Source organism: Motacilla alba, chromosome Z (assembly GCF_015832195.1).
Source record: "Motacilla alba alba isolate MOTALB_02 chromosome Z, Motacilla_alba_V1.0_pri, whole genome shotgun sequence".
Lineage (NCBI taxonomy): Eukaryota > Metazoa > Chordata > Aves > Passeriformes > Motacillidae > Motacilla > Motacilla alba.
In genome coordinates, this window is record NC_052046.1 from 37505889 (window position 1) to 37650067 (window position 144179).

At 39.1% G+C, this 144179-nt stretch overlaps 1 protein-coding gene across 16 annotated transcripts; it reads right to left on the reverse strand.

The window, feature by feature from the left end:
- Nucleotides 1–6711: 6711 nt before the first annotated feature.
- Nucleotides 6712–115465, reverse strand: ELAVL2 (ELAV like RNA binding protein 2). Of its 16 annotated transcripts, none has more exons than XM_038124656.1 (8): nucleotides 115445–115465; nucleotides 53496–53586; nucleotides 49552–49792; nucleotides 28806–28909; nucleotides 17174–17327; nucleotides 14442–14667; nucleotides 9913–9951; nucleotides 6712–9432 (listed from the first exon to the last, which is right to left on the reverse strand). In XM_038124656.1, exons 2-8 carry the CDS (start codon nucleotides 53565–53567, stop codon nucleotides 9105–9107), a joined length of 1164 nt encoding a protein of 387 aa, XP_037980584.1. In that variant the 5' UTR covers nucleotides 53568–53586; nucleotides 115445–115465; the 3' UTR covers nucleotides 6712–9104. The 16 variants fall into 16 exon arrangements, with proteins under 16 accessions (XP_037980584.1, XP_037980585.1, XP_037980592.1 ...); XM_038124657.1 differs by having other exon boundaries at nucleotides 49552–49789; nucleotides 115445–115464; XM_038124664.1 differs by lacking the exon at nucleotides 115445–115465 and adding an exon at nucleotides 95480–95592 and having other exon boundaries at nucleotides 6712–9435; nucleotides 49552–49789.
- Nucleotides 115466–144179: the final 28714 nt, after the last annotated feature.

Here is a 144179-nt window from a genome sequence, read left to right on the forward strand (position 1 = left end):
CCTGTACTCACTGTGGCAATTCAGCGAATCAGAATCAGACTTCACTTTTCATTTACCTAATTAAAATTTTATTTGAAGTTCACTTCTAATTTTTTACCTTTTTTTTTCTTTTTTGCTTTCCATGTTTGTGCAAATTTCAAAGAAGTACATTATCAGCTAAGAGATCTGCTGAAATTTGGTATCAAAATTTGAAAGGTCTTTCTCAGGCATCTGATGCCTTTGCTTATAGTGGTTTCATATCTTTTTTAGATTTTTTTCTGCTTTTCTGGATAAGCTATCATGGTAGTAGGAAATTAAATACCCGTTTTCCTTGAGTAAGTCATAACAAGCCCAAGGACCAAAGAGGGTAGTCTTTGAAACAAGAAGTCTTCAAAAACTTCAGACAAAACCTGAATCTTCAACAACTTTCACAGCTCTTTTGGTCCAGACTTGACGATTCTGGGATTTTTTCCTCTCTTTCCCCTGGCTGCTCTAAGGGATGGCCACATCCTAAGGTATCAACTTCATGTTTATGGCAAGTCTTATTAAGTTATTTTGAGTGTAGAAGAATGTTTTCAATATGGAAAGCAAGCACTGTCATTCTGGAATGCGCACATTTGAAAGGAAGTGGCTAATCAACTGTGGATCAGTTTTGTTAACTCATGGACAGACAATCTAGTGAAACTAACTGAAGACTAATTTTACCTTTCTGAAGATTTTTACCTTTCTCCCCTGAAGTCTGTAAAACACAGAGATGCCTGTGTTGCATGCACAAATCTATTTTCATGGCTTAAATGTGTGATGCTCCAGGGTTGGTTAATAACAGACCAGAGCAGTGGGATGGGGGACAGTCAAGTGTGACTGTGGAAAGCATAATAAACAGGAATCTGAGGAAGCCTAAATTCCTATTTAAAAAAGAAAAAAAAAAAAAAAAGCGCACCTATTATCAACAGCCATCATTTACTGCATGCATTGCATTTACATTCAAAATTCAGATTTATAAGGTACCTGAGTTAGTGTTAATACGGCTGGATAATGTATCTATGCACAATGAATATGCAACACAACACTTCAGGAAAAGAGTAATTCAACCAGAATGTCTCTGGAGTCTTAATTCCTCCGAAAAAATGAACTGTTGAGCAGGGAAGACAAACAGCTTCAAGTGAAGGTTACAAATGAACTATTTTGGATCCATCAGATACAGTGCCAATACCAATGAAGGACAGAAAAAATAAATTTGCCACTCTTTTAATTGTATTTTGAATGATGGCACAAAGCACTGACCAGCAGTAGGAAAGAAGTATTTCACTTTGACCTATCTTTACCTTCCTCTTGATATTACAGGTTGTTACAGAGTACCTTGTATTTCTAAAAGCTAATACCAAACTTTTGAGACAGGGAGATATCAATAAATGGTGGATCATCTTTCAGGGATATTTAATGTTTTATTAGAGAATATTGTCTTTCATAAGTGCTGGAAAACAGCACTCTTTTATCAGGGCTTATAATGGAAGAAGTTTTCAACAGCTGTAGAAGCTGTTAACATTCAAGTAAACACTTGAAACTAAGTGCATCTTGCACTCAAAGCAACAGAAATACCAGTGCTGCACTAATGAAGTGCCCTACAGCATATAAGAGAATAATTTAGTAAGAGTTCAAAAGAAAGTTCAGCTCTTAAGTTTTTGTAAAGTATGCAGTGTTTATAATCAATACTCTTCCAGCACTTGTAATGACTTCACTTACAGTATTACAAGGTCACTAAAAATATCATATTGATCTAAACTCACTTATGTACAGGAATCACATGATACAATACACAAAATAACAAATCAAGCTTTACTAACTCTGTTTGGTTTTTAAAGTGACCTTATAAATATTACAAAGGATATTGTTTTCCTTGTTCCCAATTATGTCTGACAGAAAGCTGGTTGAAAAAAGAGAGTAGTTACAAGACGAGACAGTAATCCATATAACTTCATTACATGAAGTTAGAAAACCTCTTAATCCACTGAAGTTGCCTGTATTGTTTTGAAAATACCTGAAAGTTTTGCATTGCTTCCTTCATTTTTGCCATAGTTACTAAACCGTGGGCAACAATTCCATCTTTTCACATTAGAACTGCTTTTCACCCCAAGAGCAGCATTTCCAAGACTATGGCAGTATGCTACCTCATTCCACCAACAGACCCCATCTCTCCCCCACCTTTTAAGCTGTTGGGCCCAGATGACCACTGATGTGCTAGCCCAAAACACCATCTGCTGGCTCAAACCACCAGCCATCACAGCAGTAGTTTAGCAGAAGGTGCCTCTACAGTGAAGTTTAATTTGGGAAGTGTCAGTGTGAAAAAAGCTGCACTTCATTATGAAAGGTACACACTGAAATGCTGAGGTCCAAATGCCACAACTGAGCAAACAAAGCCCGATGTTGAAACGTGTGCAGGCATAGTTGGATAAACAGTGTTGATGTGGTTGAAATTGTGCAGTCTCAGGCTATTATTTTATCCAAGATGAAGCATCTCTCAAATTGTTATAGATAAAAAAAAACAGAGATACTATCTCTAGTCATAAAATACATCTATAATTCTATTGATAGTAAGTCCTAATTAGTTGCTGCTTTTTAGTGCTTAACTAAGTCACCACTTCTATACATTTAGTCTATATTTCTATACTACCTTCATGTAGTAACAATACAAAGGATTTTTAACATGACTCAGACCTTCTCAGCAGTACTGGTAAGAGTACCCCAGACTTCTTAACACTTGATGACCTCTGGCTGCTGGAGAAAACAAAGAATGCACACTACATACAACCCCAGTGGACAGCCAGACACTTTAAAAATGCCTATTTTTCTTTCATGCTGGGAAAACGCTCTCTTGCCAAAGGAAGGCTTTCCTAGATGTAGGTGAGAAGGTCACCTGTCATGACTGATCCTGTTGCATGCATCTTTTGCAGAAGAGGCCACACAAACCTTGAGCATGTTTTGCAGTAACAAAGACCTTCCACAAATGCCCCAGCTAACACTCCAGTTCCCTGACAAATATTAACAGATGTTCTTGGAACTCCTACTATTTACATACAATAGAACTAATCCTCCACAAATGGCATGAGGCAGCTTCACAATTTTTCCTTTAGCTTTATAGAAATTTACTATAGTAAGAAAAATACTATCTATTTATAAGGTGGTCAGCTACATATAGTCAAATTTTTATTTTTCAGCACTGACAGCTCCTTTGTGCAACTGTACTTAAAACTGCTAATTTTTAGTGTTCCTTGACTGCTGTTTTCTCTGCAGCTAAAGAAGTTTAGATTTTAAACTGAAGACATTTACATAAACATATTTTGTCCTCATTTTCATATATCAAAATACTTCAACAATGGTTAGTTACACTGTAGTCAAACTGGTCTAAGTTGAGAACTAAAAGCTATCCTTCTGTGAAAGCTGAACATACGTATGTCCCTGCTGGAGTACAAACTCCACATATAGCTCATTTCCTGCCAAGTAGAGTGTCTTGCATCCTCTCATTACTCCAGCCATCCAAGCACATAACTATAAAAAAACTACCAGCACCCAACTATTTCCCCAATTAGTCAGTTTATCAACCATGACTGACATCTTGAGGTGCGATTACCTGTGTGTGTTGTTCACAGACCCTATCACCCATGTAATCTCAATTCCACAACACTGTACTGTGATGCTCAACAATACATGTTACACAGTTTTATATCAGAAATCTCAGAGTTGAGATGAAAAAGGTGAAAGAAAACGCTTAAAAATAAAAGCTACACTGCACAAGGCACTTTGGAATTGTGTTCTCACTGATGGCAGTTCACTGTCATTCAACTGAGTGACACAAATGAATTAAGATGTGTATATACCTCAAAGCCAGAAGAAAGTTGACTAGCTTTTAAAGATTTACTTGAAGTACTGGGAAGGGGAAAAAACCCCAGCAAACTGCATCCAATTAATGGAGCCTAGAAATTAATGCAGTAATTAAACAACAAATGGACATAATGGTAAAGAGCAAATCCTCCTCTCTTCCTGTCCTTCAAAAAATCATAGAAAGATTAGGGTTGGAACCTGAGGATAGTGAACTGTCACTTGCCAGGAAAAACAGCCCTAGTGCAGAGACATCCTGAGGTGGAGCAGGGGATCAAGGTAAGGCCAGTTTCTAGAGCTGAGGAAACTGCATTTGGCTGAGCCAACAGAGATGGAAGAGCAGTAGCAACTAATTTAAACAAAACTCTCTATTCCTCCCAGCCTACCTTTCGTTGCTTTCACCCTCTGTAAGCTGTGTTTTAAGTTTGTCCAGGAGCGCCTTTTTCATATGTGCAGGCTGCCTGCATCCTTGTCTGATTTCCCTTGCAAGGAGACAAGCCTTGAATATCATCCAGCTCTCTTGTTGCCCCCTTCCCTCAAGGGCTCTATCCCCTGATACTCTACCAAGAAGAGTCTGAAGTCTGCTCTCCTGAACTCCAGGGTAGTGAGCTTGCTGTGACAACCTCCTTACTGCAATAAGGATCTCAAACTCCACCACTTCACAGACACTGTAGCCCAGAACGTCCCTGAGCTTCGCATTCCCTTCCAGCCCCTCCTTGTCAAAACAAAATCCAACATAGCACCTGTCCTCCTTGGCTCATCTATCCAACCTGCAGAGGGAGTTACCGCTGAAGAATTCTAGGAAGCTCCTAACACAAGAGGTTTATGCCTCTCTGCATTGCCCTCTCAACAGACACTTGTGTGTTTTAAGTCGCCCATGAGAATCAGGCTTTGTGAAGGCAAGACCACTCCTGTCTTTCTGTAAAGGGCCTCAGCTGCTTGGTCTTCCTGGTCAGACAGTCTGTAGCGGACCCTCACTATAAAGACACCTGTACCTTTTGTGCCTTTAATCCTGACCCATTAACTCTCAGTCAGCTCCTCATCCATCCCCACGTGAGGGTCCATGATCTCCAGCTGGTCATCGACATCAGGGCAACACCACCTCCTCATCTCCCTTGCCTGACCTTCCTAAGGAGCCCATACCTTTCCATTTGAGTCACAGGAGTCAACCTACATTTCCATGATGCCAGCGACTGTAGTCCTGCAGTCCTGCGCATATCTTTAATTCCTCCTCTTTATTTCCCCAGCTGTATTTGTCTTAGCATAGAGGCATTTGAGTTGGGCCCCTATGCTTTCTGGCTGGAGAATCCAGAATGCCCTGATGTTGTAATTCAAGTGCTCTCCTGCTGACCTGCTTACCCTCTCCAGGCTCTAGGCACCTCTTGCTGACTGGAATAGCATGTCACCATACACCTTCTCACCATTAAATCTGATTATATCCCCTTCCCCCAAGGGGATATGAAGTTTAATGCCCTATCAATAAGCTCCATGAGCCCTTGACAAAGGCCCTCCTTCCCCTTTTAGAAAGGTGAATCCCATCTGAATTCATCATGTCCAGGACCACAGAGGCTAACCCATAATACAAAAGAAACCAAAATTGTGGCAGCGTGCCACCAGCCCCAGAGTCAGGTATTAAGACTGGGTCCATCCATTTTTTTCAGTGTCGCTACCTGCACCTAACAAAAGTAGAGGAAAAAATAACCTGTGCCCCTGATTACCTCTCCAACTGTGGGGGGATAGAATATAAGAAAATAAAGGTAGTGTACCTTACCCCTAAAGGAGTTGCAGCTGGGCCAATTACCAAAGTTTAGGAACAGGCCTAACAGGCCACAGCTGTGACCAATGAGAAGAAGAGTACTATGAAAGAGTGGGTTGGCTGGTTGAGAAGGGAACTGGAGTCAGTTGGCTACTGTGTGAGGAAGAGAGAGTCAGTGCTCTGAGGAGCGGCCCACGAGAAAACACCGAGAAGGCAAGAAACTTTTGCAAGTAGGAAACAACAGTATGGAACTTTCACATTAAGATGACAACATCCAACCACCCAAGGACCTTGAAGTCTCTTTTGACAGCCTCTGGACTATGCATTGTGGCTTTGTCACCATGCACATGGAAGACCAACAAGTAGAATGAGTCCGATAGCTGAACCAGCCTAGGAGGGTTCCTGGTGACATCTGTAACTCACATCCCAGGGAGGCAGGCTTTTCTGTTGGAGAAGGAACTTTGTCCCAGTTATCCACTGATTTTCCTACCACATCCACAGCCTCACACCTACTCCACAGAGGCACCTGGGAGGGTGAGGTGGACAAGAAGGGCTTTTGTCTGTTGTGCCAAGCAAGGACTTGCCTCCTTTCATGCCTTCCTTCTGATCTACTGCCTTCAGCCTGGCAGGGGGAGGTTACACAATGCTCTTGATATGGATTTCTTTCTGGTCCCTGCTCTTGTCTCAGGAAGGCCAGAGCACATTTCAACTGGTGCATCTCCATCTTGGAGTCCCTGATACTTCTTAACCTTTCTATCTCATCTCTTGGAAAACACACTAGGGCATTCACTTAGTTACACTGCATAGCAGCCTGCTAGACAAACAGCAAATTGATTTTTACTGAATGCATTTAATGACACTCATTAATTATTTCAGCCTAAGTACTGAGTGGTTAATGCAAAACCAAAGTGAAAAGATTCTACACTTAATTCTAAGGTAACAGAACTGATACACAGCTCCACTGTCTTACCTCCTTTGTTGGTAAGTAGCATCCTAACCTAAATTACAAGTAGCTCAAGAGCTTTGCAGAAACCTTTCTCTGAGATTGCTTACTAATTAAAGCAGTGGAAAATATGGTAAAAGACCAGCTTATGAGACTGTTTTCCCTTCAACTTTGTTTATTGATGTACTGAACATGAAAAAGTACAAAGAATCCAAACACAAAAGAAAACATGTACAACCTCTTAAATACCCAACAGAATATATTCTCTATTCCAACAAATGTGAATTAAGTCATACTATACAACTTCAAATAAATACCAGCCTTATATTTTACTAAGTGCTCTGATAAACACTGTAAAGTGAAGCCCAATTTACATGCCTTCTCATCAATGCCGTTAGTTGCTACAGTAGAATAGGAAAGAAGCATGTAGCTACTATTTCTCCCACATCGGAAAGTTTGTGATTTCTATACTATATACAACTTTTAATGCAGAGGATTAGCTTTAACAATCTAAATGCATCTAAGAATGAAAGTACTCAGGAAGCCAATTGATTTTTGAATAGCATTGAGTGGGTCAGCATGAAAACTTGCTTATTCACTTTAGCACGCGCTTCACAGTATATGTACTGTACTATACTGAAAATTTTATAACTACAATTTAAAAGAATAAGAACCAAAAACAACTGCAAAGATAGTGTACAACTATGTTATGCATAGAACATTGCTTTTTCTAAGGGGAAGCATATGAGCATCTCAGTTTATACAAAAAGCAGGACGTAACTACATAGTTGTCAGTGCATCCTGGTGAAGGCATCAAACCCTCAGCTTTTTTTTAAAAATTTAATTATAAGCTAGATGCTAATCAGAAAATATTCTGTATTTGTTTTCCTTAAATTTCTTCAATACATGGTAAAGACTTTTTCTATTTCCCCAAATAGTGATTTAAGCATCATACAAAGTTAAACTTCAATAGCATACAGGTATTTATGGTTTTCATATGAAAAATGTAAGGAAATTTGCTCAAAACATATGTTTATACTTGTTTTTTTACCACAAACATATTCATGAACAAAAATGTTGCATCACCATAAACAGCTGAAGCTAGACTATCTACAGACAAAAATAGCAACAGATCTGATGCACTGTAAATTCAAGTCCTCAGGACAAAAAAAAAAAGAAAAAAAAAGAAGAAGCAGATCTCAAGTAACAATGTTAATGCCATTTACAAAGAAAAAACTTATACAAAAACATTCAAAATTGAACATCACTTGGCATGTAACTTTTAAAAAAACTATAATCAAAATTAGCTGAAAGGTTCATAACTTAAGTTCTTATTTACATTACACAAAGCTCAGGTGTTAGCCTTGAACATAACTTTCAAAATACCTCCTAATGTATCCAACTCAGGCCACTTCTGCTGATTTGCTACTACACAAATCATGCTTGATGTCTTTTCTTAAGACAAAACAATTCTTCAAACAATAGCAAGTACATCACTAAACACCATGAGCTTTATCTGAAGGGAATTCTTTAGGAAGAACAGATTTTTTTCCCCCATATCTCAGTGTTTTAAGTCTTCTGCTTGCTCTTATATTCTTTTTTTAAATTTTCATTCGCTTCAAAATCACAAATTAAAGTGAGCCACCTATCACTTAATAACCAGGATGATCAATGACTCCACTGATGATTACAAAAAATGAAACCAACAGTGCATCCCATTGACTTTACTTCTTAATACAAAGGTCTCAAAAGTAGCTCTACATCATAAATCTTTCTAAATTTTTTCCCAACAATTGCAAATTTCCTGGTAAGTTTTAAAAGCTCACTAGGTGTCATACGAAGAGATTTCTCAAAGTATTCAAGTCAAAATATTTGTTCCAGGACCAGTAAAAAGTTTCTCCAAATTTTTTATTTTTTTTATAAAAATAGATGCTTTTTAAACCCACATCAAAGAGGCTCTTATCTCTTTGGCAAGGTACTGCTTTACGAAAAGTTCTCCAGTATTCTTACAATAAGCTTTTATAATGTGTTCCCACTCCCCAACCCAAATGAAGATGATGAAATAAATACTGCTTATAACTTTATAAATAAAATGTAAACTTCAGATGATTTTCTTGAACAAAACAATAATGCATTACAATGTAAATTAAACACAAAGCAAATCAAGAAACGACAAAAAAATACAGTATTACACAAAGCCTCGATATTTACTCATAGATTAAAGGCAGTCATGTATAAAGAAAAAAAACTTCTTCCCTTAGCTGAAACATTTTAAAAGGTCCACCTTCTTCAAAGAAGGCAATAGAATATGCATTGAGACAGGTAAAAACCCTGTACCTCTTGTCAATACTCAAACACAAAAGATAGTTAAGAAGTTCTAATTCAAATATTAGCAATAAAAAAATCTCACATATTCTTAGGATGCTAAGTAGTCATTTTATCCCCATTTCCACACTGGCATACAACAAAGGCATTTACTAATGCATAAAGCTTCTTGTAAATTGCCTTTGTTGTATAGTTTTCATGTATTAATGCACTGAGAATAACTTGTTAGGCTTTGTGCGTTTTGTTTGTTTTGAAGGAGACCTGCAATACTCTGTCACCAAGGCGGTATCCGTTCAGGCTGGCTATTGCCATAGCTGCCTCATCATAGTTTGTCATAGTCACAAATCCAAAACCTTTGCACTTGTTGGTATTAAAGTCACGGATGACCTTCACATTGGTCACTGCTCCGAAGGGTCCAAACATTTGCCAGAGGATACTCTCATCAGCATCAGGGGCCAAGTTGTACACAAAAATGCACCATCCAGTTCCTGCATGTCCAGGGATATTAATTCCAGCCAAACTTGTCATTCCATCAATGGTCATTGGAGGAAACCTACTAAAGAATGAGGGAAAGCAAAACAGAATCATCATATAGCTGTTCACACAAAACCCCAGCAAAGAAATGTCAAAATAAAAGAAGAGAATGATACAGAACTTTTCATAGAATGAACATGTTGCTCAGACTAGAAAGATAAGATCAAAAATATTTTTTGTCCCCTAACTGCACAAATACTATGTAAAAAAATTATACACAAGTAGGGAGAACAGTGCTAGGTATGTCTGAAATGATGTAACAGAAAATCAAAAGGAAAGCATGCTATAAAACCAGTGAGGATTAGCAAGTCATTTGAAACAGGAATTCCATGGAACTGCTACAAAAGGCTTGTCTATTTCATGCAAAATGCATCAAAATGAACAATCTCAGCTGAAGTCTCAACATGCAAAAATCCAACATAAGTCTTACTGAAAAGTAAGAGTTTGCAAAATACTTCAAAATAATTTGGTTGTTATGAACCAACTAATCCTTTATTACCTCTTTACTCCATAAGCTATGTTGAGCAGATTGTCCAACCTGCAAAACATTTAGCAACATGTTCAGTCTTCAGACTTTTCCACCCTTTAAGATTAAGGAAACTTAGCATATTACTGTCACATCCATTACACTGTACCGAACCTCATGCAATGTTAAAAGTATCACCACTGATAGAGCCGTGGCACCTTATTACACTTGATAGTGAAGACAAAACATATTCTTTGTGGAGATGCTTATTGGGAAATAGGTAGCAGCATAATCCCAAGCTGCTTCGATTATTGTGTAGTAACCACAATCCTAAGAAGTTCATTTTATAAAGTGCAACACGGCCACAAATTTAGCCTAAATCACATACTGTTACCATAAAGTTACAGTCAGTGACTGCATCAGTCAAGTTTTCCACATTACTAACCTGGTTGAGAAGAAAACTTTAATTAAGGCTTCTGACATGTTTACTGACATGACTATCAAGACAGATGCAGTATTTTGGATCACTAGCAACTACTGTAACAAACTCCAAAAAAGGATGTTTCATGTTCTTACTCCTTCTGGCAATTCCAAAATGTTGGGAGGCAGAAGGCTGTTTTGGCTGAGCAGGGCTAAGGCAAAAAAAGTAAGTGTAAGGACAGTGGAGGCAAAATCAGGTGGATATGGAAAGAATACAGAGATATTGCTTGCCACTGGAAGGAGAAAATTCTTGTGGCCAAAGCTCAACAGGAGTTGAAGCTTGCCAATGTGAGGGACAAGTTTTTAAATATGTCAATCTTAAAGAGCAGTCTAAAAATGACGTCAGCCTGATACAGAATGAAAATCGTCACCCCACAAACAGGGACACAAACAAGACAGAGAAGTTTAATTCTTTCTTTGCCTTCATCTTTAATGTTGATGATGGCCTAAGAGGGTTCCAGTGTCCTGGGCTGTGATAATGGTGAACAACCGTGAACATGTGTGAGATCTCCTGCTACAACTGAGTACCTACAAATTTATGGGACTGGATGGGATTCATCCAAGAACACCCAAACTGGCCGATGTCTTAGTGAGGTCTTTTTCAATGATTTTTTTAAATCATCTTAGATTTTTTTAACTCATCTTTAATATAGAGTTGACTGGAAGCTGGCTAACACTACCTCAATTTTTAGTAAGGGCAAGAAGGATGATCCTGGAAACTACAGGCCAATCAGTCTCACTTCAGTGCCTGATAAATTATGGAGATTATTCTGGAAAGTACTGAAAAACACAATCACAGCCACCATGGCTTCAAGAGGACAAAGTCCTGCTTGTCAAACTTAAATTTCCTTCTATGACAGGATAACCCACCCAGCTGACTAAGGGAAGTCAGCTGATGCAATCTTTTTGGATTTCAGTAAAGCCTTTGATACTGCCTCTCCCAGGATCCTTCTGGACAAAATGTGTAGCATACAGCTGCATAAATGTATCACGAGATGGGTGAGCAACTGGCTCAGGCACAAAGGGTTATATTGAATGGGGTGACATCTGACAGGTAACTAGCACTACTGGGACTCCACAGGGCTTAATTTTAGGCTCAGTGCTCTGTAGCATTTTCATAAATGTCTTGGATGCAGGACTTAACATATACTAAGTAAGTTTACCAATGACACTAAATTGGGAGGACCTGTTGACTCCCCGTAAGGCAGAGGCACTGCAGAGAGACCTTGATAAATTAGAGCATTGGGCCATCACCAACTACATGACATTTAAAAAGGCCAAGTGTCAGATTCTGCACCTGAAATGGGGCAAACCAGGATGTACAGAGAGACTGGGGAGTGAGACACTGAAAAGCATGGCAAAGGACTGGGGGTCTAGGTAAACAGAAAGCTGAACATGAGTCAGCAGTGCCCTGGTACCCAGGAGGCTCCCCATGTCCTGGGTGCATCAGGCACAGCATCACAGCCAGGCAAGCAAGGGGATTGTCCTGCTCTGCTCTGCACTGGGGCAGCCTCACCTCGAGTGCAGGGGGCAGTTCTGGGTGCCACAACGTAAGAAAGATATAAAGTCATTAGAGTCTTCAAAGGAGGGCCAAGAAAATGATGAAGGGTTTGAAGGGGAAACTGTACAAGGAGCAGCAGAGGTCATCTGGCTTGTCTGACATGGGGAGCCTGAGAGGTGGCTGGCCTCCTCACACTCTACATTTCCTTGGGAGGGGAAGAGGAGGGGCAGACACTGATCTCTACTGTCTACAGTGACAGGACCTGAGGGAATGCCCTGAACTTGTGTCAGGGGAGATTTAGGTTGGATATTAGGAAAAGATTCTTCACCCAGGCGGTGGCTGGACACTGGAATAGGATTCCCAGGAAAGCAGTCATGTCACCAAGCATACCAGGGTTCAGGCATTGTTTGGACAATGCCCTCAGGCAATGGTGTGACTCTTGGCCCTGTGCAGGGCCAGGAGATGGACTCAATTATCCTCATGGGTGCATTCCAACCCAGGATATCCTATGACACTATGATTTTCCAGGATCAAATGTTTCTGTAATACACACACACATATATATAGTATTTTCTAGATTTCTCCACGTGGTTCTTGCCTCACCTTCCCCCAATTACAAAATGGCAGCACAACTCTAAACCCCTGGAAATAATCTAGCCAGTATCTGAAATATGCAGTGCATACAACTCCTATCACTTTTATTCCTGGATGCTTTTTTCAAAATATGTTCACCCAGAAGAAGCTCTTGTTTCTTTCTGACAAATCCCAGATACATGAAGTCTTATTATAGATTAAGACTCAATAAAATGTGAGCTTAGGTAAAAAAACGTACACTTGATTTCATCTTCCAGAGACCACTGACTCTGCAGTGAGCTGGGTTTGCAGAATACACTAACAAGAAACTACTGAACCCCTAAAAGAGCAGAAAAAGGAAATTAAAAAATACTTGACTACTATCAGTAGACAGTGTGGATGACTGAGGTCTACTGTCATTGACATGAGTGGTGGAGAGCAAGGTGAAGAGTTCTAGAAACACCACCATTTATAGCTCCTTGTCACAAGGGCTGTCAGATGAGGACTTCATACAGTAATGGTGTCACTTGTACGGTTTTTCAGCAGTTACCTAGAAGACTTGAAAATACTCTGGAAATATTCTCAGAGACTTCCACTGAAAAATTTTTAAAGATGCTTTAAGTTATACATCTTACAGAAACTGAGGAACAATTATATAGATCTGCTTTTGGAAGTCCAGCCCAAGTTTTCACTTAGTAAGAAAAAAAACAGGAAGCATTGTACTGATCCTGTTGTTCTTATTATTAAAGTTTAAGCTGTTTTCAGGTCTCTGTCAGCTATTAACAGAGATGGGGCAACTGCATCAGGTCATTGACAGAGTATGTTGAATAAGCTTGCGACACAAAACCCATGATCTTATTTCATACAATGTACTTGAGTCCATTCTGCAATTTCTGCCCCCAGACTTCTGTCTACAGAATAATGGCAAGTCTACTTTTATGCAATATTCAGAACAATGTTGTAAGGCAGCCCTTTTATTGCTTAGGGAATAGTTAGAAGAGCCACAAAAAAGTAAATAAAATTTGTTATCCCCTCTGCTACAGCAGAACACCTACTCCTCACACCCGTGAGATGCAGCAGATAATGCCAAAAAGCTGAATAAAAGAAAAAAGTTTAAAAATTCTGACAGAAGGGCAGGCCTTGAACTCTTGAATATTTGGTATAAGCAAGCCTAGCCAATGCAGAGCATTTGAAATTTGGTATATTCTCTTTGAAGCAAGCTGTCAACTGGTTTTGTTTCTTGAAAAACAAAATAGAGATACTCTTTGAGTGTATTACTACTCAACAGAGCCCAGTCACACTGTTCAGGGGCAGAGGGAGGAAAGAAATAATCAAGATCACAAAAAAAATCCAAGGTACTCATGGATGTAGATAGTACAGTGATTATTTCACTTTGTTCTCACCATCTGTTCAATACAGTAAATAGCACAGGGAACTATATAGCAATCGTTTCAACATGATGGGAATGTAAGCCCCCAAAAAGCACATGCAAAAAATAGTGAGCAATCTTCATTATGAAAGGTTGTAACAAGAAAAGACGGTATGGCACGGAGAACATAGACAACTAAACAGGAAAAAAACCTGAAAGCCAGAATGCAGAGGAAAAATGTAGGGGCAGATAAAGAGGAAGCTGGCTGTGGCATGCCATATGGCTAAGAAAAAAACACCGTTATCTCCTAGGTCAATATTAACTGAATCAATTTGCACATTAATCAAGAATAACCTAGGAAATGAAAAGTAATCTTTGAAAAAAAATTTAAGTGAGTGACTACAAGAGAGACGTGACCTTGGTTTAACTAAGTATGCTTATTAGACACTGAAATGCTATCAATAGGATGGCATGCATTTTGGTTTTAGCTGTACTGCGGTAACATAGCTGAAGTTCAACATTCACGTTTCCTTCCCAAACGGAAGTCAGACAAGCAGGAATGCACAAGAGTGGAGGCAATCAAAGAGGCCTGTGGGAACATGTAAGTTTCAGCACACTTGTGCACATTATTTGACTTACCTAAAACGTTGAGCCTGCTGAGCTAGAGGGGCAGGATACCTTCTGTTTGGAGAATGGTACAGCTGGGAAAGAATGGCCTGATTGGTTTTTTGGCTTGGATTGTTAGCAAACTTTACAGTGATGGGCTCTGTGGCACCCGGAGGTTTCTGGCCATTCAAGCCCTTGATAGCTTCTTCTGCTTCAATTCGCTTGTCAAACCGGATAAACCCCACGCCCCGTGACACCCCTGCATAAGGTGAAAAAAGCATACAGTAATGAATTCACAGACTCCAGAAGACAGATGTTAACTTTTACTCATGTGGCCAATCACCGTGTTGATGGTCGAATGGTGAACACATGATAACTTTGAGCTTAACAGAACTGAGCTCTTGCATAAAGTAAGAATTTTCTACTGCAATTTTGATTTCAGTTTTTAACTTAACTGATGTAAGACACATTTGTGTAAAAAGCTTGTGAGTTTGAGAGAAAACAGTGGAAACAAAGTGAGACAAAGTGCAATTTGGAAACAAAGCAATTTTGTTGGATGGAGATGAACCCAAACCAGCTGCCCTGTTACCTCTGGTCAGCTCATGCTGCTCTGCAGTACCAAAAGTGGCAAAAATTCTGCAAATAGCTTAGTTCTCTGCTCTTAGCAGCAAAAAAATGGCTTTTGCTCTCCTGAAGTATCCCCTGAAGCTGTCTTTGGAGTAAACATGCTCAGAGGACAATGACGTGCACATATTATATTGCAATAATGGGAATTATGACCATGTTCTAACAGTCAGTCGTTGCCTCTGAGTAAAAGACTTGGTTTCTGTGAATCACCATACATCACTAGGTGTCACTTTTGAAGGAAACTTTTCTTGATATAGAAAAGTCAAAGGCAATACACAAAGGAATCCAAAAGTGTTTATGGAAGGTCTTAGGAATGTCACTCATCAAAAATTCCAAGTGTCTTAGACATAAACACATTAAGCTACATTGGACACTGGAACTGATTAACATTAAAGCTCCTAACAGTCAACGTTAGTTAGATCAATGTTTTGTTGTAGTATTTCAAGTGCCATTTAGAGCCCTTTTACCTTTTGGTTCATGAATGATGAGTTAGTACAGATGAGTTAGACACTTGTCCTCAACTGAGAAAGACATTAATGACAAGAAATGTATTCTGTTCATAAACAATTATTTAAGCCATCAAAAGTGACAATGAACAGGCATAAGAAAGCTCTAAAGAGACAAATGTCACAGCTTCAACTTTTCATTTTTTATCTGTCAGTTTGTGTCACAATCTTATTATTTGTACCATTCTGAGCCTACTTCTTCCAAATTACTAAAAAGAAGGAGGCAAGAAAGCTTAAGCCTTAACAACAATCTATATGCCAGAAAGAATGCTGTAAATAGCAGGATTTATGAATGTGAATGGAATTATAACACATATTAGAAGTTCAATTATATTTACTTACTGGTCCATTTGTTAAATGCCATCTATTTCTATGTATACAGGAACCTACTGTGAACAGCTGTTTATTGCACAAAGACTAGGAATCTGTCCCACAAATCTGCTACATCTACAAGTCAGTATGTGGCCTTTAGCTTTCTTTTCCAGGCCTCTCTACACTCTCAACAACTTAACCTATTAAAATACTCTCTAAGTATTATGTGTCAACATTGAGATTTCTTTGAACTTAGTGAAAGTTGAAGGAGTACACACAAATTCCTCTAAAGGTCAGACAAGACTCAAATGCTGGCATGTGCAAAGCATTTCAAAGACAGACAACTAAAAAACCTTATGTCCTTCTACAGCTGAAAGATGTTTGCCACACAAGAGGATATGCAGCTTTGAAAAGGTACAACAATTAAAAAAAAATCAAATTCAGCTTATTCAGGGAATAATTATGTGAGTAATTCTGTCTTCATCTGTCCCACACCCCTTAGTCCTCTGGAAGGGGGAGAACTTGGAGAGTTCTCCAAACCTGCTTCTTTGTATGCTGCTTTGTACACTCAATGCTCCTGTCATGTACTTGGCTTTTCATTCAATTGCTTATTTCTGGCACAAACCTCACAGCAGGTGATTCAGAAAACTATGGAGATCCTCAAGATCAGCCATCTGAGACAGCAAAAAAATACAGATATTACTGTCCCAAGTCTGAAGAGTAACCACAAAGTGCCAGTGACAACCATTCCCTGACTGACACACACACTGTAATGATGCAAATAACCTACTACATCTTACTACTTTACAGCACAGGTAATCACAGAACTTATCTGCTCCTGAGGAACTCAAAGTTCACATGTGTGCCCAAATTTAATGAGTTAGCCTTGAAACAGTCTTAATAGCAACTGCCAGTCTGGGGCTTCTGTAATCCTAGCCTCAGAGAACCAGCTGTGCATTTCTACATAAAATTTTCTTCTTAGGAAAAAAAGTTTAATAGCATTTTGTAAGGCACTGGGAAACTATTTTCATTCAGCAGTTTGGAAAGGAAGATTATGGGATTATGGCAGCTGTAAAATTTATTATAAGTCATCAAACAAGCTTCAGGCCTGCACCTTCAGGGTGGAAATAACTCAAGCTGGCTCAATACACTACACAGTCTATTTTTGTCCATGTATGTTTATGAACAATTCCAGGAGAAAAAAGCATTTTCTGGCCTACATAAACCTTTTATACATTATAGAGACAAACCTATTGTACTGAAAGGTGAAATATCTCAAACTGTGAGTCCATGAAAGGCCATGCAAAACTGCCTACTTACCAGTGACTTGGTCAACCAGAATACGAGAAGTAATAATCCGTCCATATTGGGAAAAGAGCTGTTCCAGTTCTTTCTGGGTCATCGTTTTTGGAAGTCCACTAACATACAAATTTGCATCTCTTATAGAAGCTGAACTTGGTCGTGCATAAGAAACCTTAGAAAAAAAAAACCATAAAAAAAATCCTAGAAAACAAACACTTTAAAACCAGCTGAAACAGGACAATGTTATCTGATACATAAAAACATCTTCAACACCAGAGAGAACAGCTACTTTGCAAAGCCAGTTCAGTGGGGTTTTTGTTTGTTTTTCTGGGAGCTAGCTTCCAAAACATGGAAGACTTAGACTACACAACTTAGACTACAAAGGAGCAGCTCACCACATGAATTCATATATAAAAAGTACTTCCAAATAAGTGAGAAAAAGCCAAGTACATATTCCAGCAAGCCTTGGTGAAGAAAGTGTATGATTAAAGCGACAAATTTAAGAAGTTCCATCAATGTCCCATGTTCCATGAATTCTCATTAAAAAGCATTAAAACATACCAGGAATTAAGATTTCAGTGTGATATGTAGGCCAAAGGCACAGAAAGACAGTCTCAAGCACTTAGAGGTTTACAAGTGTTTTTCAAGTGCTGTGTCTTTTGTACATGTTGAGCTTGCTAGCAAATGACTCATAATCACAATCATTCATGATATCAAGATAAACTTTGCTAGTTCACTCTCACAGGCCTAAGAATGAATGGTGGAAGCAGGACGCCAATCTGTATTTTGCTTGTACAGCAGCTTGTCAATTTCTGCAACAGAGACTTTAAAAACAAATGCCATTTATCTGAGAAATTCTTGGATTGTTATGGACAGAAGTTTTTTACCTGCTGCCTTGGCGTGTCAGTCAAAATATTTTAAGGTGATTAAGTTGATTCTTTGACCTTTAGACACGTGCTACAAAACAGCACATTCACTACTTCCTACTGAAGTTTGTACAAGTGGTGTTACTACAAGAACGATTAAGACAGAACATCTGTGCTTCTCAAACAGGACAAAATACTTCATCTAGGCTTTTCACATAAAAGTTAATAGGATCCCCAAGAAATAGTCAGATTTATCTCCTTTCCTTCCTTTCCCCTCCATGTACTGTTAGCCAATACTAGGCAACTGGAACTTGATTCTATTATTCTGTCTTTTTGCCTAATTCTTTGATACTTTTCAAATCCTTCCTGTCTCATTTCTGTGCAGACCAGCAGACTCTTGAGACTGCGATGGAAGCAAAACAGAAGATAGCATGCTGGAGATGAAGCAAGCAATACCCTGAACACTGCTGTGCTCCTTCAAGTTCCACCCAGAGGCTCTGTGCAAGGTAACTTTGTGCTGGTTGAGGAGAATTGACCTCAAAAACTTGCAGCTATCCAGAATGGAACCTTGTAAGTCACACTGCCTTGTTCTTTCCGCATGAGAGCCAGACAAAAGCTAAAGCCCTACGATCAAAGTCACAGGAAAACAGAGTAAAGTTTGCCTGCATTCAGCCAAAGAAGCAACAAAGCAACAAAGACAGTGACAGCTATCCTTTTGGAATGAACAAACTTGTTCTACTTGTCCATTTAGCCTTGAGCTTCTTTAAGAAATAAACTTCCATGCCTCACCAGGCAAGATTTTAAGGAGACCCAAGGCCAAGTAATGGAGACAGACTGCCTGGGGAACAGGACTAGTCCTAGTAAAATCATGAATTACCAAACCCACGCAGACAACTGTCTTTCAAAGGGGAATTCACAATGCTGGATATATGCTGCCACACATAAAAATATAAATTCACAAAGAGTCTATCAGAAGAGAAGAAACCTGCACAAAATATTTGCTAATTAATTTACTGCAAGTTTATCTTATGCTACAAAACTGGTACCTGTCAAGATACAAAGCAGCTTTTGCAAAACTCTCTAGTTTTTCTCTGGTGAGTGAGTATGAGTTCCTGCATTAATTATGACAGCTGGTCCAGTATTGCCCATGCCCTCTCTGGTTAAAACCACTTCAAATTGTTTGACATAGAATCAAGGCCTACACTGAATATAATTTCAAGAGTGCAAGTAAATGGAAGCAATACTCTAACCAGATACCTGGTTACTACTACTACTCTTACATATCCAGTTTCACTGTAATTACCTTCAAGTGACTACTCCAACACACTAAATTTGGGCACATTAATCACAGTAATAACACATATTAAACCAAAATCAGTGGTTCATCACCAATATCTGTACACTATATTTAACCAGCTTGCTAAGCATCAGAACTACTGGTCAGACAAAAAATCTGAAAGAAATATGTAACCTCAGAAGTGCGATGTAATTTAAGTCAGCACCACTAGTGAAAAACAAGGACACCACAAAATACTACTGGTATAAAATTCCTATTCAAAGAACCTTGCCTAGAGTATGTGATAGACATGTCCCTCTTCATTTTTGACGTCAAAGTCCAGTCATTTCACTTGTGATACACACTTAATGCAGAGACTCTCCAGACTAATCTCCCCACCTATATCCTGTCAGTTTGCTCATTCAGTAATTACTTGCTGATAGGTCTACATTTAATCTCTTTAAACAACTTTTATATGGACTGAATTAACAGCTATGCTAAGATTTTCATTCCACATGTAATTTAACAGCTGGACACTTCAGTTATGCGATGTCAAAACCACTGAACACAAGGCAAGTCAAGAAACAGACTGAAAGCCTGCAGTTTTAAATATTGAATGATGACACACACTGTACAACACTACTCTGGAGATACCAATTTAAAAACAGTTTTACTGACATTTTCCACTGCAGTTAGTAGGAAAGACAATTGTTTCCAGAAGTGCAAACATTACACCACTAAGTCTAAGTATTTTCACTGCTTTAATACTTAATTTCCTAACATCAGGATGAACTGATTCACAATTTTCAAGTGAAAACTGTGAAAGCAGGTTAAACAAAGAAGTTACCAAAAATTATATCGAGGCACAGCCCCTACAAGTGAATGTTTCAGTTCCTTATTATCTGCTACTACCTACAGACACGTCAGTACTGTGCTTTGAGCTCTTTTATCTTATTATTAGTAGAGTAGTAGTATTATTAGTACAAATACAAACTATTTATACTCTCAAAAAACTTGAGAATATAATTTCTTCCTAAACATCTCAACATAATGTAGTCTTCCAAGTCTTTAAATCTCAAGTCTTTAAATGCTAAAATCAGTATTTCAGTAAATATTCATATTCACTAGCTCAAATGCAATCTTTGTGCTTAAAACACAACTTGCCCTTAAGAGTAGTGTCCAGTTCTTTTAAAAGACATGTTTCTGTGGGGGGAAAAAAACTCCAACAAAAAATTACCATCAAGTATGTCCAGATGAAAATGGATTAAACCTACCTCCAAAGCAGACAGATTTATATTGAGAAAAGGAATACATTAGGAACAAGTATGCCTCCTCAGCAAGCACAGTAAAAACAGGGACATACTGCTTTTTCTTACAGCAATGTTCTCAGAGGCCATTGTGCCAGGCAGGTGTTCTTAACTCGTACTTAAATTTTTATGAGATACCATGATTCAATAACTCTTCTTAATTTGATTTCTAGTAAGAAGATGCTGCAGTACACCACAAAGACGCTGTCTCAGCTGTCACTAGCCAGCAACAGGTTGTTGCCTGAAACAGGGGAGTACATTGCTGTATATTCAAGTTCACTTCCCATCTCCCCTCAAATAAGGATTGTTCCACTCAAAACAAAGCTTCAAGGCAACTTTTCCCAATACACAAGACTACCTTACTGAACATGTACATTCTGTGCTGAGCTCATGGTGGAAGTCTGCAGTAGCACACTTCTGAGGACACAGCAAACTGGAAATCCAGACTTCGCTTTGTAAAGGCAACTTCATCCAGCTCTGTGGAACTAAAAAACCTCAACGCAGGTCACTTACAAGTTTAGATTAAGCTGATAAACACAACCATACCCCATAAAGGTCCTGATTTTACAGCCTGCTGTACAATAGGGAATGCATTGAAAAAACAGACTCTGAAGCAACAGCCTTTCAGCATTATCATGAGAAGAATTTCACTGTTTCAGTTCACCCCTCAAAGTGTTCCAGCTCTGACAGCTACAACCCACGCCAGAGTCACAGGCCTGAGGTGGGTCATGGGATCCACATCTGTTGCCACTAAGCTGAGGGCATGAATAGACAAACCTGACAAATTTAGACTTAAGAGCAATCTTTATATATCTGAGGGGACAAAGAGCAGAAGTCTTCCTCAGGATATAACCACTTAAGGACAGGACACTGCTCAAATAGGAAGACCTCATAAAATGCTGCTGTATGTAGCACAGAGGAAGACCAGAAACAGGCTTTCAGAGGACTTGGTCTAAAGCAACTGACACCCAAAAACCCACTTGGTGAACCGAAGCAAATGTAAGTATGTGCTACTAACAGAAACCAGCTGGAAATCCTGCCACTGATGGAAACAGAAGCAGAGGTTTTCCCAGAAGTCTCAAGATACTGTTACAGTTTTAAATCAGGGTCATAAACATCTGCTAAAAGAAAAACAATAATCAAGTTCACTGACATAAAACATGAGATGGGAATTACAATCACAGAATAGCAATTCTGTTTTGCCCTTAGAAGGACCAGTACAAAAGAGCACTTTAAAACTTGCAGCCTGTAAGTATCACTATCTTGCTAAAAGAAATAAATACTCAGCTTAGAATTTAAGTACAAATAAAATATATGAAATAAAAGATCAAGTCTCCAAACATTTTCAGTTTCCTACTTTTCACATTTCTTAAGAGTCTTAAAAGACCTCTCCTCATGATTCTGATTCCCACTCCTGCCCAAACAATGAGAGAACAGGAATTTCAGATGCACTAGGAATAAAAAAAACCAGTTACCTTTCAAGGAGGACAGGAACACAGAGTATAATATTAAGCCTGCCACATGAATAATATAAAGAGGAATAGAATCTTAAAAACAAGACGTCAATTATTCTCCTGAAGGAAATGAGTAAACCTCAGGTTATACCCAAGACGCTTCTGCTCCTGACAGAGCCTCTAGCAAACACAACACTCGGGCATCTCTTGCACTATTCCACAGACACATCTAGAAATGCACAAAACACACCCACTGCAACTTACAGTTTACTGGAATATCTTACAACCCTTCTGGAAAAACTATTACTGCATAGATGAAAGATAAGAGAGCCAACATTTAATGTGACAACAAAAGCTTGAAAGCTGCTAGATTAACAGAGGTCTGTTTGTCCCAAGACTACCATGATTTCTAAAGTAAGCAAAATCATGTCTTACATTAATAAAAACCTTCTTACAAAGAAATAGTGGATTTAAACAAAATAAATTAACAATAATTAAAAAACCCCAACCAAACAAAGGAAAAAAACCCCTCAAAACAGACTGCACCAGATCTCCATGCCTGGCAGTTACAGCATTTTCAATCCATGCAGAAAGCTACAACCTTCTTAGAGGACTTTGAATAGCATGGGGAGGGCAGGGTACAAAGACGCATCATCAATCTTAGATATAACAAGCAGTTTTTTGTTGGTTTTCTAGTATTTTTGTTTGTTTGTTTTTACTTGCATAAGACTTGGCTTTTGAGCAATGCTTGAAGGCTTCCATCAACTCTACACAGTACTGTTGGCCCCTTCTAACATCTCCATTTCTGTGTCAAGAATTGCCTATGCAACTCAGGAAGGACCTTACTGAACTGCTGAAGTGTTCTGGCTGCAGAGCTGCTCAGTAGCCTTAGGGTGAGCTGCACTGGTACAAGGATTCTCTCCCTCAGAGACACAGGGATGGGCTCTTGCAAGACACCCTAAATCAGCAGCAACATGGTACTTGGGGCTCAAAAAGAAAACAAACTGTGATTGCTAAATGTGAGGACAGCGCATCTTATGGCTTGGCCTGGCACTCTGTTGAATGGATAACCAACCACCTGCCTATAATGTGGTTTACAGGAAGTGACAGTAACATGTACTAAGAACTGAATTCTCCTCTCAATATATTACTTAGCTACATGAAAAACAAGCAGCCAGCTTAAGTTGAGTAAGTAACATTCAAAGTCTGACGAGATTTGAATTTCAGTGAGGAACAAATTTTACCTGGGAGTGAAAAGATGTGTGTCTGTGTAGTATCAAAGTCAAAATGCTGTCAAAGCTTTAACTTTTAACATAGCTAAAAGATTGCATAATTATAATTTATGTAACTCCTGCAGAAATTTAAGGGAAAAAATCCCACCTTTACATTTCTTCTAAAACAAATTGTTCTGTTTCAGGTCTGCTAGAACAGTGCAATTTGACCTTAAGAATACAGTCCTGAGGCATTTAATTACTCTGTCAAGACTGCTAAATGTTCTGGCATCATAGCCCCTCTCTCAGCCTTTGCTGACTGAAAACATCAGTAAATCTCACCAGCTTTAAATTAAACTTCCACATACGATTCCCTTTTGCTCCTTAGATCAATTCCTCAGAAGATTCCTTAGAATCCTTAGAACGTTAGATCAATGTTCTTTAGTACTAGTGGAGGGCCAGTACGAATCAAAAAAAAAAAATCAAGAAGGTAAGGAGGGCTTCTCTCACCTTCACAGCTCAGTCACCTCTGGTACTTTAGGAGTTTTTACACAACTTATGCATATTTCATTGCTAAACAAGTATATTAGTTAATCAAAGAATTACTACAAAAAAGGGACACTATCAAATTTTTTCTCTACAAGTATCAGTGGTGAAGACAGGAACAATCTCAATAGTTTTCATCTGTTGCACTGAACTCAGAAATCAAACTAGCATCTCTTTTTTTCAGTATTTTGCTATTTTCCACTGTTAGAAGTGTTTTCAAGAGTACTATCATTGGTAAAATTTCTTAAGGGTGCAGCTACTCAACAGTTAAGTTAGAGGACAATTCCTTTACAATGAATCTTCTTGTAAATCTAAGTTGTAGTTCAAGACAAGTGAAATCACGTTGCATAATGCCAAATTTTAATGACAATGACTCAAAGAACACTAATGAATTTGCAGCAAAGTCCTCATTTCAAATCCTCCCTTCCTATATCCAGAACTTTTTTGAGCATTTGTAAAGCTGAATGCTTAGTATTCATTCTTCTACTGAAGTCTTAACTAGCTCTTCTCATTACACAACTTTCTACAGTAGGGTAGTTAACTGGATGATGATGGCAAAATAGGACATCTTGTGTTTGTAGCCAAAGAATTTGTCAAATTCATTCCAATAGGAAGTTGGAAGAATGTTGCACATTAAGCCTGTTTTTATTTTTATTACATGCAAAGTTATAAAGGAGTGGGAAGAAAACCTACAGATGTAATACTTTAGATAAAATATTCCTTAAATTTCTATTCCCCTGACATGTAATAATTACCCATGTAAACATCCCAGTAGTTCAAAGAACTTCAGAGAAGGAAAACTGTATTAAATTTGACTTTTAAGCAGCATTACACTAAGTAGAATGCATACATCTTATAAATGCTATTTTATAGAAAAAGACAACTCCAAGGCCTCTAGCCTGGACAAACTATTTTTCCCCCCTTTCCAACACATACTTGCATACATGTCTACACATGTCTCACCAGCATTCTCTATTAAGAGAAATGCCAGGTCCTGCATGCAGGGGCTCTGCCACTTCAAGCCCTCAAAAGAGAGGAATGAGCACAGCATTACTGTCATCTTCAGTGTCCCCTTGGCAGCTGCAATCCACAAAGGACTGTGTCCATCATTAAGGCAGCCTAACACCCATGAAGTAAAGTCAAAAATATTGTCCTGTGTCTTCCTATCTACATAAAAAGCTGCCTCCTACTCACCACCCCACATGGCTCTCAGCCAGTCCAGAGAGGCCATTTACTTGCCCACTCCTTTTTAGATAGTGAATCTTAAAACATTCTCTTGTTAATGCGTAACTCTTTTACGTCACATTGAAAGATATGCCTGTTCAGATAATTCACAATAAATTTACTTGGATCTTTTTTCTTTTTAGAACTTTTCTCATAAAAATCCCCTAAGGAAGAGGAGGGGAAGCCATGGAGCACTTCTCTCCCAAGCAAAAGCCAAGACAACAAGAATATGTACTCAATTTTCTTAACCCTATGTGTAAATCAGTGACTCTCATAACCAGTTTGTTTCTCTGAGTTTTCCACATTTGGGAAGAACATGATTTAGGACAGCCTAAATGAAAAAAAAGTCATGGATCAGCAAGCAGGTAAGAAGAAAAATCACTCCAGGCCAAAAAAAAAAAAAAAAAAAATCCACATTTTTACACTCTCTTAAACCGAACAGAGACAAAAAGCCTGCCAGCAGCATCATCGTCCAAAAGAGAAGCCACAGAAATTATTTTATTATTTTACCTTTTATGAGATGCAACTTGTTTCCACACTAAAGTTGCATATCTTAGTGAAGCCCAGACTTCACAGGCTATGGGCAGTACTCCTAAGCCTGTTTACATTGCAAATAAACCATAAATTATGCAACTAAGGGCACTATATAACAATGGATGCATACCATCCAGCTGAACAGAGTTCACATATCTATCACACCTCTAAGTAGCTTCACTAGCAGAGTATACACCCACCCTTACTATTCAGCTAAATCAGAAGGCAATACAACAGCCACCAGGTTAGACATAACTAAGACTTCTAATCCTTGCTTTGGAGATGTACACCTGAAAATTGGTTGAGATATTTTGGAAAAAATTCAGTAAAGTATTCCATAAAGCATTCCACAGGAGCATCTTTTAAAAAAGGGAATAGATAATATGATTTTGTGTTGCTATCACTATTAAAAACCCCAACCCATAATCTAGCATTTTGCAAATCCACAATTTTCAATGTGTTTTATTTCAAGAAAACACTAAGCGGTGTACCCTTAGGGATGAGAAAAAATATATCCAATGATAGAAGCTGTGAATCAGAGGTATCTGTCACAGCCCCAGTCCAGAGCATCACACATCAGGGTCAGGACAGTCAGTTTCCTCTGAGTAGGATTACACTGAGTTCAGTCACTGTGATACATCACACTGTGACTGAACCAGCAAAGTTCCTTCCAGTTTTATATACTAATGGGGAACAAACATGAACCATCAATCTAATAAAGTACTAAGCATTTCTGCAGAAGTCCCAAAAATGCAGAGAGCACAAACCCCTAATTTTTTTCTTTTGAAGCCTAAATATACACTAGCACTCCTATTTAATAATTTTTCATATGAAAGTATACATAAACATCTCAGTTACATGCATTGTTTGAAGCTGAAAGTTATGGTTTAGATTCTGAGCTTATCAAACAGGCTGGGTTTTTATTTTGGATTTTTTTTGTTTGTTTGGTTTGTTGGTTTTTTTGGGGAGGGGGAAGGGGTTTTCTTTGGTTGGTTTTTGTTATTGACTTACCAACTCTGGACAAATAAGAACACTGTGGTCTATAAAAAGGAAGTAACCTCTGCAAAGGCACTGGCATTGAGACCTCATAAGAGACTTCCTCCAGCCAAGATGCTGCCTCCAGAGGCAGAAAATAACCTCAGACATCAACTTGACCTCTGCTCACCATTGCTCTGTGGCCAATCTGAGGAACATGTAAGCTACACAATGCCTCACAGCAGGCTGGGCATTTCTACCGTTTCACAGATATATGTGGTGAGGTATGATCTTGAAGGTCCATTCCAACCCCTTAACATCCTTAACATGATTCTGTGATCTTGGAAAATCCAGTCTCAAAAAACCTGGCCTGAAACCCTGTGTCCAAGAAGGAAGAGGAGTAAATAAAGGAGAAGACAGTAAAGCAGTTTTTGCACTCAAGTCATGCCCACTAACACTGAAAGGTGCTGCTGAAGTTCAACAGACCTGATTGGGGATAGCTGGAGTCAGAATTTAATTGTAACACTAACAATTAGCATCTAAAGATACTTTTCTCTAATTACAGAGAGATTTTCTTTATTTTGGCAAAGAAGCAATCATTTTGGCTTGTGGCAACACCAGAGTTTCAGCTGTCTTTTAGCTGAAGACATCTAATGTACAAAACACCTGAGTTTAGCCTCACTGAGAAGGTCTTTGTCTGGTATCTAACCTACACAATTCCACTTTTTGGTCCTGAGAAGGCAAGAAATAAAAAGCATCACTGTCATCACTCATATCTGTCTACTCAATTTTCAGCTTTTTTTTTTAAGGTGAAAATTGTTTAAAATAATCACTTAGCAAAGTGAAGGAGGATTAAAAATTCAAATGTGGCCATCATGTTTACACACAACCCCCTAAAGGGAACATTTTGATTTGGGAGACCTGGCTTGATTTTCTCTAACCACCTCCTTTATTTTTGCTTACATAGTCAACAGAACTTCTAGTTTACCATTCTGGACATTAAAGTCGTCATGGCTCAATCCAAGGCATTACACACCAAACAATACTACTGGAATGCAAACAGACTCCCTTTCTCACCACCCCACAAAAACACAGCTTCAAAAGTCCTGGAGCACAAAATTAATTTGCTCAATTTTCCCCTGAAGTAGAAAATGAGAGAGGACTGCAGACAAGACGTCTGCCAGAAACACACAAGGAGCTTTCAGCAGATAAAGATCTGTCCATGTCTTTCATCCACTATACTTGTGTGCCATGAGCCACCATTTTTTACAAAGCAGTATTTAAGTTTCAAATAGTGCAATCCACTTTATTAAATCTTACGAATACAGAACAGGTAAGACACTTTCCAAAACTACTTGTATTTTATTTTTGTTTCAGCTGTCATTCAGTGCTGAAACCATACTGCTTTTTAAGCAAAAATGTTTTTAGAGGGGAAGTTTATTTCATGTTTCAAACATGCTCCTAGTTAGAAGGGAGCTATCCAAGTGATCAGCTAGCAAACCCCGCTGTTTAATGAGGAAGAATGGTCTAGTTGGAACAAACACAGCCCTCAGGCACCAACACATGGGAAACATGTTCAAAAGTCTGCATTTCCTGACAATTTCATTTAATCTCCTCTCTCTCAGAATATCAGAGCTCAATTGCTCAAATGAGTATCTTCAGTCTCCTGTTATTGGATTAAAAGAGGAGATGAGAAACGTAACTCTCAAGATTTGTTTCTAGAAATTTGAGAAACTGAATTTAGTAAAGAAGTGTGTGAGGAGTGGTAACTTAACAGGAAAAGAAAGAAATACCAAACACTAGAGACATAAAGACCAGAGCCCTAGAAACAGAGTAATTCATAGATAACCAATGGGTATTTCAGCATTTCATTCTAAGAATTTGTAAAAGGAACAAGACCAATAGCAACATAAAACCTGAAGTATTATTAAAGAAGTTATACGATCTGTGAGAAAATGAGGAAGCACACAGTATTCAAACAACAGGCAATATTGCATTTCTTCAACCGAGGTATATAACAATTCCTCAGTTAAAGCAATTCAACTGTACATCTAAAGTGTTAAGTCAGTTAAGAAAATGTCATTTTCTGTACTTTCTGTACTTAATCTAAGTCTAAATATAAACACTAAAAAGGACCATTTATTACATGCAATCCTAGTTTATTGTACTGACATTAGATGAATGCTTGTTACAACTGTAAAACAAATCAGGAAGTCAAAACAGTTCAGTTTCTTTAAATTATTTTAACCATACATACCTTTATAGTCTTAGTTTGAAGTCTCAATCCATTCAGCGTATTGATAGCTTTTTCAGCATCCTTAGGGTCAACATAGTTCACAAAACCATAACCCAAGCTCTGTCCTGATTAAAAAAACAAAAGTCATCATTAGTACTGCAGTGCAACACAATGAATAGCTAACTATTTATAACCTACAGACACATACTGAGCAAATATTTCTTATACTGAAGAACAGCTCCCACTCCAAAGGATCACGACATCTAATTTTTCCACTGACATTGGTAGATTTCAAGTATCTTCCTCTGTTCATGCGATCAACACAGAAATTACTACATTCAGTTTAATGCAAGACTTAAAAACTGATATGCCTACTGAACCTACTAAGAGTAGGTTCAGAAGTGTATTATGATCTGTTCAACACTAGAGGATATGCAGAAGCATCAAGTTGAAAGTGACATCAGGAATCCACTACCCACTCAAACTTTTTTATTGAACATAAGAAGTATAGTAGCAAAATTCTGGACTACTGCTTGAAAATGAAGTACATTTGAAAGTCACTCAATGTCAGAATTTGAGCCAAATTACAAGCCAAAAAATGTTACAGATGTTACTCATATACGACATAGAGCCTTTCAGTAACAAGGAGTTTAAAGGCTCATTTTGTTCCAACATTCAAAACAACAGGTACAAGTATTTGATCAAGAACTAAATATAAGCCACAGATGCAGTATTATTTTCAGGGTTTTTTAGTGCTGGAAATTCAGATAACAGATGGACATAAAGCATTTTTCATTAGTTATTATCTCTAAACAACAGCCCCTTTCTAATCATTAATTTTGCCTAAGCAATCACTAAACACTTGAATTTAGCAGTAGTCATCTTTTGACAACTTCAAAACTTACAGTATCCCTAACTAGCATCCTACTTTAGAAGTACTTCTAGTGCATAAGAATGCAAATAGGTGGAAAATTTTAACATAGTGAAAATATATATTTAGCAAGAATACTATCTTTTATTAGCACAAATCTTTCCGGAAACACTTCCATACTCTGAAGTAGTTTTGTTTGCTGGTTTGAGGTTTTTTTAAGACACCAAAACAAGGTAAGATAAAATTGTTAAAAAGCCATAGGGAAGCATCCAACATATCCAATTCACAAAATGCTAGTTAGAATTACTAGCTTGTGTACACAACAATATAAAAGGATAAACAACATTACATAAAGCACAAATGGCATATTCATTCATGGTCCAAAAAATGATATAATGGAATTCATGCTTTATCAAATTCTTGTATGGTATCTATACAGTCTGCATTTAAAAGCATGTAATGCAAAAAAAAAGCAGGAAATTTTGCACTTAATTAAATACCATAAGAGGGTTTACTAACTAGCTCATCCTTACTGGCATTTACAACTTTGCACCTATTATGCCTACCGTGGCACCAAAGGTCAGAGGACACCACCACCCCACCCCCCAAAGCTACTTCCATTCTTTCACATCTCCTCCTCAAAGCACCTCAGGCAAACATAAATCCATAGATAGATATGTGAACGGGTTATTACACACTTTAACAGTGGATCCAAACCCCAACAAGACAGAAGACTGAGCACCTGCTCTAGAGAAGCCTGCTCTGAGCAGGAGGTTAGACTCCATGCCTTTAGCCTCAGCAGTTTTTGTCATGTTTCTGTAACAAACCATATGGAAATACCCAAAAGCATTTCTGTATTCATTTACAGCTCTGCCTAGATATTGCTACATTTCTAATCCTAGAAGCTTTTTTACTTATTAGTTTGATTTCAGTAGAGCAATTTCTATACCTGTCACCTCCATCACTTCCACTGTCTGTACATTCATTTTATGTGATGTGTTATCTACTAATACAGAAATGCTGATTTCAGGTATTTTGTTATTAATCTCATGAGGAGCCCTTTTAAATGACAATCTTAAAAACTGTTAAAATCTCAAAGTGAAAGCTATTTCATAGAGCATGTTTCCAATACAACACTCATTCCAGATCTAACAGAAAAAGATGGGAAAAAATATTTCTCCTATCCCTCTCAGTTGCTGTGTTCTGCTTTTCATATAAAAAACACCCAAACTGCTACAGATAAAGAGCTTACCCAGCTGTTAAAAAGGATTCAATTAATGACCATTCTTCTGGAGATACTATTAGTTGAACTTGATAAATGTTAGGACACTAGCCTAGGAAGGTGCACCAAAAACCACAGTAATTTATTCAGAACAAGTCTGAAATACTTTATGCAATTTTATTCTATGATTTTACAATTAAAGAAAAGCTTTCACCATGAGAGTGGTAGAACACTGAAACAGGCAGCCAGAGAGGTTGTAAAATTTCCATTCCTGGAGATACTGAAGAGACTGAATGGACATGGACCTGAGCAACTTGCTGAAGGAAAATCTGCTTCAGAAACAGGAAATGACTAGATTATCTACAGAAGTTCTTTTCACCCTCAGTGAATCTGTAAATGGGATTCTATTTACTTCAGTTTTGTTTTACTTAGGTTATCACATAAAATTCAAAAGTCTTCTCTAAAGTCCTTATTTATTTAGAAAGGTCAAGAAAATGCAAAACTTAATAAACATTAAAACTTTGTCTGAAGATTAGTGGTTTAATTAAACATCAGCAATAATTGAGAGCCAAAAATCACCTTCTTCAACAGCACATAAGAAAGATAAATGTTGACTTTGAACAAGCAATACAAATAATTATAAATCAAATCTGATTTCTAGAATCAGTGTTTGAGGAACCATGCTTACATCTTCCTGCTTTTATTAACCTCTTGTTAAGTGGTTTGTCAGTTCACAGACAGATAGCTGACTTCCAGAAAATTCAGACAAGCATTTAATAAAATGCAGTGGAAGCAGCTATTCCAAACATCCCATCGGATATCTAATTCCAAGCTATGTCTGACAGGTGGTGGGAAAATACAAAGTAAGTTATAAGGAAGAACTGCATTTCTAAGTTCTAAGTGACAAGAACTTCAGTCCAAACTTATTCATGTACCACTACGGCAATAAATGCTTAAGAGAAGTCTTATCTTATTGTGGATTTCAGATAGAGAGACCAGCACATCCACCATGCACAAATTTTACTCAAATAAAATCAGAGGCAACTGGCCAGGGTAACTCAAACCAATTCTCCTTCTGTGCAGTTTTTCCTCATCCCTCAATGTCTAAACATTTGCTTTCAAGATAAAACAAGGAGAGGCAGATTTAAACCAAATCAGCCACCACTTAGGATGTTTAAGAGAAACTTCATTACTTAATGAATATAATAACTAGTTGTATTGCCTGAAGATAAGGACAGGACAGAACAATGACAGAACTGGACTCTTCCATCTGTGCTTCTTCCACACCAAACTCCATTTGCCAAGACAGCAATGTCTTGCAGAACACACATTTGTACCTAAGTCTAGTAACACTCTTAAAAATAGATATGTGTCTGAGTCTGTAAAAAGGTGACGGAAGAAGGTAAATCTATAGCTATCAGCAAGTTAAACAATCCCCAGATTTCAATGTGTATCAAAAAGCTGCTTAGTCTCCTACTAAGACAGGGCCAGCTCCATTAGGCTCTTGCCTTGGCTTTGTGTTTCCAATTTGTGATTCATGACACCATCTGAAAAAACTCTTACACCTCTCTAAGTCTGCTGTCCTGGTGCTCTGATACTATGTGTTTAGGTATTTTAAATAAACAGTTTTACTTCTTGAGTATCTTTGAAATTAAGGCCTACTCAGCCTTAACAGACAAGAGAATATCTGTGTCATTAATCTCATAACTCAGATCTACAAGTATTATTAAATTTAGATTATCCTAAACAAAGGAGTGTCAAGAGCTTCTTATTTAACTATCAGCTGACCTTAATCTCCTGGATAGTTCCTGTGGCTACTTCACAAACCTGTTTAAAGATGTTTCTGTAAAATTCCTGCCATATTTTATGCTTTCAACACTATGAATATTAGACAACATGGTGCAGAAAAATCCCAACAGTTTGTTAAATGATTGGCAAAAGTCACCTGGATTAGGAAAAGTAAAAATTATTAAATGATCTGGAAGGACTGAGGAAATAAATTGGGAAAAGCAGTCTGACTTGAATTTTCTTCAAAAAAATCTGAAAAACCAAAAGCCACATAGTAGAAGTACTGCATCTCACAAGCTATCAATTGAAAGTTCACATTGGAAGCTCACAATTATTACTTACATTTTATGTTTTATGTAACAGACACTTGTAAAAAAGTCAAATTCAACCACAAGTGGCAAAAAAATCTTTTCAATTAGGTATCTCTTTGAACACAGACATACTATATCCATTAGTGACTGACATATGTTCAGCCTCTGTGGCCTACAAGAAAAAGCACAGAAAGCACTATGCTATTATATTTAATAGGGGAAACTGTTCCATTTTTATTGCATATTTTTGAGCTTCATAAATATAACTTAATCAACATGTATGATGTTGCAAATTAAACAGTAATTAATTAGATAATGCCAAGTTGCTTTTTGGCACTACAGTCAATAGATGGAATGAATTTTGAGAGGGGAAGGGCAAAAAGTTACTTCAAACAACTTAATTCTAATCTGTCTAATCAGACTGCTCAGGAGACTGATTGGACATCCAAGTGTACACCAGAAAAGCATAAATGAAGTAATTATTACCATTAAAAGACAAGTAATAGATACACTAATTCAATATTTAGGAAAGGAAACCAGACAGACTTCACATGCACTTATCACCAAAAGACCAAAAAAGCTTCATTCTGAAATAATGAAATAGGAAATCATAGGTGTGGTCATGGTGCTCCTGCATTTAATATTGTGCCTTGAAAGATGACTTTTTTAGCTTCAAAACTACACAAGCTAATTCACAATACTCACCAGAGAAGAACCACAAGTAAAGTTATATCTTACCTAAGTTGTTTCATAAATGTTTCCTATAAACTATAAATAATGCACACAGCTGTAAAAGCCCAAAGAAAATTCTCTGTTGCCCAATATTCAAAACAAATAGATGCCATCCAGAAAAAAAAGAGGTCATTTAAAGTAGATGTGATAGAGGTGACACCCATTTTTAATGTTTTGCTTTTAAAGGTAGCAGCAACATTCCTTAAAGCAGGACAGAACCCTCTCAGAAAGCTAAAGAATTAAATCCGACCAGGGATCTTGTTTGTCGAAGCAAACAAGAAAAGCATCTACATAGAAAATTGGTGAAAGAAAAGGTTAGGGAAAATGTGGGCCCTCTCAGGAACAGGAAGATGACCTGGTTATCAGAGATACAGAAAAGTCTGAGGGATACTGAACATCTTTTCTTTCCTCAATCTTCACCAGCAAGTGTTCCAGCCACACTGCCCATTTGTATAAAGCAAAGGGACTGGGACAATGAAGAACCACCTACTGTACAAATGCATCAGGTTCAAAACCATCTAAGGAACCTGAAGGTGCACAAGTCTCTAAGACCTGGTCAGACACATCCACGGGTTCCTAAGGGAACTGGCAAAGGAAATGGCTAAACCACTATTCGTAATATTTGAGAATCTGTGGCAGTCTGATGAAGTTCCTCCTAATTGAAGAAGTGGAAACATAAACCTCCATTTTCAAAAAGGGAAATAAATAAAGTAGGGGAACTACAAGCTTGTCAGTCCCATCTCTGGGCATGAGATCATGAAGCAGATCCTCCAATTACAGTAAGACACAAGGAAAACAGAGAGGTGACAAAAGCCAGCATGGTTTTACTAAGGGCAAACTGTGCCAGACAAATTTGGCAACCTTCTACAATAGGGTTGAAGTGTTGGTGAATGAGGGAAGAGCTACTGATGTTATCTACCCACAATTACACAACCCATTTGATACTGTCCTATACAATATTCTTGTCTCTAAGTTGGAGAAACAAGGATTCCATGGTGGCTGAGGACTTGGCTGGATGTTCACACTAAAAGAGTTGCAGTCAGTATCTCAACGCCCAAGTGGACACCAAGGACAAGCAGCAAGTTATGTTCATATGGGGTCACTATTGGGACTGGCCCAGTTTCACTCTGTCACCAACATGGACTATGAGATCAAGGGCACCCTCAGCAAGTTTGCTGACAACACTGAGCTGCATGGCACCATCAATATACGTGAGGGAAGGGATGCCATCCAGAGGGATCTGGACAGCTTGAAAGGTCTGTGCATCTGTGACGACCTCAGTCGTCTTGAACTCGGTGTTGAAGTTGGTGAAGTTCAACAAGGCCAAGTGCAAGGTCCTGCACCTAGGTTGGGGCAATCCCAAGGACAAACACAGGGTGTGAAGAGAATGGAGTAAGTACAGCCCGGCTGAAGAGGATGTGGGGGCTCTGGTGGATGAGAGGCTGGACATGACCCAGCCATGGGCATTCACAGCACAGAAAGCCATGTATGTCCTGGGCTGCATCCAAAGCAGTGTGGCCAGCAGGGCCAGGGGGATGGATTCTGCAGCACTTCTCCTGTGAGGACGAGCTAAAAAAACTAAGTTTGCTCTGCCTGGAGAAGAGAAGGCTCTGGAGAGATCTTACAGCACCTTCCAGTACCTAAAAGGAGCCTGAAAAAGAGCTGGAAAGTGACATTTTACAAGGATATGTAGTGATAGGATAAGGAGGAATGGCTTTAAACTGTAAGAGGGAAGATTTAGATCAGGTGTAAGAAAGAAATGCTTTACTGTGATTATGCTGCGACACCGGGACAGGTTGCCCAGAAAAACTGTGGATGGCCCATCCCTAGAGAAGTTGAAGGACAGTCTGGATGGGCCTTGGAACAACTTATTATAGGGGCAAATGTCCCTGTCTAAGATCATCCCTGTTAGATGATCTTTCATGTTCTCTTCCAAAACAAACTGTTTTATGTTTCTAAGAGTTCAGTTATCTGAACTGTTAATTTTGCGTTAAAGTGTAAAATAACTATGTGATATACATTAAAAGTAAGCCTTGAAAGGTAGATGAATACAACTTTTAACCTAACAGTAGTTAAATAAGCCCTTTCAAGAGAGGAGTCCCTCATAAACACACAGTGAACTTCAATGCTGCCTTTTCAGTACTCCTGCAACAATTCATAGCTCCTGAGAAGAATAGATATTGCATTCTGCCTAACACCATGATTAGACAGCAGCTGATTAATACAGTAGTTTTATTTCATGAGTGATTAAAGCATCTTGGTATTCTACTAGGTCTTCTCTGAAGTTTTCTGGGGCACACATTTTAACAGGTTTGACCCTAGATATTCCCGGACTATATAAATCCTGGTCCTGATGTTTCCTGCTGTCTAGATATCTACTAAACCTGTGTTCTCAATTTCCCTCTTAAATAGCTGCTGCTGCAAGATAATTTTTCTGCATGCATATCTGAGAAGCTTGTTTTCCCTGACAGAATCTAGAGCCAGTGCTGTAGAACTTCTTCACTTGAGCATGCAGCTGGTACCTTTTTCCCTCAACACTGCTCCACTAGTATACAATGGTCTTTTTTTTTTGTTTGTTTCAGCACTAGAAGAGCTTCCATTGCTGCATTTCTTCCCACAGTCAACCACTTGCATAATTTCAACACATACTTTCTACTCGCATGAACCAGAACAGCCTTTTTGACAGTGCAGCACAATTCTTTTGGAAGTCTGGGACACCCACCACATGAGGGAGTCCTTGGCTGCTGTTTCCCATCAGAGCTGCGGAATGCCCATTGAGAGGGCTAAGCAAGCTAACTTTTGGAAGCAATTGTTGATCACATTACCAGAGTACCCAGACAATCCTGCATCTTGACTGGAATTCTTAAACATTCCTCTAATGTCTGAAGATCAAACAAAACAAATAATTAACATTATCAGGTAATAATTTTTTCCACCAAAAAAAAAAAAGAATCATGACAAATTCTACAATCAGTGGAGCTCTCAAAACCTCTTCAGAATGTACTGATCAAATAAGACTAAATGAGTTCTATGAAATGTACTGGTTCATTTTAAGTAGTAAGAAGAGCTGCTGTTTCTAAGTTCTCATTGTCAGGCAAAAGTATGTAAGAAAAACAGCCCCACTAACTGAATTCTATTAATGCTAAATTTTGGAAGAGAAAACCCAAAACTGTCATAAATGACTATCCCAATAGGCATATAAAACCAAAAGAAAAAAACAACAGAAGACCCCAAAATGTTTACAACCTCATTAATAATACATTCTAAAATTAATACTCACCACTAAGACATAAAACAATTTTCCAGGTCAAATATAAAAACTAAGCACAGACTAATTATACTCTGGAAAATTAGACGTCTGAATAGCAAATAACACATTCATACATTTCCACAGGACAACCAAAAATTATTGATCAGCATACATTTAAAAAATCAGATTTCTCTACAATAGTCACCATACCATCATTTCAGACATATAAGGCTATTTCAATTTCTGCAAAAAAGATCTTATTGCAAGACTAAGTTATAGGAATATAACCAGCAAAAATTTCAATAGCACGGAAGAAATCAAAGGTAAAAAAATCTGTCCTGAAAAAAAACCCAAATGGGACATACTATTTGCATCAATATCACAGTGAAGAACAAAACTCTGAGGTTAATAAAGTCTAGGAACTAAAATTCATTGTCTACAATGAATTTCTACAGAAACGGAATTCATAGGAATTCCAGAAGGATATTCCATTGAGGATATTATTTCTTTTTATAATTTGACTTCAGCTACATACACTAACTTCAGTGCTTAACTCCTCCAAAAACTGTCATCCTGACCTTAATTGAAAGAGATTAGTCCATTTTCTAGTGAACAGTAGTGTATATTCTGCTTCCAGCCTGTAAGTGGTCATTTTACAAGCACTGTTTGCAATAAACTACACTGCGTTTAAAGCCATAAACTTCTGTCTCAGTGTATGAAATTAATTGGCAAAGATCCACTAAACTAGTGCAAGAAAAAGCCAGCTTCATATTTTTGTAATCAGGACTGAGTCAAGTACACAGAAACCTGGCATTAGGTTTTATTCTGCCTTTCATCACCCCAAAGCTTGTATGCACTGGTGGAAGAACGCTGTTAAAAAAACATCCACGACAACATATGAAAACCATATATGGAAGCTGTCATTAGAATTCATCTCATGGACTCAGATAATTTTTGTAGGTCTCCTGAAATTTCAGAGTGAAGATATGTTCCATGACCACTACACAAAAGTGGCACTACAGAAAACCCACAGGATATGTAAAGATCAACCTAAAAGCTGCAAGTAGTGTTGTCCTGAAAGCAAGTCAGCGTGGCCAAAGAAAAGATAATACTACTAGACTTCAGCCCAACTTCAGAAGCATGAAAAGTTTAACAGAGTTTTAGATATAGGAGTACGAAACATTCAATCCCGTTGTCTGTGTGGATTTGCAATTTAAGACATCAGAATGCTCTACAATGTGCTAGAGGGATCCTGCAAGAGAGACAACCCCACAGAGGCCTTGTGAGCCAAGACAAGGTATCATTCAATTGGTACCAGCTCTTTTACAAAAAAGTTGCCTCATCTTTGTAAGTCACTACAGTCATCTGTGATTAATGCCATGGAGACTACCACAGTATTATCCTGACACTGAATAAGGCTAGGAGCACACATTGAGACACACAACTCAAGTGTAGCACTGTATCTGAAACTCCCTACATGACTGTGGTCTAACAAGAAGGGCTAAATGCATAAGTAGAGGACATCATCAACCTTTTTATTTACTCAATGTAAATTAATCTTCAAATTTCAAACTATATTTTACTTTGCATTAAGGCCTGAATTGCATTTTGAAAGCAGCTTATCAAAATAAGGGACCCTGCATAAGTCATTGAACAATCCCTAATTTAATTGCAGTTTGCTTATAGTTACAGCAGATGGATTCTATTTACTGAACACACAACTCATATCACTGAGCAGGTGAGGCTGGGAAGCTTGTAAGAAAACACCTGTAAACTATGATCACTACTAGATTTCAGTAGTTGATACTTCAATGCCTTTCTCCCAAACCATTTCTCAGTTATTGCTCTAAATCTGGAATAATGAAAGTTGAAGAATGAATGAAAATGATCAAACACTGATCAAAGTATCTGACACACAGTAAGTAGTAGATGCTGTCTAATCTCAGACAAGTTCAACTCTATTAATTTGGTGCCATCCTTCTGCATTATAGCTTATGGTTTTTCACATGTGAGGAACATCATCATCTGGTGCTTCATCAACATAAGCCTGTTGTTGCTGGGTACAAAAGTGATGGTGCAGCTCTGATTCTTCTGGTTCTTCCCTGAAGCACAAGGAGAAAGTTCATGGGTGGGGGGTGTGTGTGTACCACAGATGCATGAACCTGATAAAAGATGTCCAGCAAGCCAGCAAGCCAGAAGAGACATCACCTGAAGGTTATTAACAGAGATCCATCATGTCCAAATAGAAATTCTCAACAGCAGAAAGTGTGGTTGAAAGCAGGAACTGCATGGAAAGGTGCATGCTGCTGCACAGGCAAAAAAACCAGCAAATCCTTATGGACACTACAGGAGGAGGAACACTGAGAATCATGCCCATTACTGCCTTGGGTTCAAACATAACAACTGACAGCCAAAACCTACTTGAAATAATGAAGACTGAAGACACCCAGACCTTCTTACAAACTAGCTTGTCATATTACAAGAAGATCCTTACCACTCCAAGGTGAAAGAATACCATGAAATTTGCCAAACCAAATACTTTTCTGAAAGCTAGCTATACCCTTTAATTTTTACCACTATTAGCAGTAACATGTTCGAGGCATCTCAGTTTTGTCTTTTGCAGTCAATTTACTCCTTATCAGGAATACAGCCAGAAGCACTAAATAGTCTGTCTTATTGTATCCACCTAGTCATCTTAAATAAGCAAGTAGATGTAAAGCACTTTGTTCTACTCCTGGAGTGTTTCAAAACCTGTGGTAACATGAATATGGCATGACACTTTGTTGTGGTTTAAACCCAGCTGGCAACTAAGAAAACACAGCCGCAACTAAAACCTCTCTCCCCACATCCTGGTCAAAAAGGAGAGAAGAAGTTTAAAAAAAGCTCACCAGTGAAGACCAGTTTAATAACTGAAACAATGTAACATGCTATATTACTAATAAAAGGAAGTAAGAAAGGAGAGAAACCCCAAGAAAAACAAGTGATAGACAAAAAAACTGGTCATCATCATCCACTAGCTTATACTAAATCCTATCCTTGAACTGTGAGAGCCCCCTACTTCAGGTAACTCCCTCAGTTTATAATTTGGGCATGAGGTTTCCATGGCATGTAATATAAATCGTTGGCCAGTTCAGGTCCCTGAAATATCTATGCTCCCACACCTACTTGCTGGCAGAGCAGGAAACACTGAACAGTCCTTAATTCAGAGTAAACACTGCTCAGCAACAGCCAAACCATCAGTGCGTTACCAACATTATTTTCATACTGATTCCAAAGCACAGCTCTCTACGTACTGCTGAGAATTAAGGAATTCTCTCCCAGCCAAAACCAGGACACACCTGAACTTAAATTCTTTCCCCAAACTTCACAAAACCACATATTACTTTGAAACAGTTGTTTTGTTTTGGATTTTTGTCCAGGTTTTTACCTGCTACTTAATCTCACAGTTTTGAACGATATCCTGAAATGTGCCATGATCCTAAGTTTGAAAAATATTTCCCTGCTCTAGCAAACTTTTTTTAAAGGTTAATTTCCAATGTTACTTTCAATCACATGCTTGGTTTTTGGGTTTTTTTCCTGGTCTTTACTGATGAAAGAAAAAGTATAGAAAAATGAGAAATTGTCCTCAAAACAATTTCTTTCTCTAGGTAGGTCTTAAATGTCAACTCAAAAAATATGTGCTTGAAAGTACATCCAAGGGGAACATATTTTTTTTCAGTTTTAACACCTGTAATTAACAAACAACTGCTAATGTACAATACTAAGTAGCTGGAAAAAGCCATTTCTTTTTGCAGTTGCCAAATGAACATAGGAAAAAAATACTCTGAGAAAAGCTGAAGTTTTCGTAATTTGAAACTGAACTATGTCTCCACAGCAATTAATTCTTACACGAACACAGCAAATTTCTTCCACAAGTAAGCCTGGCTTTTTTAGTTTAGAAGGTGGTGGGGAAGAGTGGGGAACCGAAATAATCAATGGTTCATACTATAGATGCAAGACTTCATAACCATTGTGGAGCTCCAAGTGCATTTCAAAAAGGGCTTTGGTTTAATATGCACAAAGCCACAGCTACCACAGAGACTAAGAAAAATCCTTATGTACAATAGAACCAGAAACTCAGAAGACAGGAAAGAATTCACATTACAAATCCCCTTCTGTTTTAGTAAATTCTGCTAAATGCCTGAAATAAGCAAAGGCAAAAACAAAGTAACTGCATCAACTGGTCAATAGCACAGAAATTTTGAAGATACTATAGCTGTGTCCTTGATAACTGTGGGAATTAGTAGATTTAAAAAAAAAAATTAAAGGAATCCTAAAATGAAATACAATATCTGAGCCCTCTCAGTTATTTTCTCTTTACTGTGGATTAAAGTATTAGGTCACTAAAACCACAGGCTTGCATAGTTTTCTTCTGTGGCATTCTACAGCTTTCTATTTCCACTCTGACTTGACATACTCCAGGAAAAAAAATTCCATAGAGAATAGTAGAATAAGCCCTCTTCTGCAGTTGTTCACAGAAAACCACAACAGCAGTCTGGCAAATTTTCACAGCAAGAGCTGCCAGTTGAAGTACCATGATAAAAGCATATCAAATGTAGATATATATATATATATATATACTTTATAGAAAATAAACACATGCAGCTAGAAAGTTCCGTGCTTGTATTTTAAGGTCTTGCTTCTGTAACACTAGATGCTTCAATACATAATGGACCAGCCATGAACCTGTTGGAACCATCTGCAGCTTGAAGTATTATTACTTACCACTCAGCTTGTGCAGGCTGAGAGGAAGTACCTACTTTCTGTAGGGATATCCAGGTCCCTATAATCCACATGACATCCTTGGAGCGAAAGAGCTTCAAGGTGTGCAGTAAGATGGAAGTGTGTTACTAACATCACTACCCAAACTGAGGCAGACATCACTGAAATATACCTTCATTATTATAAATACTCTGCTCTAATCTCACAGCACAGTCACCCTGAAAAGCAGTTACACTGTAGGAACTTCAGGTTATGAGAGGTCTCACTCAAACACTAGCTTCCATTAGAATCAACATTTATTCAAACAGCTGGCCCAGGATCACTAAGATGTAACAGCAACATATACCTACATACACATGTGAAAGTGAAAGAGTAAACAGTGTAAGATACACCAGGCTGGCAGCCTGGGACTCCCAGTATGGAAGCAAAGAGCTTTACCTTAACAAAAAACACACAAGATAGTCCACATCACTACAGGACCAATGCCATTTTGCAAACCTCAATGCTTTCACAGGCTTCTTGTAAATTATGGCAACCACTGACAAAAGTGATGGCAATCTGCTTGCAGAAAAGTGCAAGATAATGTATATTGCAATTATCTCCATCAAAAAGCACAGTGTTTGCTGAAAAGCAGAATGATTTAGTGATCAGAAGGGTCTCTGATTATATTTAGTTAAGTTTTTAAAACATCAAGTTCTTGCTTATGCTATATATCGAGATCAACACATTAATTCAGGTTAATATATGATAATTAATCATTTAAAAAACAGCTTGCTTCCAGAAGTTGGTGCTATGAGTGATGCCCTGGCAGGTTTAGTCAGACAGGTCTTTTCTACCTCTTTTACTTGTAAAAACAAAGCCTATGAACTTCTGAAAGGTCAAAACAGTATTACGCCTGCGTAACAGTGAAAGTTATATGAAAGTACGAAGACATTAAGTGCTATCTTCAGTAACACAAGGTGAAACAATTTCCTTCATCCTCACCTGTTTACATGACATTTCCAGGAGACACGTGAAGTGCAATAAATTATGCCATTTACTATGAAAAAGTACAGTGAATGCTGCTAAATACTTTTAAGTAATATTGAATAGCAATCAGAAGTACAAAACACCACAGAATTGCCTAGGATGGAAGAAACCTTAGACGATTTTGTTACAACCCCTCAGCAGATTTAAGATGTAAGCTGTGCTCTGAACCCAGACATAAGGCTTGTTTGAATCGTAACTCTTCCAGGATTATCCCTGCAGGATGATACTTCAAGCACCCAAGCTAGCTAAGTAAGCCAGCTCTGCTGCTGCACTTTTCTCCCACAAGCACACAAAGCTCAAAATCACTTTATTAACTTTGGGCTATAACTCACCAAGTCCTTAGGCCACATCAGAAACTGCATTTTAACATCTACAGATCTCAAAACATAAACTTGAAAATTAAAAAGGTGATTTTAAAATCAACTCTCCCTCTACCCAGAAGATCTATGCTTCAAGGTCTTGAGCAGGATGCTCCAGAGAGCACTTAATCACGATAGATAAACACACATGAATTAACATAAACAGAAATTTGCTTCCAATCCCATTTGGCTTCTATTCTTAATTTCACATTTTAGTTAAGTTTTGCACAACACATTCTACTGCCAAGACAGTGTTTTCCAGGCAGTACCTTTTGTCCACAACCCTGTCTTAATCAGAAATTGTCAGGCTGACAAAAACTCACTCATCTCAGCACACCACCTAGCAGCAGCTAGCCAGTAGCCACGCGTATCACAGACTCAGAACACCACAAAAGAGCAGGCAGCTTCTGCAGCCAAATGCACAAAACCCTGCAAAAACATCTCATGCATTAGTGATACAGGACTGCAAACATCAAACACACTGGGAATAAAGGCTAACAAGGAAAAAGAGCTGAGGAGTTTAACAAAGATAGGAAGCCTCTCTAGAAACAATGTTGTTGTGCTCTGTTCATTCATGTGATCCTCCCTGTATCAGGCACTTGTACTATATGGGCAAGTACCTGAAATTCCAGCTACTCATTGCCCTACTAGGCTCAATATTTTTTTTTTTTTTTTTGTCATGGGAATGCTTATAACTTTCTACACGGTAAATAAAGTAACTTTGAACACTAAGCCCCTCCACAGATATGTCACACCATCTCCTCCTGCTTCCTCAGGGACATTAAAAAAAACCCCTACTTTGTAGGTAGGACCCACCTACTTTGCTTCCTACCTCATCTTCAAAGCAGTAGTAAGCCTCAAATTCAGTGCCTCACATGAAAGCACAATCATACTTTTTTCCCCATCTTTCTGTAAGGTTAGCTGAGACGCCCTAAAATTAGACTTCCATTAAGGGAAGTGAAAGATTTAGAGCTGGAGAGAAAGCTAAGACTGCTCAGAGCAACAGTGACAAAAGACTTGAAAGAAACTGGCAGCCCAGGTTCAACTGAGATCACTTTCAAAGTCAGGAGTTTTAGATATGCAGTAGCACTGACAAGGCATAAGGTTTCCCATAGCTCTGCCCTTGCCAGACACTCACATTTACAATGTTATGATTAAAGGAGCGAACACTACAGAGCTTAACAAGTTTCACATGTTCTAGATTCAAGCCAGTCAGTTAACACATTTTGTATTGCTTCCACTGAGGACACAAATAGGTTTCCCTTGATTACCAAAAGACTGCTTTACAAGTCACAGCAAGTGTAAGAGCCATCTCTAAGAGGTCAATGTTTCAGCCATGCTGTGCTGAAACAGTCACTTGCCCCTCAGAAAAGAAAATCCTTTTCCAAGTCATGGCCTCAGCTGTTTCAGCTGACTATAATTCAGCATTGTGACAAGCGTTTCCTCTGACCCTGCACTAGAGGAGACTGAGTGCTCCATAACCAAGGATCTGGCAGAGCAGAGTCCTTCCCAACACTGCACTGTGTGCATATACATGGCCCATACTGAATTGTGACCAGTGTTACCACCGTGAACACAAGGTCGATCTGAGAACATCATGTCCAGCTCTATATACTTCTTTATTTCTACGACCAACTCAGAATCCTTTGCATTTATTACCATGGTACTTCAATGAAGACCAAAAAACACACAAAAGAACTAAAACTCTCTGTACAAACTTTAATTGCAAACATATTGACACAGCTGCTTCCAACAATTTTACGGACGTGTTCAACTTTCAGGCAGTTTTTCTAGAACTACAGTTCTAGACATCTCCATCATGTGCCTTCACTTTGTGCAACACAGGAATGAGAGAATACTTCAAAGTATCTGAGAAACTAGTATCTTCAAGAGGACAAGATGAATCTACAAAATTAAGCAAGATATCCTGTTAGCTTTAGTCTTACAAAAATGGGTATAAGAGACAGAAATGTGATCCTTCCTCTACATGAGTATCCTCACAGTACTGTAGACTAGACTACAGTACTGTGGATTGTATTCTAGACTGCAAAAGCCTAGACTGCCTATGAAATTTTTAAAGGAGTCACAAACATGACTTGAAGAATTTTACTCTCTGAGACTACAATGTTGACCATAAAGAAACACCACCCCAATGTGACAGATCATTGCCAGCCACAAGACAAACAGGAGCACAGATTGTTTTGAAAAAGGTATGTAAGAGGATCAGACTTTCAACCAACATGTAAGCTCTACAGTGGCAGCTGAATCAAGTGTTTAAAAATTGCCATGTAGCAGTGATCAGCAGGATGTCCTAAAGTGTACTCACTCTTTATCCTCAAGCAGAGATGAAGGATTTGATGAAGTCTTCAAGTGCAGAGCACCTGTCTCCTTGTACTAAAGGTAGAAGTTTCACAGCTCATACACAAGCCTATGAATGTGAAATACAGTCCCAGGGTAGGTCTCTAAGCATATCCTGCCTCACTTTCTAGACAGAACAAGCATTTGCTAAACTGCAAATGAAAACCAAATATAAGCATTAGTGGTAGTGCACACATAGTTAAAGAGACAAGAAATCCAGCCCTATCCAAAAGGTTCTCTTTTAAAGAAAAAAAAACTTGTCAATTTTATGAGCATATGATTATTTTAATAAGAGAACAGTACGGGAGCTTTGAAGCCAAGAAGACAAATAATTTCCCAAATTTAAGACATCTGAATTAGCTGCTTTCTGAATTTAAGGAGTCTATATTCCATGAGTTTCAGTTTAGCTAACAATGCCACAAGCACAATGAAAACTGGGAGATTATTCCATAATGTGAAAATTAAGCATTAATCTTCCACATGTACAATTGAAATTGTACTGAAGACAGTGGGAATTAAAAGAATGCAGTCTTTTTTTTTTAAGGCGACTACAGTCACATTTTTACCTATATTTAAGTTTCAGAAAAGTAGGTCTAGAAAATGTTTATCATACTATGGTATTACTTTAAGTGCTAGCTATAACTTTTTCTTGTATTTTTTCAAAAGCTGCTAAATCTACCTATCTTGTGCAAGCAGAAAGCATGGGCTCTTTAAAGTGCTTGACCAGGGGCAGCTCCAGCAAAAATTTCAACCCATTTTATCCTTTTCCCTAACATTTTGAATATTTTTAGCTTATTTTTGGAACCATACATGCTTAACATTAGATTACCTAAAGGGTTATCATTGTATGATAAATGTTACTTCTCTTGCCTTTAAATGTGTAGAAGCACTTAAACTAAACCAAACAGCTATCTCAAGTGGCTGACTGGAATTCAGTTATGTTGCTCTGTTGAGACCAGGGTCTCTCACCTATTGTACAAGCACAATTAACTTACACGGTAGTTTTGCAATTTGTATTGACACATATCTGCATCAGTCAAAAGCACATAAGAGTTAACACAGACTCTAAAATGTCTAGGCACAATGACTCATTCCTGACAGATTCTCTGGTTAGCAAGTGAAGATAAAGCGACGTTCGTGACCCACTTATCAGATGCTGCTGTCAGTGGGATTTTCACATGAACAGAGACTGCTGTTCAGCACCCTTTAGAATCTTCAATACTACCAACATTTAATTTATTTACCTTCAGTAAAACAACAGAACAGCAATCTGCTATTTTAATTTTTACTGATTGCACTTTAAATGGTGTTCTGCCAATACAGAAAGCAGACTTCACTTGAGCTACTAATGCCGCCCCAACAGAACGTTCTGCCCATGAATTGCATGCTTGGAGATGACCATCAGAAACCTTCATACATGTGCTTTCTACCTTATTCACAAGTAAATCCCTAGCTAAAAATCAATAAAAGAATCAGCACTTGGACTTCAAACTGCTCACGTGAAATTAGTAAATGAAGTCCAGGTTGCCTCCTCCCCTCAAACAGCTTTTCCAGAGGAAAAAAACAAGGAAGGCCTTTAAGTTCAACTTTTCTAAATCCTAAAGTGTGCAGACATCTTCAAGGAAATAGAGCACTTTCACCTCTAGTAGGAGGTGTGCCTGCCCATGGCAGGGAGGTTGGAATGAGGTGCTTATTAAGGTGCCATCCAACTGAAACCATTCTGCTATTCTGCGATAATGCAAGTGCACTTCAGTGTTGCAGATGCGATCACAGAGTGAGTACTAAACAATAGGGTGGGAGATAACTTGGTTTAAATTCACCAGATGCTAATGAACATTTGGGTCAAGATGACAATGGCTGGCCATGATCTCTCTGTATTTTAACACAAGGCACTGGCAACCCAGTGATCCTGGCAGGAGTAACTCTGACTCTCAGGACAGGACTGTGGTTTCTAACTGGGCATAGCTGCAGAGATCACACTTCACACACAGCCCCACTGGATGCCCTTTGGGGCAAACAAGTTGAGGTTATGTGGGTTATGGTTACTTCCTCCCCATTGTTGGTCTTGCCCATCAGTGACAGTGGCCATGAAGGAAAACGCAGTCTTTGACATCGAGCTTGCAGGATGGTACCACTCCAAGCCAAGGATAGGACTGGATTGGCCCACTAGTGTTGCCATAAAACTCCACTCTGTCTGCAAAGTAGCAGGCACAGAGTGGTGGAGACACAAGCCAGTACTGACCTCGGTAACACAGTAAGTGTAGAAGTGTATTTCAACTTCTATGCTACCCTAACCTTATTTAAAGATACTCATCAAGTTCATTTGAGAAGGACAAAAAAAATATTATATTTTAGCAGAGGAATCAAACCAATAAAAATCTGAAATTCATGTCATATGAATTTCACAGCACCTGATAACAATCCCTGTTCTGAATTTAGAAGGAAAAGAAAAATTTGCTTTTCAAAACTCTGATGAAAACCTGAAAATGAGTGAGAACAGGACTGAAAGTCGAGAGCTTTCTCCTAAGCATCTATAAACACAAGGTTATCTTGCTCCAGGCTACTAAAATCAGAAGTATTACTTCCAATGCAGTGGCAAGGTCCGACACTGTACTTCTCAATCTCACTTATAATCCTAAAACCTTTTGGAACAAGACTGATGCAGCATTTTTGCTGGCAGTTGAAAGTGTATCTCAAAGCTGAGGATCTGCTCTCTGATAAAGTAGAAAAACTATCTATCTACAATAATTTCAACTCCGGAGTTCTCTGCTACTGAGAATGTAATTTAAATTCAGGATTCTTCTCAGGCATCACTTCACGCTATGTAGAAGACATCACACCTTGAAACAAGAGGTCTAGAATTACATCCAGCTCCATTCCCAGGTATGAAGTCTTTTGAAACTGTGCAGCAGCAACTGTGTGCTTCTGGCATATAGAACATCAGACCCATCATGTAAGGAAGTGGACAATTTGAACACTGATTGCGAAGACCTTGAGGGTTATTTCTGTGAGCCTCAAGTAGCAGCCTTTGAGGTTATTCCTAAGCAACTTCAATAAGAAGGTTAAACATGCTAAACACGTGGGATATACAAGACAGAGACAAACTGTCTTTGAATAGCCATCCCACTAACTGATGAAGTACAAGTTACATCTTTCCACTCCCTGAACAAGAGGTCAGGAAACACCTAAGGAAGGGACCTTCTGTTTCAAAGCATTGAAGTCATTACCTACAGAGAAAACAGGCTTGTTTTCTCCATCAACCAGATTTCACCTGAAGACAGCAAGTTGTGGCATCAGCTCCATCTGGTTTCTTTGGCATCCCCAAGAACATTTAGTAATCTTCACAGTCAAGAGCAAAGACTGCTTGAAGGTTTGCTCAGGCCAGATCAACTAAAAGCTGCGATTTCAGTATCCCAGGCTACCATGCTGAAGGAGCGTGCTTCAAAGATTTACCCGTGCCTAATGTCTTAAGAACAAGTCATCTGCTGTGGGAAGATCTGCTGGTTATTCAGAGCCATAAGGGAAACAAACCTCACTCAGCCAACAGAAGTCAGCCAGAGACTGCTCAACAAGAAGGAAGCCAAAGAGCATAAACTGATTCAAGTGTGCATCCTAAAGAAACTGTTCAAGTGCTGCAAATCAAAAGCAACTTAACCTGTAAAGTAAGATAATCTGCCCTTTAATGAAGGTACAAGCTTCATTACCTGCATCTCTGAAAAGAAGCAGCTTTACATCAACAAGCACTAAAGTCTAACTTCAATGAGGTTGAATTACAATTCAAGGAAATTTTGTATAAATATCTGCTTTTCCACATGTGACTCTTCTTTCCTAGTTCTCCGAAGCCCAGGTTTAAACCCAGCCCAGGTTCTGTCAGCATTTATAGCACTCAAAGTAACCTAAATTAAATGCAAATAAATATGCTTAATTTTTGGGTATATAATTTTAAAAATTACTAATATAAGTTCCTTCTGACCAGCATTGGCTCATTCTCTCTTTATTCCATTACTTAAGAGAATTGCAGAATACCATCTGAGAGTTTGCTGCTTGGAAAAATGAAAAGATACAGAAAACTCAAAACCAACATACCTGTTATTTTGTCCCTGACAAGCTTGCAGGATTCTATCTCCCCAATGCTGCCAAAAAGACTCTTCAGTTCCTCTTGTGTCATGTTTTGTGGAAGGTAGTTGACTATTAAATTGGTCTTGCTGTCTTCTGTGTTCCCAGAATCAACTGGTGATGAGCAATTGTTTATGGGGGCTGAACCATGGGCTGTGTTATTACAAGTTGGTCCATTAGACAGCTGTGTTTCCATGGCAGCAATTACCTGCTGAAAAGAACAGAAAACAAGAACCATCAAAAATCATATTTCAGTACCTAGTAGGAGAGTCCAAACAAGAACCTAAAAGACCTGTCACTACGCAGAAATGGTATTGCCAAGGCCATATACTGCCTCTACATGCAAGAAAAGACCCAAATACCAATATAGAAAGGCATTACACTGTTAGTCAAGACAATACTTTAAAACCCTGTAACAAATAAACTGTATCTTCTACAAGTTCACTAAATGAAATTAGCACTCAAAGCTTAGTTTCCATGCTCTGCCATTCCCCCAAATTAGGAGAATCACAGCCTTTCTGTTATAGAAGTTACCAAACAAAACTGGCCTGTTGCAAGAATAATTATTTCTGTTAACTTACAACTGGTTACTGAAATAACATGAAATGCAATTTTTAATGGAGTAGCATTTAAATAATATCAAAAAGAGGTGGGCATTAACTGTATCCAAAGAAGACTTCTCATAAGAAACAGCAGAGATGAAGATTAGTATTTTAAAGACATATTTAGAAGATATATGAATGTGCTGAGATGGAAAATACACTCTTCTTTGACAACATCCATGTCAAACTTTTTTCACCACAGGTTGGAATCAGGCTTCTAGATGCTTTTATTTGACAAAATTGACAATTCCACGTCATTATTTCTTCCTTCACCTGAACTCTGAGAAGAGTTAAATTTGAATCTTGATCTTAATGTCCTTTTTGACCACTCCAGAACCACTCTGTGCCTGGGAGACCACAGAACTGATCCTCCTAGAACCTGTGCTAAGGCAGATGGAGAACAGGAAGTGATCCGAGACAGCCAACATGGCTTCACCAAGGGCGAGTCCTGTCTGACCAACTAATTGGCCTTTCTGTGATGAAGTGCCTCCATCAGTGGACAAGGGAAGAGCTATAGATGTTATCTATCTAGACTTATGTAAAGCCTTTGACACAATCCCCTACAACATCTTTATCTCTAAAATGGAGAGTATCTATGGGCTGATTAATAGATGGGTAAGAAAGGGATTGGACAGTTGCATCCAGAGGTGGTGGTCAATAGCTCAGTCTTGAAAGACATCAGTGACAAGTGGTATCCCTCAGGGGTCCATACGAGGACCAGTGCTATTCAATGTCTTCACTAATAACACAGACAAATGAATCAAGAGTACCATCTGCAAGTCTGCCAATGACCCCGAGGTAAGTGGTGCTGCTGATACTCCTGAAGTTCAGGATGTCATCCAGGGGGACCTGGACAGGCTTGAAAAGTGGGACAATGGAAATCTCATAAGGTTTAAAAAGACCATGTTCAAGGTGCTGCACATGGGTCAGGACACCCCAAGCACAGGCTGGGGAATGAATGGATTGAGAGCAGCCCCGTGAAAAGGACTGGGGAGTGCTGGTGGGTGAAAGGCTGGACATGACCCAGCCATGGGCAACATGTCCTGGGCTGCATTCAAAGCAGTGTGGCCAGCAGGGAAGGGAGGGGATTCTGCTCCTCTGCTCTGGTGAGAGCCCGCCTGGAACCCAGCATCCAGCTCTGGGGTCCCTGCACAGGAAGGACATGGACCTGCTGGAGTGAGTCCAGAGGAGGGCCTGGATTAGAGGGACAGAGCACGTCTCCTTTGACAAAATGATGGAAGAATCAGGTTTGTTTAGTCCAGAAAGAGATGACTTTGGGGTAGTCTCATTGCAGCCTTTTAGTACCTGAAGGGATTTTACAAGAAAGAGGGAAAAAGACATTTTTGAAGAGCATGTAGTGACAGGACAAAGGGGAATGTCTTGAAATTGAAATAGAGAAGGTTTTGATTACATATTAGAAAGAAATTGTTTACCAAGAGGGTGGTAAGACACTTGTCCAGGGAGGCTGTGGATGCCCCATCCCTCAAAATGTTCAGATCTGTGGGATGGAGTGTACAGCCAGCTAATCGAGTGCAAGATGCCCCTGTTCATGGCAAGTGTATTAGAGACAGACAATCTGCAAGATACAGTAGAATCAGACTAGTTTGAGTTAAAAGTATCTCACCCCAAAGCCACTGACTGTATGACTGCAAGATGCAACAGAATTAATTAGGAGGACTCCTACCCAAGGCTTGTACACAAGCACTTATCCACAAACTGCCACATCTACAAAAGGCACTCTGCCCCCTCAGTCAGTGACTGAATGGCAACAACTGGTAAATACAATGGATTTTTAACAGCATTTTAATATCTAGGATTTGGGCAGCCTACCCTGTTTGAGACCAACTGTTTAGGACAACATGCAAGAGAAAATTATGTACGTTAATTCTCCAGTAATACATATTTCAACACAAGAAGTTTACTAAAGAAATCCATCAATCACTGAAATTTAGCCTCATAATTAAACTGCTAAGAGGAGCTCTCACAAAAAAGCCTCTGGTAAAATCACAGAGCAGCAGCAGGACCTCTGATGGGTCTGTCCTAACAGTCCTGTTTAAAGCACCATAGGCAATCAGTGCATATCCAAACAAGCTGATGAGGTCAGCTGTGTTCAGGGACTGCTGAATAACTGAATTTCCTAACAATACAAGACGGGGTAAGTTGAGTTTCTTACTAGAAGTCCAACTTTGACATTCCTGGGAACATATTTCTCTGTTCTTTGTTTTGCATACAGAAGTATTTTCCAAGAGGTTACTTCAGCACAATGCAAAAAAGGGATACATCTATTAAGAGCACCCACTGGAAAAGTGTGATCTCATTTTCCTGAAGACCTGCAACTAGAACAACACTTTCTTCCCTTGTGACAAACTCCAAGGGGTAACCTGCTTCTGACACTGATGAAACAAGTCCACTGAAAAGATGATAAAGTAGATTATCTCAGGATAAATTACTTTTCAAAACACTAGCATACCTGTTAAAGCTAGTAGTCACAAATGCTGTGCTTTGAGACTCTGTAGGATTGCCTTTTTCTTTGTTTTTTTTTTTTTTTTGGTGTTTTACTACCAAATTTGAAGTGTTCATTGATCAAAATTAGCAGGATTTAGCAAGGACAACGAACAATTCTCTCTTAATTGCACATTTTTCTTCACGTTCAGGTGGCAAGTATGGGATCCTAAGCCAACATTCAAGTGAACAGCTGCAGTAGCCTATGCATGCTGAAAATTCCAGCATCTCTCAGCTACAGAACCATCTGCTCTGAATGGCATGATACTAATATGTTTTACAAATAATGCATACCCCACTAATCGGATAAAGACAACTGTTCATAAAAGACAAAGCACTAAATATTTTTCACTCAGAAAAATAGTTTGAGATAAATTTACAGTTTAAAAGAATCTTAGAATAGACTGGCAAATATAATTTTAAAATAGTAATCATAAAAACACAACTATACAGTTTTTCAAAGTTACTGCAAATTAGTATTCAGACCATACCAAAACCATTTTAGTACAATACTCCTCTTCAATTATCCACCATGTATTTTTAATTAGTACTAAAATCTAATTGACAATAGAAGAAAGGCAAGCCACTGCAGTGTAATTTCTACAGGAGATCACCGTTTTACAGAAAAAGTTGTCTTGTTATGGTCGTGTGCTCTAGGCTCTCACAGAATAGGAACACACCCTACGGCCTATAATGAAACATATAAGTGAGTAAGCATTCCAAATGGAAGGTTAAAAGACTTTGGTATGGCCTCAGCACTATTAACATGTAAAAAAGTAGCCTACAGAATTTAAGAAAAGTCCCACAGACCCCAGTCCAAGGCTCTGCTGCCCACGAACCACTTCTAAGCAGAGAAGCCACATCACACAGTCTGACTGCCATGTTAGTTTGGAGTTGCCGTCTGCAATATGGACACAAAAAGTACTGTATGTTAGATTAGCAAGATAATGCAACAAATCAGTTTGTACAAATTTACAGTAATTGCATTTATATTCCCAGCACGTCCATGCAGTGTGGCTTAATTGGATTTGAGGCAATTCCAATCTAATCTTAACAAATTCAGTGGTAAAATTATTTTTCCTATGTGAAATAAGATGCTTATTTTTAAGAAGACTTAAAAGATAATGCAGTCCAGTTACCCCTGCATCTACCCTGGAAACTACCTTCAGTACCACACCATGCCTAAAAGAAATTGTATCACAAAACAAATTTTTCATTCTTCAAGACTGAAGAGGAATGTAAGGAAATACAGTGAGTTTATTTTCCATCAGCATATAAGATGATCATGCACTATAGCTCCCTTCACATGTCTTTTCCAGCCCACAGGAAAAAAAAATACACAAAGATGACAAAGTACTATGTCAAAATTAATTCCATTCTTACAAACCTAGGTTTTAAAAATTAGGTAAATGAAAACCTGGTGCAGACAGTATTCACTAAGCTTCCTTGCAACAGCTGTTTAAAAGTACCACTGCACATACAAGTGGTAGTAGAGTCAAGGATGGGATAACTGGAACAAACCATGAAAGTGTTTTTCATGCGAGTATTTTGGTAACCTTATTGTTCTTTGTTTAAACTAAAATATCACTGAAAATCCACTTAGAATTACACTGAACAACGCTAGGAGGACACCACAAAAGCTAATAGGCCATTTGCAGATGAGTACAGGTAGTCCAGATGTGAAATACAACCACAACAGGAACAAATAGAAAGGCTCCTGACCACTGCCACAGCTTGAGACTGCTGTTAGTAAAGAGATCCTGCCTACAGTTAGCAGATGAGGTAGCTCTAAATTTGACAAAAATAGACTTAGGCTTCAGAAGGCTGCTGCATTTAGGGTTTAAAAATATGTTCTTCAAAACTTTTTCCATTTTAAAATGGTGCAAGTTACTCTCCATGTCAGTTTGCTATGAAAATCCGTACACTCAGCTGACTTCATGTGTGGTCTTCATTTCCAACTTAGGTTAATTATGACCTTCAATCACCTCTTTATGCAAAATACTGAGGCTTTGGTATCAAGTGCAAGTTTGCATGTTATTCTTTGTGGTCTCACCCCAAAACTAACACTAACAACTTCTCAAGCTCTCAACTGTTCATAGACAACTATGTCTGATGAACTGCTTACTACATGAATAAAATCTGGAGGTCTCAACTGACTTCTTTAAAGTCCAGACAAGCCTTATTAAGAAGATGGCTTTAAAATAGCAGTCTGCAACATTCTTGTCCTACATAAACTATAGTGATGTGCACAAGATGATGTATTTGGATCTCTATGGCTCTCAGCAAAGCAGTGTGACCCCACAGATTATTTATTTAGTGTGAACCACAGGCTGTAGATAGAAAATTTCAACAGAACACCTTACTTGCTTATAAGGACTTCAGTGTACTAGCTGGAGACTTCACTGTTCTCTTAAGCACTGCAGCATTTCTCAAAAAAAAAAAAAAGCCAAGAACACCTGTCAGTTGAAGTACTTCCAGCATGCATAACACATTTATCTTCACTGAAGCATTCTATACAGTACTTGCAATCAGTGTGCAAGTCAGTTCTCTGACAAAAGAAACCATTATGTCTCAAAAATATATTTTGCTCTACCAGTTCTTCTACCATTTTTATTGCTTCCAAGGCTGTACAGACTGCTCTCCTACATCTAGTTTGGAAAACCAGCATTCTTGCCACTTTATTTACATTTCTATCTGACCTAAAAATAGTATTAAATGCAGCAAATTACATTCTAGGAAAAAGAGTTTTCTGAAATGAGTGTTCAGCTTTGACACTGTACTAAACCAGCAGCTTAACACAGAATTTGAGCTATGAGTTTTCTTCCACCCTCCCCCCAAAAAATTTTTAAGATACTGAACTGCTGAAGAATCCCCAGTACCATTAAAAAAAGCTGATTCAGTTTTTAACTATTAGCCTCAGAGACAGTATAACACTTCAGGTTATTAAAATAGCTTAGAAGTTACTGCATTCAAAACCTATAAAACCATTATGTTCAGGAAACAGGATTCTATACCTACTAAGGAAAAGTTTGTCTTAAAATACATTCAGATTAAGAGGAGAACAATAAAGCCAAGTTGACTGAGTAAATCAGCTCTCTTTATAATGCTGAAAGGAAGCTTTAGAACTAAAGACACAGTTGTTCAGTTCAGCAAACTGAGCGATTCTCTCTAACATGCAGTGCATGGCAGCCATCTATTTTCTATAAACTTACTTTTTTCTTCATCATGCACAGATAAGACTTTAAACCCAAACACTCTTAAACACTGTTTATGGCATTAACTGAATGCCAGTTTCTAATTAGCTGCAGCTCAAGCAAGTCATGAGTAAGATTTCCAAGCAGAGAAGCAAGTAGGCTTTTTGTTTTTCAAGAGAAAAGACATCAGAAGTTCAAAAGCCATATGGTTTATGCAATTAGAACTGGTTGCCATAGAACAGTTCCAATTATAACAGCAGATTTTTATATGAGAGCTTTAGAAAATATAGTGGAGCTAGCAAGATACAGACTGGCTAAACAATAGCCACAGTGGCCTACAAACTTTCCTTTCAACATAGGTATTTTGGTGTGCAATATACTCAACTATTCATGCTCAGCTGAAAATGCAATGTGAGCCTGGATCCCAGCAGTGCTGAGACAGAGCCAAGGAGGTGACAAAATAGGTAAGCCTTCATCCACCATTACCACCTCACATGCATATAGATGCTAGGGAAAAACGTAAGTCTTTCTACCACCAGTTTCAATTCATACTTGTGCATCCTGGTCATTGCTGGGTGGGAAATCATTTCACATTGGTTTTATATACATAATTTAATTATATTTATAGACACTGCACTAAAAAAAAAAAATCACTGCACAAATACCTGCTGCAATTACATTATATACTTCTAAAAAGTATTATAACATGAAGGTGATTACACTCTGAACTTAAGACAGCAGATACTAAACACATCTGCTTACTTCAATATGTTAGCACTGTTCAGAGGCAACACAAGCTGGACCATGAGATGCCTCCAGCCTCAAAGGTCACAGCTGACACAATGCCCTTTGGTAAAGTCCTAAGAGACGTATATGTGCTCCTGAAGATTCTTCTCAAGGCTCACATACCACAAAACCTTCAGAGCATGCCTTAGTATTTTGTGTTTGCCCTCCAATCCTGTTTTCCAGTGCAAGGGAAGCATGCAATAGATAAAACACATCAGCATTTGGACATGCAAATACTACAAATTTTGTCTTCTTAATACCAAACTGTAGAACAAGAACCACCTCTGGCTGCATACATAGTTATTTATCTCTTCCAGACACAAAGGTCTAAAACAGAACTTTGTTCTTTGCTTGTAATGAAGTTGCTCCCTTTCCAGAGGATTTATTCCATCCACTTTGACTTACAACAGTAATTAATGCATTTCAACAAGAGTAAACTGTTTCTTGTCTGTGGGGACTATTGCTAAACATGCTAAATTAAAAAAAAAAAAAACAAAAAACAAAAACCCATCATTATTTAAGAGCTCACTGAAAGGTAAGACCTGGCACAATACAGATGCTGAATTTTGCTTTAAAAAGCACAACTCAGCAAAACAAATATTTTTTAGCTATTCAAATTTTAAGTGCAGAGTTATTGACACTTGGAATAGATGCAATTCTTCAAGCTTCCTCTTTAGTGATTTTTATCTTTACTGGAGTGTTAATTTGAAGGACTCTTTTTTTTTTCAAATGGTCAAGTGCCTTAGAGGCATATACAAGAAGCACACTCAAAAAAGCTGTACAATAAGAGATAACAGAGACTGTTCAATCTAGCATATACAAAAACTATTACATAGCTTGGCTCAAATCCTAAAGTCCTTTTTGGGTAAACACACACAAAGACCAGAGGCATTTAGTTACCAGTCTTTAGTTAAGAACCTTGCCCATCAAAACAAAACACAACTCACTCTTAATTTCCCTATAAGAAGGATAGCTGTCAAGGAGAGCTTAATGATTGCTCTGAGATCCACATATTAACAGGACATCTTGTGCTTGGTGAGTCTGCACAAACAGGCTAAACAATGCTTATTTCTTTGCCTCTGTTTTCACTTTTTGTTTAATAGTATAAACTACCATTTATCTATTAGCAGCCCTCCCCACCTGAACGTACATTCATTTGCTGTTCCCTCCATTACACTGTTTAAGAATCTGCAGCACAAACTAGATCAGGGTACTGCTTGATGAGAACCCATGCAGCTGAGGAGTAGAAACCAGAAGAGTGCCTCTTGATTTATGCTAAATTATATGGAAGAACTTTGATAAAATAGATGAAAGACAGAAAACTTGACAGAAAATTCAGAATTTTTCTGATAATGAGGTGGTCTTAAATCTTCACGTAACTTAAAATGTTACTAATGTAAACACAGGTAATTAAGATCAGAAAGCATGACCCCTTTGCAACAATACAAAGCAATTTCTAGCCTTTCAAGAGTGGCAGTTTAAAAGGGGAACCTTTTCACAGACTCTTCAATGAATCACTAAAGAAGTAACACCACTTAACATTTCTACATCTTTGCCTCAAAATCACCATGAATTGAAATAAGTGAAGAAAATTAAGAAAAAAAGGTTAGAAAAAAAAGGCATATGAATTTTAAGGAAAAAGGATTGTAATTCACCCCTGTGATTGCTGCTGCAGAAGTTAATCTGCAGAAGGTTTCAGCAGATTAACTCTTCTTTCAGCAGGAAAGAAGAGGCACCTGAAGCAGACTTGCCTATTCCAGGTAAGCAGTGACAAGACAACTGAAAAACGGCTGTTTTCAGCAACAAGAAACAGCTATTTGTAGAGGCATGAAAGACCTTAATAGTGCTGGTGACCACACTAAAAAGGACACAAGCAAGAAAGTGCTAAATATCTATGGAATGTAAATATTTGTAGGAACACTAAAACTGTATACATAGATTAAAAGAAAACATCTTCACTCAGTAGGAAATGCTTTTGGAAACTCCTAACATTTCTGCAAAATACTTAAGAGTATTAGGATACTCTAAACAATCCCCTACTAAAGCTACTATGCATTAGGAATTAAGCCAACAAACACTTGCAAGGGGTTCTGAAAACATAACGCATGTACAACAAGGCAAGAACACTGCTTGGCAATGGACTGATCTACAGAAAATAAACAATCTCTTCTGACTGAAATTACTGGTTATCCTATCAGCTGGGGTAAAGGGAGGGAAACATGTAAGGTAACTTAAGTTATCCTAGAAACCATATTAGAAAGATCAACTCTTAAGCGTCTTTGGTAAAGAAAACAAGTACCTTCATTCCATTAAGGGATCAGTTCAAGTGAGACCCCAATAAACTATAACCATTTTTACATTCCTAATTATTAAGGTCGATTTAGACACATAACCATTTCCACCAACATAACCAATTCCCTGAGCTAGACAACATCAACATGCATTACTAATTAGCTCATATACAAGGACAAAACACCAAAACTCAGCACAAAATTATACTTTTTCCTTGTATTGCCCTCTTTCATATAAAAAATGTTCAAAGATAGCTAAGGGAAAATTATTACTTGGGTTATATTTGAAATTTTAACTAAATGTCAAGTTGTGACTGTTTGAACACAGCCAATATTGATGTTCAGAAAGAGTTTCACCAAAACAATGAACACAAATGATGAACACAAAATCTAACAGCTATTCAGATCTCAAATAAGCAAGCTGTGAACAATTCCAATACTTAAATAATAGTTTTAATAAGACTGACTTTTAACAGGAATGGTTTTTCAACTACACTCTACCAGCCACAAGATCTTGCCAACTATTGCTCTTATTTGCTTTCCCAGCCTCCTGTGTTAGTTCTCTCAGCCTACTAGCAAAATGCTCTCCAAGGCAATACAACTCTGTCAAAACTCATATGTATTCTTCAAGAGATAACTGCATTTTATTGTAGACATTCCCCTTCAGCCTTAGACATCTGCAGTCCTCTCAAGCCTACTAACACAAGAAAACCAAAGATGCAGTGGGGTGAAAGGAGACAACTTGATGACTCTTCAAATATAGCAACTCGATAGGTTGAAGGGTTTCAAAGTCAACATCCACTTGAACTGGCTAGGATGCCTACTTCAATTTTTGAGCATTTACCTCAGTATTCCAGCTGGGCTCTGTAAAACTTTCCCCCCTTTCATACTGCAGTTACATCCTTCTTCCCCATTGCCAATTTCAAAAGCTAATGTTCAACAACAGACAGGAACAGGAAGCAAGTCAAGTTAGTCTGACTGAAGAGGTATACAAATCAAAAAAAAAACACAAGTAAGAAAAAGATGCTGCTCTAATCAAGAAACATGTGTCACCTTCAAGGCCACACAGTACTCCATTCACTCTTTGGTGCATCCTCCTGAAGGAAAACATGGTTTTCTCCCTCATGCACTCAGCTTTCTTCACCGCAACAGAGAGCCCAATGATGGATGGCAAGATAAGGGTGAAAAGGTTTAGAGGAACAGTTCTCTTATGCTGGCTTTTCATGTCAGTACTCCTTGCTCAAAGCTCAGTGGAAAACTGGAGAGATGGTTAGGCCCAAAACGCACCCCCATCACAGACATTCCAACAGAGGGTACACCTCAGCAGATCCACAGTGCATGAACCTGCTATCTCCATGACAGCCCTACCTCCTTCAAACTGCAGGATCTCCCTTCGGGAGAGTTTTTGCTCTCTCACAGGGAACTTTTAGCTCAAATGCAGATTTAGACAAGAGAAAAGTTGCATGACTAAATATCCCTACCCCTTAACCCTGCTAGTTAGCTCAAAAAATGACATCCTCAACATCATACAAAGCCATGGAAAATGGAAGCAGCTCAAAGTCAGAAACCAGTAATCGCCATGCCTCTCCCTTCCTCTATACCTGTCTTCTCAAGTACTATCAAAGTGGTATCAGGCTGGACAGCAACACAATGCCTACACACTCAGATGTCTCCATAAGCCCAGATCATCAGTGGCCTGACAGACTGACGTGTCATGGCATCCCTCTTTCAGCTTCAAAAGTCATGACAAGCAAAGCTTATTTGCAACACAAAAAGTATTCAAACCAAACTGAAACATGCAACATTATGTACACATAGAATCAAGTAATTTTTGCACAGGAAATATTAATTCTTCCATTGAGGAAACCTTCTGGGGAAGAAGAGAGCTTCATGAAGACAACAGCTCAACTAGCCACACAGGGTAAGATGTACTAAGATTTGCCAGTATCTGCCTTCCAGGAGATAGGACAGCAAACAAGCTACCTGAACAGTCTTGGACATGATGCCCAAAATTGCTTAAATGGCCTAGGATCACATCTTAGACGTTAAGTATTATTCAAATAATAAATACTTGCTTTCCTTCTTTGGCGAAGGGCCTCAAAGTAGCATGCAAGGCAAAGAACAGGGACTTGTGGCAACAACTGACTTGACCTGCCTTTTTGGTTTTTTTTCCACAGCTGGGCCAGAGGGTTGGAAGAACAGAAGGAAATACTGTCCAAACTGAAACGCTTCCAGTCAGCCCTCTTCAGTCAAAATAAGATGAGATGACAGAATCACAGGGTTGGAAGAGACCTTGAGGATCATCGAGTCCAACGCGTTGCCTAACACCTCAACTAAACCACAGCATCGAGTGCCACATCCAGTCTTTATATAAACACATCTGGGGATGGTGACTCCATCTCCCTGGGCAGACCCTTCCAGTACTTTATCACCCTTTGTGTGAAAAACTTTCCTAATATCTAACCTGTATTTCCCTTGATGCAGCTTGAGACTGTGACCTCTCGTTCAGTCAGATGCTGCCTGGTGAAAGAGACTGACCCTCACCTGACCAGAACTACCCTTCAGAAAGTTGTAGAGTGAGATAAGGTCAGCCCTGAGTCTCCTTTTCTCCAGGCTAAACAAACCCAGCTACCTCAGCCTTTCCTCACAAGGCTTGTGTTCCAAGCCCCTCACCAGCCTTGTTGCTCTCCTCTGGACATGCTCAAATGTCTCAACGTCCTTCCTAAACTGAGGGGCCCAGAACTGGACACAGCACGCAAGGTGCAGCCTCACCAGTGCTGACTAGAGGGGAAGGATGATCTCCATTGGTCCTGCTGGCCACACTATTCCTGATACAGGCCAGGATGCCATTGGCCTTCTTGGCCACCAGGGCTCACTGCTGGTTCCTGTCCAGTCAGCTGTCAACCAGTACCCCCAGGTCCCTTTCTGCCTGGGCATTGTCCAGCCACACCGTCCCCAGCCTATAACACTGCAGGGGGTTATTGTGGCCAAAATGCAGGACTCAGCACTTGGATTTATTAAACTTCGTCTTGTTAGACTCTGCCCATCCATCCAACAATTCCAGGTCTCTCGGCAGAGCCCTCCTATCTCCCAACAGATTGACACACACTCCCAGCTTAGTGTCATCTGCAAATTTACTAATGCAAGACTCAATCCCCTCATCCACGAGATTTTTAACCTACAGTTACAAGGCTTCTATTTTATGACTTCTTTAAAAAAAGATTCTAAATCAGCAAGAGTGAAGACATCAGCAAGCCACTCTTGTTAACAATCCATAGTGAACTAATATGAAAACACATGGCCAAGGCCAGTTTACTCTCAAAATCTACTATGGATAAAGACTGACTATTCAGTCTCCATGAAGTGTTCTCAGTGGTCTCAAGTCAATAATCACATCTTTCAGTTACAAAACCAAGCTTAACTGGAGCTAGGATTTGTCCCATCCTGCCACACCTGGAGTAAGTAGTCACTGGAGTACGTTCCATGAAAGCAGTACAAAGGCTTCCTATACCAGATGAACAGAACTTTTATTTCTTAATCCTGATATACCATGAATAATGAATAATGCAACACAGACATAACATGACAAACTCATATGCTATGCTGTCTTGTGTGCAGAAATCTTTATTTCTATAATCCAACTAAAAATGCAGAGCAATGAATATTTAAACAATTTGCCAGTTTAAAATACTCTTGCTCTTGCTTTCAGTCACCACAGAAACCTTGCCCAGGTCTTAAGGTTTCTGACCTCTGGGGATGGCAATTCTTGCCCAAATGTGAATTCAACAACAGAGAAGCCAAAATATCAGAACCTCTTGTTAAAACTGTCAATAATTTAATACATCATCATTAATACTGGTAGTAATCTGATTAGATTTTCCTATTATTCTGTCCATAAATACGAAGTTTCTGGGACCACTTGGCTTCCACAAGCTCTAGTTCTTTCTTCTAACCTTTTTGTCATGGCTAGTTGTATCTAGCTGGTCTCCCATGCCCAGTTTTCTCCAGTAGTCCAAGTACTAGTAAACTATGTATCACTAAATTGCCTTAATATACCTTTGCTCTTCACATGGACTAACCTACATGTTTTGACTCTCATGTTTTATTCTTTCATGTATTATTCTGTGCTGTCTCTTAGACCCAAATCTATTAAAACTACAACTTGATATATTTACATAGTTGACATTTCCATCATCTGTGTGTCTTAACATTATATATACATATTACTGAAATGTAAATTTTGTAACAACAAAATCTAGATTAGGCAATTTTCTTTCAAATTAGTTTCAAAAAGATGATTTCACTTAGATATTTATTGCTGCATAAAAAACCATGAGGTAATACTCCCCATCAACATACAACTAATATGCCTAATTCAATAGCAAGAGAAACATAGCCACAGAAGTATGCCACTATAACAGAGCTCCCAAATAATTGAAATCATATCTTTGACAATTTATTTTATTCCCCTGTGTACATCTTCAAGTTTCAATATCAAAGGAAAATCAAGAGACTTGTTTGTGAAAGAGATGGTAAGAAGTCTTATAAGATAGCATGACAGTATAAATGAAGTCAGACCAACAGCACACACCTCTGAATCAACTTAAACTTTTCTGCCCTCTATCAATGCATATTAAGTTCTACAAAGTCACCTATGCCCCAGAAGTCTTGCTGTAGTACACAATGGAGTACAAAGAGCGAGCTTGGAAAGGGACACATACACAACAGCAAACCAAAAAATTACTTCAAGAACATCAACAGCTGAAAAATATGATACTGGATGCCATCTGACTTAGAATATGCTTGCTTTCTATATGGGCTAACTTGCATATTTTTGATATCATTTCACTACAGAAATGCACTAAATCTGAGGCACTGCAGAAGGCCTTCTGCTTTCACCCAGAAAACAAATTTGAGATAAGAAAGTTAAGTCTTAGTTTATCTCTAGCATCTTTGTAAGAGACCTGTCAAATCACGTTATTTGTCATGGCACCCAAAGGCTGACTTCTCACGTCTTGCAGAATATCTCAAAATAAACTAGATGTATTTTATACTGCAACATACACTCTAATATGCAGAGAAAAACCGAAGTCTGGACATTTTAGCCTTTTCTTCATAATGAAGCTGACTGCCAAAACAGGGACATTTCACTTCCATGGGCTGAACATTATGCATGGGCAGAGAACTGTCTGTCTTGCACACAGGAATCAGTAAGTTAATGAAGACTGTTTCAGAAATAGTATGCATCTTCCCTCCTCACACTTTATCTTACAAAAATGACAGTGGTTTATACTGCATCACCTAAACTACAGAGTACTTACATCCATACTTCACCAGGAAAATCAAGAACGTGTTTTACTACAGCAGGGACAAAAACCCCAAATATCAAAAGTAAGCCCTGATGACATGCTGACAAGAACTCAACACGCATCAGTACTTTGGAGGAATATGAATGAAGTGTTACAGTCAGTACTAAAAACCTTGCTGGTATCAGGCATGGGGAATCACTGTTCTACCTCATATATTCCCATTAAATACACACAGGAGTCCAAAACAGTTAAAAAGATAAAACTTACACTATTTACATAGTTTAGTTTTGGTTGTAGTAATTGAACTCCCTTAGATGCCACTGTCAAAAAAAAGTGCCATCCAGATTACCCTGGAACAGATTCTTCACATTATAAAAGCAGCAGTTGAGTTTGAAGGAATCTGTGCCATTGGATATCAGCACATTCTAGCTCTAAAACAATGTGTATCAGGAAGAAAAGTATTTCATTCACACTATTCAGTTGGACAGACTTAATTTAAGCTTTTATGCCCACAATTCAGGTGTATTTAAAAGAACAGCATAACTAAGAACATAAAAACATAGGCATAAGAATCACCCACTTCTGGAAATGAAGTTGTGGTCAGGATAAGCAAAATTTGAAAGGAGTTAGCTCATATGAAGTACTATATGGTCTCACAGCCATAAAGCTAGGACTTTTCCTTCTTCACATTGCAGGTAACTACTTTCCACCAATTTCCTAAACAAAGACCAGCACCTCTTAAGTCCAGCAACCCTGGTATTAACAACTCACACATCTCTGACTCAAAGGTCAGAACTGTGTTTCATCATACAGATACAATATTAAAGAAGACATGATTGCTGGGCTATTTTTAAACCAACAAGTCAAACAGGATTTTTATCTACTTAATTCACTCTACAGACATTTCATACTATTCTATGTTAAATGTAGCTTTCAGTCAATTGTCAACTTTTAGCCTTCAAAAGTTTGTCCTTTGCTTTGATTTTGGGTAAAATACTAGAAGAGTAAGTTCCTAGAAGCATCAATAAAGAAAAAAAGGAATTTAAGCTTTCCTTGCCACATAAATACTGTACACAATGCACAGTCACACGTAACCTGCAAGTCAGTTCTGCAAAACTGTCTCTCAGATAAAAGATGTCCAAGTGCCCAGAGTTTGCTGAATTATAGCTCTTTTACTCTATGAAGATAGAGCACATCAGGACTCGCTGCCTAAGCAGTAAATTATTTCAATTTCTCCTGAAGAAGCCACAGCCCATAACTTGAACAGGTGCATTCTTCACTGTCTTAAGAACTGTCTGGATGGCCCAGCCCAGAGAGGGCAAGGGAGCAAGCTGGTAAAGGGTCTGGAGAGTAAGTTTCATGAGGAGCGGATGAAGCAGTTCTGGTTTATTCTGGAGAAAAGCAGGCTCAGGGGAGACCTTACCACTCTCCATAACTACCTGTAAAGTGACTATAGCCAGGTGGGGTCAGTCTCTTCTTCCAGGCAACCAGCAATAGGACAAGAGAAAATGGTCTTAAGTTGGGCCAGAAGTAGATTCAGGTTGGACATCAGGAGGAAATACTTCACTGAAAGGATTGCTGTACATTGGTATGGGCTGCTAGGGTGGTGGTGGAGTACATGATTGCTGCAAGTGCTCAAAAAATGACTGGATACGGCACTCAGTGCTACAGTTCAGTTGACGTGGTCATGTCTGGTCAAAGGCTGGACTCAACAACCTTGGAGGTCTTTTCCAACCTCAATGATTCTAAGAATTTGTAGAAAATAAGTATTTAAAGAACACTGGTTTTAATCTTGTGAATGCTCAAGTTCATTTCACCATACCAAATCTCTAGAGTCTGATGTTGAAAAGACTTCTAAGAAGTCAGTGCGTGGAAAGGTTGAAAAGTTCAAGTCACAAAGTCTAATGTCACTTTATCTAATATCTGTGACACTGGAAGAGTTGAGGACAAAGAGAGGGTAAGACTGGGATACCACACAAGTAAAAAAGAGCAGCATTCTAACACTGAGGACTTGCCCCCAAGCATGACTTGACTGAGTATGAAAATGGCTTTTAATACAGTAATTCTTCCCCATTTGCACAAAAATAGACTATTGGAAACTTATCTTCCAAGCTTACTGCAAATTCAAAGAAGAAAAATACCAGAGACTACATATACTTATTATAACCTCTGCCACAGAAGCATGTACAAGTTTAGACTTTGCTTTCTTTACTACACATCTTGAAAGGACATGGAACTGTAAGATTATTCTATTTCTATACAATAGCTTACTGAAAAATGGACTCAACATAAGCAATTATAAGCAAGTATTTTGTTATTTGTCTCAGCTATGTCTAAACTCCCTACAGAACAAGGAAGAACTGCTGAAGTAGGTTTTGGTGCACATATCTCTGAATAACCTCCACTGAACAAAATCTCAGTAGGTTGCTAGAAGGTTAAGCAGCTGTAACAGAAAGGCTTGAAACAAATATAGCCAAGTGTTAGTCTTAATTTGCTGCATTTTTCACTGGCGTAACATCAATGTATTTATTTATTAAGTTTGTTTTTAACAGAGATCTAAAATGCACTCCATAGAGAGAAAAACACAGAATACTGCTGCAACCGTACCTATTAAATTCAGAGAAAATAACTCCCTTTTCTTCAACATCTTTGGACAATGACAGCAGCTCTCATTTAAAGCCACATGACAACTTCACTTAGATAACAGCTAAAAATGTTTAGGCACAGAAAGTGCTTAAACACAGAAAGGTTCTCAACTAGCAGAGGCTGTCCTCACAATAAAGACATCCCATATGGCAACTATTTTTAGACTGTTAAGTATCAGAGGTTAGAGAAATCACATGGTTGTCTCCAAACCACCAGTTCCTCAGCTGACTTTTATCTCTCACATAAAGAAAAGCAATTTGGGATAATTTTTAGAACTAACGTAGTTCAAATTTGAAAACTGTGACCCCTTCTGAGTTTGTTTAATTTCCATAACTACCTATTCTTTCCAGTAAGGGCCTGAAAGGAAAGCAAGCCTGTAACTTTTGACAAAAATACCTAGAACATTCAATGCAGATCAGCTGAGTTTACTTAACCTGGCTCTAATTCACTGCAGCTGCATCTAATGAACCACAAAGAAAAGCTTATTACTGCATTAAGTGACAGAGCTCTGTGGCTGAACACCCTCCAAGCTTCCAGCACTCTTCAGCTGGCTGTGCTTAGCATTGGCTACTGAACAACCTGTGTAGTGTAGCTAAGCATACAAAACCAACAGACAATACCACCTCCCCCTGCCTTTGTAATTTTCAGGATGTATTATCAAGAGGGTATCAGGTAGAGTATGCTACCAGATACTTTCAAACAGTCAACTGCTAGCAGAGAATGTCTGCATTCATTTATTCATCCTTGAAGTATCCACGTGCTTTAAACATTGAATAAGAGTTATGGAGTTCTTGTAATGATAATTCATACACAGACTTTGACATAGGAGTATCCAATCTGCCATATGGGCGACAGAATACCCTGAGCTGCCTGAAAGATCTTCAATCTCGTCTTTACAACTAGTGACTATGGGTGATCTAAAACCCTCAGGTCTTAATGCAACTTAGTTAAATATCAGTTAAAAACAAACATTACCTCTACATAAACACAAAAAAATAATTTAGGGATTCCCACAAAGAATTATATAAAATTTTATTTAAAATGGGCACATAGGTACAGTGCACAGGAAATCTCAGCGACAGATTACTAACCCAAGCTTAGTTCTCTAAAATATTGTCAGTTCTCCCTACTGGGAATTTGGCCTTTGATATACTAGTATGTTTAAGCTCATTATTTTAAGACCATGGTTCCATAAGGAACTTCACCCATATCCTTCTCCAATATTTCATGTGTATTTTTCCATGAGCAAGTTTTCTAGTCTCAAACAGAACTGTATGCAAAATAAATAAATCAAAAAGCATAATGAGTAAACTGAAGTAATAAATATTAAGTTAAATGCATTTGCTTCACCTTCCTCCTCCTTTGTCAGAAAGGACAGAGGGAAGTGAGGGATGTGGTGCAGTAGCCTCAAAAGCCACTCAATATTTTCGGCTTTGACTAAGACAGATTCATACTAGGTGCTTCAAAATAGCACTGTCTAAGAAAAAAAAAAAATCAGTAAGATTAAAGGTCTCCCTTCCAACTGTGATAACAGAAAAGTGACTTTCACTGAAAACAAGAAACTTCACCAATTTACTCAACAGCTACACTCCTCTTTCACGGAAGTATGTAGAACACATATAACGACTCCCAAACACACAGGAGAAACAATGACTGAGAGAAAAAGCATTTTGTTCTAGTAAGTTAATGACCATTTTTTTTTGTTTGTGCAACAGCACAGAGAGTGTTGAGCTTTCTACTTCATTTATCAAAGAAAATGTACAATTAAGTAAACATTCTTAAGTAAATCCTTCTGAAGGAAGGCGGGTAAACCTGAAGGAAAAGAGGTAAATTAACCACACATCAAGTTCTAACACATAACAGCACTGATTTTAAACAGCCTTACAGAGGAAGAAACACTAAGAAGGATTTTGGAAATATCTTAGTATGCCCAAGAACTACAGGCTAAAATTAGAAAGGATGTTTCGCTCAGAATTTCTCTTGTATTTTTCTCCCCCTTTACTTTTTTCACACACTACCAAAACCACTTAATTGATGAAGAATTTCAGAAAAGACACAAATGGTCAGTGACCTCCTTCCCAACAGCTGATTTACAACACAAGTACCAACTATTTCTCCCCTTCCACTCCAGAGTGGAAGGGGAGTCCCAAAACCAACAAAAGCATCAAGCGAGAAAGAGTCTCTGAATAGTAACTGAAAAACTAATATAAAGTGGCAGAGGATGAAAAAAATCCACAAAAACAATTCTTATTCCCAGTATTTTAAAAAACAGTAAGTGGTGCAGTCTCCCAAGTGTCACACCAGCCTTTTACATTCTGTTTTGCTTATGCAAAATACAGATTGTTATATTTCTCTACAGAATCCACTACAGTAAGTGGATTAGCTATACAGAGTATCATTACTAGCGAGGCTGAGGCTCTTCTCTGAGCACTAAGAGGTACAACTCTTAAGGTGAATTTCTGCATTTATGAAGACAAGACACAGAAAAGAAGCAACAGGAATCTTTCAAGTGAACTAGGAAAGCAGTGAGTCGTAGAGGTAATTCAGCAGGCAGAGAGGCTGCACTTGAAAAGCAAGTGGAGAGAAGTGGCATCAATTGTTTTGCAAGCCTATCACAATTGGATTACCTGATCCAGAATAAACTGTGCCAGTGTAAACTGACCTAGCAGATTCTGTTCACCTCAGGGAGCAATCTGCTTCTGGGACTGCTTGTTCCTTCTGGTTTTTAGCCAAGTGTTTGTGATTCAATGATTGAACAGCACATAACTATGGGATCTTGGGAGTTCATTAAGGAGGTAAACACTCTTACTACCACCTCCATGAAACAAACTCCTTCACCCCATGAAGGTGTATTCCCCAAACACTCTTGCTGCACAAGACTACAAACCAGAAAGAATATGAGTCAAGTTTTTCTGGCAAAACACAGGTGCTCCTGAAAGCTTAAAAATAAAGGACCTGAAGCCTCAACAACTTAGCATTTTATTATAAATATTTACAGGATGCATCCAGGAGAAGAGGAGGATATCTCAAATAAAAATTGACATAAAATGTTAAAGCACATCAACAAATCCAAGTAATAACAAGAAGAAATCAACAAAAGCTTTAGCAGGTGAGCAAGGTTGCTGGGAGCCCTCTACTACACAAAATCTGGACTTCCAAACCTTTCATGTTTGAAAGCTTCATTTACCTTTTTCAAAAAAGCTATAAGCTATCAACCTTACAACCTGCTCTAACTGGGTGTGTCCGAACAGCTTTGAGGAAATGGCTTCTATACACACAGTACACATCCCAACATTGTCAGTGCTACTGAGTGGCCAGTCAAATCACCTAGATGTGACTATTTACCTTGTTTGGAAACCCCGACTACACGCCATACTTTTCTTCCTTCCTTTTGGAGAACTTTCTAAACTTACCACATTAACTTTGTATTCTTACTAAATGAGAAAAAGACTAATGTCCTAGTAAGGAACAACTCTAATGCTTAATCCCTTTATCAGGTTCACCTGCAAAAATGTGGAATTCAGCAAGTTTGTGGGGTGGGATTTTTTTTCCTTGTTTTAGGGGATTGGGTTCTTTTTGTTGTTGTTGGTTTTTTGTTTGTTTTTGTTTTTCTTGTTGATAGCTGAATTTGAGTTACTAGAGAAGTTTAAAGAATCTACACACAGAACATAGACAAGAGACTTCTCACTTGCAAGCCTGATTTTGCAGACCCTCCCATGTTTCAAATTCTATAGCTGCTCCAGCAATTACATGTGCTGCTTCCCGTAAGCTTTCCAAAGCTGACATTCAATAAGGCATCACATACACTACTCTTAGAACATCTGACCACTTAAACCACAGACTCACACAATGATCACTCAAGGTTGGAAGTCACCTCTGGAGACCACTGAGTCCAACTGCCCTTCTCAAACAGGGCTAATGAGAGCCAGCTGTCCAGGACTACGTCCAGAGAGCTACTGAGCATCTCTGACATAGGATACCCCACCACCTCTTTGCTTCATTCCAAAAATCTCAACACAGAAATCTACCTAAAGAACTTGAGAAAGAGTAAGGAGATCTGGAATATGTCAATGGATCTGAAATCCTATCCATATAGGGTGGGAGGTAATCCTTCCCACGTACTCAGCCCTAGTTGAAGCTGGGGCTTCATGTGGAGGGCTGAGTCGAGTTCTGGTTTTCTCAGCAGAAGTCAGACAAAGAGTTACCAGAAAGGGTCCAGCAGAGGCCACAAAGGTGATTTGGGGCCTGGAGCATCTCCCTCATGAGGAAAAACTGAAGGAACTGGGCCTGTTCAGTCTGGAGCAGAGAAGACTGAGAGGGGATCTCATTAATGCATACAAATGTCTCAAAGGTGGGTGCCAAGAGGGTGGTGCCAGACTCATTTCAGTGGTGCCCAGAGACAGAATGAAGAGCAATGGCCATAAACTAAACACAAGAAGTTCCATGTCAACATGAGGAAGAACTTCCTTACGTTGACGGTGGCAGAAGAGTCAAACAGGCTGTTCAGGGAAGCACAAATACATTTCAAACCCACCTGGACACATTCCTGTGTCACCTGCTCTTGGTGACACTGCCTTGGCAAGGGGTTGGGACTGGACGGTATCCAGAGGTCTCTTCCAACACTGTTCTGAAATTCCGTAAGATACCACTAGCTGCTACCTTAGCACATTACTAAAACTTACATCCTTTTAAGAATGCAATGCAACATACTCAACCCTACACTATCATGCCCCAACTACTTCACCATCAGAGTAACTTTTGAAGAACTAGTAACTCAAGGAGACTGTTGCCAGGTTTAAGCAGGAAGTAATTTTCTAACTTCCTATTATGGGTGAAATTAATTTGAACCACCTCCCTGTCATGACAGCTAGACTATTACCCAATTTTAAGGTTTAACAAAGCCCAGAATAACTGAACAGCAGTCTCCATGACCTACTTGCAAGGGACCTCTCCCTGAAAGATGGGCAGAATATAGGCACATCTGATTTCAAGCGTTAGCAACGCAAAATCCAAGATACCCAAGATATTATGTTTGACTTTACTAACACATTTGTCCAACAATCTCATTTCTCCTCAGACTGAGTGCTGTAAAAGCCCTTCTCCCACTGCTGCCACAAAAGATCTCCTCTGTTCCTAGGGCACTGTGCTAAGTGTCACAGTTTGATAATGACCCCTCCTTATTATTGTTATGAGACACTCTCAGGTGAAACATCCAGCAGCACTGCAGTTCTCTTTCTCACTTTTATACCAATAATCCCTGACATCTCACCTGCAACTGTAAACAAAACAAAAAGGCACTCATTCTACACCTAAGGTTTCGGAAGTCCAACTCCGTATCGTGTTTGCTCAAGTATGAAAAACCTCAAATTTGACAGCGATAACCAGCAGCCATCTACAGGCATAAAAGTTACTCAATTACCAGCATCAGTTTTATGTCTCAAATCTATGGCAAACCATTTGCTTCCTGACACTGCTCCAATAAAACTCTGTCACATAAGAGACTTCTAAAAGCTCCTCTTTATTCTCTGGGGGAAAAAAAAAAAAAAATCTCACTTTAATAGCAGTTGTTGTCATACAGAAACCACTGGAGTTCAAAAAAAAAAATAGTCCAGACCCATCAGATACCCAGCCTGCTGTAAAACCTATTACCTAGTGTCTGAAAAGAAACTTGAACCTAAAACGAACAAACAAACAAAAAAAAAAAACCACGCCAGGGTATGTCAAACATGCTACACCAACCATCACCACCGTATCAAATCTCTTTATTACGTCAGTTTTTAGTGTCTGTTTCATGCATTAAATAAAATAGTCCACTGGCATTCAAGTGTGTTTATAATGAATTTCTTTCAATCCATTGCCTCACTGAGTTAAACACTCACCTTCCCCCTCAGCACAATCTGTCATACAGGGGTAACACTGTCTCACAATCAGGAAATATCACATAATGAATGATTCAAACTTACTGGAAGTGTTAATGGGCATAAGGCACAAAATAGTAACTTTTCTTTAGCTCATAACACTTCATTTCTGTACAGATTGCCAAAGTGCTTTTGATTCTGTTTTCTATTTTTTGCATCTGCTCAGCTCAACTGATGCACAGGACTCAAAATTTTGGAACACAATAAAGTTATTTAAACACTGACAGTTATAAACCACTTAAAACTGAAGGCCAGTTCTCTGAGCTTAAGACTTAAGAGCCATGAAAACTTGGATGTGCTCACTGGACCTGTTTTCCTGAAGCTGTAAGTCTAGTAGACTTACTCTGAAAGACTACCTTAAAACAGGTTCAACCCATCTTCTACTTTTCATCACCACCTTTGACTATGGAAATAGATACCAGATATTTGCTATTTTTTGTAGTCAGAAAAACCTATTTCAATCAAAATCTGTTAAAACACAGGAGTTCCTATCTGTGTCATAAAAGCTAAGCTGGCCATCTCCAGGAGAGCAGAGCACCATCATGTGTAAAGGTTATCTGGGAAGACAAAAGCTGAAACCGCAAAGATCCTCCCCTTCACAGAGCTTTATATACTAAGCAGGATATCATATGGTCTAGAATATCCCTTTGGTCAGTTTGGGTCAACTTTCCTGGTGGTATCTCCACCCCCTCCTCACCAGTGTGGCATCACTTGTGTTCAGTGCAAGTACAAAGGTACTGCTCCATACCAGCCACTGTGAAGAAAATTAACTCTACTCCAGACAAAACCAGCACACTCTCACACAGTAACAGCCAAGAACCTACAGTATTTTCTACAAAGCCTACCCAGAGATATAAAGATACTTCTAATCATCATGCCTTTGGTGTCCTGTACTGTTTTCTTCCACCCACCTCCCAATGGCTAAACTCATCAAAATAGAGTAGAATGCCATCCAGAGGGACCTGGGCAAGGTCATAAAGTGGGAATCTCATGAGATTTAACAACACCAAGGTGCAAGAACAAGGTGCTACATATGGATCCAGATGTAGTCCATGTATTGACAGAGGCTGGGGGATGAACAAATGAAGAGCAGCCCTGTAAGAAGAATTTGGGGCTGCTGGTGGGTGAGAGGCTGGACATGAGCACTCACAGCCCAGGCACTCACAGCCCAGAAAGCCAAACGTGTCCTGGGCTTCAGCTAAAGCACTGTGGGGAGCAGGGGAGAGAGGGGATTCTGCTCCACCTGGAACCCTGCATCCAGCTCTGAGGTCCCAGCACAGGAAGGACATGCACCTGTCAAAATGACTTCAGATGAGGGACACACAATTTGTCAGAGGAATGGAGGGAGGACCTCTTCTACAAAGACTAGGAGAACTGGGACTGCTCAGCCTGGAGAAGAGAAGGCTTCGGGGTGATGTAACTGCAGCTTTTCAGTACTTAAAAGAAGTCTGCTAGAAAGATGGAGAGGAACTTTTTGCAAGAGCAAGTAGTGACAAGACAAGGGTAAATGGCTTCAAACTGAAAGAGTAGGTTTAGATTAGATATTAGAGAGAAAACCATAACAGTGAGGGTGGCGAGACACTGGAACAGGTTGCCTGGAGTTCGGAATGCCCCATCCCTGGAAGTACTCCAGGCCAGACTTAGAAGAAGCTCTGAGCAACTTAGTATAGTGGTGTCCCTGCGCGTGGCAGGGGGGTTATATCAACATGACCTTTATGGTATGTTCCAACTCAAACCATTTTGTGATTTTTACAAGGGTGACTTTGACAAGTACTACAAAACCTTCTTGCTGAGCTCAAAGACTTGTGGAAGTTTATTTCTAGTCTCATCAGTAGTATTTTTGTCCTTTATTTAGAATTCATTTAATTTAGGATGATAAAATGCTTGAGTTTGTCAAAAATAGAGGAGTGATACTAGAGCACTGGCTCAGAAAAGATACCTTGCTATTTCTGTAACAAGGAAATTACTTGTGCCTTTAGTGTTATCTGTAATTTTTACTGGTACATCCGTTCACAGACAGAAAGCCATATTGTAACACCCTTGATGTCAAACATAACTAAAGGTAAATGCCAGCATGCAGACAAAATTTTCAAGCAATATTAAAAATCAGGATTTCTTAACTAAAACACAAACTTATGAGAAGAAGTAGCCATCTCTCTATAAAAGAGCTACCTAGTATAATTTCAGGCTCCACTACAATTCGAGCAGTCTTGCATGTAGACAGGAACTCCAAGGATTATGTTAGCAGTAAAGCCTGACCACAGTGGAAATGAGATTCTCTAACAAGCTAATGCAGATAGAAGATCTCTTACCTCCAAAAGATTTTCAGTCCAAGACTGCAAAAATGATGAGCCAACTTGGCAAAAATGTTCCCTGAGATTTAGCAATAGCTTCTACTGTATCAGACAACAGGACTAGTACAAATTTACTCAGCTATCAATTGTCTTCAGTCCTCACCATTTTCGTAGAGGATGTTACTGATGACAGCACACTTTACTCCTCCTCTGAACCACAGAAGGTTTTTTTTTCCCTCTATCTAAACAACTGTTTAGGCAGTGCAAGGTTTTTCCACTAAAGATTTGGGATCAAAATCAAACTCTAGGCATATTTGATGATAATTTGCTTTCTGACAAGGCCAAAAACAAGAACTTAGCTGGTACTGCACATCCAAAGCTTTTTCAAAACCAGATCACTAGTAAGTATTGCATCCTTGTCACACAACTCACAATATGAAAAGTAGACTACAAATAAAACACTCTTTTTAAAAAGAGTATGCAACCATGCACTCGATACCACGTTAAGTCTCCAACTATAGCTCAACATCCTACAGAAGAAACCAAAAAGAGTAAATACTTATGGTTTAACACTATTTGCACACCCAAGTTGCATCCTTAAACAAAAGGATATTAAGTACTCTTAGGTAAGATGAAAAGCATGCTAACTTTTCAGTATATCACAGAAATTTATTTTGTATCTCTTCTTGTTAAGAGTGTGAAAAGCAGAACTAAAACCAGCCAGTCACACAAACTCTTAAAAATCAAGCACCTGTATCTTAATACAGAGGGATGAAAAATAATTCTGTGCATTTTTTAAACTGCTAGCAAGGTGATTGATTACACAATGTGTACTTTAAAAATGCTAAAGTTAATACAACTTACCAGCATTGCTAGAAACATCTCAACTTTAGAAAGCTGTCTGGAAAAAGCAAGGCAAAAGAAAGACTACACAAAATGTGGGCCCTTTTGCTGAATGAGGCAGAGAATCTGGTGACAACAGACATGGAAGAAGCTGAGTTTGTCTACCTTTAGCCTTGATCTTTACTGGTAAGACCCATATAAATACCAGATGGAGGGGAGTAAAGAAGGTTAAGCCACTCTTTTAGAGGTATCCAGTGTCAGGACAACACATGTTTAAACATACTCTTGTATGTTTATTCCAACAGCTATGAATCCTGACAAGTGCAGAACAACGTCCACAGAGAACACAGACCCTCTAGACAGAGCAGGAGGCATCCAAAACCCAACTGGACATTGACTGGGGCAGCCTGCTCTAGGCTGACCCTGCTAAGGATTGAACTAGATTATCTCCTGAAGTGCCTGCCAATCTATATCATTTCAGTCATAAATATAACTTAAGTACCTTTGATAGATTTTAATATATTAAAAAAGCTAAAGTATGCAGTAGAGGGCTGTTAACTACTAACATCAACTCCAGTCAATGAGACAGCACTGAATACAAGAAGAGTACATCACATCTGTGTCTGTTTTACTGCAACTAGAGAAAGATCTTTTCAGAAGTTTCCATGTCATCCTATTATTTCACCTGTAATGACAAACAGTGTTCACTTATGCTATATTTCATTAACATTCAAAACAATTTGCAGGCACTGGAATACATTATGGTACACATACACATCAACTTTTAGCTTCCACAATTCTGTCAACATTAACACTGCTTAACAGGCAAGACAAGGCAATGAGAAAAAGCAGAAGAGAGCCTTAAGGAATACCCAAGACCTTATTTCTCAGACTAAGGTGCTCTTAGTAATTTTTTGGTTTAGTGTTTTGTTTTTTATTTTTAGCCAAGTTTCCAACTAGCATTGTGATATAACGCACATGAATGTCGGGATAAAAAAATAATATATCATCCATGCATCCTGTGGATGGACTGATACCTTTAAAATGACCCTTAGAGAAAGCACCAATAGTAAAACACAGGATATACTTGCGTTACATCATTAACCAGCATAAACGGAGAAAGAATGAACAAACACAATGCCCCAGAAAAAACTTCCTGGCAAACCAGCATTCAACTTCTAAAATCAGCTCAATACTGCTGTTTATGAACTCATTATATTACAACTATTTGCACAGTTTTCCACTTAACATGCAATTCCATTCTTCAGTTTATCAGATGAAATACACTCTAGAAGATGGACCAGAACAACAGTGCTCTCAAGAGTAAATAAAGCATTCCACTTATGCTCAGGAGAATACCCTATTTTTTCCTACGAAGTCCCACTTCCCCTCAAGCTTATAGATCTGCCACTGTTACCAGCATAAATAGGTAATCAAATGCAAGACCTATGTCAAGACAACATTTCTTTCAAAAGAGTCCTGCCAACACCACCTTCATTTTCTAAGGAAATTAACGCAAATAATGAATTACCAGACTCAGCAAGAAAGTTTGGAAAATAAAGCTTTATCCTTCAAAAATTTTGATAAAGATTCAACTGCTTGAATATCGAGTTGGTATAACTCCCCGTTCTTTTCTGACATTTCTACTGTAATCCACCTCCTCAAGGCTGTTTGTGACAGCTTCTTTATCAACCAGACAGAGACGATGTGACATGCCTTTACAGGGGCTTCAGAACTGAATTCTTCAATGCTAAGGAACAGCTGTATGCAAGCTATAAAAAGAAGTGCAAACACACATATGGGAATGAATTGAAGCAGAAGCAAACTGCCTCAAACAGCAACTGTTGCATGATCCATTGTGCAGGTTCAATCATCACTGTTCTGGCTTTCTAGGATTTTTCCCCTGCACACATCAGATCTTGCCTATGTAATTATTCATCAGAGTCTCCACAGACAGCTCCTGAAGGCACTGTTTTACAGTTGTGTTATACTGAAGTAATTCCATGGTCATCATGCCCATCTGCTTAATCCTTTCTTGCTTGGAGCACCTGTTCAACTGAGTACACTTGCATTTTTCCATTACAGTCACCTCTTCAGTGCTGGAGCTACCAAGCACTTCTGAATATATTTGCCTGTTGATTGTAGTTTTGCTTTGATACACCACCCTCCATCCTGATGGATGCCACAATGAGAAATTTTAAAACACTGCTGCAATATGATAAAGAAGGAAACGACTGGATAACAGTCCAGTAATACCACCTGAGTCAGACATCTCCCAATTACTTCTAGCTTAAGATCTACAACCTGACTTTCACCAAATACCTACCCCAAAACAAAGATATGTCTATTTATAGACCCATACCAAGAAGCAAACAATGAAAAATTGAACAAATCAAACATGGCGCTTAATTCTGCTGGTAATTCAATGGACTCTTATTTTTCATATAGAATATGGTTTTGCAATGTCACAAGGAGGTATGAAGAACAAAGTAGAAACAGTCATGCAACATAACCAGTGGCTCTGGCTTTTGCAGCCTAATCCAGTATTTTGCTGGCTTAGTAGATGTTGGAGGAGGAGAAACAACACATACCAGAATGAACCACAACTATTCACAAGAGGCCACCTCTGCTTCTGGGAGTTCCACACAGCAGGTCAGGCACACGAGAGAGCACCATCAGCGCTGCATATTGCACTTCTTCATTCATCTTGTATTAATTCAGCAGAAGATATATAAGAAAAAATGAAGACAACTGATATCTTAACATGAACAACAGCAGCTTATTGCTACTGAAGTGAGGAGCATACAACGGCAGGATCAATAATTTTTTCATTGGTAGAAGGCCCCACAGCAAATACAGCTACCTGAAAACCTCAGAGGTCCCATTTTCATCTCCAAACTGGGCAGCGTGACATAAGTTTGACAACTTCAAAAAACACCTGCTACCTGCTTCTCACAAATGAGACTGGGAAAAATGCAAAATCCCAGGGTCACCTACAACCCAAGGTAACATAATCCATTTTGTGCCCAAGTATGTGTGATGTGGAGAAAGAAGGGAAGAAAACACAGGTCTGTGTTTTTTACATCATTTCCAACAATGTTACTGTTACACAGCAGTAGTACTGCAGGTTTCAAAGGTAAATACACTTAGCTTAAGCAAGTTCCAGAATAAATTGCTTTAAAAAGACATGAAAATATTGAATAGACAGCAGAAGGCTGTGCTCTGGCTACACCTATACAGTACAGTAGGTCACAAGCACTTCCTAATCATAAAACAACAAAGCAGGAAAACATACTGCAGGTAACTGTCATGAAGCGTACTTTGAGAAAAAGAGCTACAGAGACTGCCAGCTACTTGCCATCAAGAGCATGCCAAGTGACACTCTCCTTAATATATTGATGCCATTATCCTGGTTTGCTACAGAAATGGACCTTTAGCAGAGGCTATTTTTAATTAAGTTATAAAGTTATTACAACACACTGGACTGAAAAGATGTTTAAAAATTCATGCCAGCTTGTCTAGAAGAGGGTGATCAAGTACTTGTTTTATACAATTCCTTCTTGATGCAACTTGGGGAAAGGATGAGATTGGAGATCTCTCTTAGATATTAGTGAGGAGCCTCTGTGGCAGAACAATCTCAACATTTGGTCACAGAAGAAGCATTAACTAAGGACATGCAAGAGTTTCATCTGACTACCATACAACTGGAGGTTTTATCCTTCCCTACAATATCAGTCTCTATCCAGGCTTCTGAAGTTTCTTTTGTACTTGTTCATGAATGGATTCAGCAGCTTGCACAGACAGAGCAAGCTCCTTCAAGCTCACACATTTTATTTGCATAGTTGGATGTTTGCTAGCCCCACCACTACCTATTTGGTCACTCCAATGCATCAAAATGACTCACAGGATTAAATCTTCAGCAATAAGCTTCTCCTGAGAAAAGTGGGAACCAGAAAGGGAGAGAAAACAAAACTTTGCCACTAATTCTGTTAGGCCCAAACCATTAACTGAAGTTAGTCATCAAAAAGGTGAGGCTGGACCACAGTGGGTCACCTTGTCCACCTCCCTGCTCTGGTAGCTTCATTCTAGAGCACTGCTACACAGGATTGCATACAGACGGTTCTTGAGAATATCTGTGAAGGGGACTCCATAACTTCTCTGGACAGCCAGCTCCAGTGCACAGTCACCTGCACAGTAAAGAAGTTCTTACTCAGGTGGAACTTGCTGTGCATTGGTTTCTACCCATTGCCTCTCGTCCTATTGCTTTGCACCACAACCTGGCTCTGACCTCTAGACACACTCCCTTCAGGTAGTCATAGACATTGATGGGGTCCCCCCTCAGCTGATTCTTCTTGAGGCTGAAGAGGCCCAGCTCCCTCAGCCTTTCCCCAGAAGAGTAATGCTCCAGTCCCTAAATCATCTTTGTCACCCTTCGCTGGACCCGCTGCAGGACCTTCACATCTCTCTTGTACTGAGGAGCCCAGAACTGGACACAGCATTCCAGGTGAGGCCGCACCAGAGCTGAGCAGAGGGGCAGGATCACCTGCCTCAACCTGCTGGCAATGCTCTTCATAATGCAGCCCAGGATGCCACTGGCCTTCTTGGCCTCCAGGGCACTGCTGGCTCATGGAGAGCTTGCTGTCCACCAGGACCCCCAGCTCCTTCTCCACAGAGCTGCTTCCCAGCAGGTCACCCCCTGGCCGTGCTGGTGCCTGGGGTTGTTCCTCCCCAGCTGCAGGACCCTGCACTTGCCTTTGCTGAATTTCAGAAGGGTTCCTCTGTGCCCATCTCTCCAGGCTGCTGAGGTCCTCCTGAAGAGCTGCACAGCCTCTGGGGCCACTCCTCCCAGCTTTGTGTTGTCAGGGAATCACTGAGGAGACCTCTGGCCCTTCATCCAAGTCATTGATAGATAAATTAAACAAGACTGGGCCCACTATGGGTGGGAGGTACCACTAGGGATAGACCTCCAAATAGAGCCTGTGCCACTGGTTACAATCCTCTGGGATAACACTACAATGGCTAGTTACTAGCAGTCCCACATGAGCAGTTTTAGATCAACTTAACTCCTTCAATCTAAGGAGAAGAATTTCTTGTTCATCTGAACATACATTTTAAGAATGTATCATGACTACATAAGACAGCAACCATTATGGGTTGGATCTGCAGACAGTCTAAACTACTACATGGCAAAAATGGTCATGAGGCAGAATGCCCTAGAAGTGCACTTCGAGATTGTCAAGACCAAGCTGTATGGTGTGGCTGGCATGTAGGGATGGACAGAACACTATAACAGGCTGTCTGCAGAGGTGACAGATGCCCAATTCTTGGAAATATTCAAGGTCAGATTAGACAGGACTCACAGCAAACTGAAGATGCCTCTCCTCTTTGCAGAGGAGTTTGACTGACTACATGACCTTTAAAGATCCCTTCAAACCCAAACCGTGCTATGATCCTTATTTTTCAGTGCCTTTAGAGGCCACCCACATTACTTCTCTCAAAGGACAGCAGGCAGAGAAGAACACGTAACTATGAAGGTGAAGTTGAAGAACAACTTCATGTTCAGTCATGTTTTCCAATCCTCCATAACCCTTCAGGTAGTTACCTGGTTTTCATGACCACTACTATTTACCCACAGAAGGCATAAGCTGCTTAAACACACATTCCATTCCTTCCTACTTCCAAGGTCTAAGAGAATTGTCCACATCATATTGCAAGTAAAATAATTTTGAAGCAAAGTGGAGTACACACAGAAAAAGGGCAGTTAGCTATTATTAAAACACATGAGCCAGAAGCAATACCTTAGCTATTTACAATCCTCACCCTCTCTGCTGTCACTTCTTTTCATGGCCAGGAGTTCCTTCCTAATCCTCCTGAGATCATCCAGTATAATAGAACACAGAACAATGGACAGAAAATAGGGTACTGTTGACAGAAACAAGTTGCGATCAATTGGTATTATTGTTAATTGGCAAAAATGCATGCCTTTCACACACTATCAGCTCACAACTGTGCACAGAAGTATCTGACAGAAGCATTTTTGCCAAAAGTAGTTTTAGACAAAGGTATTACAGTTTTTGATGGCCATACAGAAGTCCCTCTCGTGTAAAAGCACATACATATACCTAGTCCTTTGTCTTCCCTCTTTAGGTTACCACTTCACTATATAATGCCACAGTCACTTCCGGAAATCAGGAAGCTAGAAATAAAGAAGTTATGTGGATAAACAGAGATATTAGAGTCTAACACACCATAAAATCTATCAGACTGATACTGCTCCATGAACAGGCTTACTTCAATCTTTACAGCCATTTTCTATCTCCTGACTCATAAGCCACATCTTCCCATTTTTCATCTCCTTTTAAGCCACATTTTCTCTCCTAATCTACCAAAAGGTGTCCTAACAAGCAAAGAAAGATATTACCCACACCAAGGCACCCTGATCCACAAGACATCATACAGCCTGTCTCTAGAAAGTCTAAACAAGGCCAAAACTCAGACATCCTCTCAGAGAGGTGTGCCCAAAACACAATCTGAACCAAAATTCACATTAAAAAAAAACAACACCAAACCAACAAAAATAAACATGAACCATCCAACAACAACAAAAAAATCCCAAACAAAAAAAAATCCCCAAAACAAAACCCAAACCAAACAAAAGGCAGAAAACCTCACATCTAAACTGTCACATAAGCAACAACTTTGAATATTTTCTATTTGACACAGACTGGGCTACTGCTGGCCAGTAGCTTGCTTGTTATATCTCACCTCTTACACAGAGGCCATCAATTACATCATCATACTAATCACTCCAGTTGTCAAAGGATTGTCATTTGAAACTGCCCTTAAGGATTTTCAGAAAAGCCTTCTGATCACCCACTACTCTCAAGTGGTTCATGCAAAGGTACATACTTTTAGCTCCCAGAGGACTCTTGAGACTACTTTAAAATCTAAATATGTGCCTCTAGGCTGATCTCCACCAGGAGAACAAGTTTGGACAGATCACTGTTTATTCTTTTAAGAAGCCAACCTGCACAGAGGAAAAGACAACTAAATTATTTTCTCTCAAAAGAACAGCGTCATACAACCCCTAAGAATTAGTAAATATTTAGGTCTACAACCATTAATGAAAAAGTTTGTTGAAAAAGTGCTGACTGATTATATGCTCTAAGCATAAAGTAGACTCATAAGGGCAACATACAGTAGCTAGTCATATTATTTGTCCAATTACTATCCCAAATACCTAAAGACTGGAAGAGTGTCAAAGCAGTGTTACAACTGTTAAAACTGTGCAAATGACTGAACTTCACCTAGAAATGCACTCATAAGAACAGCCAGTAGTTTCATACTGTGCTGGTGTTTCTGACTCAACCACAGCTGAGTTTACCAAAAAAAAAAAAAAAAAAAAGTAACACCCAAACTCTGCCATGCCTCAGCTCTCTGTCCAGTAAATGCATTTTGTTTTGTGGCAAAAGTGGTAGACAGATGAGTCATTAGGGTCAGTAGGAACTTCAGATCATCTCCAGTCTCAACCCCCCCTCCCCCCAGTAAGATCAGCCATGTGGTGAGATTGCTCAGGCCGTTATACTGTACAGGCTGAAAACTCTCCAAGGAGGCAAACACCACCATCCATCTCTGTGGACAGCACACACACTGCCCAACAGCTCTAGTGGAAAGAAAAGCTTTCCCTCACTCCCTCTCTCTATGACCCAACACAGCTCACTGCCTGCCAGGGCTCAGGGCTTTCTGTCCCTAGCCCTGCTGGCATCACTGCCAGGTCTGCCGAGTTTTCAAACATTGAAAGTTGCATGGAGTCAAGGACATCTTAGACAGATCAGGAGGCTGATTAGCTTTACAAATTCATAAATTTGGGTAACAAGCAAAATTTTGGCACCACTCAAACAATTCATATTGCATTCAGGTACAAAAAGTACCTTCACCTCTTTGCTACATCCATAACACTTTTCATGTTTCATGAAACTGAGGGTCTTATTCCTATTTATTAATCGTGCTGCACAATTTCCCAATTTTCCTAAGGAGAATCAACTAACTCTCCAGTCCATACACATCAAACACGGCAAACGTACCACTCACATTCAAGTGTTTGAAGATGCCCAGGCATTATCATGCTGTTCCTGACTGTACCATTTCACACCCTTTTGTGTAGGTCAATGTGAAATCCTGCCTGCATGTACTGCATTTGATAGCAGTTTACTCACAGTTATCCTAATTTGGATTGAACACATGAATAACCACATGTCTACAGCTCTTCCCAATACCCTCACAAGCAGAGGTTTTGAGATGTATGCAGACAAAAACAACACAGCCATCTCAGGTCAAGCAAGTTACAAAAAGATACATAAATCAGATTTTAAAAGGGCAAGGCAACCCCATTTATGAAACAGGAGGATAGCTACAATTAGATGGTCATTAATTTTCAGTATTTTAATAATTGAGCAAGTAGTACCAGCAGCCACAAAATTTAGGTCCCTGATCTTGGACACTCTTTCAGAACAAAGATTACTCAAGATTGCTATTGAGAAATGTAAGCTAAATTTGATACTGCACACTTAAGATTAAAAAAACAAAAAACAACAACAAAAAAACCCAAAAAACCAAAAAAAAAAAACCAACAAAAAAACCTAAAAAAAAACCCCAAAAAACCCCAACAAAAACTATCAACTCATTTTCTGTTCTTGTGCATTGCTTCAAGCAGCAAACCTGATGCATGCAATCATTCTATGCAATTAACTCCAAAGACAGGCGATTTGACTTAGCACTCCTTCAGGAATACCGTCATTCCTCATTTCAGAACACCTAAAAATGTTCAAAACAAGTAACCCTTACTCCACCTGGTTTCACAACACACAGTATTTGTAAACATCAAGAAAACTGTATCCACAAAAGAAAAACAGATTTTTGCCACAGCAAAAGTCTGCAGTATCTACTACTTTTGTAACAGCTAGTTCTACACTTCTAACACTACCAAACTTGCACAGAAAACTGCTTCACAGTTTCACAGAATGGTCTGGATTGGAGGCAATCTTCAAATCTTCTAGTTCCAACACCTGTGCCATCAGCAGTGGTATCTTCCACTAGATTAGGTTGCTCAAATCTTTGCATGTGTCATCGTCATTATACCATTCAACATAGAAACAGTCACCATCTCAAACATCTAAGTTGCACATGAAACCTTCCACACAAAAGAAAGAAAGCCCAGTTATAATTTCAGCACAATGGCTAGTTTTGTATCATTTAGCTGCACTGCTGCAGAAGAATTTCAGTACAAGAACCACTTTTCTTATAAAAATAGCCTTTAGCAAAAGACAAGCATGACTCCATTTAATTTTTTTTCAGTTTGCTCAACTGTTACAGAAAAAATTCAGCTACTCAGTTGGTTAATGAGGCTGTAATTCTCATCTTGCCTACCAACAGCTCAACCATGGATACAGTCCAAGGCAAGTGCTATTGCTATGCCAAGTTTCACAGTTTAGCTATCGGAATGCAGAAGCAGCTTCTACAGTCTTCTTCACTTTATACAGTTCACTTTGTCAGCAGTTTTCCAGTTCCCTTCAGAATGTGTGCTCTGGCCAGATTAGCAATAGCAGTTTTAGGTCAGGACCTCAATTTGGGCTTGTAGCTCAAGGTACAAACACGTAACAATTAAAAAGTCAAACTCATTAATACACTAATTTCTTCTCTACTGCATGCATGCAGTACACGTATAGTCTGTTACAAGCAGCATATGGTGTTTTAGAGTTATGACTTTCGTTGTCCCTCTTTTGGAAACAGAAAGCAGCTTCTAATGCTTATTTGGGTGGAAATGAACCACACCAGGATGTCTGATGAGATTTCCACACGTGTTACTAGAGGTAAAAATAATACCCTTAATTACAATTATAGAAGGTACTAAGATTTTAAGATTTAAATTTAAAATATTTAAAAGCCTTTCTTAAATCAACTGTGATAGGCAACCAGTAAGTGTTCACCTCTAGTTATGCTTCCTGGATCAAGAATGGAGATGAACAGCAGACACAGAAAATTTAAATAAATCCCAAGATCTTGTTCCACCTTTAAACTGGGCTGGGTTAATGCCTATAAAATTTAATGCTAATGGATAATAAAAACAGAGGTCACAGCATTAATGTTCCAGCATTTCAAGAGGACAAACAAAATGGATGGCACTGAAACAAAGACTTCATTACAAAAATAAAATGGAAACAAACAAAGTTCCTATGCTACCATTCCTTAAATATATTGCCCATTCCAGTTCAATGGCTATGTATGCATAAGCTCAAAGCAACTTCAGAAATCAAAATACCCCATTAACAATCTTCTCCTTTGCCAAGACAGAAGGTCGCAATACCGACTCTCTCCTGCATCCATCTTCCTTTCTCTATTAAAGAGAAACACTCTTTACTAGACCAGACATATAAGGGACCACCTTCTTCTCCTCCTCCTCACCACTTTGCACACACTTCTCACAAGGTCACCTCAAGCAGCGGTGCAAGGAGCCTTAACTACTTCTGTAGGTAAACAAGTACATTTTCGCCCCACTGGTTCCATGAGCTATCAAAAACTATCTCACCATTCAGCACACCTTTCTCCAAAGATGCTGCTCAAGTCCAGGCATAGCTGTTCCTGCAGCATGTAAGGGATAAGACCATAACTTTAAGAATGCATTCAGAAAATAAGTTAATCGCAAGTAAGATTTGGAGAAGTTCTCCACTTTGGTACTGAAACTAAAAATCACATGCCACAAACACAAAACTAGAAGCAGCAAGCTTATAAGGCCAAGTTTGAAGAATGGGCAGACAAACCCTTGCCCTTTTTCTGGTCTTTACATATTTTATTCATAAATTTTGTTATCTACCCCACCAAGTCTACCCCAGGGAACCACTTCTTGAAGGCACTTTATAGTTATATTATTAACATCAGACACTACCATGACATACATCCTTAGCCAATTTTTTTTACATTAAGGTATTTTAATATCAAGCTTTCCATAATATTGCACAAAAACAGCCTCTTGGACACCAAGGCCGATTGTCCAAATCCCAGTATATGGAGAGACAAGTCTAAAGCTCAGGACTCTCAGAAGCAGATCTATCCCTAAAAAAACCTCAGGTACCATAAATGTGAATTTTTGGAATGTATCTACTACTCATTTAGGAATTAGAGACAAAGCCAGCTCAAGAAGCCCATTTCAAATGTTTATTCCCCATTACATGCAGATACAGTCTGAATAACTGCAAAACCCACTAAAATCTCTACCTCTTCACGCCAATGCAGCTAGGTGGAAATGGCACAGAGCATCCAAACTATCTTCTGACATGACGCCTCCTGTACCTCCTTGCAGGTAATACTGCACGAATTTTCATCAACATAAATAATAAACAACAGGCCATTAAAAAAAAAAACCACAGAAAAGATGGCTCAAACCAACCTTTCTAGTATGCAATTCTACTTCTGAAAAAATACATAATAACAGTATTGCAAAACACAATCATCAGGGACATGACTGGTAGAGAAGTTCAATTTACATTACCTTTCTCTTTCATGGCTGAATCTCCTTCTCTCAACCCTTATAAGAGGAAGTGACTAAGGCATTTGCCGCTAAATACTTATTTGAATTTCCAAGAAAAATTCTGTTCATCCATTCTGTAAAACAAATCCTACTAACTTCTTTTCTGACATCAAGATTTAAGGCACAGAAGAACATCAATACTCCAGCCATCACTCAACAGCAGTTTTAGTCCATAAAAATACATAAAGTTTATTCAGGTAAATCCAGAGCAATCTGAAAGCAAATGCAATCAGCACAGACTTACAGAAAGGCTGCTCAACACATCACAGCGAATATTCCAGGACACCCTGAGCACTCCTTCCTACCTCTGTGTAGACTGCCTCACAACCTATCTGAATGCTAAAGTGTTCCCTCTTTTGCCAGTACTTAGGTAGTAAGTATTCACAAGACTGCATATGCACACTTCATAGTATGTTATGGCAATTCAGTTACCTTCCATTGTATAATGCTTTCCTTCTACCTCTACTCCACACTCAGATGAAGAAGTAAGAAATGAGTCTTACATCATTAACACAATCCGTGTTTCCACTACCTCAGGTATTTTCTAGTTTCTGCATCATTTGGGCAGCCGCAGTGGCTTTACATGGATAACCCTGTTTCTTTGCTAACTGCAGCAAATCAAGCTACTCATCCTTGTAACATCTTACAGCTTCATCTAAACTAAGAATCTCTGCAGTTTCTGATCAGCAGCTGGACTATTTCAGCCATCAGCAGTATCATGACCATGTGAGGGAATGAATAATCGGTATCACTAATGTTTTACGTGAACTTCAAGACCGCCGAAAATTATTCACATTCTGATCCTTGGCTGGTATGCTCACACTTTTAAAGACCTAAATCTCATCTCCACTTTTATCAAGAAATCACAGCTTTTTTTAAACCTTCATTACATTGGGGCTTACTATAACTACCAAAACAAATTAAAACCCCTGTTGCTTAAGTACAGGAGTACCACAAGGCTCAGACAGAACAGAAACAGTATGACACTAGTTTCATCTCCACCTTGAAAACATCAAAATTTGTTCCAAATTCACAATTTTTAAACATATGAAAGTAAGATCTTCCCATTACAATTTTCCACATTATGTAATTACTGCTCTTAAAATTCCACATATTTTGCCAGCCAAGTTGAATTTAGACTGTGAGCTACTTCAAAAACTTAACATGGCATTAGAATTTTTAAGCAAGTTTCTGAGAAAGCATTCTTCAAATTTGTGCCCTGAGCTGTTTCTCTTTTGCTTAATTTTAAAGCTGAAAACCTGCAGTCCATATAAAACCACTGACTACTAAAGCCAAGTGTTTCACTGAGGTCATCTTTCCAAGATGTACTTATTACAAAGCTGTAGGTCAGAAAGTCTGTGTGAAACACATGCTCTTCTTCCAAATACACTGAATACCAACTAGCATTTAGGTCTCTTATCACAGATTCTGTTAGATTTAGCATTGCATTTAGGTGTTCTGTGAGCATATAGATGCAAGGAGACCCTACAAATAAAAACAATTCTTACTGAGCAAAAGCAGCTTGCTCAGAATTGGCAGCTTGTCTGAGCTTCAGTGGGAATCATTCAAGAAGCCTACTTGTGTTATTTAGCCACCAGAGACTTCCAGTATGACTTTCAGAATTTCAATATGGATTAGGCAACAAAACATCCTGATGTGGCACACCAGCTGTAGTAGCTAAAACTTACAAATTGTCTTATGCCAGCTTCTCCAGAACTAATCCTTCTGAGTGCATCAAATTAGGTAGATTTTACGCAGGCAAGATCAAAAAAACATCCAGCAGCTTCCTTCAGAAGTGTAACTACAGATGTCAAAACACCATCAGCTAATCCTGCCGGACAATGTCATGATTTTTCAATTGATTTGGGGGCTGTCAGAAAAAGAAATCTGTGCGCTAAAGCAACATTCTCACACTTTTCAAATGTTAGAAACAGCTGGTAACACTCACTGTCCTCTGCAGACACTAGTATCTATTAGAAAAGCATTTCAGCAAAAGTGAAGATGGCATTAAAGCAATATTGAAATGCATATTCATCACAAATTGAGCTTATCCATTAGCTCACAATCGGCTTTATTGCTATGAAGAACATCATTGACCACAAATACAATCAAAAGCCATTATGTTGTAAGACAAAAGTTTTACCTATAAAAGCAGCATTTCTGCATTGCTGAAGAGAGAAGTTTGTGCTTGCATCCTTGTACTATTTTTAACTGCAAAGTCTGTATCTGCAGGAGCATTGACTTATTTTACAAAGCACAAGAAAGCATTGAACTATTCCTTGGGCTTTTAGAACACGAGATCATATGTCATCTATTTCCTACCTAGTCCCCATCTAAAGCATGCTTAGCTCTATCTCTCAAAAATTCTATCTTAATATTACAAGGACTTTCATAGAATTCAGCTTTAGCCTTCACTGTAGGTTGAATACTGTCATGTAGAAATCTGGGACATACTCTGCAAGGTTTTCTGTCTTTTTTTTTTTTTTTACCTAGATGACCAAGCTCAGTCTTAACTATGCTAGTTCTCAATTTTCGGAAATGCAGTAGGTAAATCTTTCCCTTCCATTCAAAAAACAGCAATTAAAAGGAATCCAAGAAAAAGAATAAAAATCAATGTCACATTAATATGGTAAAGTCACAATAAATTTACTTGCAGGAATAATACACTAGCGTGATCACCCTAATAAAAGCAAGATATTTATGTAAATGGGAGCATATTTAAGACATATCCACCACAAAGACTAAATCAATTAAAAATCTCCACTGCACATGGAAAAGATCAACCACTCCACCAGAATAAAACCACATAAAATAAAGACATCTATTGCTAAGGCAGAAATATCAGTGCGGGTACAACCAGCAGACATTTGAAAGGGCCATTAAAGATGTGCTTTGTCAGATTTGAATACACCTGATAAAATTCCTTAGTAATTTCAAGGTCATTAGTATGTGTCTGTAGTTACAAATGCTCCACAATGTACCACCGTAAAAACTTCAAATATCTACATTTCTCTACAATTAAGTAATATTCCACTGTACACCATGTATATAGAATTGTCAATTTTATATTTGCAAACAAAATTATTTATGCATAATTGCTAGAAACAAAGTTCAAAGTCCACTGCAAGAACTATCACACCTAATACAACATTTCCAAAAGGTCAGAGAAAGGAGATGAAAAAACCTGAATGTAACTTCAGGATTCAGAATGAAAAAGGAAAACTGAAGCTAAAACTAAAACCATTGTGCTTCCTCAACTAAATTTCCCGAACACCTTCTAGCCCCCCCCAGTTTAATATAAAATTTGCCATCGAAGTAAAGACAAAGTCAAATGGCAAGGAGTTTTTCAGCACAAAAAATTGAGAACCTATTACTTTTCAAGAAAATACACACATCCTGAAATACTCAATTCATTAGGTGCTACACCTTTATCCAGTATCACCTGTAAGAACACAAGACACTGACATCCTAAGTAGCTACTAAACTTTATCAACAAAGGCTGACTTCAAAACTTAAAAAATATGGCAACACCTTTTAGTCTCAGAGACTTAAACTGAATAAACTACTATCAAAGACTATTTTATATACACAAATTTTCTTGTGCGTTTTGCATGGTTTCTGGAATTTATTTTTTTTAATAACTATCAGCTTTCCAGTCCTAACAAGTAACACCTGAATTTAAACGGATGGTACCGAGTGAGGAACAAGCTCAAAGGGGTACCGAGCTGCCTGGCTACTCCAAGAGCTCTCACCATCAGCGGTTTGCAGTTGCAGCAAAATCAACTCACTCTCCACGTACTCAAGGCAAGAAGGGGATTTTTTTTTCCGGGGCAGGGCAATCTGAAAAGGCAGGCAATACACCGAACCTGGTAATGCTCTGTGCTAAAGGCAGAGATGACGGGGTGACGACCCCTCAGTCTGACCAAGCTCGGACGCGCCACGCCGGTGCGACACTTGACTACTTAGCGCGACGTAACCCCCCCAAAAAAACAAAGCATCTGAGCCGTGCACCCTCCCATCCCATACCATCCCCCCCACCCCCGGCTCCCCTCTCCAGCGCGGGAACTCCCCAGCCCAGCAGGGCCCACTCGCAGAGCGGGACCCTCCGCACCGCCTCCCCCGGGGCGAGGGGGCGGAAGGCCGGCACCAGGCAGGACCAGGTGTTCCGCCGGGCCCGCCGCACCTTTTCCATCGGACGGAGCGCTGCCGCCGGCCACGCAGCAGCCCCGCCCGCGGGCGCGGCTCGGCTCCCCCCGCGCCCCGCAGGTGCGGCGGGCAGCCCTGCGGCTCCTCCGCAGCCAGACACAGCCCCGCGCCCTCCACCGCGGCCCTCTGCTGCCCCACGGCTCCGCCGCGCCGGAGGGCGCGCTCAGAAGGCGGCAGATGCGCCACAGTGGATAAGCGCTCCGCTTAGAGCAAAGTCAGACGCGAACAAGGCGGCGAGTGCAGCTTGCGGGGAGAATGGGAGCACTCAGAGGGAGAATGGGAGGACGCTCGAGTGGTAGGGCCACGCTAGAGAAATAGGTGGGGTGAAAGTCATTCAGAGAGATGCTGCTGATTAAACAGCATTAAGGGTTTATTGAACAATGTTTTGTCTGAGGGATAAGTGTTAAAGCACCAAATAATTGCCACACTAAAGGGGGGGGGGGGGGGAGGCGGGATAAAGGAAACAGTCAAAAGCACGAAGGTTAAAGCAAAAGGCGATTAAACTCATCTCGTACGGGACAGGGGGAAGGGGATGAAGTAACCGTTCGCAGAATAAAAAAACTCCCACTGCCCGCAACTGTCAAGAAGCCCGTCTTAATCTACCACCACCAGTATCTTGGAGTTTGGAACCCAGACCGCAACAAGCCGGTACTGGCAGAAAACCACCAGTCACTTACACTAGTAGGGGACGGTGAAGGTCTCCGCACACGCCTTGATTTACCTTTACCCTTTGCTGGGGGGTACCCTGGCCATGCGCCGGCGGCCCGTAGCCCAGGCCGCCCTGCCTTCCCGCCGTGCTCCCCGCGCGGGCTACAGTCCCGCTCCGGCTCCAGCTCTCCTCCACTCCTCCTCCGGGGCGAATCCGGCGTCCCGGCGCGCCTCTGCCAAGACCGCATGGCTCCCCGTAAGCCCCGTCTCTGTTCCCAGCCCCTCGACCCGCCCTTCTTTGAGCAGCCCGGGACCGGCACTCCTTCTGCTCGCCGTCTTGGAGCAGCGGCGAGTTTCGCGGAGCCTGGTTACCGCTGCTGCCGTCCGAGGCTGGGAGCAGAGTGGGGGAAAGGTGTCTGCTACCCGAGGAGCGGCGCAGCGCCCTGCCTCACCTGATGGCTCTGGTGCTCCCGCCACCCCACCGTCCCGCACTCGCCCGGCCGCCAACAGCGAGGAGTAGGTCGGTGACGGGCAGATAAAGGCCCACACAGCCCGCCCCCGCGGCCACCCGCCTGAGTGACGCTGCCGGCGGCCACTCAAGAAGTCCGCGCCCTCGGGGCCGCGCCCCCGGGCAACGCGGGCACTTCGGGGAGCCAAGGCCGGGCGGGCCCTCCTCCGCGACTGCTGCCGAGCGCCTTGGGGCGGCGGGGAGAGCGTAGCAGCGGAGTCTGCTGATCAGGATGGGGCGGGAGCTTGCCTTCCCCGTCCCCAGTAGAGTCAGAGGCAGGATACCCAGAGTGCTAGCCCATCGCCCTAAGGCTCCCCGACTGGCCGTCTTTCCCTATAAAGTGTCGGGCCCCGGAGGCTCCACGCTGCCTCCTCTCCGGAAACGGCTCGGTGGGGCGAATGAGCCCTCAAGCCGCCCGCCCGAAGGGGCGCAGCGGCAGCGAGCGCTCCGTGACCTGCGACGCGCATTAGCCACTCTGAGAGCGCCGTCCCGTTCCCTGGAGGCGCCCGACGGCGAGGGCACCCCTCTTCGCCCGCCGCAAGGTTCGGCTGCCGAGCTCCGCGGCTGCGCTCCTGCGCGCGGCTCGTTCCGCGCGGGCAGCGCTCCAGCGAGCGCCCAAGAGGCTGTCATTGCTGGCGAGGGGAGGTCCCATTCCCGCGGGAATGCATGTCCCCCGCCGTCCCAGCGCTGCAACGACTAGTCAAAATACACCGCCTCGCCGCTGGTCCTTGAAAAGGACTTGATGTGTAATTATCCATTTGCCTCGCGCGTATAGATATCACATTAGTATTTTCGTATGTGAAATAGATGGGTACGGTGTAGCGTGCTGGCAGCAGCATAAATTAAACAACAATGGCAGTGCTCGGGGCCGGTCTTTGCCGGTAGCACAAGCTGCAGCAACAGCGTTTACCATCGCCGCCTTCTCCTGCCCTGACCCTCCCACCGCCGCGGGGACGAAGGGCGAGGGGACGGGGGAAGCGCCCGAGGACGGGACGCCCCGTCCGTCCCTTTGCCCGGAGCCTCGCTGGGATCCCTGCCGCACACTTTCCTCGCGCGAGGCGACCGCTGTCCCCGTCCCCCGCCGCCCCGCTAGGACCACGGACAGAGATCGGGGCCGCCCCGCCCACGCTGCCCATGCACCGCCGCGCAGTGCCCCGACCCCCCGAACAAAGGGACGCGTCCCCTCCCGCGGCGGGTTACTCATCCCCACGAAAAGACACGGGCCCGCCCCGCCCGACGGTAATAGACTTCTCTCCGGGAAAGCTCAGCGCTCGCCTCAGCCCACCGCCCGCCCTCCGCACCCGCTGACAATACTGCCGACCGCGTCTTTGTGCGCCGTGGCACGCAGTCGCCTCCCAGCCCCGCAGGAAGCCAAAAAAAAAGCCGTGCGGCTAATGCAGTTAGGCGCGGAGAGCCTTATCCCGGCTAATCTGAAAATGCGAGTTTATCTCCTCAAAGTGATACCGTCTCCCTTCACCAGAGCGGTGCGGGCCCGTCCCCTCGGATACTCCCCGCAAGGAGACGTATCCGGAACTGGACGGGCGCGGTCACGCTGGGAACTTTGCGGCTGGGCCAGCCCAGGTAAGGATGCGCATGCCATCCTGCGTGGGCGCGGTGCGGTCCCCCAGTTTCAGCGGCTGCCCTCCCCACGCTGCAAACACTTTCATCAACTCAGCTCCGCGGGCATGCTGCTACAGCCACGAACAGCCTCACTCAGCGCCGTCGGCACGAACCGTGTCAATACGGAGCAAACACAGCAGGTGATCAGCATAATTCTACAAGGCATGCACCTCTGGAATGGGTCGCGTGGACCCTATCGGACACGTACAATAACGGAAAGAATCAAGCCATGACTTACCTTCCAGTCCTCGGATTTAAAAAAAAAAAAAAAAAAAAGAAAAAAAAAAAAGTAACGGTGTAGTTCTCCCGATCAGGAGTAAAAGGATAGTTCTCTCAAGGCAACAGACAAGAGCTAAATTGCTGATAGTTATAAAAGGAAGCAAATAAAAACCAAACCAAACCAAAACCAAAAAATCCTTTCCCTCCCCCACCCCCAACAGTCCGACACTAGGGGGGAAAAATCAAAAATTAAAAAAAATTAGAAAATTAAAAAATGAAAACGGGAGAACTCAAAAGGGGGAGAGTGACAGGACGACCCTCCTTTCGCAACCCAATGGAACAAAACGAGGGGAGGGAGAAATGAAGGAACAAAGAAAAGAAGGGTGGAAGGGCGATTTTAAAGACGCTCTCTCTCCCTTCCTCCCTGCTGGTCACTTCCTAGCGGCTCGCCACCCGAGCCAACTGCAGCATCGCTGAGTGCGTGGGGGGAGGGGGAACGACGCCGTGCGGTGCCGCGCCGTGCCTCGCAGGGAGGCGGACCGCTCCGCAGATTTATAGCAGCCCCGCCGCCCGGCTCCTGCCCGCCGCCGCGCCGGGGTGCGCGCGTCTGCGTGCCGCGGCCGCGGGGACGCGGCGGGGGGCGTGTGTCCGTCCAGAAGCGGCCGCGTCCCGTCCCGCGTCCGTCCGTCCGCGCCCGCCCCCCCGCAAGGCAGCCGCCCCACGCCTACCCCGGCGCCACGCGCGGCAGCGTCCCCGCACCCCGGCGCAACGCAGGCTGCTGGCGGTGCCGCGCGCCCACATTGGCCCGGCCGCCGCCCACCCGCCCCGCCCCCGGCGAGGCGGCGGCCGCCCATTGGCCGCGCGGGCCGCCACTCCGGCAGGGCGCATGGCGCCGCACTTCAGCGTGCGCTGCGCCGCGCGGGGCCGCCTCCGCGCGCGCGGGCGGGCGGGCCCGGCGGGCCCCGGCGTGGCGCTGCGGCCGCCCCGCGCCGCTCCCAGCGCGGCCCGCGAGGCGCCAGGCCCTGCTCCGGCGGCGCGGCTCCGTCAGCCACGTGGGCGCGGGGCGGCGCATCACGGCACGGCCGGGGCGGCCGGCGCGCGGTGCCACCATTCCTTCGCAAGAAGCGCTGCCGAGAAGGAGGCCTTTTTTTTTTTTTTTTTTTTTTTTTTTTTTTTTTTTTTTTTTTGTTGTTGTTTGTTTGGCTTTTTTTTTTTTTTTATGCCTCCACTCCGCCCATTTGTGACCGCAAGTGTGCCAAGTTTGTTATTACAGGCGTGGATATATTAATGAGTGTTAAATAATAATATTAATACTTCCAAAACATTTTGGAAGGAAGGAAGTGGCAGAAGGAAGGAAGTGGTGGAAGGAAGGAGCTTTTATTCATGATGTAGTCAATTCTTGTCTTGCAGAGCAAACATGTTTGCAAAGAAAAGAGGTGTTGTACAGAAGAAACAATCCCGCATTATATTCTGAAGCATGCCTTTTACTCTCCATACTGTTTGACCTTCACTGCACTTGATGATTTCTTTTCAGAATCAGAAGTGCTTCCTAGATGTGGTTTTTCTTCTGTAACACAAGTGTGTGTCATGTATTTACAATAGCAAAGCACTTACACCCTGCAGAAAGCAAATGCTTATTTAGACTATTCTGCCATTTGCCTGTAGCAGGGCACAAAAATAGAGGCATGTGATTTCAAATAGAGACATAGCATTTCAATGAGACTGTCCCTGTGTGTTTATAAATGATATACAATGAATTGTGTATCATCTGTTTCTTATTATTTACCTATCCTACTACTGTGACAACAACGGAGAGTTACACAGGGATTGATTTTACATTTTACATAATTAGTTCTATGCTTAATGCATCTGATGTTTTTCTAGAACACACAATCTGATCGTTAACAATGTATCACCAACTTTTTAAATCAGCAGCATTCCGAAAAGGTGAATAACTACCTGGTGGAACAAGTAGCAAACTACTGGCTCCAAGGACTGAATAAGGATTTGGGTGGGGGTGCCTACTTTCTCAACGCTGTTTATACAAAGGTCCTACATGAAGTCATGTCTATTCACACACAGTTTGTGGATGTATGTATAAATTGTGTTCTTAGCAGTGTAAGTATTCAGAAAGGTCTACACTTTCTCAGCTTATGTCTGAGGCTCAGACTTGCTTAATTATGGCAGATTTTACCCTTTGATACCGCAGAACTGCTTCTGAAAGTCTCCTAATGATACCAAAATTAGGCTGCTCAGGTTCTTTATTCTATAGGAGTCTTATATATATATAACAAGTCTTATACATATTTAGATAGAAATCTCTGAAATAAAGTACTGAAAGTATTATTTGTTCTACCAGGTAGAAAACATCTATAAAAACTGTGCACAATGTTTCTGTCTTCAGAATTACTAGATTTAGTTGTTTATTACTTTCTTCCTTCATGTGTTTAAGCAAAAAAAAAAAATGTTTCTTATGAGAACATTGTTAATGTATAAAAAGAGAGAAAGGAAGAAAATTTTATAAAAATGTTTAGATGATTTCTTAAGCAGTCTGGCGCATTTACTCAATACCCCCAAATATGTCAGGCCCTTCCCGCCCCCCCCCCCTCCCCCCCAGTTTTAAAACGGTGTAAATACACATCTGGTTTTAGAACTAAAGAAACTCTGCTTAAAGTGGATGGCAAAATGCAAAATGTATGCAGTTAGAAACCAGAAGAGTGCCTTCCTGAACTTTTAGCAAATTAAAGGACTCGTTCTCAGCAGCTTCCCTGTCAGGTTTGATATTCAGGACTCCTGATTCCATCTTCCCGCCAACACTCCCCACCCAAAAGGAATAATCTTCCAGCTATAATTAGTGACCAGCTTTTAGAGACAAAATTCAAACTTTATGCATTTTCTTTCGAGGCTTAGTATCTCTACCAATAACTACTCATATCTGTCATGTTTGTCAATACACAGTGCTAAAGTGAAATTAGGCAGAAAATAACTGTTTTAGCAAATTGCCTTGTCATCAGCCTTTTTCATTTCTGATGTGTATTTAGAGGCCCTTGATTCCAGCAATGTCAGAAGGAAAGCTAAATTTTCCATTCTCCCTGGAAAAACACTTTCCTGTGAAGTTCCCTTTTGCTTAAGTAATACGTCTGAAAAGAAGTCTTTATGATTAGCAGTAGCTGGATGTCTGGACATAGCCTTTAGCTAAAACGTGTATGGGTTATTAAATAGGCGTTGAACATGGAAGGAGAGAAGTAGGAGGAGAGAAGAGCTCTGGTTGTTCAGGCGTGCTGAACCCTGTTGAATCCTCTGGCTGGAACTGAGTGGTCAGGGAATGGCAGTAAATGCAGCAAATTGGGCTGGAAGAAAAATGTTTACCGGCTAGCACGGAGGGGTATTTTTAAAAATTGTTATTGTTTTTATTTTTTTTGTTAATGAAAGTGAAAAAATAAGAAATAAAGCAAGCGAAGAAGCGCCCGCTGCCCACGGGGTGGCTGGCACGGCAGCGAACCGCGCGGCCACCGCCTCAGCACCACGGACAGCGGCGCGGCCCCGGCGCGTCCGCGGAAGGGCCGCTCCCGGGGAAGGGGAACGTCCCCTCCCTACCCTCAGAAAAGCACCTCGATACTGTGCGTGATATCCGTGTGGGCTTGGCACTCCCTCTCGAGCACTTCGGACAAATGGTTCTTGACTTGTGGTGTTCAGATGCCGTCAAAACAATGGGTGTGTGTGTTGTGCCTGTGTGTTACTGAACCCCCGGGACTCTATGGGTTCTTTTACTAGGGGTAATTTACGTTTGTTCCCATTCTTTTCACAAACGTTGACACGCATGAGGGTCTTAGACCAAGTCTTGAGACACACACTTCCCGGGACAAAACATACCTGCATGGTCTTCAGTATGGGTGTGGGATTGTTCTACCTACTTCTTCTCTGAGACTCTCTTCGGTCATAAGATACAGACATTGTGCTAAACTACAGCAGTATGAACACTGCAACTGATGCTACTATATAATTTTCTATTACACAGTAATGTCTGAATTTAAAAAAAAAAATATTGCCAAAAAGAGGTTAGCATTTAGGTAGGGAAAGGAAAGGGGGATGTTTCACTTTTTTTTTTTTTTTTCAGTTGAGACTGAAAAGGTATCTCCACAAAAGGTAACCACAACTCCTCAGATTTTCTACAGACAACTGTGGAACCTTTGTCTGGAAAAAAAAGTAATACCTGAAAGAAGTTGTCTATTCATCTAAACTGTTATATATTTACTTGTTTCATACTGCGATCAGGAAAAGGCAGATTGCTGCTGCACCACAGCTGAGATAGTTTATTTTATTAAGGATTTGTATTTCCATCAATGGGAAATGCACATCTAATTGTAAAATAAGACTATGTCACCTGCTAGTCAGTTCCTGCCATCAACCTCTTTTGTGCTTGGATTGAATTACTGCACAACAGAAAAAGTGACAGCATCAGGGCACAGTGACAAAGCTGTAGTTTGCACGGAAAGAAGACTGAGGCCCAGAGAGACACTGCAGCTACAGAAACAGCTGTCTTATCAGCACACTGCAGAGATAGAGATGGCTCAAGAGGTCCTCAGCAGATAATGACTTGAATAGCTTTGCAATGCGCCAAACTTCATGCTTGATAAGACAAGCCCAGTGTAAAGAGCAGCAGAGATCGAGCTCTATTCTATTTTATCTGTGCTGTAAATTAAGAAATTGAAATTCAGGTGGCACAGCAGCCAGCATGCTGCTGACAATCCAGTGAAGTAAACTGTCATTAGGATCTTTTCAGCAAAGGGAAATAGGTTTCTCTTACTTGATGCTGCTTTAATAAAAACACCTTAAAAAATCCCCATCCCGAATCACTGTCCCAGCAGTACCTGAACTGGGGTGGGGGTTCCTTGTCTGTTCAACTGTTGTGACATATCTTTGAGTTCCAGAACAAACCATCCATTTGGCTGTCAAGTTCTTTACAAAGGACAAAACACTTTCACTTTGAAACTGCAGCAGCTTATTTCCAATTCCCCACTTCCTCTGCGGGAGAAGGAACTGCACTGTGATTTTTAATACACAACAGTCAAGCTCACATGAAAGCACACAAGCTCAATTCTCTAGCAGACAATACAAGCATGTGTTTGTGAGCACAGCTAAACAAAAATTAATTGCTGCTGTGAAAAGAATCTGTAATGACCTTTGGAATTATTCACTTGAAAAAATATGAGCCATAGTACACACGCTAATATATTCTATAGGAGAAAAAAAAAATCCTGTTTCAAACTGTGTTTTTAGTTTGATTAAAATATTATCAGATTAAAATATTATAGCTCCACCTTTTTCCAGCAGAAATACTTACTTTAGACTGAGTTCAGTTTACCTTTGATCTGTGTTTTTTTTGAAGCTTTGTAGAAAATGCAATTAAAAGGAATATAACTGGAGCATATAACCTAAGGTCACGGAGCATTATTTTCTAAAGAAGGATTTGCTACATGCACTTAATTCCTTGTGATTGGCTCCTGAAGAGCCAGAGTAACTGTATAGGCTTGAAAACCATTAAGTTACCTAATTTAGCCACTACCTTTCCACTAAGGCTACCTTTCCATCAATTGATCTTCAAATGATCAATTAAGACAAGATTAACTATTTTTTAACAAAACACAAGGCACTTCAGCCAAGAGAAACCTAAACCTGAACAGAAACCTAAAGATTTACCACTCAGACTTGTTAAATGGAGGGCACAGAGGCAAGACTACTTCTATCCTCTGATAATCTCACCACATGTATTTGGCCTTAGCCTGTCACTTAAACATATCTGATAGCACGAGCTATCAGTTACAAGGACCCAGAAGATGAGTCATTTATTCATATATTAAGACAGAGCCAAGAGGAAAGGCAGAATCAGGGGAGAAAGGAAGCATCTTTGGCACATGCACTTTGTTAGATACACCTTTCTGCTTGTCCCTGAGATCTGGTGTGGTAGGGAGCAAAACCAGCGTGTGATGTGAGAAAGAATAAGGCACATATGGATAAGGTCAAACCTGTTCAGCAACTTAGGTCCACTCTACAGTTTCAGCACATGCAAATTCCTGCCAAGTGGCTGTCCCTGAATCAGAAAAACACTTGGTTTTTGAGATGCACTTCAGAGTTCACAAGAAGGCAGGTCATTTTGATAGAATTCACAAGCCAGAGAACTCAACTATAACAATTTGCCCTTATGCCTTCTAATTTGCGGGGAATATGTAAACAGAGCCTGAAGTGATTGATACCCTTGCCAGCAAAACACTGTGTAAATGTGAGGAGAAATAACCTTGTGTCAAAGAGACAATGAAAAGCAAGAATACAGTCAATGTTTTTAATGCTGCTTTTTATCCCCAAATAACAAGTTCTTTTTAAGTTCTCCAGTGAATGATCCCAAATACTGTCAATTAAGTTAGATTAGGCTTCCACCATAATAGTAAGTTTCTCCAAGAAAAAGATATATGGTTATAAAGTAATTGTAATGAGCATATCCTCTCATGGTATTAAAGCTACAGGAATATTCACTTAAAGATGGATTTTACTTTTTTTCAAGAACCTGTGTCTGTTTTCATTTGCTGAAGTGGAAAGCATGTATTACTCAAAGAGAGCGTTTTTAGTATGCCAGCATATTTCCTGCTGACAGCACAGTGAAGCAATAGAGTGGAAGTTGCTGCCATTATTTTACTGAAAAAGTCCTTGTAAATTCCAAAGTGTTTGTATAATATGTGATTAGATAATTTTCAGATAATCACATCACATAGGTAATAGACAGAATTTTTTGACCTTGTAAAGCAAGTACTTAAATATATCCCATGCAATTTTAAGTATCAATGTCAATTTTTTGTTTTATTCAATTAAGAGAATATGACTCCAGCTAGTAATAATGATTCAGTAAAGGTACACATTGTGTTCTGCACTAACATATAAGGGCAGGATTTCAGAAAGGGTATGAAACTAGTTTCTCTCCCTCCTTCTCCAAATAAAGTTCATCTTTTTATAACACACACCGGCTATGATTGCTCAAATGTGGGGAGTGAATAACTGTCAGCACGCTCTTGAGAAGGGAATATTAAAAATGCTTTTTTCATAGTAATATGTTGAAGGCACTTACCTCTTTTTTATGTGTACTCCATCCTTGCCACGTAGCTTTACACAGTTCTTCATACTTTTCCTTTACATTTATATGCTACATGTTACAATTTCTTAATAAAGAAGTGGCTTAATATTCAAAAGATGTGGAATTAGAATTTGCCAATCATTTCTTGCAATTACTAGATACAAAAAAAAAAAATCACACTTTCAAAAAGGACTTCCCTTATTTATATCATCAAGAGCTTTCTTTGAACTATCAAGCTTACAAGTATCTAAATAACTACTTTTTATTCTTTTTTATGTCAGAATTACTCAACTGTGGATGACACAATGGTCTTTCACTGGTTCTGGCCTTGTTTTCTTTTCTTTAAATGCTGGAGGTTTTGTTTCTTCTGTTATACAACTCAGTTTTTCCATCAGAAGTACTAAGCATAGCTCTGCACTACTTTGATTCTGCTGGAGATGAGTCATCAGCAAATCCAAATCATAAATGATCATGTAGCTTTAAATATCTAAAAGGTTTTTCAAACTTTTAGTAGCATACTGCACTGTCATAGGATTTAGTGGAACAAAATATGTCACGAAACTACAGCAAATTATTCTCATGTTGTCATGGACATTCACTCTCCTGAAAGTTCATCTCTGTGTTTGGTCATTAGGTAATAAATGTATGCCCTGCAGAACAGACATAAAGGTGCTATATTTGTTGTTGTTGTTGTTATTTTAGCAGAGATTCAAGAAAAAAAGAATAATGAGTTTTATTTATGCTTCTTAGTTCAAAAGAAGCACCCCCCAAATTAAGGCACTTTAAGAATAGCAAAGCACTGGATCATATTACTTAAGCAAGTAGCTGAGGTTCAAAGTTAGATATAAAGTTTATTTTCCCTCAGAGAATAAGATTTTTGTGTCATTTCCTGCCACCAAAATGACCACAGTTCTAAATAGTGTTTTTCCCTCTTTGTTGTTTAAAATCAGTTGAATGTCTGAGAAAAAAACCCAAAATCACATAAAACACCCAAAAAATAAAAATACCACAGAAAAAAAACACCCCAAAAACACCACCAGAAAACCACACCAAGACAGAAATGGATCTCATAGGCTAAAAAAACCTGTAAAGTACTAGACAAGTTCTCTACACATTTTTCTCCTGCTATCAGTAAGCACTGAAACCAGCAAATACAAGTCTGATGAGCAAAGCTATTTGCATTCTAGCATTTTTTTTCAGACAAATTCAAGGACTCATTTTTGTTTGGTTTTGGTTTTGTATCTTCCAGACCTCTAACTTCAAAGTGCCTTTCAGCATTTGGCTATTGATTTTTAATTTGCTTTTATTTGGTCAACATGAGACATGGTAATCCAGAATTATGCTAGATACAACCTGCATTCTGAAAAATCATGCATCCTTTCGTAATTCCCATTTGGGCACTTAAAATAGTGAAATATTAACTTATTGATGATAACTTTGGGCAACAAAAAACTCGCATCAGGCATATAAATACACACCCACCAAATTAATCCTGGACAAGAAGGAAAAAAATTCTACACTTTGGGCATCATTATCAGACATGATCAGTGATACTAAAGATTCACCTGTAGACTGCAGAATGTGAAACTACAACAAAGAATCTGCTTTTTACATTCAAATAGCAAAATACTGAAACATATGTGATTAAGGACCAGGATTAAATTTTCATGGTCTAATAATGGTTCCTAATGATGGGAACTACTTTGAAACAGTATTTTCATGATAGCATGATTTCCATAATCTTTCCCTTATCATGTCCATGTCATTTTCTTCATCCCTTACAGAAAATGGAAGATAGATTGTGAGACTTAAAGCTGATATAAATCAGGTGATATTTAACACAAACCTGATAACAGTCATATCATGGGTCAAGAAGCTGTAAAGTCTCTTTTTGCTACTCAAGTTTGCTTTGCAAACTTAAGATTTGCCTGCCTCCTTCAACTCACCTTTAACCACTTCTAAGTAGAACTTAACTTCTTTTTCTGGTTTTATTTTTTCTTTGTGATTTTTGTTTTTGTTGATTTTGTTGTTGTTTGGTTGGGGTTTCTTAATGTGGGGACAGGGAGAAAAAAGGAAATGAGTATTACAGGATGACTGGATATTGCTTTTTGATTATGGAAACCTACTGCTCTTCCCAAAGATATGAGATCAACATTTCCAATCTGCATGAAAGAGGATGTAAGTAACAAATGCAATTAAGCCACAATTATTAAAAATGCTGTAAAAAGGCTTACTTAGCCTTTTCATCCACCTCCTTTTTTGTCTTTTTCCCTGCATGGAAAATCTTGAAACTGACAGGATTTATACCAGATGTATTTATTCTACCTACCACATAATCAGTGCTCCTAGCTGCTACACTAAGACAAAAGGCAAGTATCAAGTTGCACTCTAATTATTTTAATATTTTTGCTATAGTTCCTCCTTAATCCTTTTAAAGCATCCCTGTAACTGTCAGTGAGCATTCAGAGCTAGAATAAAATAACTGAATTGTGAAACTTACAGCCATCTTCTCTCTTTCTAACAGTCATAAATGTGGCATTTAATTGCCTTCAAATAGGATCTTATTAGTTCTCCCAGTCTTTGTTTTATGTACTCAGATCCCCATGTTTCTTTAGCATGCTCAAAAAGGCAAATATATTTTTGGTTTTTGTTCTATTTTGACTGGGTGTTTGAGGTCCTAGAAGCCTATTATGCAGTAACTATGCAAATGAGCCTTGTGGGCCATGCAGATAGACTGTGTAATATGATGTTCAGACAGTCACTTATTCCAAGCAGTTATTCTGCTTGGAATAACTGCATTTTCCATGGAAGACTGAGGCAGCTGGGACAAAGGGATCAACTATTTATTGCTTGTACCTGTGTAGAATTACCATAGTTTCTATACAGTATGTGTTAAGATATATAGTGTATACATATCTTAAGAAAATCAGCATTTAATTGCCTACTTTGATGAAGATGGTTTACTGAAGTACTGCCCATTTCCACAACACAGGATAAAAAGGCTAGTAAAGTCATAAGCGTTAAAAAGTTTCTCATTAGAGCCTGTTCTACAGCACCACCACCTAGTTTGCCATAAATAGCTGCTAAGTTGTGTCAGTGCTGTACCACCCAGTGCCTGGAAGGTGTGGGCAGAAAACAAGCAACAGTAAGTGAGAGAAAACGGAGGTATTAAAAAATAAGAAAAGGAGTCAAGAAAGTATTTTAGGCTACAGTTATTTGAATTAGGAAAGACTGCCTTTTTAATACACAAGAAAGAAAGAAACAGAGACTCTGGACATATAAGGAGACACATAGCAAATTGAAACAAAAAAAGAACCATTACCCCATTTACGCTTGGGAGAGGAAGTGGGGAAGCAACAAATGAATTCAGAACATATCCTTTTCACTCTCCAAAACCAGTATTTTCTCCTAGAACTTAATGCTTCCATAGGGATGCTCTACTTGCATCTCCACAGCACATTAAGAATAATTGAACAGCTGCTGTTTGGAGACATCACCTCTAACATCTCTCTTCAGTCCACAAGGCTATATCTTTCCTTTCTTGATAAGACTGACAGAAGGAGAAACAAGGTTATTAAAAATTATAGAGCTGGGTTTAGTCTTTATATAATTGTTGCTTCTCACAGCTCTGATGGTAAAGTGCTGATTCAGCCAAAGCCCAGTACTGTCTTGATTGTTAACTACAGAATTTTTATGGGGTTTTTTGGGGGTTTTTTTTTTGTTGTTTTTGGTTTTGGTTTTTTTGTTGTTGTTTTTTTTTTTTTTAAACCAAGTTACAGCTCCAGAAGATGCTTGTATAGACTAAATGAGTGGACAGAATGTGTTCTTCCTTGCCTTTAGTTTTGTTGCTGTTGTGGAAAATGGCTTTTTTAATTTCCATTTGGGTAAGATGTAGGAGTAGTGATGTAGAGCTGTAATACTGTGGAAACTTCAACACATGGTTTGCTCTCCTTGTTATGGTAATCTTACTAAGATAAATGGAAATTTTTATAGCAGGTGGAGTCAAACCTGTAGAACAATTCTCAGCTAATAAACTGCAAAGAATTTCTATTGCTTAACACATGTACCTTATACATGTATCATTTTGCCTGAGTTAATTTTTTTGCTGTATGTAAGAACTATTCTCAAGTGGACTGTCAATGTACATCAAATGTACGACCTTCTTAATTCTGCAGTTTCATACAAGAAATAAATATTATTGGTACTTTAGGAAGTGCTTTAGTAATCATAAATCAATTGCCCTAAATCAATTGTCCTAATGTAACCTGTAATAAAGCTGGTTTTAAATTGTTAGAGTAGCAACAGTTATTTTCATTAATTATTCTAACATTATATACTGTGGAACATCTCTTTTATTCTTACTATGTTGCCTTTAGGTTACAGAGGAAAGAAGAATTCCTTTTAGTCTTACATTGTTTAACTCCTATTATGCCAAGAATTTTCAGTTAAGCCTTTTCATCTATCCTTCTTTGATTTCATTGTTATTATTTAGAGTAGACTTTCATTTTCTCTGTTTTGTTTTTTTTTTTCAATTTGCAGAACTCTGCAAAAAATACCTGAGAATAAAGATAACATATTTTAAAAATAAACCTTCCTTTTTAACATACCCAGTCAATTTATATTCATAGCCTTTAAGTACTGAGGCATTATTTTCACAATTTCTTATAGCATCACAGATAGTTTATTAGTGTTTACTGCTCCTGTAAGAATGTTTTGTAGTTCTGCAAATTTTCATTCTAAATTAAACAAGGAAATCACACCAGAAGCAGACAATGTGTGGATAAAATCAAATATCCACGACTGAGAAAACAAAAACTTGAAAAACAATTTTTAAAAAGCCAAATACAAATTATGGTTGTTTTCCATCCTATTGAGGTAATCCTAACATGCAAAATTGTAGTTTTCAATTAAGTATGAAATATTCTGCTTTTGAACAGTTTTCTTTCTTGCTTAATTTTTATATACTTTCAATACCTTCCACATTAATTTGGCTAAAAATGCTTATTCTGAATGATAACATAACAAGAGGGAAACATAGGCAAGTATTAAAAGAAGATGCCTGAATACTTCTTCAGCTGTGAAGTATAAGAGCACTTTGCTACTAGAAGGATGTAGTGTGGCCAGCTTGCAAAGAGGACTCTGAAGTACCATTTGCCATTGTGAAAATGCACTGTCTGCAAAGAGATTGGTGTTTGATCAGAGTGATATGGCAGAATGCACATTGTTACATTGCAAAATCACACTGCAGAAACACATCTTGAACAGTTTAGGAATTAGATGTGCAATTAAACTACCTTAGGAAAGGTAATAAATTTAGAACCTAGATGTAGTGTTTTGTTTAAGAAACCATTTATAAAAAGAATAAAGAATTAATACAATATTCTCTACAATCTACAACCTGCAACCTCCTGCTCCTTTCCTCATTAAGTGCAGGACATTTTGCAAATACAAATTTGGACTACCAGCAATTGGAAAACTAAGTCCTAAATACACTTTAAGTTTTATTTAATATAAATGCATATTAAGCAAGAGAGGATAAAGAGCAAAGCAAAACAGTTAAAACATGAAGACAGGATTCACAGCTCAGGATTTCCTGACCTGTGTTATTCTGGGCTGAGCTCTGATTTTTAGGCAGTAGTGACATGATGAAACATATCTTGATAATGAATGAGAGGTAAGTGATAGGTCTGATAAACTCTTACATTAGCTGCTTTTAAGATCAGTCACCTATTCTTTATTTGCCTTATGGATAGGACAGATATCAGCGTCATTGTTTCTCTTTCAGCAACCCATTTCATTTTCCTGCAAAGGAAGTGTGCTGCCGCAGTGTCTGGAATCCTCCTGCCAGAGCATGAGGAAGGGAGGAAAACAGCTCAGTTCCAACAAAACTTGTCCCTAAACAACGGAAATGCAGACAAATGTAGATGCAGTATCAAACCTTTGGGGGAAGTAAATAATGTTTTCATTTGAAAGCAGTTTTCAAAAGGAAATGCACCTCTGCTATCACTCAGCCAGTGTTTGAATATGTAGGTTTATAAAACCCAGTCCTGGTCTGCATGTGACAGGGGCACAGTGATCCTTCCAAAGCAGACCTCACTGTTGTGGCTCCTGGATTAAATGGGAAGCTTGATCTGGTTCTAAGACACTCTAGTTGGAGACGAAAATGCCCCAGAACTGCTGGCCATACTGAATACGGCTGCTTGGGATCGAAAGGGAAAGCTCTGTTCCTGGCAGTCTGCTGCCTGGGCTCTGGGATTGTACCCTCTGCCTTTTGCTCTCAAGGAGATGTGGATTACACTGCTGATGCTAACAAGGCATTGTGAGTTTACAAGACTTCATGACTCCCCATCCTGTACCAACAAAACTGCAATCAGTGGATGCTTCAGCTGTGTTCTATTTGAAAGGGCTTTTTTTCACCCCCTCCACTCTTTAGGCCATGCAATTTTTCTCTCAGCTTACACTGCTATAGCCAAAACTCTGTAACATTCTGGATAAGCTAGAAAAGCACGGGTTGACAGAAGTTTTGCTTCCACAATTGATAAAAAGGACTTTCTGATAATTGGCTGAGTTTAACTTCTGCTCTCTTATAGGTTTTTAAACTTAAGAAATAAAAACCCAAATTAATCCCTTTGTGAATTTCTACTTTTTTTCCTGGTCATCTCCTTTGCATAAATGTGACCTGTGGGAGATCAGAATTGTGAAAGATTCTTGCTTTCTTTGATGAAAGATCCATGTTTTAAGACAGCTGCTGCAGTCTGTCTTAAAAGAAGAAACTGGTGATGGAAATGTTTTTGTATCAACCCCCTTGAGTGGTAAACTGTGATTTACAGAGACACTGTCACTGATTGCCTGCATAAACAAAGCAGCAGAGGACAAATGGCAACACATATGGTCAGACTTCTTCCTGTAAACTGCAGGAATCAAACTTCAGAGAGCAGGTAGGAAAAAAGCAACACTACTTACATTTGTAAGATACGGAAAACATCAGAAGATACCTGCAAAAATATAAATACATGAGGTTTTCAATCAATTACGTGAACTAAAGAACTGTTTACATATTTCTAGATCTTGAGAAGCCTCTGAGTCTTTTCATCCCTGTTTATGCCAGTGGTCAGGAAGTGGCAGATATCACAGCATCTTGTTGCAATTCACAGGGATTCATTTCTCTCCAGAATTGATCTTCACTGCAAAATTTCTCCATGAATGTTCTTAAACTGGAACTAAATTTATTGCTGAAAAAACTCTAGAGAAACCTTCTGGTCTAGCCCAGTTCATTCCAAATGTAACTAGGGGTGATAGATACAAAGAGTGAACCTATGATCAGAGTTTGTATAGTTTGCCTATTTATTAACTTCATTACCGTCTGTGCCTGCTCCAACCTCCTTTTTTCCTCTCCCATGTTCCTGCTTTCTCTTACTTCTCATTTCTTGCAGAGCAGACAGACAAGAAAATACCTTGCAAAATCACTGTCAATCTATGTTTTGTCCTCCAGAAATTGTCCCAGGCACATCAGAGCTAACAGCAACTTCTGCTGTCTCTGGCCTCCAGCACTGTATTTCAAGCTGACATAAAGGGTCTGGTCTTCCAGTTGGCACCCCTATTACAGTACTGGCTACATGTTAGTGTTTGAAAAGCCTTCTGCTTTAACACCTCCTGTTATCTCAGTAAAGTGATGTTTAAACTACTGAACTGGCTTCAATGAACTGCAGTTGCCATTTTTCTGCTTCTTAGTGAGATAAAATGGAGATAATTATGAAGTGGATGAGCAGGTTTAATGAAAGCTGGTTTCTTTTGGTATATTCCTGAAGCAGCAATCATCATCTGTTTGGCTTTTGAAGAGCAACAATTATAATCACTCAAAATCCCAAGGGGAACAAAAATAGAACTTAAATTAGCATATAAAATATACAGCTGGATTGGGCAAGCCTATAAAAATCTGGGAAAATCATTCTAATTTGAAAGCTATTCAAAATCACAAACAAAATGAGTACAAGAGTATTTTACATGTTTCTTCCTTTCTTTCCCTTTTTGAAGTAGTAACATAACAACATTTATAGGATTTTCCTAAAACATGAAATGAAAACTCATTGCCGAGAAAGAGAGCAAGTAAAAATAGGCTAAAGGTTCACTTTTAAAATAATAGATAAACTTAAGTATTATAACTTCATTTTAGCGGTATTTATCTCCCAAAGTTCTGATATAACTGTATTGCAAAGTCCTGTGCAATGACTTTCCAGAAAAATAAAAATATAGTTGAGACAGCCAGTTAAACATCTCAGCTTTATCAGACTACTGAACAATGATAATACTTAAAAGAAACTAAAAACAAATGAGAAAAAGAAGTTGCAAAAATTTACACTATCTGTGAAGCTTTCAGTGATCATTTCGGATGGTCATTTTTATAGTTAACAGAAATTCAGCAATGAGTAAGAAAATTATTTTCCTTATGCTGCAATATCCACATTTTGAACAGTTACCTAGTTTATTAGCTTCTGGAAATAAATCTTCGTTTCAGTAAACTGTGAACTCAATGATGGAATTGCTTTTTTAATACTCCTGAGTATTTATTAGTTTTAGTAATTTTGACTTGAAATACCAGATCTAGTTGTTCTTAGTCAAGGTAAAATACGAGAGTATGCAGCTGAAGGAATGGGATTGAAAAAAAAACCAAAAAACCCAAAATAAAACAGCTACTTCTAAAAATTTATTGCGGACAAGAATATGAGGAATTTGGAATTTCTCCTAAAAAGACACTGTCTTGCAGTGTCATAATTATACAGTAGGGTCTGATTTTCATGCCTCTAGTACAAAATACATTGCTTGCCCTTGGTTAGAAGATTCTACGTGCTTAGAAATTTTGAAACCATAACCAAGCAGGTCTTGGAGGCACAACCATTAATTTCACAAGGAGATATCTGAAATCATAATTTAAAAAAAATTAAATTAGAGGTTGCAGGACTTACCTTCTACTATATTGTACACAAAAATATTTAAAGATGTAATGTGAAAGTCCTGATTAAATTTATTTTCCTGCATTGTTCAGTCCTGTGATAAGCATCTTGAAAAAAGTCTGACCCCTTTCCCACTGCAATTTTCCATTGTTCCTTTCATCCCCACAATTTAAAACAATTTTATTGTTCTATTATCCTCAAATAGGTATCTGTTTTTATATGTGTTACTGTGATTGAGTGAGCGTGCCTTCAGACACTGAGCTTCCTGAATGCTGTGTTAAAGCCAAAATTACACACACTTACTCATTCTCTCTTTTGCTTTAAGGTAATACCAGAGAAGGCCCAGCAGGTTTTTTGACAGTCTTTCCAAGCCATCTGTTTCATATGCTGCATGTTTTGAACAACATAGCGTGCCATGGGATGTAAAAACTCATCACAGCATATCCAGTTTAATGCAAAATCCAGTGGTCACTCACTTTTAAATGAATCATAACTGATGGTGGGACACCAGTCAGGGAGCTTATTTTGTTTCTGTCTCCCCCTCTCCCCTCCCAAACTGGCCTCCTAATTTTTTTAATTTAAATTTTTAATATATTTATTAATATGTTAAGGTATTTTATTGCTATATTTTAACACTTATATTAAAACAATTTACATCATCTGGATTAAATATCAATATATTAAGTATTAATGAACACTTCATAACTAAAAAGGCAAAGTCAACTTAACAAGCACTAAAATCTTATCGCTTAGAACCAAAACCTTGATTCACTGATATAAAAATAACAGCCTGTACTCCCCATGTCTCAATGCCCACTCCTGCCACTTTGTTTATAAATTATCAGTTCTGCAGATTGTCTGACTGGTCAGTAGGGCTACAGGAACAAGAAAGTGTAAATTCATGCCTAGAGGGAATAACCGGCTTTACTTTAGACCATGTTGACCCCAGCAGCTACGACACATTGTAGAAAAAGTAGCCACTGAAGCAGCAAACACTTTGTTCACATTAAATTGTGCTCTTGGGGGAAAATAACAGTAGTTGAAATGGTAATATTTGTAGATATTTTCTTATGCTGAGGCGAAATGGCTGTTATGTCTTGGTGCTGATAATGACATCAAGTATTTAGATCTCATACACTAAAAAAAAAAAAAGCACTTCTCAGAAATGTGCCAATTTTGCACTTCTGTGGCCACAGGTACAGCTGAGAGTGAGGATTTCATTTCCAGAAGAGAAGTCACTCTTAACTCTCTGACTAAACAAGCATTAGCTGAACAGGGGAAGGGACTCAAGGACAAGCACAGCATCATAACACTCCCAACAGACTGGTCAATACCTTCTGCATTTCACAGAAACAACTTGTCTAGCCACAATAACTACTTGCTGACTACTAAGTAGACTATCACCCTGGTGACATTAGCCCTTATTTTTATATCTACAATTCCTAATCCATACAGCTCTATTTCTGCTGAGCTAGACTAGGCTGACATTTTTGTCACCATGGCACCAAACAACAACCAATGCCAGTAACAAAAATTGTGAAGCAAACTTCCAAGGAAACCACAGCTTTCATGAATCCCACTCTACACACCTAAATGTTTTAATTTCAATACAGATTCCCCTTCACAGATACTTAAGTACATTTTGTTCTATTGCCAGAGGTTTCTGTATGCCTGATATTTGAAGTACTGATCATGTCACCAAAACATGAAAAACCAAAAGTTTCAAGCACTGAGGTTTTAAAAGGCTTGGTGGCTTAAAGCCCTCAAGTATATATTATAATGTGTTTTGCACTCCCATGATGCTTAAAGGTTTTAATTTCAAGGACTAGGCAAAATTAAAAAGGTTTAGTATTCTGTAGTAAATATGAGGCAAGTATTTCTGCAAGTGTATCCACTAATACCCTATTATAGAGAATGGAAGCACATTCATGATGCACCTCCACTACTTTTAAAGAGAATCTAAGACCATGTCCAACGTTAGGTGGGTTGTGGTTTGTTTTTTTTTTTCTTTTTTTTTTTTTTTTTTTACTTTACAGGCGTGCAGAATTATTTTCAGGATTTGGGTCAACAGCTTTCCTTATATGAATCACCAAACATTTAGGTTAAGAAAATTAGACTCTAATAATATTTGTCTAAGAAGGCCTGGATACCTCCTATACAAAGCAATGTGATTTCTTTCTAATTTTTTTTTATTTTCCTGCACATGAAATCTTAGAATGTGGTAGACTTAAGCATGCAATTAACTAAGCTTAAAATATGTGAAGTGCTGCAGTGACTTCATGATTGAAGCTAAGATAAATTTTAAATGATTCTCATATTTCTAACTAATAGACATCTGCACTATTTGAAGATGGAAACCCCCCAAACAACTGCAATCTTGTTTTTCCATTACTTTCAATCACTTACGTAAAAATAGACGAAGCAATGCCATTCAGAACTTTGACTCCCAAAATTTCAAACTCTCTTCTGAGGAGAATCATTACTGAAAATAAGTGCTTGGACTAGCAAGTTCATATTTCAATATGAACTCATGCTTTGATTATATGTAATCTGCAAAACAGAAACTTTCAAAGTATTACAGATCAAGACTTAATTAAGTTATACAAATACTTTGGCAGGAAGGAAAGAATTTGAACTGATCTTGTTTTTATTTTTTAATTATATTAAGGCACTAAAACAAGAGGTTCTTGCTACCTTGTTTTGTTAAGTTTCCAACATGAAACTATTGCTGTAATTAATTATTGTAACAGAATAAAAATCAATGTCTTCTGTGCATTTTTGGTACTTGGCATCTAGCAACTGACAGGGGCTTTCAAAAACTAAAGGTGGTTTGGGACAGAAATAATCCCAAAGAATTATTTAGAAAGTCCTGAGGAAGCAGAAGAGGATAACCAGGAAGGTCCAGAAAATCACCTTTACCATAAATTTTCAAGAAATTATTTCCTATTTGATGTAGTTCTGGTACTTTTGCTGTTGCCTTACGAAGTGGGATATCAGAAGAATTTGAACTTATTTCCTACTTGCCTGCTCTAAGGTGTGTTTATGGGCTTCCCACCCCACCCTTAGTAATTTCACACAGGAAGTCTCTGTGGAAATTTTGCTCATAGTCACTGCTCTGATTTTCAGTTACACTTTCATCAGAACATCCGTCCACATATTCTTCAGGAAGGTCGCATACACAGTGTGTTTGCACAAGCATGCAGACTTTTTTCCTAGGTATTTCTAATTATCAAAGAAAATAAAGCCTTTCCTCTACAATTATCTACTCAGACTAACACATTCTTAGCCACTGCCAAGCAAGATAAATCTATCAAATGTTGCATCCATAAGTCTTTCAGTTTTCTTGACTGCCAATCTCTTTCAACAGTTTTAATTAAATTTGATCTACAGCACTCTTAGATTTCTTGGATTTTTTTTTTGTTTGTTTATTTGGTGGTGGTTTGAAGATTTATTTTTTTTTTACATTGAGGGTCACTAATGCATAACCTGTGATATCTCCATAACCAGATGTAGGTGAGAGTAAATAAAGGTACTGCTTATGCCTCTACACTGCGACTGAGTAGGTGTGCTCTGGGCAGAGAGCACCAAAGGGTGGCTGCTGCTGCCATGTCTGAGAGCATCTGTGTGACAGGTGATATGAAAACAGACTAACCACAGGCACAGGTAATCTATCTATTCCCTACCCATGAACTTGATGACATTTGCGGAGAATATATGCCAGAAATTGAGTCCCCTTCTAGTTATTTGAGTTTCCTGGCAAATTCAGCATCCTTTCCTGCCAATGCTCACCACTCTTCTCCTGCTTAGTGCTTAAAACAATGAAAATAAAAGGTGAGCCATTAGTGAAGGCATAAAAGTTATTAATATTTACAGCACTTAAATTCTGTGCCATTGCTATAAAAGGAGAATATTACTACATGTGGGAGAAACAGTCTTTATGACAGGAAGAAAAGAAATACAAGTTTCTGGCTACAGAACCTGCAGTCTCTTGGAAGGGTTCAGCTAACTGCAGCCAATTCAGGATAAAACTGTGCAGAAGTTACTAATCCTGATGAATATTAAACTGAATATACTTATATATTTTAAAGATTATTGACTTTTTCAGAGGAAAAAATGTATTTTTGAACAGAAGACACTGCAAACTAATTCAGCAACACATCAATGTTTTTGTTGAAAATATCCATCTGAGCATTACTGCCTTTGGATAGACAACATTAAAATATAAAATAAACCACAACCTTGTTTAATACATATTAATGATTACAGGAAAAATCAACCCTGACTATAGCCACCTCTATGAAGTTTGTAGTTTGAAGTTTTCTCAGCCAGGGCAGACTTCATTTTTTCTCTCTTTCTTTTACTCTGTTAGACTCACTTTAGAGTATGTCACTTTAGGCTACAGGTAAATTATGGTCCTTTCAACAACAGCCAATAGCCTAAAAGTGTCATCAGAACAGTGACTAGATTTAAAACTGCTGAAAATTATCTGTATTGCTTTAAGTAATGGTGAAGTTAAGTAATATTTACTGCTACTTCACATATTCTATTATTCTAATATCCACAGAATGAGGTCGGTGGAAGGTAACTATTACTGTCTACCCGGCGACGTAAATTCTCACTTATTGCTAAATGTCGCAATGAGCATGATTACCTACGGTAACCATGAAGCGAGGAACTTGCTATTTCTTCAGATGGCTCAAGCAGCTCTAAGCATCCATCCCTTAAGAAAAACAGACCAATTTGATAGATTAAATAAATAAACAAATAAATAATGAGCCCCCTCACTGCACTGCCCGGCTTCTTTTCGGAGCGCTCCCCAGGAGGGAGGCGGGCTTCTCTGCCGCGCACACCCCCGCCTCAGCGCGCACGGCCGAAGCTCTCGGGCGCCCGTCCCGCAGCAGCGCTCCGCGAAGGGCAGCGCTCCGCGAAGGGCAGCGCTCCGCGAAGGGCAGCGCGCCGCGAAGGGCAGCGCTCCGCGAAGGGCAGCGCTCCGCGAAGGGCAGCGCTCCGCGAAGGGCAGCGCTCCGCGAAGGGCAGCGCTCCGCGAAGGGCAGCGCGCCGGAGCCGAGGTCACCTGCAGCAGGCGGCTCCCGACCGCCCCTCCCTGCCCTGCCCTGCCCCGCCCGCCTCGGGGGAACACCGCCCGCCGCCTGTCCGCGCCTCCCCCGGTGCACCTCCGCTGGACACGAGGTTTATGTTACGTGAGAGAATTTTCTCCTCCTCCCGCCCTCACCGATAGTGCCTGCTGCCTCCTTTTCTTTTTTTTTTTTTTTCTTTTTTTAAACCCCGATTCCAGAGAAATTGCAATAATAAAAACAAACAAACAAACAACAAAAACAAACAAACAAACAAAAACCACCGCAAAAAGCAAAACCGGAAAAAAACACAAAAACAAAAACCCAAAGCACTTACCATTCAGGCCTCATAGTGCTTTGTCATGGGCTTAAGAAAATCCCCACAGACAGATACAGACATACAAACACACGCACGTATTAATGCGTTTTCTAAACACTTGTCCAGGGTCACATAGGGGATGGGGAGAACTGCCTGCGCTGCGGAGCACACCTAGAAATCGGCGCACAAAAGGAGGGCGAGCCACGCAGCCCGGACCAAACACTCCCCTCCCCGCCCCCACGGCCCCTCCAGACCATGCAGGAACTGCAAGAGAGATGGGTGGGGAAGCGTGGGTAGAGGGGAGGGACCCACGGTCCCATCCGACTGCGGGAAACACCCCCATTAAAAAAAAAAAAAAAAAAAAAAAAAAAAAAAAAGCTGGCTGGCGTGCAGGGTAAGGTGCGGAGGTGCAGCCCTGGAGATGATGCTGTCGGAGCCCGCCCCTGGTATACCCGCACCGCCGTCAGCACGCAGAGTCCCACCCGCCCAACGTGCAGCCAGCCGCCGTCCTGCACCGCGTCCCCTGCCCTTGGCAGCCTGTGCCATCCTCCTGGCACCCTCCCGGCCTTCGCCCGAAACTGCTCTCTTGCGCCTGTGGCTGGGGAGGTGGGGAAGTGTAACAGTTCAGTGAATAGAGTCAAAGATGTCTCTCCAGGAGGATGCTGCTTGTGCACGTTTGGCAAGAGAGGTTTCTCACTGTCAGATGCCGCTGTGGATTATTGACAGGCAACGTGCACATCCACACCATAAACTGTCGGATCTGCAAAACACCCTTCTCTGACTCCCCCACTTCCCTGTGGGGGGAGTGTTTTTTGCTTCCCAGAGACTGACATCTCTGATTCAGCCTGATTTCACTCTGATTTCACTCTGATTCAGTATGTTAGCTCAGATGACACTGAGCCATGGAGCGCATGGCTGTAGGCATCTTTGGCTGGAAAATATTTTCTCCTCTTCTCTCTTCCTTGCATATCATGAACTCATGCTACTGCCTCCTTCTACTTTGCTCAACAGCATCTCCTCAGGCTCCTGGGCTGTCCATCTGAGAAGCTGAGCTCCTCTGTAGTCATAAATCCCTGTTCTGGCACAAGGACACATTTCATTCCTTTGGTTTATGGCATGAGTTTAGATAAATCAAAAGGAGTTTAAATTCTTGGAAGACCTTTATTTACCCTAGCTTATCTACTATCTGTTATTTTCCCACCTATGATAGACACTGCAAATACACTGTTATTGACCTTGCTGAAATCCTTGAATCTATGGAAAAATAAGAAATTACAGTTTGCTTTTATTTTTTGCATTTCTTTATGTCTGAGCTGAAGAGCAGCATAAAAAAATACCCCAAACATTTTATTTCTAAAAATTATATACACACAATGAATACTTTAAAAATAAAATTTTTCTCATGAATAAAGATATATACAACGCACAAGCTGTATTACAACCATGACAGAGAACTCAGATTTTGGACCCCAGTTTTTCTGGAGAACTGGAGAGATGAGAGTCAAGTCCAATGTTTTCTATGTAAGACATTGTGCTGGTCTCTATGCACAGAGAGGTGGATGTTTGTGTTTGGAGGAAGGCTCATTCCAGCCATAGCACATGGAAATGATGGTCTGCTCTTGCACAAAGGCTCATTTTTGAAGGCAAAATAACAGGGGATGACAGCTTGCCATTAAATGTCAGGAGAAAAAAAGATCTCAACAACGTGCCTAGGCATTTTGGTGGTCACAGAGTTGTTGTGTTCAGTGTTAGGTGTTTGCAGAGGGACATGGGAAAGAAGAGAATAGTTCATTGTAGAAGAAATTATAAAAGCATTAAAAAAAGGAAGTTATTTTGAACAATGCTATCCTTTTTATTTTTTTACTTAGAAAGTGTATACTGGGTATACACATTTGGGTATTTGCTCCAAAAGACCATCTAAACAAAGGTCCTGTAGTATTAGCAAGGGCAAATACTTTCTGAAAATTTTGAAAGCCATGTCCTTCTCTGCCTATTTCATAATGCCCCTAATCTTTCTGCAGCTTTTACAAGAGCTTTGCTTCATTAATGTTGTGTGCTGTTAGCTAGTGAAATCCAGGGAGACTTCAGTGTACCCTGTAGTGGGTGTGGAATGGAAAGTAACTTTTCAATAGTTTGTTCTTAGATTCCTATATGCCCTTCTATCCTGCTTCTATGTTCACCCAGTTTTAGGTTACTGAAGACAGCAAGAAAAGTTGGAAATCTAGTGAATTTCCTCAATATTTTCTGGCATTTGAGGAGGTCAGGATGACCACATCTTTTAAAAAAGGAAACCTTTACACTGACAAGATTTCTGTCCCTCAAAAATGTAGAGAGTGAAAAAAAATAATTCATGTAGAACATTATAGTAGATGGTAAAGATTTCTCTTTACTTAGCCTACTGAAATATTGATAATTTTTTTTCAGAATAAAAACATAATAATATAGCAGCATGTTTATTACCATGGATTTCCTAAATTTCTGACTGAGAACTTTTTTTTCTTCTTATTGGAGTTTGTTCTTGTTCACCTCCTTTTCTGGGTTTTATACCAGTTTACATGTAGCTGAACCTGAGTGAAGTATGGATGTAAGGTTTCATCTCTTGAGTCATTACAGCATCTGATTATGAGACATTTCAAAGCCAAAATTCTTCTAAAAAAATGTATCTCCCATTTGCATATCTGTCTTCACAGTTTCAACAGATTTTATGCTCTCACAACCTGTGGTTTTGGGTCAGTGTTATTTATGAAACATATGACAAACAAAGAACAATTAGTTTCTCATTAGCTGCTAGGTAAATGCCGTGCCCTCAGATTTTAACCAGCCAATGCAAATATCATCCAAATATAATCCATTTGCTTTGTTTTTCTTATTATATCCTCTAAGAAAATGGCTAACGTTTCTATTTCAGTTCATGTATATTAACTTATTTTTAGATCTATCTTGCTGAAAATCTATTGTTTCCGTAGATATTTAAGTGTTTTATTTTATTAATACAATTAAAATAAAGAAATTAATATATATCTAAATTAGCATTATTGTTTAGTCTGGATTTAGGTGGACATATGTCTTCATTCTGAAGTCTGGAAGGTGAGTATTAGTAATTTATAAATGCTTGCTCTTGACTTTCTGCCAAGATGAGATGACTTAGGCTTTTTGCTTTATATATCTCTCAGTAATTCATGTGATGTTGATTTACCATCCCCAGTGTAGCTGAACTGCTTGCTTGAGTTATTGCCACGCCTATGGCAAAAAAGGATGTGTATTTCCTAACTGAAATGACAGGGGTTGTGTTGTTTCTTTCTGTCTTTCATTTTGGGATCTATGTAAGCAGTTTCAAATTTTCTCTTCTGCCTTGGAGCCACAATATCCTTAGGTACCATCTGAAAAACAGAGTCAGAATAAAATATGTATTTTTTTAATTAGTAAATTTCTATTGTAAACACAGAGATACTCAACCTTTAGCATTAGGAAATGTATTGTGTCATCAAACAATACTCCAGAGAAATAAAACACCATTGCATTGTGGTATCTTTGTGACAATAGCTAATGGTGCAACAGCGTGACCTGATGATTCTGTGATATACTGACTCAGCTTACACATGCCACATAATTTAGTTTCCACTCCTTTTGCACTACATCCAGTTGTTAAAATGCAGTGGGATAGTCACCCCACTTTATGTCCTTATGGGGATCAGGGAGATACCATCTTTCCCCTCACTCCTCCTAGCAAAGATATTTGATTTCTCTGTGTTCTGTGATCTTACAAATTCTACTGTTGTGAATATCCACTCCTGCAAAGTTAGTATTCAATGAAATGTAGGGGGAGGAAAAAATGCCAGTGACTTCCTTACAGCAGGTTGTACCTATGTTCACTTGGGAGCACCTGAGTAGGAAGTGAACTAACTCAGTTTGCTAATTTTTCCATTCGCTGTTCCATGTCAGTTCTCTACAGCCGTCTGCCTTGAGTTAAGAAAAGAACCTCATTAATCATGAAAACATAAAATGTAGTTTAAAAGTCAGAAGACTAGAAAATCAAAAAGGAATTTTCACTCAGAAAGTAAATAGACAAATGCGAGTTGTGATAAGAGAACATGTAGCTGGTGGCTGATAAAATCAGACAACCAAATTGACAATTTGAAGGGTTACATTATTTATCCATTGATACAAATTACCAAGAAACACGTGAATCATAACACTACTTTTGAGAAATAATTTTGCCTTTATTTTTCCTCTCCTTCCATACCCCATCCATTAGATAAGAAAAGACCTTATGGGAATGCTTTCCATCATAATGAGAAATATCTGTATGTGGTTCACTCCTTTCTATCTGCCTGTGTGGCAAAGAGCTTTTTCTCTTCAGGAATTGCTTAAGCCACTCTGGAGGCTGTTTGCTGAACAGAATAGGAAGCAGAGTCATTAGAAGAACTACAGCTAGAAATGTGCATTAATATACAGTCATCGCCATGAGACTCTGGTGTTGGAGGAAGTTTACCCCGTTTTTCACATTAACCTGTAATCTTAGGTTTAGTATGAACGTCCATTATTTCCTTTAGAAGAAGATAAACTTACAAACATTTTGATGAAGGATAAATTTTTGGGAGACAAGTCCTTGCCTTTAGACAAGGAAAGATTTAAGGACAGATAAATAGATTGGCATATTTATTTTATTTTGGTTACACAGTTCAAGCAATTTGTTTCTAATGTAAAACTATCTTTTACTTTCAAAGTGTCTTTCCCTCAAACATCTTAGAATTAATTTAAATTGTTGTCTTCTTGGTCTTGTGAGATAAGTGCATTTTTATCATGCATTTTGTGAGTGGGTAAACCAAGGCCAAATCAATGAGAAAATCTATTTGCATCATCCCTAGAATTCCTATCAAAACATGAAAATCTGAAAAAGAGCTTCAGGTGATTTTACTATATATTTGAAATATGTGAAAAAAAAACCTCAAAAAACCCCAGGTCTTTGAAGCTGTTCTTCATCTAAAAATAAATTCTTTCTTGCCTCCATGCTAGTTCCCATCACTAATTTAAATAGGCGTTGGACATACTTAAAGGCTTCAGGACTATGCAAAGAAAATAAAGAAAAAGAAAAAAGAACCCCACGTTATACATAAAGCCTACTATTGATGTTATTTGTTAATTTAGCTAATTAGTTGAATTAATTAATTGAGTTAATTAGGACAGAAGTTTCTACCAAAGGTGAGTACCTGGCTATATCTGCAAAAGTGTATGTATGCAAATCTTTCTATCTCAAACATGGTTTTTTTTTTCCTGTGTATATTAGTGTGGGATCCTCTGTGTAGGATTCTTTGATGTAGCATCACAAAAGATTACCACTACAATTAAAAGCACCTAATGTTCTTCAGGAAAAAACCCTCTACTTTTAATTAAATGTTTTTAAAAGTCCTCTCTAGTGATGAGACTTAATTTGGTGATTTGTTCTTATAGAGGCACTTTGCTGAAGTCAGGCTTTTGACCGTACTCTATACTGATTGACCAGGCTTTCGGGGAGGGGTAAACTAAGTGTGTTAACAGATTGTATGAGCACACACTGTTCATTTCTTTGCAGGATGTTTTGATGTTAGAGTAGCCATCGAGAAGGAGTTGAAAGAATGCATGAAATACGCATCTGGTCATATGCCACATGAAAATCTGGCTCAATATCCCTTCAGCTTTGATTTCACTGCATCTTGATATAAGAGAGCTAGTGGCAGGAAGCGCCAATGAACCCATAACCAACAATCTGTTGGCAAAATCCTGGCTGACTGTTACAAGGCCAAAATTTCCCTTTGTGTTTCAGGCCACAATAAAATTGGTTTATGAGTGAAAGTGAATTCTTTCATGCTGCAGGCAGTGATGTGAGAGTCTGGCTGCAGGAGGACTTCATAGCCAAGTGATGATGTCGTGAGAAATTTAGTGAGTGTGAAGGATCAATAAGAAGAGCTATTAATTTCCATCCTCACCTCAGACTCCAAGTCTGTGATTCTATTTAATTCAGAAATCATATTCACAGGTAAAGCAGAAAGGAGGGAAAATCAATTTTTTTTCTCTGTGTACTACAAGATTCATTTTCTAAGCTGGAATTCCCAAGCTTAACAAAACTCAGAAAGCGCTCTTCATGGTATGTTGGAAAAGTAGCTCAATTTGGAGGACAATGAGATTGCTAATCATATGTGAAAAGTCCCATTCTCTGTCTTGTTGTGGTTTTGTGTTCACGTAAACACTCAAGTATTCCCTTAAGACCAAATTTTTGTTTTTCAACTCAGACCAACAGACTAAAGATAGCCTTCAGGAGTCTAGCTGTGTAGTTGTGAATTCCTAAAGTAAGGACATTTTCTCTATCTAGAATGTCTATCTAGAATTCTCTCTTTCTTATAACTAACAGACCTTTTGTGACTATTAATGAATACTCTGAATGATTTAGGTTGAGGAGTTGCAATGAAACTGATAACGCACAAGTTCAAAACACAATTAGATTTCCATTAAAACAAAACAGAGACCTTTTGTGAGATTTTAGTATAAGCCCCAAATTTTGTAATAGGTATTGAAAGGTAGTTTTCACTACTGTTGTCCTTGGATTTGGATTAATTTAGGTTTTTTAAGCCACTACTGGTTTATTATAACCACATTCCCCAAGCTGCTCCTGTCCTTGTAAAGTTCACTGGTGTTTAACTGAAAACAGCATTTCCTCAGAGGTGTCCAATATATCTGTCCTGGTCTCAGCTGATATAGCTTTCAGCTTATTAGCAGGTACAGTTCTGTGGTTTGGATTCAGTGTGAAAATTATGTTGACAACATGCTGCTGGTTTGGCTTCTGCTGGGCTCTGCTTTCTCTGAGTCAAGGGGTTCAGTGTCTCATGCTCTGCCAGTGAGGACTTGCACAAGAATCTGGGTGACAGCATGGCCGGGAGAGGGGACCTGAACTGGAAAAAGGGATGTTCCACACCAGAGAAGGTCATGCCCAGTATGTAAATGGGGGAGTTGACCAGGAACAGCTTATCAGTACTCAGGAGTGAGCTGGGCATTGGTCATCAGGTCAGCAACTGTGTTCACCAGTTGTCTTTCCTGGTTTTTATTCCTCTCTCCCCCCAGTTAGTTGCAATTATTATTAGTAGTAACAGTAGTAGTAGTACATAAGGTTGCCTTGTGTGTGGGTAGCACTATACAAATAAGTAGGATGAATGGTGTGTTGAAAACCTTCTGGTTATTCAAAATGCCCCACGAAACAGGGCAGTGTCAACTGAGCTAGTGCTGAAAGAGAAAAAAATTGATTATTATACCTGGGTTTAAATATTGAATGTTGTTCCGGGAAAAATGAAAAGGAACAGGAAAAGGAAAGAAGAGGTAAAAAGTAAAAACAGTAACTATCAAACAATAGTTCATTTCACCTGTGAAGGTTATATAATATTTACAGGTAAATGATGCATTCTTGACTTTTTCAGTATGTAAAACACTGTACTGGGTTTGTGTCGTAATGTTTTCATAGGGAGGGTTGTAGGGGTGGCTTCTGTGAGAAGCTGCTAGAAGCTTCTCCTATGTCCAGTGCAGCCAAAGCCAGTGGGCTCCAAGTTGTAGCCAAGGCTCAGCCCATGTGTGGCAGTGTTGTGACCTTTGGGATAACATAGTCAAGAAGCAAAAAAATGTTACTGTGCAGAAAAATATTGCAGACAGAGGAGTGCAGACACTAAGGCAAAGTAAAGAAGGAGAGGGAGGAGGAATTTCAGGCAGTGGAAGAGAGGTTCCCCTGCAGCCTGTGGTGAGGGCCAGGGTAAAACAGAGCAGGCGGTCCCCCTTTTTAAGATCTGACTAGTGAGGGAGGCCTCTGCACAAAGTAAGTTGTGACTGAAACCATATGCCAATGTCAATAATGCAGATTTTATTTAACAAGGAATGTAAGAGAGAGAGAGACAGAAAGAAATGGAGGAGGCTGCAGGAGAGGGGAAGGAGAGGAAGGGGACAGGAGGGAGATATCAAGCAGAAAATATCCCCTCCTGTGGATCTAGTGATGTCCCAGTGGTCTTTCATTCTAGATTTCTTTCTGGTGGGGGTCCCCAGGTCATTCAAAACTTTACACTACTTACATATCTTTTAGAAGTTTCATGAAACAGAAAAGGACCAAATGCATGAGCTCTGTATGAGTAAGGAGCATGTTGCAGAATTGCTGTTTCTGTTCAGTGTGGAATACTCTGGTACAGGATAAGTTGTGCAAGGGGTCACTTTCTCAGAGTTTCCTTCTCTGTTCCTCAGTAGAGCCCCAGTTCTTGTTAGAAGGATACAGCAGAGAACACCTATCCTCACAGGGTTTGAGGCGACAGTTTTGAATGTGTTGTTCAAAATTTATCTTTGTTACTGTGAAGGGTTCTTGATAGTTACACTAAAGATGACTTCCAGCATCCTACCCAGTTTCCTTCTGATTTGCGATTACTTTGGAATATATGCAGGTGTTTTATAAATGATGATCAAATGTCAGAGCATCCTGATCAAGAGAAAGAAGTAAACATTTTGTTTGTTTGTTTGTTTGTTTATGCAGTGTGAAATATTTATTTTTCTTCTGTTGTCTTTAGCATTCCATTGCTTCAGCTGATGTGTTTTATGCTTTCTCCTTCATTGAAATAGACGTTGAAACAGCACAATAATCCTAGTCCATCCACTTTTCAATAAAGTTGTGCTGGAACACAATACTTTATGTATTCTGAAAATGAAATAATACTAGTCAGTTGAAATTATGGTATTTTTCTTAAGATTTGAGCAACTACACTGTGGGCAACTGTTGTTTTTCAATTACTATAGTGGTACTGTTTTTTCCTGGGGCAATGAAACTTAACTCAGCCTTATACAGAGTGCCCAATGTAAATTTAGATTTATCCCTGTGAATGTGCCAACCTTGCGACTGCAGAGATGTGATTCCAGTTCTGTGGTTCACTTTATCTTCTGTCATTCAATGCTCCAGAATGGGTGATGCACACAATGATAGGAATGAATCAGCTGCTGCTTTTCCTGGCTTGGTCGAGGATAGTAATTCCTAGGCAAATTCCTCTGTGAGAGTTTGGTCATAATTCACCAGAGGCTGTGAGGTTAAGGACGGAAGGACTAAAGAGCAGTGTGGATACTCTCTTTATTTGCCGTGTTGATTGTGTTCTTTGGTAGATTTATGACTGCTCCTAAATGAAGTAGCTTAATCCACCAAAGCCCTTCAGGTCTTCTGTAATGGACAGATCTAAACAACTCAAAATGGCTTAATTAAGGGATATAGCTAGGTTTACAAATAATCAAAAGCATCCTGCCTTTGAAATTCCTGTTTCTCCACTCTTAATATTTTCTTGATATTAACTGTAGTGACCCAAACAGCAGTGTCTTTAAAGAGTCTGGTCTTTTGCAGAGCAACCTAAGGTGCACATAAAAGTGAAGGGTTTTTAATATCTTTAGAATGTAAATGTCTTGATATCTCTATAAAAGAAACAGGGTTCTGAACAGTAACAGATATGAACTTGTATCTCTTGGTCTCTCATTATGCTCTGCATTTTGTTTGTTTGTTTTTTTGTTTAAAAAAAAGAAGTTTGCATTGGATGCATGACATATTCTACCAAAATAGTCAGATAGTTGGCAAACCACAGCATCTGCAAGTTGGTAGATGCCAATCTGTTTGCACCAATTTAATTCTACCCACTGTTTCTATTTTGGCTCATACATTGTTGCTGACATCCAAACTGGTTGTGGTAACTCGAAACAGACACTAAAAAGCATATTTATTTAAGTGTGTCTGAATTTACATTGCGCCATATTTAGTGTTGGCGAGCAACCTGTCAATTCAAATCTCCATGCTTATATTTCAGAAGTGTGCCTATTAGAGACAGAAGAGTTTCTATACTATTTTCTACATATGATTGTGTAACGCTTGTCTTAGTTACAGCTTCATAAATGTGTAAGACATGAAGTGTACCAATAGTTTATAATAAAGAAATAAATATAGTTTGATAAATAAATGAATAAATATAATTTCAATTATATTTTACAAAAAATCATTGGCCTAGGAAAAAACAAGGGTTAAAACTAAACATATATTATACTAATAAAATACTTCTGGTGATATATGCTTGCTTCAAACTCATATAACAAGTCAGACATAACACCTTAGAAGAGATAAACAATCTAAGTGTGATTAATAAAACAAACCCACAATTTCCCTTAACACAGATGAATAGATGCCAAAAAAATTTGCTGACTTTGGAAATATCCTGTGCTTATCATCATATTATGAAAGACCAAAATCTAATTTTATGGAAATCTCTCCAACATTTTTTATTAGTTCTACTTATTTCTCACAGGGTCATAATTTTCCCTGTTCCAGAAATCAAACATTGCCATGTACCAGAGAGAACTAATATTTTGTTCTCTTTGAAGCTGTGAAATACCTAGTATGCTCACATTTTTGATCTGTCATTTAGTGTTTGTCCTCTCTGTTATGGTTATTTCTGACTTGAAGCTCATAGGTCCTTTTTTTTTTCCAAAGCACTGAATACTTGCAAACTCTCTAGGTCTATATGAGCTAGAGTCATTAAAAGAGGGATTTCTAAGCTGAATCTTCAGTAACCAGTTTGCTTCTGCCACTGTAGTAATAGTGAACATAATTTGAAATTGCTAAAGCAAGTGGTACAATGAGAAGAGGGGCACAGGTCTGTCAGGTGTACCCATCTTAAACACATGATCTGCTCTACCTCTTACATTGTGTTCACATTTGTAATTGAAACTGGAGCACTGGTCAGCTGGATACATTATGCACAGAAGGACACATTATGCCTTCTCTGAAAAGTTTGTAGTCCTTTTAAAGTCAAAATACAGTGCATCAAACTGTAGGTTGCAGTCACATGAAAATGATATGTGGAAGATAACAAAATTTGGAACTGACAGGGGATAACAAGGTGATGGATATAAAATTCAAGGCTTTGAACTGCCATTGCTTTCCCCAGGTGCTGCAATATGATCCACTGTTCTAAATTTTTTGATATAAATAAGATTTTTTTTTTTACAAATAAGAAGCAAATAAGCATTTTTACTTTTTAAAAATAGTTTTATTCATTATATTACTTCAGGTTATTGCCATTGTTCATGCTTTCCCATAGAGAGGGATAAAATAGAAGAATCATATCTTTTTTTTCATATTTTAATACTTCATCTTTGCACATGTACGCCCACCTGCTCATATCAGTAGGCTGAGACTGTAGAAATCACAGATCTCTGACTAGGAAACTCTGGGGGCACTCACTCTTAAGTTCCTCTTCAAAAGCCACCAACAAATGGAAATGTAAAAGCTGTCTCAAATGTTCCCAGTTACTACTGGCTGCCTTGCATGTTTAGAGCTGCTGTACTCCATCACTTTCTCCTCTTCTTACCTTCTGCCCTTCCCTCTGCATTAGAATTTGGCTTATCCCTGTGTTGGTTATCTGGTTTACACCAGCTGAGGGTCAAACCCTCAAGCCCTCAGAAATCACCTTTTCAGCATAAAAGTTATTTAGCACTTCAAAAAGAACTCCATTTCTATGGTGGTTACTGTTTAGGATTTTGGCCTAGCAAATCTTAAAACTTTGCTCTCCTGGTCATATAATTTATTGAAGTAGTTAGTCCATTTGCTTTTCTACAGTCACATATTTCTGTGGGTTGGATTAAATAAATATAAACAAAATTACTTCAATCTTGTGCCAATGTAATTCTTCCTACGTAGAAAAAAAAAAAGCTGTTTGAATTTGGGGTAGGAAAAATAGGACAATCTTTCAAAAGTACATAAGGAGTATTTAGCAACATAATTTTATAAATGGGGGAAGCAGTCTCTAAAATGTTAAATTTTAGAGCTAAAGGCCAATGCTTTGTTATTACTATTTTAATGGAAATCAATGTCAGCAGGTTTCTGATGAGAGGATTAAATATTTAAATGTCAATTATTTGTTCCCAAGCATAATACATCTGCCTTGGTGATAATTATAATTGTTGAAGAAACAGCTGCTAAATTAATATGATGAAATGAAATTAAATGAAACAAAATAACATCAAAAAGGTTTAGTGTAGCAATACATTTTTTGTTTCATAGCTCTTGTGCAGAATACTGTTGTTGACATTTATTGTTTATTCAGAACATGATTTAATTCAGATTTTTAGGAGTAGTGTTTTGCCACATTACATAGTTAGAATTTTTTCAACAATTTCATTCAATCATTTGCTTCCTGGTATTAAATTGTCCTGGTCTGACATCTCAGACTCTCAGCTTAAGTTTTGGGCAATTCTTTGATAAAACTGTTGAAAATTACCATGACAGTACCATGAATATTGACTTGTCCTTAGTCATGACAAAGCAGAGCAGGATCATGATAGGAACTCAGGACTTCTGCACTCTCGAGTTCTGAGTTTTTGTTTGTTTGGTTTGGTTTTGTTTGTTTGTTTTCTTTACTGCTTTATCACACTGCACAGCAAAATCTGGGGGATTTTTTTTCCCAGACTGCTTGTATGTTGTGGCTACTTTTCTCAGACAAAGATCTTGGCAATTTTGCTGTTCACTGGTACTGTTCCACTGACAGTTTTGGGACTTTGATTTTTGGCTGTATACTCATATTTTTTTTGTTGTGTCAGTGCAACAAGGTGAGTGATGAATGCTTGTTTATTATTAAAAAAAAAAAAAAAGAGAAAGACAAAGAAAATTGTATTCCATTTGAAAGAAAAATCCAAGCATTTGAAATGCCACATTTCTGTTCCTGTCTTGGGGACACAACCTGAAAATCAATCAGTCTAAGCACCTGGGAACTTTTGAGACTCTCTTATTCTGCCAGTCTCACAGGACATTTGTGGCAGTGTGAGACTTCTGTGATTTTCAATAGAATTTTGTTAATTTTTTTGTTATGATAATAAAAAATATTTTTATTTCTGCATATGTGTAAATGATCCAGGAAAAAGTAATTGTAATTGATTTTTGTCACAGTGAGTGATGGAATTGTAGAGACAGAAAGACAGATTCTGCAGGTTTCATTTACTCCCCACTTCATTATATACACCAGAGCCCAGGCTTTGATTGAACAGAGATAACAACACTCTAACACCAAACTACTGCAAGTCAAAATTGATGATTTCTTAATTTTTTTGTAAGTAGAGTTTTCTTCTTTCTCTTAAAAACCACCTGATTGATGATGATTCTGATGCAGACCCTGATACTTCTGTCAGAGACGCATGTGGTGGGAATCAGTATGGATAGAATGCAAGAGAGAAATTTTGTTTTATTTTTTTAGTTTTGTAAAATTCATACCAGTTTTACATAGAAAATTACCCCCAATGAGGATTTTTCTTATTCTTCAATATCAAAGACCTGGGCTGAGGTGCAGAGTATTCACACTTTTCTCACAACAGCGAGTATCAGTTATTTCAAAACAACATAGAAAAATCATATCGAGACAGCTTTAGAGCAAAAAGATTCACTTTTCCACAGAAATATTTTTTACTTTCTACCCATAACTTGACTTAAGAAAACTGCCATGGACATGAAAACTTTGCTTTTAAGGACCTGTTCCCTGTGCACCTTACATGGCTGCTGGTTACTGTTTGAAAACTTTTATGTATCTTGGTATTCTATAGATAGCACATAGTGGCATAAAATACAAATAAAGAAAATATATTTATGAACTTTTCTTTACAGTTTATTCAATTTCTTGCCAGAAAAAGGAGCCTTTGTAAATGTAGATTACATGACTTGTAAATAACTTCTAAGAGTATATTTTATTGAACTTCGTCAAAATGATGCTAATTAAAAGTAGATCGTAAGTGTCCAATTTAACATAAGATTATCAGCTATTTATTAAGGCACTTCAATCTTCATATGCCATCTATATGCAATAAGATGTCATTGCATCTGCATTCAATCTCTTTATTTATCTGATTCTCATTGTGTGAATTTGGCATTTGGCTCAATTTGCATTTGGCTATATAACAAATAAAGGAAAAAAAAATGGAACAAAAATACCTGTATCATTTTAGTTTGTGTGGGATGGCACAAAGTTTAAATTAATAACCACATATATTTATGCCTAATTTTCAGATTTCATTGTGCTCAAGTGATAATTTGTGATTCTGGAAATAGATTTTCACTGTACTGTTAAAGCATGGGATGCAGTATTCACAAATCTTTGTCTAGTTTGTCTTGATTAGCTTGAAGGGAAAATATAATTATCAAGAAGTAAAATGTTCTTAGGCTAGATTCCATAATACCAAAATTTTTATATATGACTGCTGCCAAAACAATGCTTTTAAGTTCTGAAGGTGAAAGTAAGTGCAGATGCCAAAGCTGTAAAGCAACTGGTATTTCTGAAACAGCACGTAGGACAGAGAGAACAACAAAACTGGCTTTTACTCTCTGGGCTAAAAAGAATGGTGTACCTAGGCCAAGCACGAGTTTAATTAACACAGGTCTGTGTAGGGAAGCTTGCATTATGCATTGCTGCCTTATCTGCAGATAAAAAAGTAATCATTTTGCTTGCTAAAGGTAGCAGTCCCATGCCTTCCATACAATCAAAAAGTAAATTATCACACTAAATAAAAGGAAATTATTTGAAGGGCAGAAATAAATGTTTCATCCTGTCACACTATTTGTGAAAGCTGACAGTTTGTAGTGGGTGTTGGCAACAGAAGGGTGCAATTCTCTCCTGCTTGTGGGCTGTGACATTGTTGAGAGCTAGGGATCAGAGAAGTTGCAGGAGCTGGGGGATCCTGTCCTATTCATGCTCTGGAAGCTGTTGCGGACAGGTACAAAGCAGCAGACAGAATATGAGATGCCAAATAATACCTATTACAGAATAAATGGGATTCCCATGTTTGCATACACAACTCCTGTGGCACTGCCCATGAGACTCACTGAGCAGGTGGGGTGGAGGGGGAAGAAGCCTCCTGCAAAGTGCCATTCATAGCCTCAATGACAGCACTGGATGCATCCTTCCCATTGCTACAATACCAGAGGGCTGTAGGTTTAATTTCCAGTTTAAGTTACACACCATTGACATATCACAAGGATTAGAGTTTCTTAACAACATGGTTTTCTTGGCTTGCTTCAGAATTGCAGAAAGAGTAAGCTTGCAAATCTTTTAATGAGGCAGTTACATGCACACGAAGATTAGATCTCATGGAACAATAAATTTTTGGTATATTATTCAGTATCTTTTTGATATTCCACTGTCTCTTGATAAAAGCTCTGGATAGTAATGTGAAAAATCTATTCAGGAGACAACAATGCATATTCCTTATTTGTGCTTACTTGTATGCCACACAAACCTGCAGTTAATTTTCCTGCCTCTTTTAAAAATGTGGGGAAAAATGCTGCTTAGATTCAACAGTTCTTTTAGTGCTTAACTGTGAAATCTACATTTTGCATTTGTAAAATTAAAATGTTTAGCTAGTCAACCACTTAATTTTTCTGATAGAGTAAAAATCTCCCATTCTTCTGATTATAAATGTCAATCTTAATATAGAAATGAACTTATTATTAAAAAAGAGAAAAGAACAGGGCAAAACAGACTGCAAAAGGGAAGCTGTGCTATTTTCAATATAAAGTGTCTTTAACCTCATGTTTGTTTTCCCAATGTCTGCCTAAGAAATAAATCATAAAAGTCATGGAAATATATTTTCTTCGCACAGCATATATTGTTAGTGGCATTACATAAGTAATAACACCTTTAATTCCTTTTCTCACTAAAAATTCTGTGTATAAAAGAGCTAATTATCATTATTCACAGATTTCAGAGGGAGGTCAAGATAGAGGTATGATGGTTTGCAGGAGTCCATGTTTGTAGAAAAACAAAGGTCTAGACCAGAACTACTTGGATTCCAATGTAGTCATGGAAAAATGTCCAAGGATCTTCCAACAGAGATCGAGCACTTCTGTCATGAATTAACTTCTCCCTTCACAATGAAAAAATTAAAATCAATTCTATTCTTCAATGTCAAATCTATGAAGCCATTCTGGACATATTTCAGAAGACCTGAGGGATGTTCCTCAAACTAATAGTGATGATTTCTTTTAATCTCAGTTATATAAAAAAAAAAATCCCATAATAAAATAAATGCATGTATCTGTATTTCTACTAAATAACAATTAAATCTTCAAATGTTTGTTCTTGTCTAGTTGAGGAATAAGCTCTTGCCTGTAGGAGTCTATTGTATTTGAAAGATAATTTTATTTAATTTCACATTATGTGCAGCAATACCTGTGTTGGTGCATAGCTCTTGTACAGAATATGGTTGTTCATGTATCTTTTTTATTCAGAACGTGCCTTAATTCAGATTTTTAGGAGTAGTTTTTGCACACATTATATAGTTAGAAATTTACAACAGCTTCAGACTGTTCACTGGATATATATATCACGTCCAAACCCAGTAGGACATAATTCCACATTTCTTTGTGTCTAGAGAGCTGTGCTCCAATGTATTACATTCAGTTTCCCATTAGGATTTCAAACAGTAGATGCAAATTACAGAAACACTTCATGAGAAATTCCAGGTCTTTACAATGGGCCACATAATCTTTCTGCGTACCCTTTGCTCTTGCACTCAAAAAATTGCAGTCTGCTTTTTTTCTGAGGTTTTCAGCTGCTGTATTTCTAAGCCACTGAAGTCACAGCAGCTAAAGAAAATCTTTGGAAGTCTGTTGTCCATTTTGTGTGATAGTGTTGAATGACTTGAGAGGTGGAGATGCAGTACCTCTGGCTGATCTCAGCCAGTTCAGGAGTGGTATCATGAAACTGAGAGCAAAGAAGCACAACTGAAAAAGATACAGCTTCATGAAATACTTACTGCATCTGCTCATGAAGTCATGGTAAAACTGCAAGCTTTTTTCAAAAAGTGTCTATTCCCACAAACACATGAATGTAAATAAATTAAACTTGGCAAGTATTGGAAGCAAATAAAAAGATGATCAAAACCTATTGTGCTGTCTCCACATGGGTATGCTCTCTACCATTCTGTGCTTGGAGTCCGTGATTCCTGCTGAATTCTTAGTGACAACATAAAAGACAGTGCCACAACCTTGCCATGAACCCTTTTTTACCAGATGTAGACTGGAAAACAGTGCAGCTGGTGAAAATAAAGGATATCATTCTGACCATGCAAACACTCAGGGTTAGGTCTTGCAATTGGATCTATGTAAGCAAGGTTGACCATGGTCCATCCCATTGAGTTGGCTTGGCTGGGATTACAAAGACAATTAACTTTTACTTTGTGTTGTTGCAGGGCTGAGCCTTTTGTTCAAAGAGTGTAACACCAGTCCTTGTAATTTACACAAAGAGTGAAATTAAGGCTACATGTATCAAAGAAGGAAGAGAGAAATAGAATTGGAATAAAGTTAATGATTTGCTTGTTGTTTGTTTGCTTTGGGTTCTACATTTGAGGTTATTTTGGTATGTGTATAAACTGCTTTTTGTCATTGCGTACTGAAGATTACCAAGGGTAAATTACAGAATGGTCTATTAGTTCCAAGTAACCCTCACAAATCTACACACAAGGTTATGAGTGTATATTAACTTCCTTTTTCTCATATACCAAAATCAAAATAGCCCGTTAGGAACATACCCTACTTCTGAAAGTCAGACAGTCTTGTATTTAAAGAACAGAGAGGTGACACCTGGGAATGCTGCTAGTTTTTCACATTGATATGATGTGTATCTTTCAAGCTATAGTCATTCCATTGTCTAAATCCAGGCTGTATCCTCACCCCTCTTTTCTATGTCAGCTTCTTTATCCTTGTATCCTGATTATTGTAAATGCATTGCTTACTTTGCTTTGAATGGAAATGTAGAAAATGCATTTTTCAAGGTGTTATAAAGAGAGTGCTTCACACATAAAGGAAATGAATGAGTGAGCCAGGCATATAGAAACACGGTTTCAGGCATCCTACTTCAGCCTATCAGCTAGATCTAAGAGGAGTATTTCTTGGTTGTGAGGTGTTTCCACGGACTCCAGTGATCATAACTCTTGACTACAGATCAAATGGCCCAGACAGATGCAGCAGTTTGCACTGCCGCTTCTATACTCTTCCTCTTTGAGACCCTCTCCAGATCTTCTTGAGCTTCCTGTCAATTTATGTGGGATGATTCAAGTATTCTTGTGATCCCTCTGAGGAACTGGAGGGCTCCAACTGCAGCCAGGAAAAGACAGAGATAAGGCTAAGGTAAGAACAGAGCTAGAGTGTTCTAATGAACTATGCCAGCTGCCCATGACAAAGGATACTTGCAGTATCCTGAGAGAGGGCCAAACCTCCTGCTGAGGCTAGGACACATGATCTTCTGACCTGCAGGGGGTGTGCAGCTGCTGAGGAGCTGCGCCAAAGAACTGTGGAAGGAGATCAGCAACTTGCAGAGCATCAGAGAGATAAGGAAGACATTGAGCGGATCTCCCTCAGGTCCCTGTCCAGCTCTCCAGTTATAGTGGAAGAAAAGGAAAAATCTCTGATGATGAAGACAGAAAGAGAAAATTCCCCAATCTTGTAGAAAGGTCTTTATACTGAGAATGATGAAAAAGGCAACAAAAAAAGTAAAGGATGAGAAAGGTGAGAGACAGTCTTTGGAAAAGACTTGGCAATCAGTGGAAGTGTGCTCAAGTCAGTTTCAGCAGAGACATATAAATAGGGAAGTGCCCAAGGGGTTGCCTCATGTGGAAAATACATATGCTTTTTCTGGGGAAGAAGCATGTTTGGGTCTCCGCCTGAAGTGCCTTTTTAAATGTATGCAGTGTAGGAAAAAGGCAGGAGGGATTAGAATTCTGCATGCAGCTGCGGGCCTATGAACTAATTGGGCCCATGCAGATATTGTGAGATAGCTTGCCCAACTGGGGAACTTTGCTGTATGGATACAGGTACTTCAGGATGCCCAGGCTGGGACTCTGAGGAGGGAGAGTTGCTCTGTGTGTGAGAGAGCAGCAGGAATGTATGGATCTCCAGCTTAGGCTCTGCAGCAGTGGGCACAGCACGCACTGGCTCAGGGCTTCCTGACAGCAGAGCAGCAAAAGAAGCCCCGCCGGCAAGCTCAGGCACAGCTACACCAGAAAAAAACCAAATCCCCACAACCAGCAGGATCCCTCATCAGAGAGACCGGGCACGTGTGTCCAGCAGAGCCACTCACTGGACGAGAGGAGCCACAGCTCCCGGCTTGGCTTCTCTTCATCACGACTGCCCTGGAGCCAGGGAAAATGGGGTGTGGCAGGGACAGCCACCAGCCCCGGGCACAAATAAAACAAAACAGATCAAGGACCCCAAAAATGGGATGGGATAATAAACCATCCCCAAGACAGGCAGCTAGGACAACTGGGCAGCCAGCAGCCACCATGGGACCCAGTGTTCAGGGTCCTTGAGAGGACAGTACAGAACAAACTAGAATGACCACAACCTTGGGCTTCAAAAGATCAGACCTTGGACTGTTCACAGTTCACAAAGCTTTGAAGAATGTTTTGGCTTGTGGTCCTGGAGAGGCCTCCTTTCTTTTCAGCTTCAAACTGATACTATATTTATTTTAATGCTGAGACTTCAGCAGCAATTTTGAGGCACCAAAGCATCAAGGAAGAGTTCAAGACATGCTTGAGCCAACTGCCAGGGTGATAAGAGATGATATAAACATGTAAACCTAGCATTGTACACTAACAAAGGGAGCAAGAAGGTACAGAAAAAGAGGTGGGGATCATGTAACAAAAGCTAGTAGTGACTGGCTTTCTTACAGAAAAAATAAACCATCGTAAACCCCAACTGCCCATCCAATGAACCAACTGAAATCCAAAGAAGGGGAAATGATGCCCTTTTCAAAACCTCAAAATTTTCAAAAGTGTTTTTCTTGAGAAACAGCAGCATAGAGGTCATTTATTCTTGACACAGAATTTATTTCAAGGCTTTTTAATCTAACAGTTACAGCTTCAAAAAACAACTGTCTGGCTGTCCATATCATCAATCCAAAATATAGGAAATAACATTTAAATGTCAAAACATTTCTTGCTTTCTTATTTTCTAATTCTAGGATCTGTGTCTACAACTACAGCAGGAACGGCCATACTTTGCCAACAGGGAATCAAAAATGATTCCACTTCTTTTACAGTGATTCATAATTCCTGATCTAATAAATAACAAAAAGTGTAGGTCAGGATTCACATCTAATCCTAATGTGGTTTCTTTTTGTATGTGCTTTTTAGAAGGTTTCTGATAACTATATGACATTGATGTTGATACATTGAGCTGTTCTAAAAGCTCCTTTTATTTTTCTTATCATGCAGCCTTCCCTCAATTTATTGCTAAATATGTGCAATAAAATTAAAACTTTTTCTTATAATCTTGTAACCTAAGTTATAAAAACTGTCTTTTAGATCATTGTTATAAGCAAATTAAGTAAAGGCAGTCTGTACTCTGCAAGGTTATTTTATTTTCTTTTAGATCCATTAAAATGATTTTTTTTCCTTCCTGAGCAATACACAGACTGTTGACCAAAGCTTTAGCTAGAAGACATGAATCAGTTGTTGACCATTAGACATGGACTAGAAAGCTGTAGTGTGGGCTGACTGTGTTGGGGATGATGAGGCATCTCATGGATTGGAGAGGCTTTTCTGTCACTTGACTCATCGTTCCCTGTGAGTCCACATCTTGCTGCTCTTTGTTCTCCTGCATACTGTACCATTTTTCTGGGAGCACTAGTCCTTGTAAAATATGAGCTGATATCTGGCTAGAATGGTGTGAACTAAAGATAAGGTGTGAAGGTGAAAAGTTAATATGAGTGCTGTGAAAATGATTGAAGCATGAGAAAGAATCATTCTGACAGACTATTCAAAGAGAAATTCCCGGTACAAGGGAAGACTAGAGAAATTCTGTTGTCAGTATTAGATTCCAGCTGGGGAGAGCACTAATTCACGAAAGTTTCACCATTTCTCACTGTAAGAAAGGCTCCACTCTTGCTGAAATAAACACAACATCCCCACTCACCCTTTATTTTTACTTCAGTCTAATCAATTCAATCATTAAATGGAGCAGTTTCTGAGGCTACTTTATCATGGAGGACCATGGAAGATGTCTGAAGGCACCTTTATATAAATGTAAATATATTATATATAATATAAATCAGGCTAATTGTGTTTCCATTTAGATGTAAACCATAAAGTCTGATCAGATTTTCCCCTTCATTCTTTTAGGAGACCCATTGTTTTATAGTCAGAAAATTGATATGATGATGTGTGCTGGTTTTCTTTGTGGTGGAGCTACCTTTCTTCACAGTGGCTGTTATGGAGCTATATTTTGGATTTCTGCTGAACACAAGGTTGATAATACAGAAATGGTTTTGTTATTGCTGAGCAGGGCTTACAAAGAGCCAAGGCCTTTTCTGCTGTTTGTACTTCCGCACTGGTGAGGAAGGTGGGGGTGGGTGGGAGACTGGAAGGGGAAACAGCTGGGACAGGTCACCCAAACTGACCAAAGTGATTTCCAGACCATGTGACATCATGCTCAGTACATAAAGGTGGAGGAGAGAAGGAGGAAGGAGAGGATGTTTGGAGTGATGACATTTGTCTTCTAAGTCACTGTTGCACATGATGGGGCCCTGCTCTCCTGGGGATGGCTGAACACCTGCCGGCCCTTGGGAAGCGCTGAATTCATTCCTTGTTTTGCTTTGTTTGCGTGCATGGACTTCAGTGTCCCTATCAAAGTGGCTTTATCTCAACCCATGATGTTTCTCCCTTTTACCCTTCTGATTCTCTCCACAGACCCTCTACTGGGGAGGGAATGAGCAGCTGCTGGGGCTTGGCTGCTGGCTGACGTGAAACCATGACATGATGCCATCAGCTTCTCCATGATTGCTGAGTTTTTTAGACAACACTAAAATTATAACCTGTGCAAAAATTTAGAATTTTTTGTAAGTGAAAACTAGGAATCTAATATAGTTCTGCATTCTGTATAGTTGAATGCATAGGTCTGCATTCAGTGTAGTTGGACATTACCATAGATGGATGAGGATTCTAAAGTAGAAAAGAAAGAAAAAAGCTTGAGGCTTTCATGACTGTGCTCAGTCAGAGGAATGATAACTTGTTGGCTGGAGCCACCAAACAGTCACAGAAAAATATTAAATATTTCTTAAAATTATTTGAGAACCTTTTCAGAAGATGGCTATCACCATTGACAGTATTGAAAAATAATATGCCTCTTTTCTTGATCAACTTTGAGAAAAGATTTCATTTCTCATGGCCAGTATTCCCACAGTATACATATAGAAGCATCCCTTTTGGTGTATGTATCTGCAGACCTCTTCTCTAATGCAAAAAGCTGGTTCTAGCTGCTATAAACAGAGGAAGGAGTCTTAGACAAAGTCTTAGTCACTTCTTTTTTTTTTTTTTGAAGAAGATCCAGGAATATCAGTCACTACTGTTTCCACAGCTGAGCACAGCTGTAGTAAGAAAAGATGTACATGTATCAGTGCTCTACTGATATTTACTACAAAAATTTATTGCTTTGCACTTTTCTCTAGCCTATCCAACTAGTAATGGCATACTTAATATCCAAACAAGTTAGCTACACCTTCAATTTTCAGCTAACTTATTTTGAATTTTTTCACATGTTGTTCCTCCATTTCCAGAGCTGTCCCTTCCAGAACTGTCCCTTCCATTGCAGATTTGAGTTCAAGTCTTGTGGAATAATATTTCCCTGGACAAATCCCTTGATTTCTTTATGCCTCAGTTTGCCTGGTAACAGAATAGAAAAACTCTCTGCATTTTAGCTTGTAGGTAGAAAATACAATGTAAATAACTTGTTAGGTATAATCTTTCATTCTCTGACAGTCAGTATCACTTCTAGTTCAATACTTTTAATTTCACTTTTATCTTGGCCACCTTAATTTCGTAAAACTGGAATCCTCTACTCATTTAGACAAGAGAGGATCTTCTGTCTGGAAAAATACAATACAGCCACCAATCCATTAAACTGGCTGTCTCTTTATGTCTAAGCCATCCATTTTCATTTAGTCATTTTATAAATAGTTTCCTGTTTGACATTGAGTTATTACTTATTTCCTCTGCTAAAGTGCACTAGAATTTCATTTTTTCCTGTGGTACCTTCTGAGAACAGCCATTATACAAAGTTAAAGTCTCTGAATTGTCCATTGCTTGCTTAGTTAAGTGTATAAAAGTGGTGTTCAGTAGCTTACCAGCCCACTTGCCTCTCGCTTATCCAACTGTAACGTTATTTATTATTTTAATTGAGTTAGAAATGAGTCATTCTTCCATGGCCAAATAAAGGATGGTGACTTTATTTTCCTGAAGTGTTAGATTTAAGCTTTTTTTGTCCCAGGAAAATATAAGGTGATTCTATAGCTTCTGCAGGTCTGTTCCTATTCCTATTCAAATCAGTACCAAATGTTTTGGGTTCTTATGCATTAGCTAAAGGTTGATATGAAATTCATATCCCTAGCCCTTGCTGACTGATTGCTGAGCCAGTCTGCTAGTACAGAGACTCAGATCTCAGCCTAACTATTCTTTCTGATAGTTTTTATACCCTCCTAACCATTCTATGCTTCAATGCACCCATCTACTTCATCTTCTGAGTTGGTGTTGAGCTGATGGAGGGCTCAGGAAGCTGAGCAAAATCATATTTATGTAGATGAAACATCTTCTTTCTTCTGCCCAGCTTGTAGAAAGCTGCTGATTTATGCATTTGCTTTTGCACGTCACTACTCAGTACAGTGAAATGTGGACATAAAGATTTTGTCCAGGAATAAAAGCACAAATAACCAATTTTTGTCCCAATGAAGTCTGGCTTCTGACAGTAACAGGTTTTTCTTTCCTCCTTCTCAATTTTTAGTCTGACTTCAGCTGCTGCAGAGAGGCAGCTGTGCTTGTCTTCATGGGGCTATACTATCAGAGTCAGGAAACAATCAGAAGAGGACTCATGCTGATCACCTCTTGCAGGGTGGTCTGCCCTTCTCAGAGATCCCTAGGATTGCACTGAGTATGGGGGATTATTTTGAGTTACACCAAGCAGAGCAGAAATACTTGAAATCTTGTGGGAAAGAGAAGACATTGCTTTTTACCTTCCACAGTACAATGCATTTATTACAACATATTCTTTAAACTCTCTAACTAACAAAATGGCAAACCAGCTGCTGAAAAAAATGCTGTCAATGATATGGAGCTGGAGGGCAAGGTTCACAGGAGCTTTCCAGATGTAAAGTGTCCTAGCTTTTCACTCTGCCTTCGTCTCCTCACTGTGCCTTCATCTTTCAGGTCTGCTTACCTGAAGGAGATTTAGGCCAAACAACATAAGCATTGTGACTTGTTTCATTTAAAGATGGACAAGGAACAATTCATAAGAAAACATGTCATTCAATTTGCTTTCTCCTCTATAGCTTGCATGAGCAAGTAAATGCATAATTGAATTTATCAGCAATGTATTTTTCAGGGTTTGTCTGTTTGGTTGTTCTTGTTGTTGCTTGTTTATTTGTTTGGAAAATTTTTTTTGTCTCTCCTATATTCTATTTACATACAGGTTTTTTCTTCCAAGGTCATGGTTACCTGAGGTTACAGATGCAGAAAAGAAATGTATTGCTAGCCAGCCAAAAAGTTGAAATTAGTATCATGCCTTTAGCAGTAGCTTGTGACTGATCCAAGTAACAGCTTAACAATGGGTACCAAGACATTACTTCCTAAATAAAGGCCAAAGCCCAGCAGTCCAGGCAATTACATATTCCCATTGCTTCTAGCCCTATTGTGTATTAGTCCATAACCTGCCATATAGTGTCCTCACCTCTGCTATGATGATGTGCCTGTGATGAAGTGAGAAACTATAAGAAAAAGTAGGTATACAAAATGTGGACCTTCCTGTTCTTCTAAGGAAGTGAATGCTTTACTGTCCAGAAAACTTATGTTGTGAATATTCTGGAGTTGATTTAATAGCAATAGTGACAGATTTCTAGTGGTTTAAAACCTTAGAAGTATGCTAGATCTTTTACTGCTAATAATTGTACCTGTATCATACTGTCACATGATTCACTTAGTAATTTCTTCCAATTAACTGCAGTGGAAGTAAAATCAACTGTATTGCAAAGTTTACATATTTCTTGATATTTCTAAAATTCTTAAGGCACAAAATGTGCGAATTTTATTTAAAGGAAATAGTATTAAAGTGAAATTTTTTTAAAATTTAAGAACTTTGAAAACATGAACGTGGAAGGTATACAGAACTATGGAAGGATCATGAGGAAACTAATTTTGGTGGTTGTTTGGCTTTGTGCTTTCTTTTTCCTTTTTGTTTTCATAAAGTCAAAAAGTCTTTAGGGACTTAATTTATGCTGTAAAATGCTTTCATAGAAAGTGTGTGGGGAAAGACTTTCAGAGCTTTAGCCCAATAGATCTCATCTGATTTTTTTTTTTTTTTTGCCCATAATGCTGCAGAGAGCTGTAAGCCAAAACAACAGAAACCTCTTTTACTGTGGTACAAATAAAACCCTTTCAACAGCACATTGGTACTGCTATTGTTATTAGTACCTTACACAATAATGTAAAGGTGAGGTAACTGACCTTTAGATATTTCTTATTATTGTTAGCTATTTCTTCCAAATTGTTTTGACCTTGTTTTACTGTCCAAAGGTTAATAGTTATCCTGAAGTACCTGAAGCATGATTTTCTTTCATGCTACCTAAAGTTGCACAAAGGTGGGGATTTCAAGCGTGGTTTTCTTTCATTTGATGGCACAAAACAAGCCCAAGATATCATCAATAACCATTTTTTTCTTCTTCAGTATTCTGAACATTCTGTTCTGCAGCAATGTACTTTCAAGCTTTGACAGAAGATAAGAGAACAAGAAAGTTTCACAAGCTTATTGTGAAACAATGCAGCTTGTTTTGAAAGGCGGCAAATCAATACAGCTATTTATTTAAGCCCACAGGCCAGTTTAAACTAAAATGATTCACAATGCAGGTTAGAGAGATCCGGCCTCCATTCTCTCTAGAGAAGACACTGCTGCTCTCTTTATTACAAAACTCTCATCTTGAAAAGCTTAAAATGCAATGGACTAAAAAAAAAATCTAAAGAAAGAAGATATTTTGGCACTGCTGTCTCTGAGGACAGGACTGTGAAGTTTAAAAGATCAAACAATAGAAATCTCTCCTCACACTGCAAGCAATGTTTGAGCTGTTTGAGAACAAGACCATTGGTAATACCAGTGGGAGAACAAGTAACTTATGAAAGTATTCACATTCCAGAAATGAGCTATTTTTTCCCCTCCCCTTCTTCACTCAGTCATCTTAACAAGGCTCAGAGAAGATGATTCTTCCTGTGAAACCATCCTCCTTGGATCTCATCAGTCTTATTGCTGGGATCCTTCATTAGATTGGTAGCCCTAACCTATTCATCAATATAGTAGCAGATAAGGAGATAACTAGGAATCTTCTTTTCCATCTTGAATTAAAAAGTATTTTTCAATATTTTCTAGTACTTGTACTGTTGGACCTCAAAATAGAGAAGTTCTGCAGGACTGAAAAAGGGTTCTGGTGCCTGAAAGTACAATAGATGGCATATTATAAACTCCATACACAAACCTTGTTACCTTCTACATTTATTTTTGAGTGAGAATGTCTCCACTTTCACCATTTTAGACCAAAACACTAGAACAAATGTTCTAAAATTCAATTTACTCTTTAGAGTATAAAGAAAAAAATGTATTCTTTTTCAGCTCACCTCACAGCTTCAAAAGCAAACCATGCTTGCTGGTATCTGAGATATGTTCTCTTACATGTGCCAAAAAAAAAAAAAAAAAGCAAATTCCTTTGTGGTATGACAGAAGTTTCATGACATTGTTATGAAAAAAATACTCAAAAAGTAATCTAAATATTTTCTGTATTAATGTAGGGAAGTTATGATACATAATATTGTCCATATCCTAAGCCAGAAACATAGTAATAAAAATACCTTAGTGTTGTTTCTGCAGGTAGGATGAGCTGAGTTACCCATTTCAATGGGTGCGTCATCAATATGTTGAAGAAGAGTCCACTTTGAGAGCTGGACGACAATACCATTGTGGTCTCTGCAGACTGAAACAAGGGTTACACCACAGAAACCAGAGAAGGGGTTCTCCTACCGCTTCCTTGTTCTGCCACTCCTGAAAAGGCCAGCCAGCACAAGAAGAGGGTAGAAGAGGAAAAGAATTTGTTTTGGGAGAAACCCTGAGACCTCTTCCTTTGCCAATTAACTGATAAATAGTCAAACAGTAACCAATCCCTCTACTGCACCTTACTCAGGCTGTAATTGGTAAACATTTCCATACTTTTATGGTATACTTGAAGTATTGTGCACTCCACATTCATTCTTCCCCTGTACATCTTCCTAAATAACAAAAAATTATTTTCATATTTTATGATATAAGTGTGTAGCTTAAGTTACTCCTGGTATGTACTGTCCCATATTTCTCACATTTTGCTTAATTTGCTGTTGTTGTTGCTGGTTGCCAGGTTCTAGTACATTGTGTAAAGGTTTTCTTGCCATCTGCAAACTTTATAGTTTGACTTTTCAAGCATCTCTCTCAACCCAACACATCCTTTATAAATCTCCATTTTAAAATCAAAACAAATCAGATTTGCTGGAGAATGCAAATGATTAGGTTTAGTTTTACAATAAACATTGAGTTCTATTTCATGGATTTCAGAACTTGATAGACCTTACTAGTTAAAACATTTCTCTAGACTGCTACATTTTCAAGATGGTTAGGAAATATGCTTAATCATCGAACACCAGTTTGGAAGGAGCCTCAAGGATCATCTGGACCAGACCAGCCTTTCCTGGCAAAAGCCCACTCTAGACAAGGTGGCCCAGCTCCTTCTAAAGTTGGATCTTAAAAGTGTCCTGTGTTTGGGAATTCACCACTTCACTAGAGAAGAGATCACTACCATGGTTAGTTGCTCTTTTTGTGAGAAACTTTCTCTTTGTGTCCAATTG

Excerpts from the sequence above, each read along its gene's own strand:
- ELAVL2 (XM_038124653.1), bottom strand. The coding sequence starts at position 95,552 with ATGTGGGCGCGCGGCACCGCCAGCAGCCTGCGTTGCGCCGGGGTGCGG. Across the intron at positions 53,587-95,479 it reads CTGCCGCGCGTGGCGCCGGG|ACGGCAACTCCAAACTAACA; the intron begins GTAGGCGTGGGG and ends TCCATATTGCAG. Across the intron at positions 17,328-28,805 it reads TTCAAACTAAGACTATAAAG|GTTTCTTATGCACGACCAAG; the intron begins GTATGTATGGTT and ends TTTTTTTCTAAG.